This window comes from Chenopodium album, chromosome 8 (assembly GCF_948465745.1).
Source record: "Chenopodium album chromosome 8, dcCheAlbu1.1, whole genome shotgun sequence".
Lineage (NCBI taxonomy): Eukaryota > Viridiplantae > Streptophyta > Magnoliopsida > Caryophyllales > Amaranthaceae > Chenopodium > Chenopodium album.
The window spans coordinates 884,809-1,021,988 of NC_137841.1; the positions used below are offsets into that span (position 1 = coordinate 884,809).

Sequence of the window (137,180 nt, forward strand, 5' to 3'; positions counted from 1 at the left end):
AACGGAATATTCGCCTCCGACGATCAAGTCAGTGATCAGAACGGAAAAGGCTAGAGAGAGAAAGTAGAGAGAAGGTGGAGCTATTTAATGCTCTGTTGTTTTTAAATGTCTTCATCCCCCCCCATCATGAATGATTGGGTTATTTATAGGGGTGGGACTCGTGCCCCTCTCTAGGTTTTATACCCTAGATTTGCGTGACGTGATTGGCTGCGCAATCAGTGAATGCCACGTGCTACTCTAGGGGCGCCGCTTTGCGGCTTTCATTGGTATCTCTCGGGATTTGGGCCCTGACGTTGTTAGGGTTTTCTGGCATGTTGATTATTAAGGGAATAAATGCCCTTAACACATGGCATCTTCTCATGACGACACGTGTCACCCTCTGACTGGGCCACATGTCGCGACGAGACTGGCCTGAGTCCTTAAGGGCTCTGAGTTACGTGGCATCTTCCCGTGGTGACACGTGTCACCCTATAACTGGGTCACGTGTCACTATGGGATTTGTCCACGTGTACGGGGTATTTTTACCCACAACAAACGGGGCCTTATAGGAAAATGTGTTAAAAAATTGAGGAAAAAAATATATGATTTTAGTGCAATAAAGGCATAAAGCCCGGTTAACTTTACCTTAAAAAAATAATATTCAGTAAAATAATTTCAGTTTAGTAAAAATAATTTTAGTTCAATAAAAATAATTTCAGTTAGTAAAAATCAGTAAACTTAAAGAAGAAATATATTGAAAATCAGTTAAAAAAAAATTAATAATTTCAGTTCAGCAAAAATAAATTCAATTCGGTAAAATTAATTTCAGTTCAGTTTAGTAAAAATAATTCAAGTTCAGCAAAAATAATTTCAATTAAGCAAAAAATAATGTGAAGTGAATGGGGCCTAAAAATCAATAAGTTTATAGTAAAAATTATAATAAAAATCAATAGAATAAGGTGAAAAACAAGGCCTATAAATTTTTTGGGAAGATATATATTTCATTTTCTATTAAAATTATTAGCAAATTTGTTTTCTTAATCATGTATCTAATTTTTTAATGCATGTAGATGCACAGACATATAAACTAGTGATAAATTGATTTTAATATGTTCAAGTAATGCTTAATTAATTAATTTTAATAAGTTCATGATGAAAAACTAAGTTGTAATATCAAATAATTAAGTTCTAATTAATTCATACTTCGTATAAGATGAAAGAAATCAAGGAAATAATGCCAATTCAGCACTTTGACATATGATGTCTTTCAATATTGCCATATTTAAATAATTAAAAATTTATAATGACATTCCATGGTGCCTTAAATTCACTTATAAACCTGTCCTAAAAAATTTACAGAGACAACTAATCAAACTGATATAAATCGTATAATATATAACACCCATTTGGCAATTATAATAAAAGTTGTCCATTGTGTGTGATAATGATTACAAAACCATTGGTCAAATTGGGCCATCTCAAAAGGTCAAAAGTATTTCCTCTTAAAAAAACAAAAAAGTAGTTCCTATAAATCACATTTCATCAAATTGTGATCAATCTTCTTTGTATCTAGTACAGGTGGAAATCGTGTCGTGCCAAGTAGGGTCAGAAGGAAGGGCAAATTGTGCCATGCCAAACCTAGGTGGTGGCGTGTCGTGCCAGGCTGGGCTGTCCAATGGCACACCCCCAGCCCACGGCACGACCCACGTGCTTGGCGTGTCGTGCCATGTCGTGGGCAAGTCCTTAATTTTGGACAGTAAAAACCTTAAGAAAAACTCAAAAATTCAATCTGGAAATGAAGCATAAAATAGGGAGAAATTGAAGGTTGAATACCTAGATCTACAATATATAGATAATCTAGAAGAATCGTGAAGAAGGAGAGAGAGAGAGAGATTATCTTGTCATCAACCATGAAAGCTGGGGAAGAGGAGAGAGAAAGAGAGGAGTTAAGAAAGCATGGAAAAATGGAGTTTAGGGAGGGAGGAGAGAAAAAGAAAAGAGGAAGACCCATGTGCCCTTCCCCCTTCTTTTTTCTTTTATTGGGGGAATTATTATAGCTCTTGACGGGCCATACATTGCGGGTCGTGCCACGGGCCAAAATATTGTGCTGCCCATGGGCTTATGTTGGCTTTGTGTCGATTTTTTAAAGTTTTATTCACGGCACGACCTACCCCTCGTTCCTCGTGCCGTGCCGAGTCACTAGCGGGCTCGTGCCCGTGCCGAGTCGCTAGCAGGCTCATGCCCGTGCCCGTGCCGCCTGCTGGCTAGCCTGGCCCATGCCCAGCTTTAGTATCTAGCAACTAACTCTAGGAAAATAACCATCAACCACAGGTCCACTGTAATACCTCGTATTTTTATATGTATTTTAATTAAAATAAGTATTTTGAGATGTATTTAATTAAAATGAATTGTTTTATTTAAATTATTTTAATTATTCATTTAAATGAGTTTGGAAATATTTTATAAAATGGAAAGTTTATTTAATTAATTATTTTATTTAAGTTGGGGTTTAATTTAAGAAAGTTTTATTTTAGTAAAGTCTTATTAGGGAAGGGATTAGGAAAGATTAAAAAAAGAAAATTTTAGGGAGAAGGGTTTTTAGAAGAGAGATATAAATATTCAACACTTGAGGCAAATTAAACTTTGCCCAGAGTGGAGAAAACCCAAGGTAACTTCTCTCCCTTTTCTCTTTATTTTTATTTTTCTTTTTTTTCCCCTTCCCCCTTCTCGGCACCACTCTCCCTCACCGCTGATCACCAGCAGCAGGTGGCCGCCGGCCACCAGAAGCGTCAGAAGCCGGCAGCAACCAGCAGCGTCAGCCGCCGGCAGCAGGCGTGGTGGCTGCCGCTGCCACCCACCCCCCTTTTGAACAAAAAAAAAATTAAAACTTTGTTTTAAAAATTAGTTTAATCCTGATCTAATTATTAATTATGAGTTTTGTGATTTGATTTTTGATGTTTGATTATGAGTATTATGTTAATTAATTTTCAGATTATATTTTAAATTGAAAATCCCCAATATTTGAAACCCTAGGTTCTTGAATTATGAATTATTGGAGGGTTATGATGTATAATGATTTAAACCTTTGATTAAAGTGTTTTAAGGCTTAATTATAGCAAGTTTTCATTAAAATATAATGTTGGAATTTTTGGTAGTGCATTGAAAATCAAGTTTCTTTAAGGATTTTTAATTACCCATTAATTGAGATTAAAGTATGATGTTTTAAATATAATTTCAGCTTATTTTAATTAAATTATTAGGGGTTTTATAATAGTATATATTGCTGGAAATTTGTGTAGAGAGGATTTTAATGCTCTTCTATGATTTTAAATTTTAGGAGACTTTGAATTGGGCGATTTCTATTAGTCGTGGCGATTTTAAGATCGTATACAAGGTACATTCGCGTACTTAGCATAATTTTATTGATGTAGTAGCATGCTAAATGTGCTTAATTTATTACAAGTAGTATCATGCTAGATTTGGAATGAAAATTATGAATTGGCTGTTGTTGGTGATTGAATAATGAAGCATGATTTATTTGTGATGGATTATTGGTTGGAAAATTATAGTTTGGAGTATTGTTTATGAACCACATATTTATTTGTGGCATGTTAGAGAGCATGTTTAATTAAACTAAATGTTTAATTTGGTTAAGGATATTGAAAAAGAATTTTATTATAGTTCATATAATTTTTATTGATGCTATAAGTATGAGAAAGGAGATATATAAGTGTCTATGTACACGAGGAATAAATTATAAGTTGGTGCCTTAGTGCACTTAAGGTGTTTTTAACACCGATGGATAGGATTTGTGGCGCTTAATGTGTTTAAGGTGTCATTGGCACCGAGGTAGAAATAAAAAGGGTTCAACATTAAACTTTATGTGGTCACTAATTATTCAAGAATTAAATTGGTATATTTGATTGTTTGAATAATTATTGTTGAATGAATGATTATGGTTTGAGAGTCATCACCAAGTTTAATAATCTGTAAATAACGTAAAGTGAAAGAGTTTACACACCAAAACGTACTCTTGGAACGTATATACCTTAAGTGTGAACATATGGGGGGAGTTATGGGGTTTTATATTTAACCATAACTTCTACTGGAGTACAGGACGCTGTACATTCTTTTTATTATTATTATGCGCAGGAATTCCGTCACTTTATTGATGCTGGCACGGTTAGCTCCTGTGTTACTAATAACCTCAATTTATTGAGGGAGGTTAGTGGGGAAACCCGTTCGATGCGTTGTCAACATTAAATAAATTATGTAGTGGTCTAGTGAGAAGTTTTATTGAATGTTGTATGCTTGGAAAACAGGTGCAACAAGGTAAGTTGTGTGTTGATAGGAAATTATATGTTAGTGTGTTAATTATGCTTATGTACTCAGCCTTGCTTATTGTGTGTTTTGTGTGTTTGTTAGCCTTGTCTTTATCTTGGCCCTATGATGACACATTTTTAATGGAGAGTAGTAGGAACAAGTAGAGAGAAGCTTTTCAGGTGGTGAAACATATTCATGAATGGGCATGAGTGAAGAGCGAATCATGCTAGTTTCCATAAGTATATGATGTGTTTATTGCTTTAATTATTTATGATATTATTATTTTTATGCATGACTAACGCAAAGGTTTTGAATTTGGTTTGGTTTCAATAAGGGCCTATAATGGTTCCAAGTTGTAGGTTGATTTTATTTTACTTCATTTGACTTTGGTTTGACTTTACTTTCGTTGATTGACTTTTCAAGTTGACTTGTTTTGAATGGTTTTGATATTAGTCTTCCGCTGTGTGTCTTTGATAGTTGTCTTAGCCGTTTTCACGGTGGCGGTAATGTCTTAGATATTCCTATTTAAAGTTTTAAACATGCCAAAACATGTATTTTAAAAGGAAGGAATTTCTAGAGTGTTACATACTTACATCCACACTTGATTAACTCTATATATTTATCTACTCGTACAAGATATCACCAAAATATTACATTTTCTATATATTGCTAATATTGTACTTGAAACAATACAATGTAAATATATAAGCCATGTTTATATTAATTTTTATTTGACCTTATAATGTTGTGCTTTTTATGAATAACCAATATTGAATCATGTAAAATTTTAAAAATTAAATTAATGCAACAATCAGTATAATCTATCTATCTACAGCTCTAAAGTTTCAATAAAAATAAATAAAAACAAACAAAAACAAAACAGTAACAATAACACGTGTAATTTCTTGATTATTTCCCCCTTAAAATTCAATTTTTTTTTTCATGTGAACTATTGTCTATTCAAAGGTCCTTTTCACTTCACCTTAAAAATTAATATAAGAAAAAATAATTTCATTTCAGTAAAAATAAGTTCAGTTCAGTAAAATTAAGTAACTATAAAGAAAAAATATAATAGAAAACCAGTACAAATAATTTCAGTTCAGGAAAAATAATTTCATTTCAGTAAAATTAATTTCAGTTCAATAAATATAATTTAAGTTCAGCAAAAGTAATTTCAGTTCAATAAAAATAATTTTAATTTAGCAAAAATAAAGTGAAGTGAACGGGGCCTAACTATACATTAATTAATTACACATACACCATATATATTCAGCAAATCATAATATGATTCTATTCATTTTTATAGATTCATCAAATCATAAATTTGATTTTAATTTGGTAATGAGCTTGGTAAATAATTTTACTTTATGAGTCAACTCAAGTGGCCAACAAGAAACTTTATATCCAAAAGTCAAACCTTATCATGTAAATCATACAAGATAATAGTATAATTAAAAATAAATAGTTAATCTGAAAAGAATTTTATATTGACAAACATTATTTAAAAAATCGGATGTACAATAAAATATTTTACATCTGCAATAAAATTATCTTAAAATGATCAAAAGTTACCCTGTAATGAATTAAAGTTATCCCGTATATAGGAGTTACCCTGATATAAATAAAATTTCTTTATGCTTTACTGATAAAAGTTACCCCGACCCAAAAAGTCTAAAAGTTATCCTAAATTCAATTAAAGGTATCTCTATAAAGTAATACATAGTATTATGGTACATCGAATGTACATAAAAGTTTTTGTTTTATATATGAGTCGATTCGAGCAATAGAAGAACAGATTTATTAACAAATATTTCTATAAGGGCTATGATTTCATTTCAAGGTCCAATAATCCCATTACAACTCAATAATGCATGTACCAATAATTAATAAAAGTTATTACAACATTTTATTTATTTATTTTTTATATAGATTTTAAATTATTTTCATTTCGAATTCTCTTCTACTTTCTCTGGTTTTTTTTCTCTCTCTTTCTCTCCTCTGTTTTCCTAAAGAATTACAACCATGGTTCAACCTTCAAACCAAAACCTAGAAAAAACCTTCAGCTTCAAATTAAACCCATTAATCAAACTAAAACTAGCAATTGAATGTCTGCGTGATTCTGAATTTAACCCAGAAGGTGTTGCATCAATTGAGGTGACTGAAAAACGATTTGAAATCACAGTTCTAAACGCTGATACTGAAGTTTCCGGTTATCTGGGTTTCAAGTCTTCTGGGTTAATCGATTATTATTACTGCAACAACAAACCTTTTAGTCCAAAAATTATTAGTCTCAATCAAATTTCTCAACTTCTAGTCAATGCTTCTGATCGTGATTCTATTACCATTTTTCATCTTGATGGATCTACGAATCTCTCCTTCACTTTCGGTAAGATTTTTTATAGCCATTTTTTTTTTAATTACTACCTCTGATCCGTCCTAACTTTTTACCCCATTGTAAATATATGGGTCAAATTTTAAAAACTTTGACAACAAATTATCTTTAATTTATATAAAATAAAATAGTTATGTGGAATCTTGTTGGGTTCGTTTCACAACATAATTTATGAATATCAAATTTTCATTATTTTTACACGTATGAAATTTGAGATATATATGGTTTTAAACATATCTTGGATACCGTGAAAAGTCAAATGGGTTAAAAAAAATTAAGGACGGATTATTTATCAAGATTTTTTTTGTTCAATTAGTAATTTTGTTGTTGAATTTTGCAAAAATTATTGAATTTATTCAATGTTGAGTTCAATACTTCAAATGAGTAATTTGTTAAAAAAAATTATTGGGTCTAATAAATGCTACATGTTGGTTATGCTTGAAGATTTTGTGTTTATTGTGATTTACTCTCATTGATTCTAAATGTTCTACCCATTTTGACTGTATATTTATGTCAATACCTTACTTTGACCATAAATATCTATTTTACTTTTAAAATTAACAATTGAATATTAATAATCTAGTCATTAAAATAAATTAATTAAATATGACCAAATATGACTGCATTATGTTTGCTTTCTTTGTTTTCGTAATAATCACAACAATAAATGATTCTATGGTACGGTAGTCATCCTTAAAATGATTATCATTATACTAATTTTTTATTGACAGATTTTGATTTATTTTTTAAAGTCAAAATTAATTCTAGATCATCTATCTAATTTTTAAAATTCATTTATTATTTTTTAATGTAATTTTCCTAATAAATTTACAAAATTTAGTGAAATAAAAAAACATCACAAATTAATAATGAAAATACGAGAAAAAAATAAGAATAAAAAACGAAAAATAAGAAAAAACATTTATTATAAATTTTGACGTAAAAAATAAATAAATAATTAGCCAATAAAAAATTAGCATAGTGATAGTCATTTTAAGGATTGCTATCTTAGAAATTTCATTAGTGCAAAAGGAAAATATATAATAAATAGTACTCCGTAGTTGATTCTTACCCAATCTATAATCAATACTAAAATAGCAACCATTGACACATCCTATTTCAAAATTAAACACATGTTAACTAATAATATCGAGAAAATACAAGTTTATAACCTTGATAAACAAAAATTAGGCACATGTTTATCAAGTGGTGTATGTGTAAATTATATCTAACTTTTGGTTAACTGTTTTTTTCTACTCATCCTTAACCTTTTGGTATTTTCTGATTTTCTCTCTCTTCCTTCAATCTTTTATTGTTTTCTCCCTCCTCCTTCAACCTTCAATTTCAATGGCGAAAATCTGAAACCCAATGTCCCAAACCCAAAAACCACTTTTCCTCCACAGCATCACCACCTATGGCAGTTCAAAATGCCGCCGCAAATGAAAAGCTTTTCCTAAGGGGTTGATATGACCCTAATTTACACTCTTTTCTAGTAGGATGTCTTTTTGTTTCGCCACGAAATGACCATTATTGATAGATGAAAAAGAGGAGGATTATGGGAATGAAGAAGAGGAAGACGATGGGATGAAGAAGGCAAAGAGGAAGGCTTTTAATTTGTGGGTTTGATCGGCGGAAGCCGGAAGGTAGACATATGGTGTTGGGTGTGATGGGTTTTGGATGGTGGTCGATGTGATGGTGGTGGACCTGATGGTGGCTAAGGTGGTGCTGCCGGTAGAAGATTTAAGAAAAGTTGGGAGGAAGAGGCTAGATGAATATATAGTAACAAACGGTGAGTTAACACCGTTAACTCTAAAAATCTATCCAACTTGTCATTGTGGCCCACAAACAGTAAAAAAATATAATTTTTTTTTTCAAAAAACATAATTTTCAATGCAACTTATTTACGAAAATGTCATTTGATAAACATAAATTGTTTATCAAGGTCATAAAATGGGGCCTGCTCAATATAATATCATCATTTTATGATTTTTATTTTTATTTTTTATTAAAAGTTTGATAAGCCATATTATTATTAGCTTCAATTTATGAAAATAGTTATTCTCTCTAACAAAAGTAATTTAATTTTTCTTCATTCCACAAGTACCGCTTTTATCATTTAATTGTTATACGAGCTCTATTTTTTTTAAAAAAATAAAATTTGATGTATTACTTGTTTTGAGAATTTTTTTTTTTTGGTTTTAGATTTTGGCATGAAAATATAAGCAAATTTAGAAAACTTATTTGCTTAAATTGTGCATCGCACAGGATTAATCTAGTAAATAAATGTTGCAATTATTATAAAATGGACGTAAATAATGTTGCAATAAGAAAATCTTATTATTGTAGACCTGAGGTTAATATACACGCAACTGACGTTTTATTGAATATAGTGACCCAAATTTTGATATAGTAACCTTATTTTTAATAAAGTATTAAAATTTCAATGACCTTTGGTTTATATATATACACATGGTGTGGTTTTTTCATCCTCATCCCCATCCCCATCCTCACCTATAACATTATCATCCCCGACCTCCTTTCCCCTTGGTTGGATATCCACAGTCACCTATTTAATCCACACCCTTCGACACCCTACCATTCACCCTAATGCATAGTTTGTGCACCCAGGTGCACCCGATTAAGCAAATTAAAAAAAAAAAAGGCGAAAAGAACATTTAGGTGGTTGAAAAAATACATGTTTGTTTTTAACAAAGAATCTGCATTTTTAAAGAACATAAAGACATTACAATAAGAACATGCTAAAACTTTATTAAGATTTCATGAAAAATTACACATTAACGGAAAAAATCTTTACTAAAGATATCATTTCCCCAAAAAATAGTTTTCTCTCTCTCCAAAAATTCAACTTTCCATAATAATTTTAGTTTTCTTTCTCTAAAATTATTTTCAACTAAAAATAATTCAATATTTCATTTTCAAATTAAATTTCAAATTTTAAAATTCAAATAATATTGTTAAAAAAACATAAATTAAAGAACATAATACGTTAAAGAACATACGGGTGGTACCAATGCTTGAACCCTGGACCTAGATTTCAGAGGTTTCATTCTCTTACCACTAGTCCACAAGGTAAGTTGGTATAAGTTAATAGATATACGTTAAAGAATATACGTTAAAGAACTAATTACCTCAAATTAAAGAACATACGAGTCAAATTTAAAGAACATACGAGTCAAATTTAAAGAACATATTTTGTATTATTGAATCCCAAAAACATGTTTAATCAACATATGTGATATGAATTTTGATGGATATAACCTTCAATCGCAGTTGAAAGGTTTGGAATCTTGAGTCTCGGTCAAGAAACGCTAAGCAACACGAGCTTAAAACCTAAACTAGGCCAAGAATACACAAGCACAAGCTTACGTAAAACTTTATAAATTTCAAAATCAATCAATCATACTTTTCGTTAAACACCATCACGTATTTATAAGCTAAATAATTAGCCTAAAAATCGGTAAAACAAATTCTAATCTAACTAGGAAACTAACTCTAACTTGTAAAGATAATATTTTGCAAATATGATCTTTAAAGTTAAGCTTATCTTATACTAACCGAATTAAACTAACAAAAATATCCTAATAAATTCGGTCATCTAATAATAAACTAAAAATAACAATAAAAATAATTATAATAACAATATTGATGCCTTGGAACCGCATCAATATGTTAAAGAACATAAGTATAGAAGAACATATTATCAAACATATAAGTACGTATTTTGTCAAACATAAGTATATTCATTGTTATACACCATATGTTCTTTGTCAAATAACAGTATGTTCTTATTTATTTCTGCCTTGCCGGTACACCATGCGCATAGTGCACCCGGGTGTACAATACTATTTTCACATCCACCCACCTAACTCTGCCTCAAAAATACAACAATACTACATACTTAATTTATTACGTACAACAAAAATCACTTATCAAGTTAATATTTCCTCCATTCCCCTAATCAATCAATTAACTTATACTAAAAGCGAATCTAAAATGACACTTGTCACAATCTCATTAACAATTTTCCCGCCCATTTTACTTTCCGTTTTTACGCAGATTTTTTAAGGAAATCATTTTATAGTAGTTTAAAAATATCTTTCTTCCAATTAAAATTCTTAACAATAATAATTCTCCATACAAACCCAATGAACTAATTTATTTTTACATATAAGTAGTCTTTTATTTGGTATTATTTTTGTAAAAAAAATGAAGTAATTATTACTAAACAATACTGCTATATATTATTTTAGTCTTTGATAATACTATTAACTTTTTTTCTTCCAATTTTGTTACTTTTGCAATAATGTTTAATTCAATTAAAAATAAAATCATTTTGTTACGATATATATTTATACACACTTTATTTTCTACTCTTAAAAGTCGTATCAATACTAACCCAGCATGTGCGGGTACTATCCTTAGAATTTTTTTACAAAAAATAAAAACTTCAAAGTCCTCTTTTTTTTTTTTTTTTTTTTTTAAATCAAGTTTAAGTGTCACTAATCTTGACATTAATAGATTTACATATAAAATTATAGTTATATTTATTTTTGAATTAGTATTATGAGTTTAATTTTTTTATAAAATTCAATACATTAACTCTTTATAAAATTTAATAATAACCGTGCATTGCACGGGACTTAAACTAGTATTGCACTAATTAATTATCATTTTGAAGTTTTACAAATATTGCAACATTATCATATATAAACGTATATTCTTTCTTTTTCTTTCCTCATCACATGGGTCGTCCCTATATTTCTCGATATCTTTCTCATCATCTTTAATTAGGCTGGAAATTAGAGGAATATTACTTATTGTTTTGTCTTAATTGTACTATATACAGAGCTATTACATGTACTTCCTACTCTTTTTTTTTTTTTCCCCTTTTACACAATCCACTTTCCTCACCGGTCTATTTTAGTGATTTATAGTTAAGGAAAATGTAATCATGTGATAATGTGTGATATGTTAAATTCGTCTCGTTTTATTTTTTACTTAGCTTATTTATAATGTATTTGGTAGGTAAAATGAGAAGTGTTGTTAGTAAAAAGAAACAAAGTATTTTTGCATAATGTTTTTTTAAAATATCTATATGGATGCGAGTATAACCTAAATTTAACCTTGTCTCGGCCCATCACCCACGGTGGGCAATATTTTATCCCCATCCTTATCCGCACCCATTAAAACAAGATCCTATCTGACCTGCCCCACTTACATTATTCCTATCGATGTTATGTGAGAATATTACTGTAATATGTATGGCTTATATGTACTAATTTTATTGTTTGATTAGTATGTAAGAAGTTCCATGGATTTTTTAAGGGTTTTTTTAATGCTATTTTATACTTTTATATTTATTGAATTGGAAAATTATGGTCATAAGGTGATGTTGATTAGCAAAAATACTTTCATACTCCCTAACATGATTATGTTTAAGGGTCTCATGATTCAGATTGTAATTATAGGGAGTATTTGTTTTAATCAAATTTTGCTTATTAGTAATTTCATAAATATATACATAAATCTTCACATCTTAATCAATATACTAGCACTTTTGCACTCTATGCGTGCTTAATATTACAGTATATAAAATGCATGTAATCACTATTGTATATAATACGAGTATTTATTTTTGAAATTAAAATTAATGCGAATATGGTAGAACGAATTCCCCAGCTGATGAACAAGTGTCTCAGCTTCTATCACAAATGATTAGTTAAAATATGTAGAAAATGTTAAAATTATTTGCATATTAATTCAATAGTATGAAAATTGTCGTCACATAAAATCTTTAACATTTATAAAGCTAAATGGTACTCCGTATTAATTTATCATGATCATGACTTAAATAAATAAATAAATAAATAAAAAAGAAGTAAAAAATATACAGAGAGTATGAAAAATATAATTCTTGTAAGTTTTAATTATACACTGTATTAATTTAATTTTTATAGATACAAGATAAATTGTTATAAAAAAAATAAAAAAAAAAAAAAAAAAAATTCTAAAACTTCTTATAATAATTGTTTATAAAAATAAATTCTACTGAGTAATATATAATATTCTTATAGAAACTCACATTATTATTATGCAAGATTTTTTTTTTTTTACTTTCAGGAGCAATTTGTATTTCATGGAAGAAAATGTGGATAGAAATTATTATGAATAACCAAAGAATCTCATAACATGTAGAATTTGTTATATACACCCGGGTGTACCATACACCCGGAGTCATTTGCTCATTCAATCAACAAATGAGCAAGTAATATTTTTACTCATTTATTGATTGAATGAGCAAATGACTACGGGAGTACGGTACACCCGGGTATACATAATAGGCTTTTCATGACATGATCATGATTTTGATTAATGTAAATGTCAATTTTATTTAGTTCTTTTCAGTTCAAGATAATATGAAGAAATCTTTATTTCTTAGTCTATGCTGTTTGCAAATTTTCATCTCTTGATTAATGTAAAGTTCATGATTTGGACATTTATATATATTTGCTGATAAGTGAAATTGTCATATTTATTTCAGGAAGTGATCCTGATACAGAGTTAAAGGTGGAACTGTTGCAACCCAAAGCTGAAGATGAAATTGTCCATTTTCCTGATCTTATATTTTTCTGCGAGGCCGTTATCCTGTCTGAAGCGCTGATGAAGATGGTCAATCACCTCGAAACAAATAGGAAAGATGAACTAGGTTCTTAAATCTTAATCTCCCCTTATATTTTTTCGTTATAAAAGCTTTTGGTTGAATTGATCCTTTTAACATGCTATGTAAAACACATTTTTTGCCGTAACTATCAGCTTAAGCTTTTGGTTACATTGGTCCTTTAACAGTTTATTAATTTGCTTCATGTAATGTTTATAAACTTATCATGTTATCTATCAACTGAACTAATTTGTTCTTATCTTCATGTTTTGATTTGTTCATGTAATCAGTTTCATTGATCATAGCTGACAAAGCTGTGTATCCTGAAATAGGAAATGTGCCTTTGTTTAACGAATATGAGTCTCAGGTAATATTCGAATCTAATGTTTAATTAAAGTCGATGGGATTGATCATGTAGGTGGTATGATATACTACCTCCGTTAATTTTTAGTTGCAACAAAGGAATTTTTTTTTTTTTGTCTGACAAATAATACCCCTTTGTTGCAACTAAAACTTAACGGAGGTAGTAATACTGATTTCATGCTACCTGTACTGCGGGTTTTGCAGATGGTTGCAACTAGGGGAATGTCGCCAGGGCAGACGCATCAAGCTTGGTTTCAGCTGCCTCACTTGGAATTACTGAAGAAAGCATCAGTTTTAGCACCTGGTCTGCTGCTGAGCTTCGTTTTTGAGCCAATGGATAGCATCTTGATACGATTCAACTTCCGAGAGCTTGGTGATTTGGTTATTATGAGCAAGACGAGATTGATCCTCCCCAACAGTGATAAGGTCCAATTGCTTGCTTCTGCTGCTGCTGCTGCACTCGCTTATACCAAATAGTAGTCTGAAGACAGTTTTTGCCAATTCTAGCTGTCAACCGCGGGAATGCTAGCTGTCAACCGCTTGAATTGGCTTTGATGTGCAACTTTGCACTTGTTGAACATGGTTTGTTAGCTTTGCAAGTAGTGAATCTACTACTAACTTTCTGAAAATTAAAGCTGAAAAATAAATGTGACTGAAAACAATATAAACTTGAAATCTGGTATGTTGGGCTTTGAACTTGTGGATGCTTTTGAATTTTCAGAACTTGCATTGATCCTATTGTTGTTAATTTGGTTATCCTTTTGGCCTCCATTTGAATAAGTACTCCTAGTGTTTAACTAGAGTGCTGGAGAACAGGAGTTGCTCTGATACAGGTAAAACTTAATTAGCTTCATCGTAGAGGCTAATCATGCGCGTAATCATGCTTGATCCCACTTCATTTACATGACTTGTATTTCTTTGTGGCTAATCTGTAGGTTGTGACCTAAAGTGGCGTTAAAACTGTACATATCATATTGCTTTAGTTTCGTCGAAAGAGTGGCCTTTGTGCAAGTGACTTGTAGGCTATTGTCCAAAAATACACACTTAAAGACAGAGCTGGCCTTGAACCCTTAATCAAGCAGAATAAGGTTAAGCTTAAGCAGCTAATTTTTAAGCTGCTTTAGTAGCTGCTAAAATTGCTGTTGAGAATGTCAGAAACATTTTTTTTTTGGCAGCAGAAACAAGGTTTATTACTACTACAAGATTAAAAAAAAAAAAAAAAAAAGTAGCAACAGATCAAATGCTCAATAGCACTTAGTATACAATTAAGCATCCTACAATGAAATTAGGAATTAAGTTTTGCTTAAAAAAAAATACTAATACATATGCAGATATGCTCGTAAAATACATAACCAAAGGTTAAGGATTTGATCTAGTTTAATACAGGAAGGCGATAAAACAGAACAGACATTATGCATCATTAATTTGATTATCCTGTATACTTAAAGGGCTACAGGGTATCTGTCAATGCTGGAAAGCCATGGATTCCTGGAACTCGGCTTCCTAATGCGTCTGACAGCCTTCCAAACAGCACTGTTGCACTTGAAACCCGACCCAAAAGCGAGCTGCCAAACTCGATCCCCTGAATGAATATTCCCCTTGGCTTCCAAGTAGGCCAACTCATACCATATGCTGCTGCTAGATGTGTTGCCAAATCGATGCAGAGTCATACGCGAGGGCTCCATGTTGGTGTCACTCAGCTCTAAGTTGCGCTGCAGCTCGTCTAGCACGGTCTTGCTTGCAGCGTGCACGCAGAAGTGCTCGAATGCTAGCTTGAAATCTGGTATGTAAGGCTTTGAACCTGAAGATGATGATGATATATTATTACCAGTGCTTGCATTGATCCTATTGCTGTTAATTTGGGTATCCTTTGGGCTACCACCGAATAAGTAGCGTTTAACTAGAGTGCTGAAGAACAGGAGTTGCTCTGATACAGGTAGCACCAGTGGTCCTAGAGTGGTTATGTTGGTCTTGAGTGCATCGCCGCCTATCTCCATCAGCTCGCGGCTCACCTTGAGGCCTTTAAATCCTCTTTCATCTTCCTCTTGATACACACTCCTGTTAATTTTGGAATCAATTAATTAGACAATGAAACTATACATATGAATAAAACTTAGCGGGTAGTAGTCATATTTCAAACGACTACTATAGAATTTTCAAACTATGTATACATACCTGAAGCTGCGGTCATCAGCACCCTTGTGGGTACGAACAACATGCTCAAGGCGGTACTTAGCACGAGGGAAATCACGACGACGGTTAGAGAGCAAGACAGCAGAGCAACCCATACGAAAGAAGCAGTTTGGAATAAGCATAGATCTGTCATTACCCGGGTACCAGTTAAACCCAACCATTTCAGTACTAACCACAACCGCGAAGCTGTTGGGGTTAGCCTGAAGCATGTCTCGAGCCAAGTCGACAGCAATAATGCTCGCGCTACACCCCATTCCACCGAGGTTGTAGCTCAAGACATTGCCCCTCATCTTGTAATGATTTATAATCATGGCTGAGAGCGAGGGTGTTGGGTTAAAGATGCTGCAGTTCACTACTAAGACACCAACATCCTTAGGACGAATTCGAGTCTTTTCGAAGAGCTCATCGAGGGCTCCGAATATGACTGTCGATGCTTCCTCTCGGCCTTCTTTCATGGTTGTAATGCTGTGTTTTGCTGCTATGGATTTTGGTACATACGTTTCGTCCCCGATTCCGGAAGATTCTAGGATCCTTCTTTTGAATTGCAAGTTTTCCTCATCAAATTTGCCTGATTGTCGAGACATCTCTATGAACTCTTCCTTGCTCACCTGCAGGAAATTTCATGATTGAGTTTTTGAAAATTCCAATTCATATGTTAGGCCACCTAAAAAGTTATAAATTTTGCTTTATTGTACAAAAAAAAAAAAAAAGAGCAAGGATTTCACATTAACTATTCAACTATGACACAAAATTAATTTTAGTAAAATGAGATCGGCTACATGAATCAAGAATCTATTTCTCGTAATCATCAATAAAAACTTGATCTTATTTTCTACGCTTTTTATCTAGTGTTTCAATAGAGTAGGGCATGTATAACACATCATAATTTATACCAATTACTCGTATATTAAAGGTCCCCATATGTAATTTCAAGGGGGAGATAGGAATCTTGCAACAACTACACTAATTGTAGATCCATTTCTAAGTGATGTAAATATGTAATCCTATTTAACCTTTTATAAATTTCAATGAAAAATTAAATCTAATATGTTCCTAATTATAAAAGAATTAACATGCATATACTTAATTCAATGCGATATATGATTTCACAATATCAATTTTTTTAGAGTGTTAACTTTTTTTTTTAAATACTTTATTAAGTAATCAATACTCCACACAAAAGTAAAATAGTATAGTTATTTAGTAGTGGACATAGTATAAATTCATTTTTTGAACTACTTTCAAATCAGATAAAATCTGCTTAAATTCTAAAACAACTTTTACTTTAAATCTGTCAAAAAAAAAAAAAAAAAAAAAAAAAAAAAAAAAAACTTTTACTTTAAATCAAGTTAAACACGGAATACATTCGTTTACTTTAAATCATTTCCTTATCATAGAACATAAAAATCCTAGATCCGTCACTATTAATCAACAATTACACATGCACCTAAGAAAAAAAAATCCAAAAATTTAAATATATAGATTAAAGAAAATGTACCTTGAAATCATCACTAGGCTTGTAACAAGCAAAGTCAAGAAGGTAGATAGGACGAGGACGAGACATGAAGTAAACCGAAAGAGTAAAAACAAAGACCCCAAAAGAAGCAAGAACAGTAGCAAGATCATAATCCCACAATTTCTTCCACAATTCTTCTCTACTTAAACTACCAACTTCTGCACTAAACACCAACACCAAAACTGGTATTGTTGCCAAATATATTGCATGATTTATAAGATAATGATACCCCAACTTCACATACTTCAAATTCACCGAGTTCACGAAATCCGGCAACGGCAACCTTCTCCTTACACGTACCGAAAACGTATCCGTCCCCCGGTTCACTATCTCCGTCGACAGCAACTGCTGCTCTTCCGCTGCAGTTGCTGTCGTACTCGAAGGTGGTGCCATAATAACGCACTACAGACGAGATTCAATTTCAGATTCTTAGGCAACAATGCAACCCCAAGTGAATATTTATCTAGCTTTGGTTTGAGTTTGGTTTAAGGGTATATTTATAAAAATGTGACAATGTGTCACATTATATATATTTGGTTGGAGTTTGATTACGTGACTAACTACAAAACTGTTTTAATTTTATTTTCCAATAATATTATTAATATTTTTTGTTCATTTATAACAAAAATACAACTTAGTTGGGACATGGTAGGTGGAAGATGGTTAATGCTCTCACCCAACCTTATTAAGGGTGTGCAGTTGGAAGCTCAACGCTCTCTTTTGTACACTAATTTCTCTGTATTTAATGGATTTTGGTGGGTGCTTGTACTACTATACTATACTACCTCTATTTTTATTCCTTAAATGCTGGTTGAGTGTAAGAAATTAATTATGATTTATTAGGCCTACATATATTTCTGTTCACACGGGATTATTTAATTCACGTACATCAAATTAGGTTTACGTAATTGTTGATGTCAACTAATTTAATTGTTCGAGTCTTGAGGGTGTCATCAGTCGTGTCACTTTAGACTTACTCGTTGGGGTTCTGATCTATATCGTCTATTTCATTGTCTTCTTGTGGATCAATGTTTCTAAAAAAAATACAATACCTAAATTGTTTTAATTCTAATTTTATGATAAAGTTGAATCTTATCTTTTATCTCAATTTATATTTATTGATGATTTAAAAGCAATGTTCTTGACGTATAGAATTGACATTCTTAATAGGTTGTGAAATCCAACTTAGCACCACTAAAAATTTAAGATCATGTTTATTAGTAATATCTAATTTTTGTAAGACGCTATTTAATCGTGTAAATGTTAATATAAAGGCGTAGTAATGTTGAAAATTGGCGGATGATTGTTGAATAACAAATAAATACACATCTATCTATCTATCCGTGCCTTTCTCAACCTTTAGCAATCTCTCTCGGACCATTCTTTGACAGTTGAACTGTATCATTTATACGTAAGTTAGTTGATAGGATGAAAGCAATTTATATGACTTAGTCAATACCTGCCTTCTTCATGCAATGAAGCAGCCAGAAGTTGAGTCTTACGTGTAATAGAGACAGATTAGTGCTAAGGATAGCGTAAATTAGATTATGGACACGAGTGTATTTTAAATACTCTATACCGGAAAAACACATGTTTTTATAAAACAGTATATGTAATGAACATGAAATATGTTATTTTTTTTATAACGATACTAAAAACAAAAATAAATAAACGGACATGTGAAATATCTATCTTATGTTTTCTATCACAATCGATCATGTTATGTTTATTACGTATAATCCTTGTATTTAGGCGTTCGACAACTATATAAAGGGAGAGACATACATAGGGTATGCACTTGCATTACCTAAATATTGGTTACAAAATTTTGAAGTAGCTTTTCAGCAATAAATTAATTGCAGCTTGCTAGTTTGTCCAAGCTTAAGTATGATTTAAGAACTCTAGTATGAGACTAATGTTTAGGGATGGCAACGGGTCGGACTCGGAGCGAATTATGCTAAATCCGACTCCGACCCGACAGGAAGTCGGAGGTTAAATCCGACATCCGACTCCGACATTCGACTCCGACTCCGACTTCAATGTCCGACCTCCGACTCCGACTCCGATCCGACCCGAATACGAGTTTTTTTTTTCATTATTATTCAATATACTTTGAGATGTTGGGCTATTTGGGCCTTTACAACCCACACCCAATGCCACCATGACCCACACAAAAATCCACTATCTATTGGAGTCAGAGTCGGATAATCCGTTAAAGTCGGACATTTGTCGGAGTCGGATTTTTTTCTCGGATTTTTTGTAGGATCCGACTCCGACCCTCCTCCGACTCGGAGTCAGATTATTTTAACGGAGTCAAACTCAGATTACTTTTTTCTCGGACTCGGAGCAGATATTTTACCTCGGATCAGGGCGGAGTAGGGTTGGATCCGGACTAGATTGCCATCCCTACAATGTTAGTTCTTAATGATGACAACATTGTTAGCCACTTATTGGGTCCAACCAATGACACACCATCAAATCTTCAACTAATATTTGTAAGCTTAATTTTCCAACATAAATTTTGATAGAGAAAAGCATAATAACACCTAATAATGAACAAGAATCACTCAAGTATAGGGAGAGATAGTTCAATACTTATTAAAGCAGCAGGTTTTAGTTATCTTTTATACGTAGTATTAATTTGAATATCCTTATTTATGTTCTTGAAACAAGAAGTGTTTTCACTTTTCCATTTTCAAAATTATCATAATTTTAATAAGTTTATATAATTTTTGATTCATTATGCATGGGACACATATCATATACTTTTAGAAAACAAAAAACAGAAAACCACAACAATGCCAAACGAACCCTTAGATGTTTCGATTACTTGTAGTTTAATTTGTAGTAGATTAGTTACAGTTATAGTTTTTTTATCTTCCAATATTAATTTGTACTAAAAAAATAATATTTACATTATTGAATTATTTAGATGTTACAGAATACTTGTAGTTTTGTAGTAGCATAGTTAGATATTTTTCCTAGCTTTTAAAATTAGATTTTTTTTTTCAAAATTGTTATATACTTTGAGTGATGTGTAAACCTTGATTATGAACAAAAAGTCATTTTTGCAAATAATTAAAACCAAAATACCATATAAATATAGTTAGAAGCATCAGTGATCTAATAGGCATACAAGTACAATTACTCTTCTCAAAGGGCTAACCATATCGCGCGCATCGCGCGCGTAGACCCCCTAGTATATGTAAAGGTGGACAAAGAAATTTGATACTAGTATAAAATGTGGATAAATCTGATGTGGTTTATAACGTGTAAGTCGTTTTATTTGATAGCATCTTGACTTTTGTATCACCATCCACAAAATTTAAATTTAAGGATTATTAAACATCACCATCCACAATTTGACAATTATTCAATTTTTTTCATTAAATAATGCATAGAAAAAGATGCAAGTAATATATAAATCAAGTTTTAGATTTTTAGAAGTGATTTGGATGGGTCATCTAACTATTAAATAGGGTATGCTCTTTTAATTAAAATTTCATTTATATATCTAAACTTATAAAGGGTAGGTCCTATTAGGCCTACTTCAGTTCTATTGGTAGAAATAAAATGATCGAATTGAACCGCGCCTGTCTAATGATCAGTGGCGAATTCAGGATTTCCAAAATGATTGGTCACCATCAATTATTTGATCACTTGTGAAGTACAAATTTTTTCCCCCGAATCTAGTTCATAATTAATTTTAATCCAAAAAATTATATTACAACCAATTTGATTTCAATCCAAAAATAAATAGAACACCAAAATCTATATATATTACAACCAAATAGTCAGTAAAAATTCCATATTACACATATTAGTATATTACAAACAAATGGTACTATTAAACTATTACATTAACTTTATGATTTTTTTTAACTTGAGAAGTTTTATGAAAATTTTAAAAATTGGTTGCACACATATAAAGATATAAATAGAAGCAAAAAATAAAATTTAAAATTTAAAAAGAGACATGTTATCTATGTAGTATAATAACAAATCTCTTTGATTGTTAGTAAATAATATGCACTAGTGTGCACACATATAGTTCCGCCTCTGCTTATAATATACCAGATAATCAATCAATTGTTCAAATTAGATTACGTTGTTTAAAAAGTTCAGTGACAATAGAAAAATGAATTATGATTAAACTAATTATTAGGCTCTACTTTGTTCACACCAGTTATTTCCAATTGTTTTTTAAAAAAATATGTACATAAAAGTTCAATTAAGATAAGTTAACATATATAATGGTTAATAAGGGTTATTCAAATTTAAAATTACAGGTAAAATAAGGTCTAATAATTTTAGATTAGTTCATATAATGGAAAATCAGGTGATTAATTAAACACATCCTTAGACTTATTCGAATATGATCAAATGGTGAAAATTAAGTTGAATTAAACAAGCCTAAAACAAGCATGAAATCTCAATCACTTTAAAGTTGTTGAAGTTAAAAGTAATATGGCCTCTTAGGGCCTATTCACTTTAGCTTAATTCAGCTCAGCTCCTAATTTCCTTCTCTCATAAAATATTCATTTCAGCTCTATTCAGTTCAGTTCAGTTCAACTCCAATCAGTTCAGCTCAGTTCATGTGAACAGACTCTAAGTTAAATACTAATAATAATAATAATAATAATAATAATAATAATAATAATAATAATAATAATAATAATAATAATAATAATAATAATAATAATAATAATAATAATAATAATAATAATAATAATAATAATAATAATAATAATAATAATAATAATAAAATACTCATAATCTTTTGATTTTCAATCTAGTTTGGTCTCCTTATAAATTTGATTTTGGCTTGAACTGATTTATAACTAAAAATTATGTATAAGAAATCTTATATTTTTCAATTTCCCCTTTTATATGTGGGAATTGAAATGTTTTCATATATGAGTAAGGGCCTATTCTGTTATGCTTAATTTCAGTCCAGTTCAATTCAATTTTGCTCCAATTATTTCAGTGCAGTTCAATTCTTGCTCCAATCAGTTCAGTTTAGTTTAGTTTCTAATTTCATTCTCTCATAAACAATTCATTTCATCTCTATTCTATTCAGTTTAATTCTGCTCCAATTAGTTCAATTTAGCTCCAATCAATTCAGTTGTTTTCAATAAATCGGAACATACTCTAATTGTTTTACACTCTCTCAATCCTTTAAAACAAAGGAATTAAGAAAGTTGAATAGGAGTACAGATAAGCTTGTGGGGTTAGAAAGAGATGAAAGAAAAAGTGGTTGGGAATTATGGAAAAGATGGAGAGCTAGAGAAAGTGCTGGGAATTGATGTTCGTTAAAAATACATAAAAGAAAAAAAAATGACAAATTATAAAAATAAAAGGTAATATTGTCAAAAAGTACACAGAAAATCTTGCGTGAACTTGGTCCACAATAATACTATTGGAGACCTAAGTTTTATATACACGTAACTGACATTATATAGAACTTACTGACCTCTAATTTTAACATAGTACCTTATTTTAACATATTAACATTTTCCTTAAAATTGTGTGACCTTTAATGTTATTGTGAACTTAAAATACGATGTTATGTTGAATAGTGATATAATTTTAACATAGTGATCTTTATTATTCATATTGACCATTATATTAAAATTTCATTTTAAAAAAATTAACGTCTTATAGCTTTTAATGTCACACTAAATTTTATTTCAACTTAATAACTTTTATTTTAAATATAGTATCTTTTTTTTATTTAAAAAACAATCATATTGTCTCTAATGTTGGTGGTCCACAATAAATTAGTGTGAACCAAGTCCATTTAAGAATTTGTAAAAAGTACAACCTGAGTAGAATTAAGCTTGTAATTTTGATTATTAAAAAAGGAATACAAGTTTCTAATAAAAGGGCTAAGGGAAAAATAATGTTTAAATTTTGAAAAAAAAATATAGGTATAAACTGATCCAGAAATCACCTATCAACTATCGTACAATATTGGGTAAATCATCTCATGTGTGAGATTTCCCTATACATAGTTTACATACTCATCAACATTGAGTCCTTAACTTAATAATAGGTCCAAAATATTGGTATAAAATTTAAAATTTCCGGTCTTCAATCTGGTTCGATTTTGATTTGATTTACTCCCTTCGTATTTTAATAAGTGTTACAATTTTATCAAATACACATGTCGAGACACTAATTTGACCATTATTTATCTAATTATATGTTTGTATAATCATAGGAAATTTTATAATATGAAAATATACATTATAACGAATCCAACAATGTATTATACAATAGCATTAATTAAAACACTAATTAAAACACGGAGAGTAGTCTAAATCTGGTCCTGATTTGGACCTACCCCACGACTCCACTAGGCTCTCTATCCAAATTTAGGGTTCTTAGTTTGGGCGGGCAAATTGAGATTTCTGTGTAAAAATATTGAAATTCAAATCTCACTTTTAAAGCTCTGAGAAACAAGCAAGCAAGCAATCAAGAAGAAGAAAATGGGGCAAAAGTGGGAAGAATACGAGCATCATCCAGCAGTAGACAGTCTAGTCACCCTCTTCACTAAAGCTCATCATGATCTCTCTCTTCTTCACTTCAAACTCGACAAAGAATTCCAGCAAATTTACCCAGATAATGTAAGTAATTCCCTTCTTTTCTCTCTAACTTTGATCTTTCTTTAATTTTATTGAAATGGGCACTTCAATTTTTACTTTATTTCTTCTGGGTTTGAACTCTTTATTGAAATGGCTATAAATTTGATGAGCCAATCTTTAATTTTATTGAAATGGGTGCTTCAATTTTTACTCTATTGATTTTTTCTGGGTTTGAATTATTTATTGAAATGGGTATTATTTGATGAGCCTTTCTTTAATTTTATAGAATTGGGTACTTCAATTTATACTTTGTTTGGGTATGAATGATTTGGTGAAATGGGTATAAATTTGATGAGAAATTTCGTAATTTTTTGAGTATTGATTTTTTCAGGCTAATCCTATGAAACTTGTGGGTCGGATTAAGAAAATTCAGGATGAACTTTCTTCTCTTAAAGATCAATGTCGCCAGCTTCTCACTGCTAAGCAGGTTTCCTTTTCAAATTTGAATTTTTTTCTTTTGAACCTAATTTTGCAATTAATAGCCTTTTTCCGTAAAATTGGTTCTTTTAAACCTAATTTCGTTGAATTTGATTTGTTTTGCACATGAATAGTTTACTGTGCTTTTGATTGCGATGATTGCTTCCTGTCATCTTATGGATTGTTAATATGTTAATGATTGCTTACTGTCATTTGAATCAAAAATTAAGAATAATTGTTAGTGAAATTCAGTGAATTTGTGTATGAATTTCAATAACTCCAATTCAGATGCTTTTTCAAGTACAAGGTTAATTTGGATTTTTTTGGTGCTTTTTTTTTTTTTGGTACAATTTTTAGGAGTAAAAGAAGTTTGATAAAAATTAAAGCTTGCTGAGTAACTGTAATGTATGTTGATCAATTGATGGACTTTATAACTCAAGCTAGAAGTATTGTATCAAGGCCAGAGTCTATACACTGCTACAAGATATAAACCACCTGTATGTTCGATATAATATGTTCATGGGGATAGATTGGCAATTCACGAACGTTTTTCTACAAATGATGACTTTTTGAAATTGCTAGAAGGTTTATGTATACATGTATTTGATGTTTTCAGTAACATATATGTTCATGTGACATTTAAGTATGTAGTTACTGAGGCTTTTTATCTTACAGGACTTAATTGATAAGGCGACTTCCATTCTTGTTGGAAACAGAAGCATGGTGCAGCGCATGCAAGCATCTGTTAGAATTCCAGTGACTGATGATTCTGAAGATGCTGCCTTTTCCAGCTTTAATCAGGTCACAATTGCTTATGCTCAATTTCCTAGAGGATAAATATGTTTAAAAAGCTTCTGATTTTGTGCAAAAACTGGTGAATGTCTCCATTTCCCTAGCCCATTTAGGGAGGAAGCCTCTATAGAACCATAGAGGCGTCTGGTGAACGTTGATGCTCTGCTATAAACTAAGCTCTTTTGCAATGGAATGTTAATAGTGGAATTTTCTTATAGTGCAGACAGAGAAATATTTTCCTAATATTTTGCTTTCATTGATTACAGTGTCTGTGGTTGTGTCAATGTGTTTGTTGTTTCCAATTTCTTCAAGAGTTTATGGTTGTCTCTTTTCCAAGTGGTGTTAAAAGAATTTACATCACTTGCCAGCAAGCAACCTAAATTAACTTTGCAAATGACGAGCTTTCGTAGTAACTGCTAGCATAAAGTATCTGCTCAGCAGTCCTGAGGGGGTTGAAATGCTTGTCCTTGCTACATTATGTCTCTAGATACTCATATAGCTTCTGTGTTTTGTATATGCATAGCTTCAACCAATAATCCTAGATGAGCTAACATATTTTCCTCTTGATTCATTAGTGCAGATTATCGATGAATGGACCACTCATGTCAGATCAAAAGCAGGTATAGACCTAAGAATCTTACAACTATCAAGTACTCTATTTTTTCATCCTTATTTCCTTTGCAAAGATGCAAGTGTTGCTAAGTATTTGCTTCCTTTCATTTTGAGATAAATGAAAAACTCAGGTTGTGTTTAATTATTTGTTTCCTCATTGATTCATATCCAGTTTGATGCTCAAGTTAATTGGGTTAGGGGAAATTTTGCAAGTATAAAAAGATTTACAATACAATGCCGAAAAGTGGAGCAAGTTTGCCATACATAAGGAACACTTGCATCCTTTTCTCCACTAACAATCAAACACTAATGGGGATTTTTCAGAACTTCATTGTTCAAAAGGAAACCCACTTCTTGGCAATGTAGCTATTTATGGGTTATCTCAGAATCAGATTTGAGAAATTGACGTAATTTTGCAGGAAATGGAGGCGACACTTCCATGCCAGAGGATATCAACGATTTGTTGTTTGCATCAATTGTTCGGAGCACTTAATGTTGTATATTGATCTGGTGAGAGCAAATGGATCCAGATTAATGACAAAAGTGATCATTTGTACAAATTACAGGCAATTGTTTTCTGCCCATTGAATAGCTGTCTTGTGTATTTACTTCATGAGTTTATTAGCTTAAACTGGATCCGTTGGTTATGGACCTCTTAGGTAAGTTGGTGAGGATTTATGTAGCAAGTGGGTGAGGCAAATAATTAGTACTACCTAGGTAAATTTTATGAACAGGCTGAGTACGTTGTTGCCCATTTATGTGAATAGCTGTATCTTTTGCTCTACTGATCTGTGCACCACAGATTCTGCATTAATTGTTACTCGTATCAATCTTACGGTCTTACCCATTTGGACTTTCATGTTCTTTCAAGTGTTATTTCAATCTCCATGCTTCCCACCTCCCAAGACTTTCCATTCTGTAGCTCTAGCACTTTGAAGTTCTTATATTTATCATCCATATGATTATGTTAGACTACCAAGACTAACATAATCATATTAATTACATGGTATGGGATGAGTTGCTACTAGATTCTGAAATCTCCAAAATTTTCAATTTTGTGTATTGTAGATCATGCACCGAGGTGATTCCCAGGTCTCTCAAAGGGTGAAACTTTTGAAATGCCTTCGTTTGTCTTAGCTTGCCTTTGCACTGCCTTGTCTTGCCTTGCTTTGGCCATAAGGCAAACCAATACGCTATCCTCAATTGTCAAAATTCAGAAGTTTTTAAAGGATGAAATGCTGTCCTTATATGCCCATACTCCATGTTAGGACATAGGCATGCCTTGGTTGGGAAGTAGCACAAGGACTTGGGCAAGTTCAACAACGATGTCCCACACTATTGTGCCTTGACCCTCCCTTAGAATTTTTTAGCACCAAAGGCGCAACACTAACCTTGTTTAGCAATATTTAGGTGTTTTTAGGAAATATGATTGAGGATTTGAAAGAGGACGAATCAAAGCGATTTAGGGCTGATTTTCAATAGATAATGCCAGCAATTTAATGTTGCTACAACTTCAAAACATTTTTGAAGGCTACAGCTTCAAAACTTAATTAATCCTTGAATAAGATTAAAAAAAAAATAATTAAAAAAAAAACATCGCTATAATTCTTAGCAGCCGCAAGCCCGCAAGTGTGGTAACTTTTCTAGCACAATGATGCTGTTACTAATTCAAAACTTAATTTAATTTTCAACATGGTCTTTTCTCAATAATCTAAATAGTTAAATAAAATTACCAATTACTTTAGAGAAGCAATTAGCCACTATGACATGATGACAGATGTATGTTCAAGTTGCGTTATATTCATGAGATGTATAGTATAGGTAACAACCTATCTTGCTTGATATGCTGGTTTAAAGTGGCAACTTACTTTCATAATCTGTCATTCTAGCATAAATTTGTCCGAAAGTTACGATCAATGATCAAAGGCTTTTGTTCGCAGTCTTCGCACCGCATCCAGCCAATAGCAAAATTAAAACACTTTACTGCTTGCCAATTTAGAATACTGAAATTTTCTAGCCACAGACTGAATTTCCACTTCAGATACACGGAGGCATAAATTTGGCAATGTAACAAGTAGAGCAGAAATCAGGGTCTAGTATTAGTTTGTCAGAATTCGGTTAATCTGTTTGGATTCTCTGAATACAGAGAACTTATGTTTATTCAACAGGGAAAAAAACACAGGTGAGAAAACATATGGTATAAATAGGCAGACAGCCTACTATAGATTCATCAAGCCGTATTAGTACACTATTCTCCATCTCGGAATTCAAATTTGGTAGCAGTAAGGTCAGTAACTTGTGATCGACAGCACATGTGTATTTTCTCTATAGTCCATTTGAAGCTTGCATCTTATACTGAAGCTACAATGTATGTTGCAACCACATGAAAATGAAATATGTAACAGCCTAGGATAACACAAAATATACAAGTGAATCTACAATTATAGCTTTACACCAATCCCCACCCCCCCCCCCCCCCCCCCCCCCCTCCAAAAAAAAAAAAAAAACCTCCCATAAAAAAACCCGAGCCTTGAAGCTTAAAAAAAAATGCTGGCAACTAATCATTCGAAGATTACTTGCAGCTCACCATATTACGTATGGTATGCTGTTGCTTGATCCAATGGTTTTTTTGAGTCAACTGAAGTCAGTATTTCATCATGCCAATGTCGCTCTTTTGCCTTTTGCATCCCTAGACTGCAGACAATTTATAAATTATGTAAGTTTTCAATTCACTCAACACGATAAAGTCATAGAAATTGAAGCTCAAGTGGTTGTGTCTCCAACATCAAAGCAAAAGAATTATATGTATTAAGTTATTATTCAAGTATGGTATGTTGAAGGATAAAAAAAAATCAGAAAAAACATTAGTTAGTTATTGTGGGGAGGAGAGAGAGAGGGAACGAAAGATTTAAAAAGGAAATGGGGGACTATTAGTGGAGAGGAAAGTATTAAACTATTGTTACAACTTTCCAAAAATAGGAATGGAGCACTTGATTAAAAAAAACGGCTGAAAATAGAAAATGAAGCACTGATTAAAAGGAGGGAGTAGAAACAAATTCCCTTTAAGGCATAATCTACCCTAAATATGGATCTTCAGATTTTCAAAGCAGTTAAATTTTGCCTAGAATGATTACATAGGTGTACAAGGCTTTGGCCTAAGAAGTCTTGAGTGATGAGCCATTGAGCCTCAACTCTTAGTATTGTGGCTTTTGACTTTCAGCTCTTCCCTAGTTTAATATGAAGGAAATTCAATTTTTTAGAAGTGAATGAATCCACATATTTTATCTTTGGGCATCACACAGGCCACTTCACATCTTTGTGAGGAGGAAATTGCCCTGATGTATTCAGTGCATATTATTCTCAGTAATCAATGGTTTGAAATATGAAGCATATTTTAAAACAAACCTGTGCACCAACAGATCTTTTAGCGTCCAAGAATTGGTTATAAATGGCATAAAGTCTCTCTTTCTCAGACTCTGACACTGATGGTTTAGCCTTGGAAGCAATAGACTTTAGCAGCTCATCCGTAATTATAGGTGCTTCTCCTGACTTGCCATCATATCCACTGTCAAGAAGCTCCTGAACCGCAGCTAATTGGGCATCTGACAGAAGGGCTTGAAGATCCGCACCGCTAAATCCTTCAGTCATATATGCTATTGCGCTCAAATCAACATTATCTGCCAAAGGTAGCTGAGCAAAGAAAATGTCAGGTAAATAATTTTGAAAATACTATAGTACATATTTTCACATTAATAAGAGCTGTATCCCCACAAGTTAACAAACTCTTATCAATAAGGTGTGATTTGTGATATCATCTTCTTCAGCTCAAAGGTGATGCTGAAAACCACACCATATAGCTACCAAAGTATCCTAAGAATAATTACTTGTAACACCAATTGCATAGAAATTTCACAAAGAAAAGATGCATTTCTGAGGAAAAATGTACCACTACCACCCAGCAGTGATTCTGCAGGGTTAATGTTAGGAAAATCCACATTGACAAACTCGGTAGGAAACAAACTTTTACTAAAAAGCTAACAGAGGCCAAGGAAAGCAGCCATGTCATTTTCATTTTTTTTTTTTTTTTTTTTTTTGGGGGGTGGGGGAAGGAAGGAATGTAGACATAATTGGCAAAGTAAAACTTGCACATGATTGGGTCATGATAACTCTCAAAATGAACTGAAAGAGACCTTAAGCTAAGTAGTACTTTGTATATGTTACACATTGCAATATTCACAAATCACAATTGTATTCCCTAACTGCAATTTAGACATAGTAGGAATAAGCATGCTCTTAGTTAGTTGCTCCTTTCCAGGTGCTCAATCACCCATTGCCCAGTTGTCTCCTTATATAATAACAGGTGGAAACCATCTAATTCTTAACCAACCAAAAAGAAGGAATATGCTAATGTAGGAGGGATGTTGTATGCTCAAGCGCAGAGTTCTTAAGTCAGACATCCCAAATGCATACCAACTAATCTGAATGATAAAGGTGAGCATATCCCATTCAAAATAGCTGTATTTGACACGGTTGGGAAACTGAACATATGGAAACATTGTCTTCTCCTCTTGCTCCCTTGGGTTCCTTCTCTTCATTTGATTTATTCACCAAATTATTAATGCAAAGGAAGGACAGAAGGAAACAGCTCTCAGAAGGGTCGATCCACAACACCATGCATCTCAAGATTATTAAGAATTATGCTTCTGGAAATCAATGGCGACTATGACAACATACCAGTTTACCACCGCCACTTCCCATTGAGTTCATGCTGTTAACCCAGAAGTTCTTAAAAGGATAGTTTCTATAACACACCCCACATTAATCACACGCCCACATCAAAGCAATATACTAGAAAGAAAATATCCTTGGTTTCTTTAATGCTTGCAACATTGTTGTTCTCTCAAGAAACTATTAAAACACCAATATAACAACTAACAAGACTACTTCAGACAAGTCATTGCTTCTAAATTGTGAGGTTCTGGACTACATTTTCATTTTACATACTTTCACTTTATTTGAAAATGAATTTTTACCACCCAAGGCAAAATCTAATAGAAAAAGAAGCTGGATCACTAGGATCGGTAATCATTCAATTAGGTCATGCCGTAATGCTGGATGTGATCAAATTTCAACCAGAGGAAATCTGATTGCAATATTTAACTGATGCAGACACAGGTTAGGGGTGAACTAAAAGGGGATTAAAAAAAAGCATAGGTACAGAAATGATGCAAAAAAATAGCAGCTAGCAATGATAAGCTTAGTGTCCTTCATTTCAATAGATTGTTTAGGCATAGAGGAGATTAAGCGCCCTGGGGTTAGTTGCTTCTCAAGATTTCAAATCCCAAAATGTTTGTTTATTCAATAAATAGACTGTAAATACTCTAGTTACTCTTAGGAGGCTTAAAACAGCCAACTTAGATAGTTTATGTTCCCTGGGGTTAGTTGCTTCTCAGGGTTTTAAGTGCACTAATCTTAAGTTTTTACAGGGATTATAAAATGGCTTCAGGTCATGCATGATATTCATTCCCCTTAGCAGTAAGTTACATGATTAGAAATGGCAAAGAAAAGTACACAATCATTAAAGGTATAGGTTCAGAATTAAGTAATGGACAATTGGATAACGGGTTACAAATTAATACTGCAGATGTAGCAAAGTCAGATATTATACATAACGGATATGGAAACATATCCTTATTTATGCTAATGCTAACCGCCTAGGCATGTATTGTACAATTTCTTTTAGCAATAGAATCACTTGTCAACAGGGGGGAAAAAAATTAAAGCTTTAAGGTAAATCCTCCCAGAAAAGTCTATTTTTTCTTATATCAACTTATAGGGGTAAGGTGTTGTATATATGTCCTCCCAAGCACGGACCTCATCCATATTGGTTGGTGATAGTGGTTGGTGTCACAGTACAGCAAAGTTACCAACTTTATGACTGTCAGCAAAGCACTCAGAAGTCGGGAATGTTTCTCTGACACCCCCCCCCCCCAAACACACACACCCCTACAGAAGTCACACTCCCCACAATCAAAGATTTAGAATCTCAAGTAGCAATCTATGTCAACAAACATTAGAATTGATTAGGCTAAGACTAGGGAGCCTGGTTGTAACATCACATTTAGATTGTGGTAGAGGAAGAACTTGCAGTAAACTTTGATGAGGAAAATTCTTGATGTAACTTTGGTATTGTGGTTATTTTCTAATGTCAACCCCATGCTTTTACCCCTCCCTGAAATATCTAAATTGGACAGATAAGCTAAAAGCCTAAAAGTGTTATGTTAAGCCGACAGATTAGCCCAATTCCTCTGTATCTCCCCTAGAGAACAATATGGTAAAGCCCCTGCTTCCTTAGCCCATGAAGCTAGCAACATCACTTTATCCCAAAGCAAAATACACCGGATAGTAACATCCTTTAAAATTTGACCATTTCAGTTAACCACATCGGATAGTAATATGACTAACATCATTAAAAATTCAACCATTTCGTTCTAACCAAACACACCACAAGATTGCCATTGCTGCATTACGCCAAAACAACTTTTTCTCTTTCACTCCAAAACCCACAAATTGAATATGTAGTCACTCCTGAATGTTCAACAAGCACACCAAATAGTTTTTCAAAGATAGCTAGCCAGTTCACCGAGAAGGAAAACATGTGAGCAGCACTCACTATTAGCTCGACACAGAAAGCATAAATTTAGTGAGATGCCAACTTTGGTATATGGTTTGAAGTATATCATTATTCATGTTGATCCTTCCCAAAGCTACAGTCCATACCAGTGATTAAAAAGGGCACACCTAGGTGCTGAGGCACAGGGCATATGATTTCAGCAAGGCGCATAGAACAGAGCAGCATGAGGATCACAACTTTTATGTTTCCAGATCTTCTATTCACTTTTTCTTATAAGCGCCTAACTTCATTGAGGCACAAGAAAATCCATTGGTGCAGTTAGAGCCTTTTTATACATTTATCCATGCAAAAGCTCTCAACTTAAGAGGGATAGTGGAATGCAGGATATTTAGGGGGACATTTCAAACATGTGAGGAAGGACTTACAAGAAACAATGCCAAGCAAGTCTCCCAAACACACTAGTATCATCAACGCCCATTAATTGGTTAGGCTAGTGGTCACACATAGAAATGAGTTCCTCCAACTCTTGATCATGGAGTGCTCTCTTAAACGGCTAATCCCAACCATTCCCACAGAAGAAATTTGAAACTGGAGCATTACGGCATTACGCAGCATAGATTAGCAGTAAATTAGTGGAAAACAGGCACCTTAAAGGCTGCTCTCCGATCCATAGATCTTTCCAAAATTAAAATTGCTTTCCTTTCCCTATCTTAGTGAAATATATATCCAAGCACAGTTGTGAGTCACTTGGACAACACTTTGAACATTGCATGTTCCCACCAATTTCACACCATCCTTACAAAACTCGTATTTAGGGTCAATCATATATACAACATTGTACTTGTATTGAAAAACTATAGGAAAGGAATTAATAATGCCACAAATCCTCTTTATATTCTATATAACTTCTCCAGATGTCCATGATTTTTTTTCCTCATTCCTTTTCTACTCTAATACTTTTGAACTGATTTTTTATTTTTAAAATCTTAAAATAACAAATAACTTGATGCTAGTAACTTTTCCGTCCAATAAAATGAGTTTTTGAATAGTTGGCAATTACAATTGGAAAGGACGGGAAAAGTGGGTAGCTTTACAGGACATAAATACAGGTTGCATCAGGAAATCTCTCTGTTGCTTATGAATTATGATAATTTTAACCACCTACCTATTGCCTTATAATCCACAGAACAGTTTAAATATCGAGTAGAATTAATTTCAGATCTGAAAAATTCGAAACCATGATTAAAAACACTTACCTTCCTAGAGAGAACTCTAAGAATATCTGATCTTTCACGCAAAGAAGGAAAATCACAGAAAAGTAGGCGATCCAGTCGACCAGGTCGTAACAAAGCAGCATCAAGTAAATCAGGCCTACTGCTTGACAAAAAATACAGTCACGTCAAATTTTACACACGAACAAAAAATAAAAAGAAAAAAGTGTATGTTATGAACTAACATGACTATACATAATCATGGCCAAATTAACAGAAGAAGATGATAATGGTGATTAAAAATCTGGGAAACAGAAGAATTGATCAATAATTATAAGCTTTTAAGTGGCTTTTTCACTCCCAAGGCTAAACAAAACTAAGATAACAACTCGATAATGTGAATATCTTTCTCTTTACTCTCCTTGATTCTCTTTTTTTCTCGCTTTTAACTTTCTGCCTTTTTAATACCCTTCCTAAGGTTGGTTCATGACAGCTTATAGCGACTTAATTTTACACAGGGGTTCACCTTCCCAATGACTGTTAACCCCTAAAAGCTCCTCACTCTCCTCCCTAAAATAGATAAAATTGATCTTTTCACATTTTAACATGCCCCCCTAGTAGTTTACATAAGCTTAGAAATAGCCTCTCTTCTCATCAAACATCAAGCCATTGTAACATAAATCCAGGTAACCAATGCAAGAAGGAATTCCAATCCGCACTAGTTGTCGCTGTGGATCTAAATTAACTGCAGATGTGATAGACGAAGCTAGTGTATAAACATAGACCACACATTACAGAGTACAGATTTTCAAGCAAATTCCATTACAAAGTACGGTATATCTGTAGATATCATGGAGTGAATACACTACAAACCTTGTTGCGGCAAAAACAAATACACCACTTAAGACTTCTACACCATCCAATTCAGTTAAAAACTGCAATACAATGAGAAAGAGTTTGCTGATATCAGAAAAAGCAAAGCAAATTGAACTTTCACATTACAGAAACAGACCAACATATCTCAATAGCATGAAAACATACCTGATTAACAACACGATCAGTGACTCCAGTGTTATCATGTCCTCTCTTAGGGGCAATGGAGTCAAATTCATCAAAGAATAGAAGGCATGGAGCAGCAGCAGCAGCTTTAGAAAACACATCTCGAACCTGAAAGAAAGTGAAACCATTAAAAAAAGTAAGAAGGAACACACAGACAGAGTACAGAAAAAACGAAAAATTAAAATAAAGTAAAAGCAGCATATTCCCTAGCAATTCCATTTGGAAGAACATAGTGATAGAAAAAAGTATAAATGAAATCTTTCTCTACCCTGCTAACAATTGTAAGAATGATGGTAGGTAAAGTATGCTACTGTATGACAGGTAGCGCAAGTGTATTGCTCTTTCAATCCAAATAAAAGTTTATCCATCCAGTCCAATAAGATTAATCATCAGATATAATAAAGTTAATTTCAGTGGCAGTAGCTGTACACATTAATATTTCCAAAGGATGCAAATACAGACAGAATCAAGTTAATAAATAAATCAAATAGAAAAATCAAAGATGACTTCCACAAGAAAAGTAACCAAAAATTATTAAAAGTTGCTTTGTATAATATTCACCATATTCAGCAAAGCTGATCAACAGCTGGCGAGGAAAGAAAAGGAAAATAAAAGTATTTGTTGTTCTTACAGCTTGTTCAGATGCACCAATGTATTTGTTAAGCAGCTCAGGCCCTTTTATCGATATAAATCTGAGAGAAGATGCAGCAGCAGCAGCCCCAACAAAATGGGTCTTTCCACAGCCAGGAGGGCCATATAACAGAACGTTTGAGCGCATCCTTAAAGGAGATTTACCAAATATATTTGGAAATTTTGAAGGTAGTTCAATCATCTGTTAACAAGCATGGAAATAAAGAGATGAGATTCACTGGAAGCATTTAAACAAAGATGCTTCAATATTGTTAGTAGCAGATAAATAATTGCATAATGTCAGGTTATAATGCTTTCTATAGCTGCTCAGATAAAACAAAGATAGCCCAAAAGGTTGCAAATGCCTTATCACAATCAATAACTATTAAAGCACAAGGGCAGTTCAAAGCAAAACTTCCTTAATAATGACAAATTTCTATACATAAGGGGCATCACAATGGCCTATCTACATCAATAATAAAAGAAAATTTTGCTAGAAAGTACCTTCTGAAACATAGTTAGTGAAATAGCAGCTCATGTCTATATTATAAAGAAATTGTGAGAAAAGTAACAAGCACAACCAAGTTTTTTGAAAAATGGAATCTTTTTAGCAGAATCTGTCCAAAAATTCAAACTTTAGGTGATTGAACCTCATTTTATCAAATGTGAAGACACCAACGACTCAACATGAACTTATATCTCATAATTAGCCAAAAGCTAGAAGGATTAGGGCGAAAACATTTACCTCTTTGACGGCATCACGAACATCGCTGAGACCACCAATATCTTCCCAACCAACACGACCACCTTCAGATGGTGACTTGGTGATATCACGCATGGAAACTGGAAGAAAATCTTGCCTAGCTTGTGCAAAGTCATCAGCAATTAAGCTCGGGTTTACCCTATCCACTGCCTCTTGAGAAGGCAAAAAGCGACCAATAGCAGCATGAACACTCCTATCAACTAATATACCCTGCAATGAAGCAACTAGTTCTTAAGAAGCGAAAATATAATGGAAGGCTGGTAGCCTGAAACCCACAAGAAAAAGGAATAGTAAATGACAAATCAAAATTTAAAATTTGACAGCTAAAGTTTGTGGCTCCAAGTCTGGATACAGAATTGTCCAATAAGTGATATACACAATAAGGCAAATTCTCTTTTTCCTTTTCATTCTAGGTAGGAGGGGAGGGGTAGGCTTGGAACTTAACAGCCTTTAGTTGGTACATTTAAGAAGCAAGCGTCTGATTAAAACAATTCCGAAGATAGAAGCACTCTGATGAAAGATGAATTCTGATAAGCACAAATTGTATGGCATGGAAAGAAAGAATCCTTAAATGGATCAGTGCCAATATCATAGCCAACTAATAAGCACATACTTTAAAGAAGAGGATAAACCAAGTGCCCTGGGAAAGCAAATGAAGCACATCAAGTCAGATGTGCTACCACATCACAGTAACCCATAGCTTTCTGCTTTCTTGCCAATCATTAGCTCTAACTATTTGAGTTACCAATTTTACTCTTAAACAAACTAGATATCTATCATCAATCTTCTCATCTGTGGGCCTGTGGCATATGGACAAGAACTAATTTTGATCGTGGATCACTGGACAAGCTTGATAAGCATAATGTTCTGCAATTTACATTTTTAATCACGCATAATAAAGGTGTTTATACAAAATGTGTATTACCAGATCATATGCATCATATCCATCACATTTTGAGGCTACATCTAGTAAAACATCCTCTGAACATTGTAAGGAACGTTTCTGAATTTCATGCCTCAAGATAGCCAGACGTTCCGAGGTAGAAGGAGCAGGAAGTTGTATGTGAAAATCGAACCTTCCTGATAATTTCAAATATCCAAACATAAGGATCGAGGAACCAAATTGGATATGAAAATAAAATAAGGAACAACATATTCAACAGAAAATGGAATTAACCTGAGGACCTCAATGACTGAGGTATGTTATCCAGCTCACGAACACAAGCTATAAATGCTAAAGGACCAAGGCTACATGACTGCTTCCTCTTCTCCTATTCAAAAAGAAATAAAATAGAAAACAAAAGAAGTTAGCCCAAAAGCTAGGCTTCATTGTCAACAAGAAAATAAACACATTCTCTTCGTCCCCGGTGCATAGGGCCAATCCCCGTTGCTGGAGGGACGCATTAGTGAAAAATGAATTTATCAAAGGCATCTTCAGTTAGGAGAAAAATCTATTTAAAATTAAGCACTTATGGGACTTACTTTAAGCATGCATACCAACTACTCTGTATATACCAGCTTGTTTGATTGCTCTCTAGTGTGGAATTTAATTCTCTTCAGCATGAACTTTGGTACATGTCTTGAATATGAGTTGCTTTTATTATTGAATAATCAAGCAAATCACCCTCTATAACCTAAATGCTCATTTAACAGTTCAAGTACTTACTACGTCCTCACAAGCTACCGTAGAATAATCAATCATTACATATCGAAAAGTTAGATAACCAGCAGATATACTTACCCCATATTCATCCATGATCCCAGTGATGAATTCCGTAAGCACAACCACAGAGGCAGAGGGTTGAGATCCTTCAGCATCACTCGAGGATGTAATAATGCTATCAAGATCATCAAATATGATGACAGACGGTGCATTATCCAGGGCATCTGACAGATAGTCACACAGCATTTGGCGGATCGATGTGACTTTTTCTACAGCCAATGCTGAGCAGGGTATGAAAACACTGAAACATGAACCTCAATTAGCAAAAATATAAGTTAAGAAAAGGAGGAATCTCTTAAGAAAATTTAGAAGAAAAAAAAAAAGGAGAACAAGTTATTCCTTGTTTGGAAAGAAAGGGGGGGGGGGGGGGGGGATATTCAGAGACTACAATACTAAATCCAGAAGAGTTACATCAGAGTTCTAATGAAAATGCATACGTATGGACCAAGATGTCTTTGTTTTCTTCCAGGGATTTGGCAGCAGCTGAAGCTAAAACTGTTTTTCCAGAGCCCTGGAAATCAGATAACAAGCTCAGTCAAGCACAAGCTGAAAAACTAAATATCATCAGATGCAAGAAAATCATGACCAACAATCTCCCTTATAAAATCATAAGCTTTATGGATCTGTTTATTAAATAATCAACCAAATACAGCTCTTTAATTCCCATATTTTCCTCTAGTGCTCTATTCTTACATTACCATGCTTTCTATCTAGCCCCAATGCCATAAATGAGGCTCAGCCTAATAGGGGTGAATAAGGGTTCAAATGTACACAGCTTTATCCGTACAAATTGCAAATAGGCTTTTCAAGTCTAGCCCTTACAATTGTAAAGAGCTGTATCCAGTAGATCTAAATCCAAAAGATGACTAGAAAGAGTTATTTCTTATAATATGGAAAAAAGAAGTGCAACACCACATAAGAGAAGATGCTCTTAGTGCAAGGGATGAAAAAAAAAAAAAAAAAAAAAATCCTTCAGTAACAATGATCAATCAAACTGGAGCCTTATCCTGAAAAAGGAGATTTTTCTAAGCTCCTTTTCTCCTCCCAATGTGCACAGATGAGAAATCAAGCTTCTATTACCAAGGAAGGAAATGAGAGTAATCCTCCAGCAATCAATACATAGAAATGCATATAACAAAGAAAATAAAGAGCTCCTGTTATGTGAGAGATCACATGGAAGTGTTTTCAACAAGGGTCTGTCTAGAATTCTGTGTAAATGTCAATCTAAATTTCTGTGTAAGTAACAATGTCATTGGTGTTAACTGAAGAGGAAATAAATAACTTTTTTTTTTCTTTCATATTGCTTCTTATCATTTACTTTTACAGAAATAGACAAGAGGTTGCATGTTGGACAGCACAAACTTACAGGAGGACCATACACTAGAACATGACCAGGTAATGGAAGGTTGAGATTACTAAGCCATGTCCCACAGGCAGGAGATAACAGCAGTGTCAACCCTGGAAAGAGAATATTTACAATTAGTAAACACTGAAAGAACAACTTAGCTCATCTGGCATAAAGCAAATTAATTTAAAACAGTTTTCTGCCTTGGATAACACTTTCGATTACAATCCTGAGAATTGAGCAAAAAAATTCACAATAATACCAGGAGGCTAATAAAACAAGGAAACAGAGCAAACTAGAAGATAGTAATTTTGGAGACTACAAAAGTTCTACTCCTATCTCTTTATAAAGCCAAACAACGCCCTGATGATCTTCTTACATAGACTTAAAGACCCTATATATAAAGTGATGTACATAAATGTGTATCAGATAAAGAAGTACCTACTATTAATGACATCTGAAGCTGCAATACCCATCCAACTCAAAGAAGAGATAGTTGAAGTGGTGATTTGGTTGAAGACACGGTCTTTGCAAGTATCATAAGACACAAAACTGCCCATGCTCAGATTTTCAGAAAGTATCCTCAAAACATCATTTACCCTAGTGACCTGATCTCCCATTGCGAGCTCATAAGCACTATACTTTTGAGCAGGCAAAGATTCACCAGAGGCGTTTAATGCATACAAGATCTCATTTACTGATTGCACCATCATTTTTGCATCCGTTAAATTGTCAGTTGATGACTGCCATTTATCACCAGACACATAATTGCTAGTTGTCAATTTGAAGCGAAGAAAAGTTGTAGGACCCAAAACCAATGAAGTAGCCTTTACTCCAGCCATTGAAGTAATACCATGGAACTGAGCTTCTATCCATGAATAGAGGAGGCCCTTCAATCTCTCTTTAGCATTAAAAGGGAAACCACTCTCCTTTTTTGCAGTATCAGCTAATCCATCAAAAAGAGTAGAGATAAGCTCTTGTGAAGTGCAATCTAGTCCGCCCATGTCACGAGAAGACTGATGAAGTGAAGGCTTATCTTCTTGGACAAGGCTGTCATCAAGCACCTCTGCACCATTTTGTTGAGGATCTTGGCTGTTTTTGTAAGGCATAAATTGACTTGGGGAGAGGGAAAATGAAGGAGCATCTTTTTTCAGATCATTAGCATATCTTTGCATATAGATCCCTGCAATAACAACAATTTTTCCAAAACACTCAGTACAATCCATACAAAGTGCAGCCGCTGATTAAAAAAATAAAAAATAAAAATTCCCTACAGACGCCGTAGTGAAAAATGCATACTCTGGTTTTATTGAAATTTAAAACAATGGACAGATACCACAAACAACAGCCATGAAAAAACACAGTTAACTTATTTTATCAAGGCATTTTATTCAAGCCATAATATGGCTTTTTGATACTCTCCGGTCTCTGCACATAGCTAGCAATTATATAAAACAAATTTGAACATAAGGAGTATATGTTAAAGTAACTGTGACAATGTTTAATCAAAATTATATCAACACATCGATGAAAAGCCAATTCCAAGATAACCAAGGATATTTAAATTCCTTGAACATATAGGCATATCCAAAATAAGGGCATGAAATGTTAATACAAAATACAGCTAGGAGCAGAGTAGATATTATTCATCATATTTACAACAAATATACTGCAATAATATCTAAACTTACTTGGTAAATGTCTGCAACACAGTTTGCTTGGCAATAAACCTTCATACTACAATCCTAAAAACAAAACTAATTTCCTGAACCACAAAATGCTGCAAAGGTCAAGAAGGCAATCACTTTCACACCTACCCACCAATAAAATGCTTTAGGAAGGAAACAACTTAAATACACCCATCCTTGAGAAGTTCAGCAATGAAAATTCCCTCACTTAGTTCTCAGCACTATAGCAAAACAATCGCAAGAAAACACTTTGTGTATTGAGTATTAACAATTACAGACTTGATAAATATGCCTAAATGTGAAATATAGCACTATAAAGTGAGTTACTCAATACCAGAGAGGTGACATACATGAGTGAAAGCTTACTCTCAGATAGCGACACAATGATTGAGAAATCATGATGTGCCCTTTAGCAACAGACTCAGAGAACACAAGACGAACTATTACGTAACGAGATTTACTCTCCTCTGATGATGGCTGCTTCCTCTGACTATTATTTCCAGTATTCTCCACTTTCATCTTTAAAGGTAGTCTAGGTAATATGACAACTACATGAAGAGAGTCAAACAAAAACATTTTGGCTGTTTCTGGATGAATTAAAACAATAGATGTTAGCTCAATGCCCACATTCCCTCCTTTTAAATGGTTATCATGGATCAACCTATTTTTTGGATCTTGAACACGCAAAAGCGCCTTTTGGAAAGAATTAGATCCATCTAGTGATTTCAAACTGGAGTCTTCGCACTGGTCAGCAGATTTTCTACGCCTCTTTGGTGCAACAGCAACTTCAGCTCCTGGCACAAGTTGTACTGCAATAATATTTCACAATAAGCAATTAGTATCACGAAATAGAAGAGTCAGATTTCTTTTATCTTAAGGTTCGGATAGAAAAGAAAACTGAGGAGGCAGACAAAGATCTACACACACATAAATACTGATCAAATAAGAAAATCATACCTACTGATAATGAAAATGTTAATACCTCATAAAACACACACTGACACAAAAAAATAAATAAATAAACAAACAAACACACGCAGAGAGAGAAAGAGAGAGAGAGAGAGATATCAAGGAAAATTGAAAGTAAAAAAAAAAAAAAAAAAAACTCCTACTGTCTTACACCATTTAAGCCAAAAGTAATATGCAATATAATATCTTTGCATGGAAAAGAGGATTTATATTCATTGCTATGACTATTGCAATACACACAACAATGAAGCGGCGTACAACAGTACTGTCTTACCACATACAACCGAAAAAGTTAATAAAACTACAGATATTAGTTATAAGTTATATGTTCGTCATCCAGATAAACAAACAGGTGTTATAAGCATTAAAAGAATCAAGCCAGAATTGCTAGAAACATAGGAAATCCAGCAAAGTCCATGAGGTTTTAAATATTCTAAATTGATTGTAAGTTTTTACAAAAAACAAAAACCAGTTTTAAAATTCTAGATTGATTAACTTAACATGGCAGAAAGTTTCCACTACAATCATTAGGTTTACAAACAGTTCCTCACTTGCACCAAACATCTTAAATCCGAAGACTAACCTAATCCTAAGTTCAATATCGTTATAGAGCATTATTTATCATCAAATAGTTCAATTCCATAAATCTGAAACATGCAGAAGCACAATAGAGACCCAAAGTAAGCAAAGAACCCATAATCTCTTACCCACGGTTCTGTCAGGCAACAATGATACCACGGTAAAGGTAACAATTCGATGGCCATGCAACCACAAAGGAAATGTCATGTTTCCTTGGATAATGCGTACCTATTAAACCACAAGACATTTTTTTTGATAAGCACCTAATTAAGAAAATGAATAACATGCTATATTAATGGATAGTTAAGAGTGAAGAAGTTTGTTCATAACAGAATAACAAGAAATAGCTTTAGTTCATCAGATGTGCTTAGATACAATAAGTAAAGAACAAAAAAAAAAAAATTCACTGCCAGCTGTCAAGCTGTGGCATGAAATTTTGTGACAGAAGAGCAATCCTCATTGACTTCACAATCCACATACTCAATCAACACTAGGTCTGGTTTCTCTGAGTAGTGTATGACCCTAGAATAGCAGTAGTTCAGACCTCGATACAGAAATTATGCATTTATGCATCAGGAATAGATGAATATCAGTAAAAATTCAAACGGCACAATTTCAAGACGGTTTTACAGCTTCTTCACAGCAAAAGAACAGATTTTTTTCCACAAGTTCACAACACATTCCAACTTGTAATGGCTAGTGGTAAAGGTGTTAGCTTTGTTGAATGCATTCGACATTCAAATGCATTTGATACATATGGTGAAATTCACATAGATTGGGTAGATAGTTCAGCAACCAAGCAAAAGAGAGCACAGAAGTGACCCTCATATATTAATAATGGTGAAAAAAATCTCATGGCCAAGTGTTTCCTTTTGTATTTTGCTTGGTAATCTATAAGCAGGTTCACTCCTACTGAGGCAGTAAAGCTCATTCAATAATCAATATACTAAACGGTAAAACTCTAACTATGCAGTCAATACAAAACCAGTTAATTATCATAAAAAAAAAACCCAGTAAACAAAACAAGAGGTGGAAAGACCTGATTCAAGATAGCAGCCTCGGCACTTTGAGCATTGAGCTCAACAACTTCCCAGTCATCTTCAGTAAGGGGTTCGATTGTGACAAGGCTAGCCTTGGGCACATTAGGAAGAGCTTTAACTTGCACAATTGTTCCATCCGGTAAACCAATACAAGCAGCAAATTCTTGAGCTATCTACAATAAACATTAAAACTAAGTACAATTTACTAAACAATTTTCCATACATGCAAATTACAAATTTCAAGGCAAACCATAATACATTTCAACAAAAATCCGAAACAATAATCAACAATTTAAGTTTCCTAACAGCTCAGTTAAAAACCTTCATCTTTTTGCCCTGATTTATCAATAAGACAATAACAAAAAAAATCGCTCAAAGATTTTGACAAGTCCAGTGAAATCCATTCTTTTCTTCTTTGTTGGTAATTAATCATAGTAATTCACCAAATTAAGCGGTCAACCAAACTAATTGAAAAAAAGCAGCTGAATTCCTAAAACTTTCAGCAAATAATTAATATACTGATGAAATTAAAGTCAAAATTGAATCCAGTATTGTCTCTTTGCTCATATTTAGAAGGCACAAAGTCATAGTAAGCCATTAAATTAAGCAGAATCAACTAAAAAAACGAAATTTTGCCGCTAAATTCCCAAAAATATTAACCACTTGGAACAATATTTCAAACATTATCCAGATATTGGAGAGATTAAAATCAAAATCAAAATTAAATAGAAGTATTTCTCTTTGCTCGCATTTAAAGGCACGATATCATCCTAAGTCATCATAATAAGCAATATCAGCCAACCAAACCGAAAATTCGCAGATGAATTCCAACATAATCGAAATGTTAATGAGGTAAAAATAAAAAATGAATCCAATTCAACGGCAAAAAAATCATCCTAAATCATCAAACTAAGCAGAATCAACCAAAAATTCCAGAAAAAAATCGGGAAAATACCATCAAATTAGAACAAAATTCCGAATAAAATCGAAAATTTGATGAAATTAAAATAAAAAAAAAAGGAAAGAGAAAAACCTCGATGACAGGAGAAGAAGAGGAAGAACCGCACCAAGCGACATGCCAAAGACGGTCAACGGAGAGAGAACGAAGCTGAAGAGGGAGAAAGTGAGGAAGATGGTGATCAGGATGAGTGGATTCTAGGGTTTGGAGGAGAGAGAGTGGGAGTGAGACATGGCAGTTCTCTACTCCCGCCACTGCTCGTACTTCCAGCTCCATTGATGATTGATTTCTATTGCTGCCCTTTCTCTGTGTTTCTCCTTCACTTTGTTTCACTCTATTTCACACTATCTCGTTGTGTTATTACTCAATTTGATCGAACATATTTGCCAACACATAACTTTGACGACTAAAATTCATTTGTATTTTTAATATGTACTCGTATAGGTCACGAGTTCGAACACCACGGACTACATTGCTTAGTAGGGGGATTTTCTAACCTCTCCCCTCTACTCTCAAGCGTTGACTTGCAGAGCTGGACTGATTTAACCTGTGATATGTGAGAGGTGTCGGTTCAGTAGGGTTAATAATATGAAAAGTTATAGATGAAATAAAAACCAATGTCGAGGGTTGGGTTTAGAGGTGATCAGCTATAGCCTCCTCCAAACCGGCCTGAAAATAAAGCGGGTTTTGGCAAGCCAAAAAATACAATTTTAGTTCAAAACCCGAACCCGACCCGAAGAGCCTTGCCCGCAACCTTTTACGAGCTAAGGCACGAGATATAATGTTAAGGTCTGGTTTAAAAAGACAAATAAATGGAGCGCACTATACATCAATGTTGACATAAAATAACTTGTTTATAACTTCTGTTGCGCATTGCCGCACTTACGCATTGGCATAAACTCAACACACCCCACCCGTATTACGCACAGCTGTAAAACAACATCAACAATCTAAAATAACTTGTTCATAACTTGTTTCACACTTGCGTATTAGCTAGACTCTAACTCGACATACTCCCCACCCATATTCCGCAATGCTCTAAAACAACATTGAAAATATAAAATAATTTATTCATAACTTCTATCACGTACTTACGCAATGTAGCATAGACTCAACACACTCCCACCGATAGTCCGCTGCACGGACTCGGCACACTCTAGTGTGTACTGTGTAGTAAGAAATACCAAGCGAGGGGCTAACATTCGCGCCCAACATATAAACGTAGTAGCTTGACTTGGACTTTTAAAACATCAAAAAAGGCTTTCAGCTAACAAATTCCTCACCTTCAAACTTTTTCCAGAATTTGAATTCAATTAATCGCTAAGGTAAATAATCTTGCTTAACTCATTCAAATTCAATTTTGAATTCTAATATTTCTATAAATTTCAGAAATTGTTGCGCATTCAATTTTAGGGCTTTTGATTCTAGTTGTAATTCTTTCAATTAAGGTTTTTGCAATTTTTAATAGTCTCCAATTAACAATATTGAATTTTTATATGGATAATGATTTATTTTTATGGTAATGTAATGAATTCAACTTGATATTTGAATTTTTTGTTCTTAATTTTATACTTTCGCAATTATCAGCAATGAAACGAAACAAGCAGATGAAAGTGTATCGTCAAGAAGAGTCCCAGTCCTCCAATGCCTATGTGCAGGTTATTTTTTCGCTCTCTATATATTGTGTAAAATTTATGTTCTTGTTTTCTCAAAAAAAAAAAAAAAAAAAAAAAAAAAAAAAAAATTATGTTCTTGTTGATATTTTCTTGTATTCAATAGTTTAACTATAAATTTGTGAACTTAATGATAAAAACTATTTGTTAAAAAAAAAAATTTAATTAGTTGCTTATATGCTGGCATATTGTTCAATTGAAAACATTTTTTTGATTGTTAGGTTTAAGATATTGCTAAAACAATTTCTTAATACTATGTATTATCCTAATTTTCTTAATTTCCCAACAAACTTAGCATTATCCTTGTTTCAAGAAAGAGGATGGAGATAGATGACAGGTGATAGAAAGGAAAAAAAAAGGCCTATGTTATACGAGAGTGAATATAGGGTATGATTGCTAAAGGAGGTATAAATTCTTAGTTGTTCCCGAGTACAGGAAGAACAAAAACCTTGGTACAAGTTTACCTTGGAAAATGATAGAGGTGCCATGCAAGTGTTTACTTTGAGCTTATTGTGAAACATAAGTATTTAGAAAGTGAGTTTAATGGTAATCATAGACATCTTGTTGCTTCAGATTCCATGTTTTAGTGGCTGGTTGAATGAATTGTACTGGAAAGTCCTCTTCTTTTTTTGGTGACACGGTTTGGTTTCTGTTTTTTGGAGCAGATTTTAGGAACTGGTATGGATACTCATGACACACTGCCTTCAATTCTGCTCTTCTTTGATAATTTCCGGATTATATTTAATGCTGGAGAGGTAAAGATAAAGCCTTGTATTGCTAGAAGATTTTGTTTGGAACACCCATTTCGATTATGAGATTAAGTTGTTGCTCAATTAATACTTCTCGAAACACGTATAAACGCTCATGTCTAATCTCATTGTAGGGATTACAACGATTCTGTGCAGAGCATAAGATTAAGCTATCAAAGGTATATATAGGTGGATCAATTGCTGTAGTCTTTGAATGTTCATGAGTATTCTGTGGCTTCTTCTTTGTTTTTTTTCCATACTGAATTGCTGAGGATATTGTGTCTGTGATGCCTCTTTAGATAGATTATATATGTCTTTCTCGTGTTTGCTCGGAGACAGTTGGTGGACTTCCAGGTTTTTTTCTTTTTGTGCCATACTTTTTTCATGTTTTTTTATTTTATTATATGTTTGAAAACTATGCTTGCTCTATATAGAATGAAATGTTGAAGTAATGTGAATTAATATGAGAGTAAATGAGGAAAGAAGCTTCACATTTATTTTGCTCTCTTGACTGTAGCCTTTGTTCCATGGTTCTTCTAAAGATCAATAACTTCTTGTACAGGGCTGCTTCTAACTTTGGCTGGCATTGGAGAAGGACATTCTGTAAGTACTGGCTTGAGTCATGATGTCAACTTTGCTGTCTCTTTGACTTGCAAACTATATAATGAGCTATTATGTGAGTTTATTCTATATGCTGTGCTGGGTTTTTGACTGCTAGGTCAAGTTACGGGGTCCATCAAATCTCAAACCATTGGTTCATGCACTCAAGTCCTTCATTCCCCATGCTTCCATATGTGCAGAGAGGTTTGGAGTCAATCTGTCTTCAGATGCTCAATCTCCTACTGCTTCAAGCCTGCCTGAAGGTCCTTTCTTTGTTTGTGGAAGTGCAGCTGTCAAAGTTTCAGCAGTTCTCTTACAACCATGTACTTCTGAAGATTCCTCCCTAAAACCTAGTGATGTGTCTGTTGTCTACATCTGTGAGCTGGCCGAAATTAAAGGGAAGTTCCACAATGAGAAAGCTGAAGCCCTTGGTCTAAACCCTGGACCCAAGCGCAGAGAACTTAAAAACGGGAAATCTGTCAAGTCAGATCGCTTAGATATCATGGTGAGTTTTTATATGAGAATTTCTAGGAAACAGATTTTCATTATGGAACTTTTTGTTTATTCTGTTTATATATGCTACCTTGCTTTTAGGTTCACCCCAGTGATGTGATAGACCCTTCAATCCAAGGCCCTGTTGTACTCATAGTTGACTGCCCAACTGAATCTCATGCAGGAAAGCTATTTATCACCCAATCTCTGGGTAAATACTATGCAAATCTTTCAGGTGAAACACTTGAAACTGTGAATTGTGTAGTCCATCTTACTCCTGCTTCTGTTGTACAAACTATAAATTATCAGAACTGGATGAAGAATTTTGGCTCAGTACAACATGTTATGGCTGGATATTCAATGTGAGTTGCTTCAATCCTTCATTTGTAGTTGAGCAATCTTCCTCCCTTCCTTGTATTACATCTTTCTTCATTTCTATGTTTAAGTTATTGGATGTATGCTGATTGAGACCATGGTATTTGCAGGAAGAACATGAATATACCGATTCTAAAATCTAGTGCTAGGATCACAAACCAGCTAAGTTACCTGTGTCCTCAGTTTTTCCCAGCTCCTGCCTTGCAGTCTCATGAGCATCAAAATGCTGAAATGGGCATGGTTGGTTTCTTTGAAGTTTACTTTAGTATCTGTTGTCTCAACTTCCCATAATATAAAGTAGTTTATAGAGAATGTTGAAAATGGAAACTGAGAAATTTCTCATTCACCTTTGCAGGAGCCTATAAAATGGATCTGTGATAGTGTATTAGCAGAAAATCTTCACAAGGTGCTTAAAATCTTGTTTTCCTCTCTTTTCTGGCTTGTCTAGAGTGCTTTTTCTGGGTATTTGTCCTTTTTTTTTAACCTCTCTGGAATTCCACAATCTGACTTTAATTTTTTTTGGTTACCAAACAGTTCACTTTACTTCCTCACGCTCAACTAGGCTTGGATAAATCAAATGTTCCGGATTTGATACCCTCTTCACAAGTCATTAGTGATTTACTGCTGGAGAGTCCAGAAATTGTAGAAGCTGCCCGGCAAATCAGCCAGTTCTGGTGTGAGCCCATAGTCGTGGCCAAAAGGGATCCCACTAAAGATAGAGAAGGATTGATTGGAGATCTATCATTGGATCAAAGTCCTCTTCCTGGTTGTTTAGAGAATATAAGGAGAGATGATGCAGAAATTGTGCTGCTAGGAACATGCTCATCCCAGCCATCTAAATATCGCAATGTTAGCTCTATCTTTGTTAATCTTTTCGCCAAAGGTAAGTTGCTCCTAGATTGTGGTGAAGGAACGCTGGCTCAACTGAAAAGAAGGTGATCTGTTTTATATTTTTTTGAGGAAAGTGTTTTTTTTTTTTGGTGGGGAGGGGGGGGGGGGGGGAGAACAGTAGTATATTTCCAAGCTAGTACATTGTATTACTGTATAGGGTTTTCTTCAGTACTGTTATTGAGTTGCTGTGTCCTTACTGTCTACAGATATGGCGTTGAAGGTGCTGCTGATGCTGTAAAAAACCTAAGATGCATTTGGATTTCACATATCCATGCTGATCATCATGCTGGTTTGGTGAGGATACTTGCTCTGCGTCGTGATTTGTTGAAGGGAACCCCTCATGAACCATTACATGTCATTGGGCCCAAGTACCTTGAATCATTCCTGAATAAATACAAAGATCTGGAAGATATAGATATGCAGTTCCTTGACTGCAGAAGCACCTCTGAAGCCTCATGGGACACGTTCGAGCGTGGTCCTGTGTTGACAAATTGCCAAACTTTTTCATCTGATTGCACGAAAGATGAGCATGTGAACGATGAAAATGAGGAGGATGGATGTTTGCAGAGGTGCTCTAAGAGACAGAAAACAAATATTTATGTGGATAATTGTGTAGATTATGGTTTACAAAAGAGCTTGAGTGAAGTTTTGAAAGAAATGGGGCTGGAAAGATTGATAAGTTTTCCTGTTGTGCATTGTCCTGAGTCATTTGGTGTTATATTGAAAGCAAGGGAAAGAGTCAATAATGATGGAGCTTTGATTCCAGGGTGGAAGGTTGTCTACTCTGGTGACACTAGGCCATGCACTGAAGTAATACAGGCAGCTGAAGCAGCGACTCTTCTTATACACGAGGTATGTATGCTCCCTTGATTTATAAATGAGTATACTGAAAAAAGTGGCTGAGTGCATGTCCATTTGTCAGGAAATTTTTTCTAACTCCTTAATAAGATTGCTCCCCTTTTCCCTGGATCCTTATAGTCTAAAATTTTTCCTTACCCTTATTTAGAATAGGAAATAATTAATCGAGATTGGGAATTAATTTGGTAGTCCTTGCTATCAGGCAGACAGCTTTGTGCAAGCATGCTTGATGCTTATGTTTTGTTTGGCTTTTAATTGGTTTGATTTTGTTCAGTTTGATATTGAATAAGTGTGCACTAATGCCACTGTTGGATGTTGTCAAAAGTGTACCTAAATTTGTTCAAAGAATGTGTGAAACTAGGTGAATATCACAGTCAATTTTAGGCTCCTTTTTCATCTTGGTTGATTTTGAGGTGAGAAATTTTTAGGGGTGGAACGAAAATGGAGATCACAAGGTTCATTACAGGAATAAGAGAGATTGAATTATAAGAAAGTGGATATCTTTGAGTTCCATTTCATGGGTCTTGGTGAGGAGAAAGGCAGGGGTGGTAGGCTGGTAGCATAGGGAAGGGAAAGGCAAAATGAGGGTTGAGATTTGAGAGAATGATGTATTCATGGCAGAAGATTTGAACTGTATGAGTTGAGGAAAAGAGAGAGAGCGGGTAATTTTAACGTGTCATGAGTGAGCTAAGTTAAAAAGGAAAGGAAAATGTGGAACAAAGGACCGAAAAGTGTACTTGTGTGCCATTTGACGGAAATATATTCTTAAAAGGTGCTTTCTTGCAAAAAAAAAAAAAAAGGTTGTATTCAAAGAGGTACTGGGTTCAATCTTTGAAGACTTTGCACTTGGTGTGTGTTTTTTCTGTAACAACTAACAATTTAAATGATTGGACTGTTTTTTATTTTTTTATTTAACTTTTAAATAGAGTATTATCTGATAGCTGAACTTCATTGTTGCAGGCGACTTTTGAAGATGACCTTGTGGAGGAGGCAATAGCCCGAAATCACAGCACCTCTAAAGAAGCCATGGAGGTGGGGAGCTCTGCTGGTGCATATCGCATCATTCTTACACACTTCAGTCAACGGTATCCTAAAATTCCTTCAATTAGCAGTGAGATCAACTTGGAAAAAGCTAGCATTGCTTTTGATCTCATGAGTGTAAACTTGGCAGACTTGCCTATACTCCCTCGCATTCTTCCATATTTAAAATTACTGTTTAAAGATGATATTACTCAAAAACTAGAATGTGATGTATAGTTGGTTGCAATTAGTTTCATGATCTTATTTCAAAATATTTTTGTGCTCCTTTTGCTATCAATAGTTTTGTTTATGTTATTAAAAAAAATGCTTTGCTGTTTAGGATTTTTTGAATTTTCGCAAGTGATATATTTGTCGAAGATTATTAATAGGCTTGGCTACCACACCTATGCTAAGATTCATGTACTATGGACGACATGCTTAGTATGTAGTATGGTTCATCTAACTAGTAGAGGGCAAGCAAGTAAGGGTATCGACGAAGAACAATGACTTCGTTATCTCATCTCACTTGAAAGGTTTTGGGGGGGGGGATTGACGAAAATTGTTGAAAAATAAAATTGAAAACCTTTTCTTTTTTAGAAACAAAATTGAAACTTTTGAAAGTAATTGAAGCAACATTTTACCCGCTTTATACTAATATTGAATTTTTGAAACTTATTAAATTAATCACTCGAAACAAGATACTCGTAATATTTTAATATATTTCGTACGAGTATATAATCATTTTAGAATACACAAATATAATAACTAATGACTAGTGAATGAATAAATATTATGTTTCGTATATAACAAAAATAAAGAAATGTCATGAGCAACCTAAGATCCCACATGAATATACAGTAATGTTTTGGTATATATCATACGGAGTACTACATAGTACATATAATGGTGAAATTAATGATCAATATATTTAAACATTGAATGACCCAAGCTAAAAATCGTAAAAAAAAACATTCAGAATATATACATGGAAGTAAAGACTAGTAATAACAAGAATAGTTTGTGAAGGTAAGGCCGTAAGGGTATAGTGTAACAAAGAAAAACCATTTTAGTGTCCTTACAAAAATGTTTTACTCATCTTACACTGTAGAATACTACAAAAACCCTCGTATATGAAGAAAAGAGGAAGGGTTTTTCTTCAAGTCATCAAGAAATATGAAACCATCTAAAAAGATCTCCAACATGAAAGCACGTAACTTTGATGATTTAGAAAAGATAAGAAAATCAATTAGAGCTAGCTTACTCTACCAAAAGAGGTATGACAAGTATTACATGGTGGAATACGAGTTGGAGAATGCCATTGGTAACCCTGAAAAGATACATAGCATTGTATGTTTCTTTCCCATTTATTATTTTTATGAGCTTAATTTTGTAGTAAATAAATAAAGTTTCGATCTTTTATGATAGTATGGTTCGATCCCTAGCCTCATGCCAAGCTAGTCAACAAATCTAGCAAGGTGATAGAAAAAACCTTAGATGTTGTGGGTAATATATACTAATACTGAAAAACACAAAAAAAAAAAAAAAATATATATATATATATATATATATATATTTTTATAGAAAATTTACTTAGTTTTAGCGTCCCATTTAGTTGAAGAACACAAAAGATTGCATTTTTTTTATGAATATCTAGCTTACATGTACTGCATTTGCTTAACATGGACACAATTTTTGTAGCAAATGGTGAAAGTTTGTATCTTTAAGATATTGTGGCAGATTTTGGTTAATCTGAAGAGCTAAATGTTGATAAAGAAAAACTAGATAAATGAAGTGTGTGTGTGGGTGAGCTTACAAAAAAGTGTATTTTATCCATTAAATTTCTTGAGTTTGCTACTAAATGAGTAAATGATGATAAAAATTAGTTGCACCAAGTTAACTAGATCTGGTTGATCTGACCCATTTTTAATTTGGCCGTCTTTATCCTAAATTCATAAACAAAACCAAACCATGTTGGGTGGGGTTCAAGTACATATGATGAATTAATGATACAAGATAGTCGGAATAGGTCGTGTCAATATAATGCACGACCTTAAATCAGAAGGTATGTAGTAGCCGAAGGTTAAAGTATCAAAATCTGAATGTAATATAACCAAGTAGTATTTACGTACTTTGGCAGGTTGACAGTGTACCTATCATAGCTCATGACATTTCGAGTGGGGATTTTATGTTGCAATTTGCAGCAGTTCATAAGATGGAGTTCATCATGGTGCAACTAAGTATGAAATATGCATGGACCGTTCTATTATATTGTGAATCATTGTCTTACAGTCCTACATTACTTGCTTGATTAATTTGTTGTAAACTGATGTTTTCGAGTTTTATTTTTCAGAGGATCATGCTGCAACACAAGCCTTAGTTCAGCGTGGCATAGTCCCTCATTTGCTGCGGTTTCTTGAAACTTGTCCAGGCTATGTTCAAGTTGATTAACACTCTGGAAGACTAATAATTATAAACATGAATTTTCTTTAACTAATTAATCCGTATATATTGAAGTATAAATGATGTCTATTGCCTTATTTTCTAGATTAATGCGGCAGAAGTACTCTACAAACTGATAAATGAATCTCCTGAGCAAGCTCTAGAAATTATCGAGCATGGTGGTGCTGCTACAATTGTTGAACTATTAAATTCTAGCTATATTACAGTGAAAGTCAGGGTAATCACACTTCATTGATCAATTGGAATTGTGAAAACTTAATTAGTTATGTACATAAGTCAACTTTGCCAATTGAAGATTGTTATGTTAGCTGAACTTGATCATTGTTTGATCTGTTGGAAAATAGGCACTGGAAGCTATGGCATGTGCCCGGAACCTCCCACCACAGTACAGGGATGCACTTCTTGATCATGGCGCTGCCACACAGTTAGCCGTCTTGCTTGAACCACTAGTAGAACTACCTTTGCCTACTGTAGCCCAAGGCTCTGAAGAAGCAACATTGCTTTACAGAGGAGTTAAAACTTTGCCATGTTTATGCTCAGGATATCCATTACAGGCATTACATCTGGTAAAAGAGAGTAAACTCATGGATCTAGGAGTATGTTTCAAGTTTTTGTAACTTTGTCAAGTTATATACACTGGAATTCTTATTGCAGGTGGAAATTCTGATTCCAATTCTTCGAAGAATACTACTAGTTCACATTCCAATTGGAATATATACTGAGATTACTGCAGATGCTTGCGTGACCCTGCATTACATATTGAAAAGACTGACGAATAAACGACTTGAGGAATTTGTGAATGCAGAGTTATGTCAGAGTCTAATATTGCTCATTCAGTAAGTTACCTTCATTGTCCTACATGATGTTGTATCTTAGCTTATACTAACCATTGCATCTGCGTTGTATTTGAAGAGGAACAAATGAAGAACTTGGTGAGGCTGTTCATCTTATTTTGCGGAAATTGATATCCAGTCAAGTTCTTATTCAGGTACCCCCTCATCCATAGCTTTCATGTTCAAGGTAACAGAATTGTATGTTACTTAGCTTCAAGGGGTGATTATGAGCTCAGATTGCACCTACTACAATCGAGCTTAACTTTTTCCTTTGTCTCTTGCATATTGTCCTAACAATGACTTCCCCTGCCTAAATGTTTCATAATCTAGGTTCTAACTGACCATGGACTAATTCAAGCACTTAACCAAAACCTCCTTGATGTTCCCGTGTATCAAGCAAAAGCTTGCAAGACAATCTTTGCTATAATATATTACAGACGGGTCAGAGTACAGGTACATCATCTATATGGAGTACTTTTTCTTATATTTGGTTCATATTTGTACTCTTGCTTCGTGTTATACATTCCCCTACAGAAACCTCCCCTGCAAAATATTGAGTATCGAAGCTGCAAAATTCCCTTACTGTTTATGTTCCAAACAACCTCCTTCAGGCTAAAATCCTAGCCCAAATATTTTTTGTTTGGCCAATGAATCAAACATATGGCATTACACATTCGTTGCCCCTTCTTATATGTTCAACTTTTATCCCACTTTTGTCTTTTTACGATGTTGTTGTAAATTTATGGACATGTAAGGATTATAATTTTGAACTGTTAACAGGTACTTCTTGATGGACATGTAATCCATCGGCTTCTTGAAATAATACAAGATGAATTTGGAGATGACGAAGTAAAAGTGTTTGCTGTGCTTATTCTTACACAAGCAGTTAGGCATGGAACAGTTGAAGATATTAAGTATGCAATGTTCTTCCTTATTTTACGCTATTAACTTTCCTTATCTTGTTGCGATTCATGCATCATTTTATCTCTTCCTTATGGACGTGCACTAATAATGTTTATTTCCCAGCTTGTTGGTGAACCTAGGTTGCATTCAACCTCTCTGTGAGTACCTTAACAACACCGTGACACGGTCATTCTGCTTTACAGCACTGAGGAAGATCATACAGAAGGGCAATGGGCAGAGAGTAGGTAATGTAAATGTTTATGCTGAGTTAGTCGGTCAATTTGGTGGCGATACAATCAGGTCCTTCCAGGATGATGGAGAAGTTGGAGTAACAGCTAGATGGATAATGATGTATATTTGACTACATGGATAGTCACATATTGCTCATAGGAGATTTCTTAATTCTCTGAGTTCAGTTTTGTAAAAACCTACTGTTTTGACTCTTGAAAAGCTAATTGCAATTCGATGCACAACTTTGAATAGCTGACCTTGATAAGCTTGCAATTGGATTTGTTAAGTTTCTTTGATTGTAAAAGGAAGAGGTGAATGATTTATTGGCGTCAGATTTTAGCATGAAGTGGAAGTCTAAAGAGAGAATTTATGTGATTCCTCACAACCTCAATAGAGCCAACTCCACAAACTCAAGAGTTCTTGGGTAGCAGAAGCAGAAGCAGCATTGATGGCCTTACAAAGACCGGCTCTAGCTGGAAGATCGGTGACCATGTTAACGGACTCTAAGGAGCTGGTAATCGCATTCATCGAAGAGAGAAGAGCTAGAAGGGAAGTAAAACAGGTAGTTCATGAATAAAGCAGGCAACTAATACTCTTACGAGGCGTTTGGCAAGTGGGAATGGGAATTTGAGGATTAAAGGGTTGGGAATGGGATTGGGATTTATAGTTGGGAATTCAATAAAATATTGACAATCCCTTGTTTGGGGTGTGAAGGGAATTGATTGGGAATAAGTAGCAAATTTACAATAACACCCTTACTAATATTATATCATTATGCTTTCATTAATGGCAAAATGGTCTTTTTCTATATATTCCCAATCCCTATCTCTATTACTTGCTCCCCCCAAGTAATAAAATCATGGGAATACACCAATTTTATTCTCATTCCCAATCCTACCTACAATTTCCCTTCCCACAAAACAAACAAAGCATTAGGCACTTTGTTCTAAGGAAGGTTAGCAGATGTAGAGTGCAGAAAGACCACCTACTTGCTAAAGCAGCAAGGAAGGGTCTGTAACTGTTTTGTTTTCTTGGTTAGTAAAAAAAATAAAATAAAATAAATGTGACAGGCGTCTTAATAATATGAAAAGTTATAGATAAAATAAAAAACCAATGTCGGGGGTTTGGGTTTAGAGGTGATCAACTATAGCCTTACCCAATTCGGCCTGAAAACAGGGCGGGTTTTGGCAGGCCAAAAACCGCAATTTTAGTTTAAAATCCGAACCCGGTCTGAAAAGCCTAGCTTGCTACTTTTTTTTTTTTGTGGGTTAGGGCAGAAGATATAATATTTAAGGCCCATTTTGATGTTATAATCACCTCTAGATGGGTTGGATTTACTTCAAGTAATTTTAATTAAGGAAAAAAGACAAATAAGTAGAGCACACTCTACATCAATGTCAATGATATAATAAAATAACTTATTTATAGCTTTTTTTGCGCACTTGCACATTAGCAAAAACCCAACACACTCTCACCCTTATTGCGCACTACTCTTAAACAGCATTGACAATCTAAAATAACTTGTTCATAACTTGTGTTCACACTTGCGTATTAGCTAGACTCGGCACACTCCCCACCCATATTCTGCAGTGCTCTAAAACAATATTGGTAACATAAAATAACTTGTTCATAACTTCTATCAGGCACTTGCAACAGTTGCAAGTTGCACAGATGGAAATATCCAACGGATGATCCGACCACCCGGTCCATCTGCTGTATTAAACGGGTGAAAAATCCGGTTTATATGGATGAGAGACGGGTGACGGGTGAACCAGATGATGGATCGGGTTGGATTCGGGTGTTGGTTAATCCCATCCGTCACCCATCCATCCATCCGTTTAGTATTATAAATATTCTTATTTTTTAAAAATAAATATAAATATCTTATACATATATAATATTTACATATTAGAAGTTGTATGGTACGATTATATTTTATTTTTATGTTAATATTTGACATATCACAATTATTTTACAATAGTTGTTTTAATATTAAAGGGTCAAAATAATTTTCTCAAGTTTTTTTTATCTAAAATTAATTTTTATTCACCCACCCGTTTACCACCCGGCCCATCCGTTTCACCCGAGGATGGTGGATGGATGGATGGATTTCGGGTGATGTATTATGCGGGTGACAGATGGATCGGGTGAAACGGATGGATGCGGGTGACGGATGATCCGAACCCAATCCATTTCCATCCCTATGCACATTGTAGCATAGACTCGACACACCCTCACCCATATTCGCTGCACGGACTCGGCACCAACCAAAATTCGCGCCCAACATATATACATAGTAGCTCCACTTCAACTTTAAGCCATCGAAGAAGCCCTTCAAAAAAAAGCTAACAAATTTCTCACCTTCAAACTTTTTCCTGAATTTGAATTCAATAACTCACTAAGGTAAATAATGTTTCGCTGCTTAACTCATTCAAATTCAAATTGAATTTCTGTAAATTTCAGAAATTGTTGCGCATTCAATTTTAGGGCTTTTGATTCTAGTTGTAATTCTTTCAATTAAGGTTTTTGCAATTTTTAATAGTCTCCAATTAACAATATTGAATTTTTATATGGATAATGATTTATTTTTATGGTAATGAAATGAATTCAACTTGATATTTGAATTTTTTGTTCTTAATTTTATACTTTCGCAATTATCAGCAATGAAACGAAACAAGCAGATGAAAGTGTATCGTCAAGAAGAGTCCCAGTCCTCCAATGCCTATGTGCAGGTTATTTTTTCGCTCTCTATATACTGTGTAAAATTTATGTTCTTGTTGATATTTTCTTGTATTCAATAGTTTTACTATAAATTTGTGAACTTGATAAAAACTATTAATTTAGTTGTATGGTTTTAAAAAAATAAAATAAAATTCAGTTGTTTATATGCTGGCATATTGTTCAATTGAAAAAGTTTTTTGATTGTTAGGTTTTAGATATTGCTAAAAATTTCTTAATATGTATTATCCTAATTTTCTTAATTTCCCAACAAACTTAGCATTATCCTTGTTTCAAGAGAGGGAAAAAAAGGCCTATGTAATACGCGAGTGAATAAAGGGTATGGTTGCTAAATGCGGTATAAATTCTTAGTTGTTCTCGAGTACACTGAGCTCTAGGTGCAAAATTTTCCAAAAAGCAAAACCAAAAATGAGGAAGAAATAAAACCTTGGTACAAGTGTACCTTGGAAAATGATAAAGGTGCCGGTAAAAGGTATAAATGCAAGTTTTTACTGTTGAGCTTATTGTGAAACATAAGTATTTTGATAGTGAGTTTAATGCTAGTCATAGAAGTCTTGTTGCTTCAATTCTGTTTTTTTGTGATTGATTGAATTAATTGTACTGGAAAGTCCTCTTCTTTTTTTGGTGACATGGTTTGGTTTCTGTTTTTTTGGAGCAGATTTTAGGAACTGGTATGGATACTCATGACACACTGCCTTCAATTCTGCTCTTCTTTGATAATTTCCGGATTATATTTAATGCTGGAGAGGTAAAGATAAAGCCTTGTATTGCTAGAAGATTTTGTTTGGAACACCCATTTCGATTATGAGATTAAGTTGTTGCTCAATTAATACTTCTCGAACATGTATGAACACTTATGTCTAATCTCACTGTAGGGATTACAACGATTCTGTGCAGAGCATAAGATTAAGCTATCAAAGGTATATTGCTATAGTCTTTGAATGTTCATGAGTATTCTGTGGCTTTTTTTTTTTCCATACTGAATTGCTGAGGATATTGTGTCTGTGATGCCTTTTCAGATAGATTATATATGTCTTTCTCGTGTTTGCTCAGAGACAGTTGGTGGACTTCCAGGTTTTTTTCTTTTTGTGCCATACTTTTTTATTCATGTTTTTCTATTTTATTATATGTTTGAAAACTATGCTTGCTCTATATAGAATGAATTGTTGAGGTAATTTTAATTAATATGAGAGTAAATGAGGAAAGAAGCTTCACATTTATTTTGTTCTCTTGACTGTAGTCTTTGTTTTATGGTTCTTCTAAAGATCAATGACTTCTTGGACAGGGCTGCTTCTAACTTTGGCTGGCATTGGAGAAGGACATTCTGTAAGTATTGGCATGAGTCATGATGCCAACTTTGCTGTCTCTTTGACTTGCAAACTGTATAATGAGCTATTATGTGAGTTTATTCTATATGCTGTGCTGAGGTTTTGACTGCTAGGTCAAGCTACGGGGTCCATCAAATCTCAAACCATTGGTTCATGCACTCAAGTCCTTCATTCCACATGCTTCCATCTGTGCGGACAGGTTTGGAGTCAATCTGTCTTCAGATGCTCAATCTCCTACTGCTTCAAGCCTGCCTGAAGGTCCTTTCTTTGTTTGTGGAAGTGCAGCTGTCAAAGTTTCAGCAGTTCTCTTACAACCATGTACTTCTGAAGATTCCTCCCTAAAACCTAGTGATGTGTCTGTTGTCTACATCTGTGAGTTGGCCGAAATTAAAGGGAAGTTCCACAATGAGAAAGCTGAAGCCCTTGGTCTAAACCCTGGACCCAAGCGCAGAGAACTTAAAAACGGGAAATCTGTCAAGTCAGATCGCTTAGATATCATGGTGAGTTTTTATATGAGAATTTCTAGGAAACAGATTTTCATTATGGAACTTTTTGTATATTCTGTTTATATATGCTACCTTGCTTTTAGGTTCACCCCAGTGATGTGATAGACCCTTCAATCCAAGGCCCTGTTGTACTCATAGTTGACTGCCCAACTGAATCTCATGCAGGAAAGCTATTTATCACCCAATCTCTTGGTAAATACTATGCAAAACTTTCAGGTGAAGCACTTGAAACTGTGAATTGTGTAGTCCATCTTACTCCTGCTTCTGTTGTACAAACTATAAATTATCAGAACTGGATGAAGAATTTTGGCTCAGTACAACATGTTATGGCTGGATATTCAATGTGAGTTGTTTCAATCCTTCATTTGTAGTTGAGAAATCTTCCTCCCTTCCTTGTATTACATCTTTCTTCATTTCTATGTTTAAGTTATTGGATGTATGCTGATTGAGACCATGGTATGTGCAGGAAGAACATGAATATACCGATTCTAAAATCTAGTGCTAGGATCACAAACCAGCTAAGTTACCTGTGTCCTCAGTTTTTCCCAGCTCCTGCCTTACAGTCTCATGAGCATCAAAATGCTGAAATGGGCATGGTTGGTTTCTCTGAAGTTTACTTTAGTATCTGTTGTCTCAACTTCCCATAATATAAAGTAGTTTATAGAGAATGTTGAAAATGGAAACTGAGAAATTTCTCATTTACCTTTGCAGGAGCCTATTAAATGGATCTGTGATAGTGTATTAGCAGAAAATCTTCTCAAGGTGCTTAAAATCTTGTTTTCCTCTCTTTTCTGGCTTGTCTAGAGTGCTTTTCTGGGTATTTATCCTTTTTTTTAACCTCTCTGGAATTCCACAATCTGACTTTTATTTTTTTTGGTTACCAAACAGTTCACTTTACTTCCTCACTCTCAACTAGGCTTGGATAAATCAAATGTTCCGGATTTGATACCCTCTTCACAAGTCATTAGTGATTTACTGCTGGAGAGTCCAGAAATTGTAGAAGCTGCCCGGCAAATCAGCCAGTTCTGGTGTGAGCCCATAGTCGTGGCCAAAAGGGATCCCACAAAAGATAGAGAAGGATTGATTGGAGATCTATCATTGGATCAAAGTCCTCTTCCTGGTTGTTTAGAGAATATAAGGAGAGATGATGCAGAAATTGTGCTGCTAGGAACATGCTCATCCCAGCCATCTAAATATCGCAATGTTAGCTCTATCTTTGTTAATCTTTTCGCCAAAGGTAACTTGCTCCTAGATTGTGGTGAAGGAACACTGGCTCAACTGAAAAGAAGGTGATCTGCTTTATATTTTTTGAGGAAAGTGTGTATTTTTTATTTTTTTTGGTGGGGAAGGGGGGGGGGGGGGGGGTGGAGGACAGTAGTATATTTCCAAGCTAGTGCATTGTATTACTGTATAGGGTTTTCTTCAGTACTGTTATTGAGTTGTTGTGTCCTTGCTCTCTACAGATATGGCGTGGATGGTGCTGCTGATGCTGTAAAAAACCTAAGATGCATTTGGATTTCACATATCCATGCTGATCATCATGCTGGTTTGGTGAGGATACTTGCTCTGCGACGTGATTTGTTGAAGGGAATCCCTCATGAACCATTACATGTCATTGGGCCCAAGTACCTTGAATCATTCCTGAATAAATACAAAGATCTGGAAGATATAGATATGCAGTTCCTTGACTGCAGAAGCACCTCTGAAGCCTCATGGGACACGTTCGAGCGTGGTCCTGTGTTGACAAATTGCCAAACCTTTTCATCTGATTGCACGAAAGATGAGCATGTGAATGATGAAAAAGAGGAGGATGGATGTTTGCAGAGGTGCTCTAAGAGACAGAAAACAAATATTTATGTGGATAATTGTGTAGATTATGGTTTACAAAAGAGCTTGAGTGAAGTTTTGAAAGAAATGGGGCTGGAAAGATTGATAAGTTTTCCTGTTGTGCATTGTCCTGAGTCATTTGGTGTTATATTGAAAGCAAGGGAAAGAGTCAACAATGATGGAGCTTTGATTCCAGGGTGGAAGGTTGTCTACTCTGGTGACACTAGGCCATGCACTGAAGTAATACAGGCAGCTGAAGCAGCAACTCTTCTTATACACGAGGTATGTATGCTCCCTTGATTTATAAATGAGTATACAGAAAAAAGTGGCCGAGTGCATGTCCATTTGTCAGGAAATTTTTTCTAACCCCTTAATAGGATTGCTCCCCTTTTCCCTGGATCTTTATAGTCTAAAATGTTTGCCTTACTCTTATTTAGAATAGGAAAAAATTAATCGATATTGGGAATTAATTTGGTAGTCCTTGCTATCAGGCAGACAGCTTTGTGCAAGCATGCTTGATGCTTATGTTTTGTTTGGCTTTTAATTGGTTTGATTTTGTTCAGTTTGATATTGAATAAGTGTGCACTAATGCCACTGTTGGATGTTGTCAAAAGTGTACCTAAATTTGTTCAAAGAATGTGTGAAACTAGGTGAATATCACAGTCAATTTTAGGCTCCTTTTCCATCTTGATTGATTTTGAGGTGAGAAATTTTTGGGGGTGGAACGAAAATGGAGATCACGAGGTTCATTACAGGAATAAGAGAGATTGAATTATAAGAAAGTGGATATCTTTGAGTTCCATTTCATGGGTCTTGGTGAGGAGAAAGGCAGGGGTGGTAGGCTGGTAGCATAGGGACGGGAAAGGCAAAATGATGGTTGAGATTTGAGAGAATGATGTATTCATGGCAGAAGATTTGAACTGTATGAGTTGAGGAAAAGAGAGAGAGTGGGTAATTTTAACGTGTCATGAGTGAGCTAAGTTAAAAAGGAAAGGAAAATGTGGAACAAAGGACCGAAAAGTGTACTTGTGTGCCATTTGACGGAAATATATTCTTAAAAGGTGCTTTCTTGCAGTTCTATACAAAGAGGTAGTAGTGGGTTCAATCTTTGAAGACTTTGTGCTTGAGTGTGTGTTTTTTCTGTAACAACTAACAATATAAATGTCCCATTTGTTCAAATTCTCCTAATGATGAGTGTATTTTTTTAAAAAAAAAAATAAATTTAAATAGAGTATAATCTGATAGCTGAACTTCATTGTTGCAGGCGACTTTTGAAGATGACCTTGTGGAGGAGGCAATAGCCCGAAATCACAGCACCTCTAAAGAAGCCTTGGAGGTGGGAAGCTCTGCTGGTGTGTATCGCATCATTCTTACACACTTCAGCCAACGGTATCCTAAAATTCCTTCAATTAGCAGTGAGATCAACTTGGAAAAAACTAGCATTGCTTTTGATCTCATGAGTGTAAACCTGGCGGACTTGCCTATACTCCCTCGCATTCTTCCATATTTAAAATTACTGTTTAAAGATGATATTACTCAAACACTAGAATGTGATGTATAGTTGGTTGCAGATTAGTTTCATGATCTTATTTCAAAATATTTTTGTGCTCCTTTTGCTATCAATAGTTTTGTTTATGTTATTAAAAAGAAATACTTTACTGTTTAGGATTTTCTGAATTTTCGCAAGTGATAGGTTTGAAGAACGTTATGGCTTGATTGCCACACCTTTGGAGAGGTTAATGTACTATGTACAATATAGTAATAATACTAGGTATGTTTGGATCAACTAACTAGTAATAGGGCAAGTAAGGGTATCGACGAAGAACAATGACTTTGTGTTCTCATTTCTCACTTGAAATAAAAGTGGGGATTGATGAAAATTGTTGAAAAAAAATTGTAAAGTAAAGCTTTAATTTTGAAAGTAATTGATGCAAAATTTCACTTGCTTTATACTACAAAGTACTCCGTAATAAAATTTTGAAACTTATGCAATTAATCACTCAAAACAAGATAAAATTTTGATATATTTGGTACCATATAATCATACAGAATACACAAACATAATGACTAGTAATATTTAAAAAGCTCAAAATACAACAAAACCTTTAACACTTTTAATTTGCGTGGGTTGCAAATAAATAAACTGTTTCGTATAAGACAAATGTCATGAGCAACTTAAGATCCCACGTGAATACATGATATTGTTTTGATATATAATGTACTACATACAATGGTGAAATTAATGATCAAAGTGTCTAAACATTGAGCAACTCAAACTTCCATCAAACCGTAATTAAAAACATTCATAATACACAAAAATAATGACTAGTAATATTAAGGGTATTTTGTGAAATACTACGTACAAAGTAAGTAATATATACTTGTACATTTACATTTTATGGAAGGGTATAGTGTAACAAAGAAATACCAAGCATAGCTTGTTCTAGTGGTCAAGTTTGTATCTCACAACCAAAAGGTTGTGGGATCAAACCCCATTAGAGACACTTTGAGGGTGGGGATTCCCTTATCCTTCCCCCTCACTTCCAAAGTGTCTAGCCCGCTAACCTGGGTCGGGAGGACATGTGAGAGTTTCCGACCCAATAGGTTAGAAAAACCATTTTTGTGTCCTAACAAAAACTATTTACTCATATTACACTGTAGAATACTACAAAAACCCTCATATTATTACTAGCCATTTAGCATTTGAAGAAGAAAAAAGGAAGGGTTTTTTGTTGAGTCAAGAAAAATGAGGCCATTTGCAATGATCTCGAACATGAAAGCACGTAACATTGAAGATTTAGAAAAGAAAAGAAAATCAATCAGAGCTTGCATACTTCACGTAAAGAGGTATGCCAAGTATTTCTTTGTGGTATATGACCTGCAGACTGCCATTGGTAACCCTCAAAAGATTCAAACCATTGTATGTTTCTTTCCTATTTATCATTTTTTCAGCTTTATTTTGTAGAAAATTAATAAAGTTTCAATCTTTATGATAGTTATTAAGCTAAGGTTCGATCCCTAGTTGATAAAAAAAGAAAAAATCTTACTTGGATGTTGTGGGTAATAATGTAATAATACTGAAAAACACAAAAAAAATATTGTATTTTTAAAAAAGATTTACGTAGTTTAAATGATTTTTAGCGTCCCGTTTATCTGAAGAACACAAAAGATTGCATTTTTTTTTTTTTTTTTTGATAAATATATATCTAGCTTATTACATGTAGTAGTGTATTTGCTTAATATTGACACAATTTTGGTAGTAAATGGGGAAAGTTCGTCTGTATTTTTAAGATATTGTGGCAGATTTTGGTTAGTCTGAAGTGTGTTAAATGTTGATAAAAACCTAAATAAATGAAGTGTGTGGGTAATCTTACAAATGTTTGTATTTTTTTCCATTAAATTTCTTGAGTTTGCTACTAAATGATCGAGTAAATGATGATCAAAATTATTAGTTGCACCAAGTTAGCTAGATCTGGTTGATCTGACCCATTTTTAGTTTTTGGGCACATTTAGTTTACTTTGTACATCTTAACCTAATATAAAGTCATAAACCAAACCAAACCATTTTGGGTCGGGTTTCAAGTCAAGGTCCAGTCTTATATAATTCTAGACTTCGAATACATATAATGATATGAGATAGTCGGAATGTACTCCCTCCGTCTTGTGAGAGAAGTAGAAATTTAATTAAAGGACGGAGGGAGTATCAAATTTTTAATTAAATTCTGGCTTCACTATCAGCTTCTGAATGTAATGTAATCTAGTAGTATTTACGTACTTTGGCAGGTTGACAGTGTACCCATCATAGCTCATGACATTTCGAGTGGGGATTTTATGTTGCAATTTGCAGCAGTTCATAAGATGGAGTTCATCATGGTGCAACTAAGTATGAAATATATATGCATGGACCGTTCTATTGTATTGTGAATCATTGTCTTACAATCCTACATTACTTGCTTGATTAATTTGCTGTAAACTGATGTTTTCGAGTTTTATTTTTCAGAGGATCATGCTGCAACACAAGCCTTAGTTCAGCGTGGCATAGTCCCTCATTTGCTGCGGTTTCTTGGAACTTGTCCAGGCTATGTTCAAGTTGATTTAACACTCTAGAAGACTAATAATTTTAAGCATGAATTTTCTTTAGCTAATTAATCTGTTTATATTGAAGTATAAATGATGTCGATCTATTGCCTTATTTTCTAGATTACTGCGGTAGAAGTACTCTACAAACTGATAAATGAGTCTCCTGAGCAAGCTCAAGAAATTATCGATCATGGTGGTGCTCCTATAATTGTTGGACTATTACATTCTCGCTATATTACAGTGAAAGTCAGGGTAATACTAACAGTTCATTCATCTATTGGAATTGTGAAAACTTAATTGATGAAAAATAATTGTTATGTACATAAGTCAAATTTGTCATTTGAAGATTGTTATGTTAGCTGAACCTGATCATTCTTCTGTTGGACAATAGGCACTGGGAGCTATGGCATGTGCCCAGGACCTCCCACCACAGTACAGGGACGCGCTTCTTAAGCATGGTGCTGCCACAGAGTTAACAGTCTTGCTTGAACCACTAGTAGAACTACCTATGCTTACTGTATCCCAAGGCTCTGAAGAAGCAACATTGTTGTACAGAGGAGTTCAATCTTTGCCAGGTTTATGCTCAGGAGATCCATTACCGGAAGTTCATCTGGTAAAAGAGAGTAAACTCTTGGAATCTAGGACTATGTTTCAAGCTTTTGTAATTTTGTCAAGTTATATACACTGTAATTCTTATTGCAGGTGGAAATTCTGGTTCCAAGTCTTCGAAGATTACTACTACTTCACATTCCAATTGGAATATATACTGAGATTATTACTGATGCTTGCGTTGCCCTGTACTACATTTTGGAAAATCTGATGATAGCTAACCGACTTCAGGATTATGTGAATGCAGAGTTATGTGAAAGTCTATTGTTGCTCATGCAGTAAGTTACCTTCATAGTACGTCCTACATGATTTTGAATCTTAGCTTGTATTAACCATTGCATCTTCCTTGTATTTGAAGAGGAACAAGCGAAGAACTTGATGAGGCTATTCATCTAATTTTCCGGAATCTGATATCCAGTCAAGCTCTTTTTCAGGTACCCCCGGCCCTCATCCATAGCTTTCATGTTCAAGGTAACAGAATTGTATGCTACTTCAAGGGGTGATTTGTGAGCTCAGATTGCACCTACTACAATCGAGGCTAACAGGCTCAGAAATGCCATGCTCTCCTCGGTTCATTATTCAACTAGTGCTTGTGCCTGAGTCACAAGCTCTAAGTAGAATATAAATCTTCATGGTTTCATGCTATGATATTCCTGTTTCTAATCTTAACTGTTTTCTTTTGGCTCTTGCATATTGTCCTAACAATGACTTCCCCTGACTACATGTTTCATAATCTAGGTTCTAATGGACAAAGACTTACTTCAAGCACTTAACCAAAACCTCTATGATGAGCCCGTGTATCAAGCAAAATCTTGCAAGACAATCTTCGCTATAATATACTACAGACGGGTCAGTGTACAGGTACATCATCTATATGGAGTAATTTTTCTTATATATGGTGCATATTTGCACTCTTGCTTCGTGCTATACTTTTCTTGAAGCTGCAAACTTCCCCTACAGAAATCTTCCCTGCAAAATATTGAGTATCGAAGCTGCAAATAAACTTCCATTACTATTTATGTTCCAAATGACCTCCTTCAGGCTAAAATCCTAGTCCCAATATTTCTTGATTGTTTGGCCAATAATTCAAACATATGGAATTACAATTTTGAACTGTAAACAGGCAATTCTTGATGAACATATAATCCATCGGCTTCTTGAAATAATACAAGATGGATTTGGAGATGTCGAAGTAAAAGAGTTGGCTGTCTCCATTCTTGCACAAGCAGTTAGGCATGGAACTGTTGAAGATATTAAGTATGCAATGTTCTTCCATATTTTACAATACTAACTCTCCCTATCTTGTTGTGATTCTTGCATCATGTTATCTCTATCTTATCGACGTGCACTCACAATGTTTATTTTCCAGCTTGTTGGTGGACCTAGGTTGCATCCAGCCTCTCTGTGAGTACCTTAACAACATCGTGACACGGGCATACTGCATTATAGGACTGAGGAAGATCATACAGAAGGGCAATGAGCAGAGAATTCGTAATGCAAATATTTATGCTGGGATAGTCGGTGAAGTTGGAGGCGATACAATCAGGGCCCTGCAGAATGATGGACACCTTGGTTCGATAGCTCGATGGATAATGATGCATATTTGACTACATGGGCAAATGAGTCTAAAGCTCAAATTGTTTCCTTTGTTTTGTTTTGCACCAAATTGCTCTTAGACCTTTTTGTTTAACAATATGATCAGTAGGAGATTTATAATTCTCTGAGTTCAGTTTTGTAAAAACCTACTGTTTTGACTCTTGAAAAGTTAAGTGCATATAGATGCACAACTTTGACCATCCGTATCAAGAGCTATTGCAATTTCCTTATATTCCATTTGTATGACCGTATTGCAATTTCCTTATACTTTCTAGATATGGTTTCTAGATATTTACTAAATGATAATAAATTAAAATTTTGTACTCCATATGTTACATTGTAAGATCTAGATAATAAGAGGTAAAATTTTCAATCCACAACTAGAATAAGTATACACATTTAAACACCAATAAGTTTATATGAAATCAACATGGATTTGTTGAGTGAATAAAAATGAAGTATTCAAAATTTTGTATATTGACATATTGAGCCTATACAACCAAGAATCAAAACTGAAGTTGATGATGAAGTTTGATCACCTATGAATTGCGACAGCTACAACTTGCTACGAGTACATCTCAAGAAATGTGCTAATGTTTACATCAATCAGCCTTATGCACTAGGTTTACCATTGCCATGATGATGTTGCAATACAATACTCACTTATCATGTGGTCCACTCAAATAAATTTTCAGACTGATGAGAAATCAAGCTACTTCATTTACTTATATTCAGAACACACGGGGTACAGTCGAGTCATTCTCATGAAGTGATCTATATTCAGCATTACAGTGCGCATGAAGCTTCCACAGTGGATAGTCTAAGGACATTATCTTGATCTATAGAAGTGTGTGGTGGATTAACTCACTACATTAGCTGGAAGGCTGCACGTCAATTTCAGAGTCCTGCACTTTAAACTTACACCTGCCTGTTCCAGCACAGACTGCACATTCCTCCGCTTCTCCAGCTACATGGCTTAAGCAATAATTAATTCTGTCCTTCACAACATCCTGCAAGATCAAATAGCATACAGCATACAATCATGCCTGAAATGTATCAACTTTGAATAACTGAACTCAGCATGATGATCCCAAGATCAGTTCTAGATATTACTTAGATAGCATACGTATGCATCCAGCAATACAACAATAAAGAGCAAGGATGTGGGAAAATTAATGATGAATCATTGCATATTTTTTAAAAGATGGTATCGAGAAAGTCACAAATCTCTTCAGATCAGTGCACCATCTGAATAGGGGTGAGGTAGGAAGGGTGTCAACGGATAAGTTATAATGAAGAACATACTATAAACATTAAACAATGAAGAACTTACTATAAACAAGTCTAACTACCATTTGACTTTCACCACTTGAAATGTACGAAGTACAAACATTCATGTAGAAATTATAAGAGGGGATTAAGTTAATACCACAAGCAACTCATGCAAACCCAATGGTGCAGTGACAAGATAGTTGATACCAGGATGCTCCAGAGCAGCAGCATCTGCAAGGTTTGGGATATCCTATACAACAGAAAAATAAATTTACTTCAACTGTTGTCAGATTCGTATAGAGGGAAAAAAAAAGGTCGAACTTCCACCTCCCTAACAGCGAGTGACCATCCTCACCTGGATATCTAATTTCATATAAAGAGATAGGATAAGAAGCATTCTTGTATGAGTGATTATAATAAATGTAAGGGTTACATATTAAAGCACACAAGGGTAAATTCTATTGCCCTAGATTCAATTCTGAATTTTAAAAGTCCAAAGCAGCAGCATGCAGACACTATATGATCACAACAGAACCTAGGCAAGAAGGGGGTCATCCCCAGTCCCCCATTGTCTTATGTTCAAAAACAGAGGGATCAAAACAGTAAAATGATAAATTTTCTTACCTGATGCCAATGCCTTCCAGGAAATAAGAAGAACGGGCTAATGATAACACGATTTGCCCCTTGCTGGACACATGAACTGAAAGCATCTTTTATGGACGGTTCTGCCAATTCCTAAGCAATAAGGTGACAAGTAAGGACATGGTCAGAACTCTTAAAAGTCAAGAGACTAGTTCAACATGAAAAAGCAAAATAAACAGCACTGGGAAAAAATATTACACTGTATGACAAGATGATTTAGTACATGTTCCAATCCAATATCTACATAATTTGGTGTCTTTCTAGTTTGGGTGAGTGCTTAATACACTCACACTTTCCTCAACACAAAAAAAGGTGATAGAACGCTGGCTTCCAAAGCCACTCAAAAATTTCATATCCAGCTTGAAACATTGCATGACAACATAATACATAACAGGGTAATTACCATATGTGCAGGCTCAACAATAGGATATCCAGTTTTGTTTTTAAACATCAGCACAAATTCATCTGCAGTACACAATTAAGCACACTATTACAGAATGAAAATTTTGCACAACTAGCTACCCAACCTCCCCCCAAAAAAAACATTGACAAGAACATCAAACAACTCTAAATGGCCTTACTCAGTAATAGATTGGATTCTTTTCGACGAGATCCATGATCCACAATAATCACACCATCTTTCTGACCAACACCAGAGGCACCTACTTGCCGGATATTTTGATCCATAGCAACGCATAAACGTGGTGAAAGGCTCTTATGCTGAGTGAATTGTGGTGGTTTGAAAAAGCTAGGTCCAGCTTCTATCCTTCTTCCTTTGGTGGTAGTTAAAGATGCCGGGCTGACCGCATTACAGAAGATAACAGGACAATGAGAGAAGTGATAATAGTTTGAAAACAAAAGAAAGGATGGCTAGATAACAGAGTCTTGATGTTAAATACCTTTGGAGTTGAACCCACTGATTACAAGACAAGAATTTTAATGACATTTGAGCTGTTGTTAATCCTGCTTATCATCTATTCATCAGCTGGAAAGAGAGACAGGGATAAATTAAATCTAGATATCCTTACAAAGGATGAAAAATCACTATTTACTAGCCAACATAAGAAATTCAGGACAGGTTCGACAGAAATTGATTTCACAACGAATTCCACTCTGACCCCACAGCCCTTCCACCAACCCATGTAAACTTTGACTACAGGAAGGGTTAATTCATGACTTACATGAAATAAATCTGAAAACACCAAGGCCAAGCACCCATTATACTCAAAGATAACAACTTCCAAAGGAGTAAAATATAGCAGGCTAGCAGCATTTGCTCCAATAAATTTTTCCTCTACAGGTCAGAGATCAGAGCACCAATTCTACCAAATAATCCCTCCGTTCTTTATGGTATGCACCACCTTTTTAGGATGTCCGACATTTCCCCAAAAGATTGCTCCATTCTATCTATGGTCATGAAGTCCAAATACATTACTCTCTCATTAAGGTACATAAAAACCCACCATTTTAATTATTCATTCAATCAACGCAGCCAAATGTAAAACATCGTGCTAAACTCTCGTAGAGCAATCTTTAATGGATGAAGGGAGTATACAGTCCGATAGTCCATCCATCAAAAATGACAATACTAAAATTCTCTTCATTCCAACCCCAAATCATGATCCTAAATTTCTAATAGCACTAACACCCTCTAGCTCACATCTGTCCACCTCCGAAGCTTTTACCCGTCAATCAGTAAAGCCTTCCCCTCGTTACGAGCTCGAAACACTATTAAGATTACATTCTTCTAGAATCTCACCCGAAGGCAGAAATATACAGAAATGCTCATTGATGAATTTCCCAATTCCTAAATACTTGCAACATTTCAACAGACGAATTTCAAAAAGGGAATCCTAGTGCACCAATCTCAACTCTCAACTAAAGCATTACAGCTCAGATTTCAGGAAACTAGTATCATCCCTTCAATCTTCATCATATAATTACCATGTACTAAGTAAATTTGTTCTCTTTGATGATTAGTTTACCAAACAAAATCATACACAGTTTCAAAAAGTCATATAATCTGCAAATTTTCTGGGGTTTAGGAATTCTAATATGAACATGTTCTAATTAAAAAACAAGGGAATTCTGCAGCTTAATTAAATTAAAGAACTGCACTTTAATAATCAAAATAGCAAAAAAGAATGTGCTAGAGAAATGAAAAACAGAATTAAAGAAGAAATTGAAAAATGGGAATTGAATAACTGACCTTGATAAGCTTGCAATTGGATTTGTGAAGTTTCTTTGATTGTTGAAGGAAGAGGTGAATGATTTATTGGCGTCAGATTTTAGCATGAAGTGGAAGTCTAAAGAGAGAATTTTTGTGATTCCTCACAACCTCAATCGGCCCAACACCACTAATTCCTATTAACTACACCCCCTTTAGCCATTAATACCTACTCCCCCCCTGAAATTACCGTAAAACCCTTACCCCCACTAACCACACCCCACTAACTGCATCCCACTAACCGCACTAGTTAGAACTTGCAGTTAATTCTCCATTTCTCTTCAACACCATATTCTCTCTCTTCAAATACTCAAAATTGCTACAATTCAAGAAAAAAAATCTTCAAAATTACTGCAAATTGCATCAAAACATTTAAAAATGTCTGACATTCGAGTTGAAGTTCGTCAATCGCAAATAAATTCCAAAAAAGAAGAGTAAGAATTTGTTCATTTAAGTAGAATTTTGAATGTAAACCCTAGATTTTATATTTTTTTTGCGTTTTGATATTCTAAAACAAACTCTACTATAATTACACTTATTTTTGTGCAAAATAGACGAAAATCTACTATATTTGGTGGTATTTTTAATTAGTAAAAATGAAACAGAGAAGAATACTTCGAAGGTTCCGTCGGAGAAGACGATTGCTGAACAAAAGTTCATTTTCAGTAAATGTTCATTTTCAATTTGATAGATGTTCATTATGATACTAGTATATGATCATTTATATTCTTACCTTACATCTACTAGGGTTCATTCTTGAGAGAATATTACTCTAATTTTGTTTATGATCTTTACATATTAATGAATGTTTACAGGTATTTAACATATATTTATTTGAATGTAATTACGTACATTTTCATTCTCATATTGAAAATATCCACATAGATTATAATAATACATGTTTAATTTCATATTAAATTATATGCTCATGAGCATCATTTGAATGTTATACTACATACATTTTCGCTCAAATATTGATAGATGTTTATTCGAATTTGATAGATAAATGTTCATTTGGATATGTGTATATTATTCACACATATGTTAATGTATGTTCATTCACATGTCTAAAAATGTTCAAAAATAAATTACATATTGCTCATTCATCATAAACCTTTGATGGTTCTATTTTAAAATATGATTCTATTTTAAAATATGTTCAAAAATAAATCACATATTGTCACTTACATTATTTGTGATGTATATATGCTCATGTTATTTGTGATAATTTGTTCATTTATATAAAACAGAATGTACATTTTTGTTTTGCAAATTGAACATTTATTAAATTTGTAATATCAATATAATGTTTATGCATATATATTGATTTACAAACACAATATATATTGTAGTTATGTTCTATATAGAGTGAAACACACATTGCAATAATTTAGAGATGAAAACTATGAGCCTAAATTTATAAGGAGATAATGCCATCAATTATATTGAAAGATAAAAATGAACAACATAGTAATATGTAGGAATCATATTTTGATAAAAGCATGTTGAACCACAAGTAAGTTAATTTGACATATAGCATAATGTTCATTTTCATAATAATGAATACACACATTGACATTGTAATTTGTTTGACTTACAGATACACCAAATCAAGAAGCTGAGAATACAATACATTATTGCTCAACTGATGCTATTTGGATTAAACAGAAGCTAGAGGCAATACAAAAGGAGCAAGAAGATTTATGGAAGCTTATATTACTACAAATATTATTCTTTCGGTTATTTGATCATTTATGGATTTCTAAATGATCAAGTACATTAATATTCATATATATTTTTTTTAATTCATTAGTGCTTGTTATATACATATACATATATATATATATATATATATATATATATATATATATATATATATATCAAGAAATTAACGAAATACAATAAAATGTTCATTATCAAGAAGTTATATGTTCAATTACGTAACAGTTATAACGAAATACAATAAAATGTTCGTAACCAAAAAGGCAAATGTTCAGTTACATATCACTTATCAGAAAAAAAAAAAAAAAAAAAAAAAAAACATTAAGCTGGAACAAATATATGTTGTTTCAATCCAAATTCTAACTTATTATTATTTGCCAACCTATTCGCTACATTAGTGTAAAAAAGAAAAAGCTAACAACCTATCATACTTAGAAGAAATATGTTGATTAGCTAACACGTTGAACACTTTGAACATCTCTTGGAACACTTTAAGGAACTTGAAAATTTCTTGGAACACTTGGACGTAATTGAACCTTTTTTCTTGGCACACTTAAAGAAACTTAGACATCACTTGGAGCACTTGAATGAACTTGGCCTTTTCTTGGAGCACGCACTTGGACAATACTAAATTCTTTCTTAAAAGCATATTCATTGTACCTGCCATAAATTTCTTGTTCAGAATTAAAATATGTAAAAAGTAACTCTGATTTAGTTGCTTATTCATACAAAATTTCATCACTAGCACCCGCTGCATAAGTTTTAAAAATGAACATAATCAATGACAAATATGTACAAATACAAAACAGTACATATATAAATGATCATTTAGCATTATGAATTTGATCAAAATAATAAAATAAAATAAAGTACTAAATATTTAAAATATAATTAAAACATCTATAACAGAACATTAGTTTGAATCATAATGATCATTTAGAATTATGAAATTGATCAAAATTGTAAAACTACTAAAAAAATCATATTAAAATTAATAATAACTAAAATACTTTTTCCAAAAATGTTCAAATTCAGCAGGGGTTTCACAATACTTAAGCAAATAACCAAACAAATCTGTAAATCCATCTAAAGCTCTCAAAGCTCCAATATGCTTCTTTGAATTTTGCTCAATGTGCCAAACACAAAGACGATGATGCACACTTGGAGGAAATACATTACGAATACTGGCTGCAATTGCTTGAGCTTGATCAGTCATAATTGTGATAGGACTTTTGTTTCCCATAGATTTCAAAAATGTATCAAAAAGCCACACAAAAGATTCAGTTCGCTCATTGAAAATAAAACCCATACCAAACATAAGGTTATTAGCATGATGATTCATACCAACAAACGGAGCACAAATCATTCCATATTTATTTGTCCAATACGTGGTATCAAAAACCAGCAAATCTCCAAAATACTCATAATCTCTCTTCATCCGACCATCACGCCAAAAAAAGTTAACTAAACACCCATCCTCATCTTGTTCAAAGTCATAGTAAAATTCAGCTTCATCAAGTTGTCTTTTAGCAAAGTATTTGATCAATTGATGACTGTCACAACCATCAAGTAAAGATCGTTTTTCAGCAGATAAAGCGTTATAGGCATCCGATCCCGTAAATCCTAAATTAGGAGACCCACCAACATCCTTCTTCATTGCCCTCAACGCTGCAGAAATTTTAGCTCCACTACACCTTAATGTAGACATGAATTGCAAATTTTCTTTAGAAACACTTCTTTGAGACCTTAACAAATGTCTCTTTTCAAGAGGAATCATATGATGATTATGTTTCATGTAATGCTTTGTACATGTCCATAAACCTAAACGATCAATCTTAAACTGAATAAAAGCCAAACAACCAGTTCTTATATCAAGTCTCTCATAAGCCCTTTTATTCTTTGCCTTCTCATCCTTCCAACCTTCATTACAACAAACAAATCTTTTCATCTTTAAAGAGCCATCATTTCGAGATTTACTTTTATCAATTCTAATACCAAAACCATGCTTAAAAGCATATTCATTATAAGTATCATAAGCTTCTTGTTCAGGATTAAAATCTTTATAAAGTAACTCTGATTTAGTTGCTTCTTCAAACAGAATTTCCTCACTAGTACCCACTGCATAAGTTTTTCAAAATGAACATAATGAATAACAGAAATGTACAAATACAAAACACAACATATGCAAATGATCATTTAGCATTTTCAATGTGATCCAAATATTTAAATAATATAAAGCTCTAAATATTATTATAACTGATAATGATCATTTATAATTATACAAATGTTCAAAATAATAAAACAACAGAAACATAACATAGAGTAATAAATGATAATTCACAGTAGCGTAAAACATAAACTAATAACTAATAAAAATAACATACATAATAATGAAATGATAATTTACAGTAATCAAAATCAAAATTCACAAATATAACTAAATCAGAAACTAAATCAAACAATTATACAACAAATAAAACTAAAATAGCATTCAAAATCAGAGTACTCAAAATCGAGCTAAAACAGAGACTAAATTAATCTAAAACAAAAACAATTTAATAAAACAAATCACATTCATAATACAACTAAAACAAAAGCAAAATTACTCCAAACAACTCAAATTGATCATAATCAAACAAATCACATACATTAAACAACAAAAACAGAAGCAAAATTAACCGAAACAACTCAAATTGATCATAATAAAAAAAAATCACATACATTAAACAACTAAAACAGAATCAAAATTAATCGAAACAATTCAAATTGATCATAATCAAACAAATTACATTCAAAAAACAACTAAAACAGAATCAAAAGTGATAAAAAAAACTTACATTGATCAACAAATGAATTGAACAATCCAGTAGAAGACGGAAAAACAGCTTCACAATCACGATCAAACTGAGAAATCGAAGAATGCTGAATTTCAGAATCATGATCAACATCTACAATCATGAATTCATCCATAATTGATAGGAAAACAACGATCTAGAGAGAGAAAATGAACAAAAAGGAATGAAAAATACAAAAATTAGGTTTAAAATGAATTATATAGGTGGCTTGAACAATAAGTAAGGAAAAGAAGAAAGAGGAAAAAAAAAAAAAGAAATGCAGAAATGATCAAAACGACGTAGCTAAAGAGGGGGAGTAGACAGCAATAGCTAAAGGAGGTTGTAGGTAAAAATTTTCACAAATAGGGATATTTATGGGTCAATAATTGGGTTGGGTTGGGTTGGGTCTAAGTCTAGGTCCAACAACTTCAATCCTAAATCCGACACATATGTTTACCAACAAAGTTTTGGCATAATGATTAAGTTTGAGGGTTTGTGTACGATAGATCATACTTTAAATCCCTACTTTATTGGTAATTTTTGTGTCTTGGTTCATTTGCATAAAAAAAAATAAATTAAAATAAATAACGACAAACTAAATGATTTGTTAACGATGCTGAAATGGAGTTATGGAGGACGACAACTTGACAAGATGGATTTTTTTTATTTTTTTTTGGGAAATTCTACGTGGCGGCCTCCAACTTTTACAAATTCCATATGGTGTCAAAAAAAAACACATAATCTCTAGTGAACCCAAACTTTCATTAAACTCTATTTAGTGGCCAAACCTCACTTAGAATCGGTTAACCACTCGGTTAGGGTTAGATTATGAACTCTAATCAAGTGAATTACTAACCTACCCCCATTTAAATCATATCCACCTTTTTATTTCAACTGATTATATTAAAACCATTGCAGGCTCTTAAAATCCTCCCCTTTTCTTCGATAAATTAGGGTTCTTTAAAAAAAAATCTGACTTCCTAAATTTGCAATTGATTTAATTGGTTTTCGAACAATTGGTTCAAGGTCCAAATCCACCATTACAAAAACGAAGAGCTTCAATTTCTGATCGCCTTCAATCGCCGACTAGTCCCCTGTTCTTATGCTCAAACGACGACAAACTTGAATGCGCTCAAGCCCGTGCCGCACGCGATGCCGCCGTTCGCAGTAAACTCGCCTGAGGTGATCTATTTCTGCTATATATCTAAAATTCTAGTGTTTTTGGGTAATTTCTGGTTTCTGCTTGGATTGGTGTAGTTTAATTTTTTTGATTCTATTAAACTGCAATTTGTGAAATTCAATTGCCCTTTTTTGTAATGATTTCTGGGATTTTTATTTTTTTTGCTTGGATTGGTGTAGCTTAATGTACTGGTGAAATTCTCTTTCATATCATGTTACTTTGCTTGATTTTTGAGTAGATTAATTACATGAATTTTATTAAAGATGCTGGATTTCTTTAACTAATTTATTGTTTAGGGGAATTATGTTGGAAGTTAAGGAATTATGCTCATGTCAAGAACTAAAAATTAGATTAAGATAGTTGCCCCCCTGATGATCGAACCTATAATACGATCATTAGAGGTTATATACTCAATAATGACTTGTCAAATGCATTATACTATTGTGATCTTCTGGTTGGGAAAAGATTTGAAGCTGATGCAGACACTTTGTCATTGTTTGTTGGCCTCTTGTCTTCTGATAAATTAAGTGACTTAAACAAGAATTTGCTATCGAAGTTTATCAGCTGAATTTCAGTTAAAATGTATGCAAAGATTTTGGACCTTGAATATGTTTTCTGCAGAGAAAATTGAGATGGAGTAGGATGCTCCTAGACAATCTATGAATAACAGACCGCTTTTAGCTCCAATTGGCATGTTTCTTCTGAGCTTTGGTGCAGAGATCACCAAAGAACAATGATATCTTGTTTGTATCCAGATGCTTCACTACTTGGTTTTGTAAATATTTCTGTACTTTAATGTATATATTATGCTCCTTTACTTTGTTGTTAACAATGTAATGCCCTGTGAGGTTCATTTGCAAAAAAAAAAAAAAAGAACTAAAAATTAGATTATTTTTCAAGGCTATTAGCTCAACGGGTAGAGCAATGTACAGTAGTGTACATGGTGTGGGTTCAAGCCCCGCATAGCCTACATAACACTCCTAGAGTGATCAAAGTTGATGCTAATATTCCCACCCATGGCATATCTTAGAGTAAAACAAATGGATTGTATATAAAAGGTTTAATCAACATTAGAACCATACTCATTACCTCATAAGCACACTGAAGCTTCTTAAACGACTCACTTGCTTGTGGACTACCCATATTTTTATCAGGATGCACTAGCACAGAAAGATAAAAGTGCCAACAAATTTATCCTTTTGTTAGCACGTACATCCATTCTGCATATTGTTGCAACAGAAAGATGCATAAATAACATGAAATATTCGGCAATTTATAAGAGCCCATTGCTCAGCACTTCGGCATGAAAAGTTTACTGATCTTACTGCATAAGGACAGCCATCTTTTGCATTTAATTGCATTAAAGCCATTTAGCTGGAAGGTAGTCACATGTATACAACAACAGATCTGGCTGGACTATCACTAAAGTGAATGTATGTAGAAGTTCAGGAATCAAAGCAACACAAGATTAAAATTAGATAGCAGCAGTCTGACAAATGCCAATTGATGCATAAAAAAAATGTTTCAGAAAAAAAAGAAAAAAAAACATCAAATCTAGTACATAAGTTGACCTTTATTTACTACTAAATAAAAGATACTCATGTTGAAAAAACCAGACCCCAGGCTACATTTTCTCTTTCCCTTTGTTGCTGTTCCTTGGCTTGGACTGAGATAGCTGAGAAACTGGCTCTGGTTGGGAAGAAGATATAGTTAAGCTTCGTGTAACATTAGCAGTGGTTGGCTGGGATGCAGAGGTAGCAGCAGTTGTCTTTTGTTTTTTCTCGGTATCGTGTGATGCTTTCTCCTTTGCCGTCATACCACCTTTGCATGTTTGCTTGTTATGGCCATATGATTTACAGAGTGAGCATTTGATTGTGGTTGACCTTTTTTCTTTATCTGGTTCATCATCAACTCTTCTTCTCTGTCTTGATGGTCTTCCTATTCCTCTCCTCATTGTAGGAGCTTGAATTGTTGGCTGGTCAATTTCTGGCCAATGCTCAATGTCTGGAATTGAGTTGATGGCATGTGAATAACATTGTTTGTAGGCTGCAACTGAGTACCATGTGCTAACATACTTATGAGGATCATGTCCTGCAGCTAGTATAGCCCTTAATGCATGCCTACAAGGGATGCCTGAAATTTGCCAAGCCCCACATATATAACTTCTATTATTGAGTGACACCGGGAGCATTGACTTACCCTCTCTTATTTCATATTCTCCCTCTTTACTCTGGAATGCCTTGCAAGTTCTAGAAGCATTGATCAGCATTTGAATTCCCCTTACAATGGTAGGACATGGATCAGAATCATTCCAATCTTTACATTTATGTCTTCTACTTGACATCCTTACCATACACATTCTTCGTATGCCTACAAAAACCACATATAACCAAGCATAAAATTCAACATAAGAACCAAGTTATATTTACAAAAATAATTATAAAGATTAAGAAAGACATAAATTTTTACCTTCCAAAAGAGTCAGAACAGGTCTGCATCTGTCCACTCCTAAAGTGGCATTGAAACTCTCCACAAAGTTTGTTTTATTCTCATCTGTGCATATCTTTGGGTCAAACTTGTGTCTTGACCACCTCTCTTGATCTCCTAGATTAGCTAACCATATTAGTGCCAAGTGGTTTGTCTTCTGAATTCTTTCCATAGCCTTTTTAAAGGTGAATGTTGAAGTAGCACTACATGCCAACCAAAATAAGGAGTGTATCAAGGGTCCTGGAAAAGCTGATTTCTAGTTTTTAGCTAAGTGCTTGCAGCAATACCTCCTCCCTACTTTTGGCCATAGCTCAGTTAAAGCAAGATCTATTCCCTACAAGAACACATAATGAAGAAATTAACACTAGTAGAGTATACTTACTGAAATTAAGCCAACATATGAGACACTAACCTTTTGCCTGTCAGATATAATGCACCAATCATCCCCTCTATTTAAGTCTTTCAAGATTTGCTTCAAATGCCAAATGAAAAACTTCCAGTTCTCCCCATCTTCAACTGAAACTATAGCCCATGCAAATGGATGTAGCTCATTATTTGCATCTATAGCCACTGCAGATAGCAAAACCCCTCCATAGTTCCCTTTCAAGTGAGCACCATCAACCCCAATCAAACTTCTACAACCTGCACCAAGCCCATCTATTGCTCCCTTGAATGATATGAAAATGCTAGAGAAAGTGAGTGACAGTTGGGGATCATTCTTTCCCTATGCACAGTTAGCTGCTGAACCAGGATTAGTTTGCTTAACCATTTCACAGTACCTAGGAAGATGGCCATAAGACTCATCATGCCCACCATTGATCTCCCTAAGAGCAATACTCCTCATTTTATAGAGAGTACTAGTGGCCATCTGCACCCCATACCTGGTCCACAACAAGTCATTCAAAGTTTTCCTAGTTATATCATTGTTTGCCCTTATATCATCAATTAGCTTACTTGCAGCCCATTTCACATTAACTAAAGGATTCCTCTCATCCAAACCCCTACAACTGTGCTCTTGATCTTTTATACTCTTTATGGCCCAAGTAGTGCCATCAGGGAGTACACTTGAATGTATCCTCCAATTACAGTTCAATTCCAAGCACTGAGCAGTGAATCTAGCTGGACTAGATCTATCCACTACAATGGCAAACCCAGATTGTATACAATAATCTCTTAGAACAGATAGGAAATGTGCTTTATCAGTAAATATCATCCATGGTTTCAAAACAATACTTCCAAACTCAACATTTTCAGCAAATTCTCCATTCTTATACATTTTACTGACATAAGTGTCATCATCAAGTAGTTCAGTTTTCCATACATCAGATGCATAAGCATCATAATTGTCAATGATCTCACCAAATTCCTGATCTTCTTCATCTGAGACACCACCTCTTTCAAAATCTATGTCTAAATCTTCATCTCCAATGTTAGCATTCATTTCTGGCCGTAAAGTTTCTCTATGCTCAAACCTCCTATTAAACTCCTCTTCAGTAATCACTTGTGCCTCTTTTTCATATGGTTTGTTCATCAAGCCCTTCCTAGCAGCAGTAGTCTTAGGTATTTTATGAACAATCAAGGCTGTGTTGTTTGATAAGGTTGGATTCAGGGTAGTTTTTTCAAGCAAAGGAGCATTGGAAAAAGTAGTAGTGTCAGCTAGAGTAAGTGGCTCATTAGTAGGTAAACTCCTTTGAACAGGTAACTTAACCCTAGGCTTAGGATTGCCCCCTCCCCCCTTTCCCTTCTTTTTAAGTGTCTTACATCCACTCGCTTCCTCTTCCATTCTTTCCCAATTGTCTATAAGTGTTTCATTTAACCTAGGTGGACTAACACCAGGCATGTCACTAGTCCCAACATCAAAGCTTTGGTTGTTTTTCTTAGGTGGACTTAGACCATAATGCATATTGGGTTTGTTTTTCAATGACTCTTTAAGATTCCTAGCTGCAACTACACATTCAGAAGGTGTTTCAATTGAACCCACATACACTGTAATCACTTTCTTACTTCCTCCTATTCTATCTAACATAGACATTAAATCACTGTCACTAGTAATTTTAACATCCTTCTTATTATAATAGTAATGGAAACTAGGATATTTAGGCATCATATACGCATTTTTCCTAAACAATTCCTCATACTCAATAATCAAATCAATCCACATTACTTTATCAACATCATCAACATTAATATCAACCACATTCTCTGCCGTTTGAAATTTTAACACAATTGAGTCCATTCTGCAACATTAAACCAAACACACAAAAATTCCAAATAAATCAAGGGAATGCTCAATAAAATTCTCAAAACTAAGCTAGCTGCAAATCGCACAAAAAAAAAAAAACCAAAAAAATGCTGCAAATCGCACAAAAAAAAATTAAAAAAAAAAAAAAACAGAGTAACCAGATAATTTAGCATGCATATATAAGAAAAATTCAAAATTTATTGAAAATATCTTCAACTGATTACCTGGAAGATGTTTACCACATTAATGTTCAGTCGCAAACCGTTATTTTGCAATGAATCCAACAGCAAACCCTAGCCGTCGATTTGAATACTCAATCGCAAAATTGCCAAAAAAATACAACACAAAACAGAGAGAACTTTGTGCAAAATCTGTAAATAATCAATTTACGTTCTTAAAATTTGCTCAATTTCAACGAGTTTGAAGTGTTGTTATAGATTGCACTTTGAATTTTAGGGAAGAAGATGAACATGTATATGAAATAATAAGGCAGTGGAAGAAGATGAACAGAGAGATCATCAGTGCGTGAAATATAGTCAGCATTAATGAAATAAGAGGAAAGGATTAGAAATAGGGGTATGTTAGTAAATTCATAAATTAGAGTTAATAAAGTTAGCATTAGTGAGTGGTTAACCGATTCTAAGTGAGATTTGGCCACTAAATAGAATTTAATCAAAATTTGGGTTCACTAGAGATTATGTGTTTTTTTTTTACACCATATAGAATTTGTAAAAGTTGGAGGCCGCCACGTAGAATTTCCCTTTTTTTTTGTGACAAAAAGATGGAAGTTAGACTTTCATTAAAAATATAAAGAAATATTTTTTGACTTATTTAATACATTTATAAGCTTATATAACTACTTGAATCTTACGCATCTACTTAACTACGTATGTTGTACATAGTAGGTTAGTAGTTTGTATTCCATAAGAGTTGCAACATTTTATAGTTTGAAAAAAAAAAAAAAAAAAAAAAAAAAACACTTCATCCTTCATTCAATAATTGTGCTAACTATGTTAAATCGTTATATATACATACAAAAAACTACAGCAATAATACGTACCAATAAAAATAATAAAATAATAAAAAACAATATACAACATGGAATGTAATTTGTTATGAACCCATTTAGGCTCACTGGATATGGACCTAACCGACCTAGATTCAATCCATTGTCATTTCTATTCCCAGTGGCCCCATATAGGCATATATAATGTTTTATTTTTTTGACAAAGACCATATATAATGGTTACTCTTTACCTAGGTGTTAAACAAATTTTGGCATTCAACATCTTAGAGCTTTGTTAGATGTAATATCCACTGCCTATACTAATTTGTTGATATTAGTGTTTAGCAAGACACCATAGGACATGGGAACATGGTTACATTTGTGTATAATCAGGCAAATCTCCCATGTACACACCGTTCCTAGTTTTTAAAATCCCCTGAATACTCGGTGTACTAGTCTTTAGTGTACACTCAATTGCCAATGCATGGAGTCCCCTGTGTACTTTCTAACCCCCAATGTTGATAAAGAACACTCTCATTGAACTAGTCCCCAATGTATTATTCTACGTACACCAGCACACCACTACCCTAGCAATCTTTGTACACGCTCCATCATTCACGTATTAGTCCTTTGTGCACATTTCTTCACCAGCATAGAAGTTTCGGGCGTACAAGCATTAAGAAAGCATTAGTCATAATGAGCATGCCACTGCAAGGGGCTTATTGGGCCTCATATCAATGAACAAATACATCAATAATCATCACGAAATGGACTAGTATAAAAGTCAGAGGTATATTATCAGTAATCCAGATCATTGAAATCTGACTGAGTAGCCTACTAACGGATCTGCAGCATAAGTGCCATTCACCAAGGAATGCAGTTCTGGCACTAACAAGTGCTATGGTTGTTGAATTTCCATCGTGGCGATCGTGCTATATGCTTATTCAGCCTATATATAGCTAAGACTATTTACACACCACATATTATGGGTAGCAACATCAGTCCTTTCTGTGCAATTCAGAAGCTGGGGTACCCTGTGCCTGGACCCCTGTTTCGAATAGAATTGACACGGTCTCATAACGAAGGACTCATCATAACTTTACAGAATTGCTCATACCCACAAAAAATTCTCTTTTTCTTCAAGCAAGAAACATAGAGCTATAAAAGTAACAAGATATTGAAGTCTACTTTCCAGTAAGGCAGTAATGCATCAATCATGAGAGTGAGGGATAGCTCAAGTGGTTATAGCTTCCCTCCCGATTCCAGGAGATCCTGGGATCGAGTCTCACCCCCGCCCTTGTGGCTCTCTAAACACCAAAAAAAAAAAAAGTAATGCATCAATCAGAAAAATTGTGTACACAGAATTTAATAGCAGGTGCACATCATATGCAAGACCAATCAAATATCGACATTAAGAAAGAGAAAAGTTGAGGCTCCGTTTAAAACTTCATTGAGATGATGCCCAAAATGTTAGAAAAAATGATTATATACCCCATATGTTATGTAACAAATGTGTGAATTTCATTCCTGTATAACAATTCTATTTTCAGATCAAATAATGATGTTGTGGTTCTTACTCAGATTTTGTAATCAGAATAAGCAATGTAAGCTACCACACAAACATGTAATCTCATACTTTCTAAAACCACTACAAATTTTTACAACAAAGGCAGGTAGCAGCTAATTCTTGTAGATTGGTGGCTTTCCTAACCATTTTGCACGAAATCCAGTCCCTTGACAATCACCGCATTGAGTTGAACCCTGCGTAAAATCAAGACACAGAAGAACACTCTTTTCATCCTATGCTAGAGGGTGTAATATGTATCATAATAGTAACAAAAAGTACTGAATACAGATGGCAAGGTCATTCATAAATTGCTCACCTCTCCCGCACATATAACACAAGTAGACAGTAGTGTTTCGGGATGGAACTTCACACAGCATGTTATCACCAATAATGAAAAAACCCGTACCAGCACACCATTTGCATTCAACACACCCGTTCGAGTTACAAGAAGAGCAAGCGATAGGAGTAGGTTGCTGCATACATTTCCATTAAAAATGTTAGAAACTATGGTATTCAGTTATTGGTGTTAAACAAAGGTACATATCCAAGTGTCAAACTCGACTACTTTATTCATAAAAATCATTTTATTGCAATCAGCATAGCCATTCCAACTACAAGAAGAGCAAGCAATAGGGATTGGTTGCTGCATACATTGTCATTACACATGTTAGAAACTATATTATTTGGGTATCGGTGTCAAACAAAGCTACGTGTCCAAGTATCAAACTCGCAACTTAAAATTAAGATTACGTATTATTACCCCAAAATGATGTGTCCATTGTTCCATACTTCCATACCCGTGTTTGAGTGTCGAGGATATGAATGAGTTCTAGTATTTATAAGCAATATTACATTATAAGAATAATTCCAGCTATGAGAGTACATAATATCCATCATCTATCTTCAATAATACAACACCAATTATTATGAAGTTAAATGAATTCAATGATTATTTGCAACAAAAAAATACCTAACTAAATTACAGGGTGATTAAAAATATCATACAAAATTGTAAAATCCCAGCTTTCTAGGGTTCCAAATAAAATTAAAACCCCACAAAAAAAAAAAAAAAAAAAAAAAAAAAGGTATTTCTAGCTTCAATTGGGAAAATTAAAGAAATTTATAAAAAGATTACAAATTTAAGTGAAATACCTGAGAAATTAACCAGGCTTGTTCAATACGATCAGCAAAATTGGAGGAATTATCAGACGAAGAACCCACCATTGAAGCTTGAATCTTGAAATTGAACCTCTGATGCATCAAACTTGAAACGACGACGTTTTGGGAACTTCTTAAAGGAATTATTGTGGAGCTTTTCTTCATGGGTTCGATCCAAATTGAAGGTTTACAACACAAACAATAAGACATCGTGCTTTAAATTTAGAAATAATTTCTTCCAATTACTGTAAATTTTACGAATTCTGAGAATATTCAAAAATGGGGTGTTTCACTTTTTCTGGGAAATATTTTGGTGGTTTTTCAGTTTTTATTAATTTCTGTTTTTTCTTCGTTTGTGGGCGTAATAGCGTAAATCCTTGTAACACAACAAATAACGCGGGACACGAAAGATATTTCATACTCCGTCCTTCCATAGAGGTTAACCCTTAACGCATAGCTCCTATTGGTTTGGAAAACATATACTCGTAAGATAAAAAATGTATCACTACATACATAATAAGTAACGTGTGGTAAGTATTTTGAGGAAAAATATTCAATTTATAGGATGGTAAAAAGTACCACTACACACATAGTTCTGATAGTAGTACACAAAAAGTACTATTTTCAGACAACTTATACTTTAACGGTACATTACACATGCATAACGGTACATAATTGTACATTATAAATTTATAATGTACTACTATAGAGCCAACTTTTTCCAGAAGCTTGCCAAATTTACATTTTTGCCCTCCGATATGTTCTTGTAAATACATAGGCCCTGTTTGGTAGTTAGCTTATTGGGAGTATATTAGCTTATTTGACTAACTTTAGCTGATTGACTAGTCAAACAAGCTAATATAAGTGTTTGGTACTAAGCTTATTGAAAGAGCTTATTCCACTAAATAAGCTCTTTTTGAAAAAGCTCATTTTAGGAGTTTTTTCAATTAGCTTATTCATTAATTATTGTGAAATTACACTTATAACCTCATTTAATTTAAAATCTTATCTAAACTACTTACCCCACAATTAGCTTATTGGTCATTTCACATACTCATTCACCTTTAAGCTATCAGTTATTTACCAAACACTTTTATATAATCAGTTAATACAATAAGTTAGTCAAATCAGTTAATAAAATTAGCTAGTCAAAATCAGCTAACTCAATCAGCTTCAGCTTTCAGCTTTCTCCCAAACAGGGCCATAGGAGCTATGCACTGAGATGCACTCTTCCATAGATATTCCCTCCGTTTCATAATATTAGTCTCATATACGAAGTACTATTTTGGTTGTTTGAAAAAAATCTATCAATATCCAATTATTCACTATGTCCCATTTTTAATTTAATTTTTTTAAAATTAATTGGTTGTGGATAGATGACATGGCTCTTAGGGCCTGTTCTCATACGTTTATTTTCAGTTTAGTTCAGCTCCTAATTTTCTTCTCTTATTAAATTATTCATTTCAATTCGATTCAATTCATTTCAGCTGAGTTCAGTCAATGAGAACAGGCCCTTAATGAAATATCTATCTTGAATTATACATTATGACCTACAAACACTCTTACTACGACAGTTTTCGACGGTATTTCATCAGAAACACGTTTTCCGACGGATTTCAAAGTGTTTTTGGCTGAATTTTTCCGTCGGAATCAGCTTGTTTTTTCTAGTAGTATGCTTTCCTCAAAAGAAAAATAAATCAAAAAACTTAAATAAGGTAAACTAATTATGTATTATTTCATACTTCAATGTTAGATTCCAAAAATTCTTCTTTTCTTAACTTATGTGATTTATTTCATATGGACTAATATTATGAAACACAGGGAGGAATGTGTAAAAAATGTGAATTTAAGTTAGTTTAGTGGTTTAAACATGAGATTATGTCTCGTCTATATCATGCAGAGTATCTTTCGTCCTTCCCTCTTACATAAATAATTATATTCGAGTATGTAATATTTAGATTTTTAATTAAATTACTCTAAAAATTACTACTTGTATCTTTTTATAAAGAGGTTGTTAAATACACTCGGGTGTACCGTACATGTGTATCATAAACCCGGGTGTACGGTACATCCGAGTGTATATAACAAATTCTACTTTTAATTATATGATTGGCAGTATAGAACTCAAGTACTCAGCTATATATATATATATATATATATATATATATATATATATATATATATATATATATATATATATATATATCAACCCTCAAAATATCTCTAGTGAAAATTAAACTAAACTTTAAAGCTGGAATATGCAATCTTTTCGACTAGGTAACTTAATTGGTAGCCTACGATCGGAAAATAAAGGTTATCTGTTGTGAAGAAAAAGGCATGCATGTTAGTATCTAACAAAGGAGTAAAATTAATACTCCGTATCAAAATTATGAAACTCTTACTAGTAAGAAATTTACGGTCACAAGCACCTTGGTTCTAGAGTCCTTGACCACTCAAAAATTAAGAAACCACTATTGGGGAAGAGTAGATGGTAGAGAAATTGAGATGGTTGAAAAGATGTAGGTAAAAATAGATGATTTCCAATGCTATTTGACATTCATTTATAGTTATTAGTTTCAATGTAATCGTATGTATAATCGATTGGTAGGAAAATTGGGCGGGTTAAACTCATCAATTGGGCCGTATGTAAAAACTTTGATTTCCAACTTCCGTTGAGTTTAATTTTTTAGAGGATATGCTTTTACCAAAAACCAATCATGTAGCCGGAAAAAAATTCTTGGCATTAATGATAGCAAAAATTAACAAACGTTGTCTAGAGACGTTTAAGATAGCTAAAAGTTAAAATATGAATTTGAAATAAATATTGTTTGACGAGTGATTTTGACATGTATTACCAAATTAATACCATTTTATATATTCCCTCACTCCCTTAATTAGATTCATACTTCTCCCTATTATGTGAGGAATAAATGCTAAAAGTAGGAATGAACGGAGAGAGTACTATTTTAAAGGGTAATTTAACGCCACAGGTCGATTGTTAGCAAGATCTTAATGATAATTGTGAGAGATTAGGCTATGTATTTTTCAGGGTCAAAATTAAAGTAATCTTAATCACAAATTATCACTAATCTACAAGAAACACTATAACGGATTAGTTGATATCACCAAAACAAACCATATTAATTAGTAGTTGAGTCATGCACTCATGCGCTTGACTATTGACATGAAAGTTCACCCAAATGTTTTTTTTTAATAGTTGACTTGAATCTTTATACTTCCCTTTAAAACTTTTTGGCATGAAATCCATGGACGGTGGGTGGGTGGTCAACGGTCATCACCTAGTGTATTCACAACGTGGGCTTTTGACACTTTTTTTTTCTTTTCTTTTTTTTTTTTTTTTTTTAAGAAGGCTTTAATTGACACATTTATAACATGGGGTTGGACGGCCATTGCCATTTTGAGCCATTCACGAAATTTAGAACCTAGGAGAAAAATGTGACTCGTTTGTTTTTATAGTTGTACACTTGTACTTGTACCATAGTGACGTTTGTTATTAAAAATTACATAATCATTTTAATTGATATTTTGTATGGAAAAATACAAATATAAACATGTACATATGTAAAACTACCTCCGTTTTATATTTTTTGCAACCTTGGAATATTATTTATAAGATATAAAATATTCCAAAGTTGCAAAAAATATGAAACAGAGGTAGTAAGATTTTGTGAGTATGGTCATGAATATTCTGTTTTCATAATAACTAACAATATAGAGTTTTATTTTAAATAAAATGTAGTATTTTATATACTGAAAATAAAGATAACAATATATTACTATTTCTATCCCATTTTACTTGCCCTAATTTGATCAAAAGCTAGCTCTTACAAATATTTGATCAAACTAAATATGTTAAAATGAGAGTGATGGAGTCTTATTTATGAAGGTTATCCCGTGATGGTTTAAGAGAAAAGGATATTATATTAAATAAATCCATTTGTACATTAGAAGTAGTCTTTTGGCTTTTACAATTTTTTTATTCTTCCACATACTCTACTACTTCCATATTTTATTACTTTCTCCAAATTCTCCTAAAACTCCGCACATGGAGAAATGAAGCAAATATGTAAAAATGGAGGAAGTAATAAAGAACTATAGTAATAAAAATAAGAATAATAAAAAAAAAATATATAAACATAAATTCATAAAATTATTTGAATAGTATATTCATTTAAAAATAAAAAATAAAAAAATTATGGGCCGCCCGGTGCCCGGCAAGGCACGACACGCCAGACACGGGGGCCGTGCCGCGGGTTGGGGTGAGCTAAATGGTGGCCCGGCGCGGCCCGACATGCCAAGATGCAGGCACGACCCAGGCATGGCTTGCGGCGACCCAGGCTAGCACGACACGTTGCCCACCTCTACCCTTAACATGTGGGCCTTATTTAATTTGTTAGCTGATAACTAATTGATATATGTGGTTGTATTAACTTGTTTACCTAATTGGTTGTAATACCTAATTTGACTAATTAGTACATAGTAAATTATCTAATACTGTGTAAAATTATGCTTTTAGCTGTTAATGGTTGGATGTTTCAATGTAAGTAATAACCAAAATGCTAAAAGTTGAACAAGTTAATTTTAAATAAGCTCTTGAGCTTTTTCAATAAGATCTCCTAATATGAGCTTTTCAAAATGAGCTTTTTGAGCTCAAAAAAATTCCTCCAATAAGATATTTACCAAACACTCACATTAGCTATTTTATAATGGTCAAATCTTTAATAATCCCCGGTAAGCTAAAAGCTCTCATCAAGACTCTTTTTCATATTTTTTCAAGTAAAACGACAAATGATACTCCGTAAAAATTGATTCAAAATCCCCCTAAAATTGAAAGGAAAACTCTAATCAGTTAAAGCTATTTATTAATCAATATAAACTTCCTTGAATCATGAATGATGTAACACTCTTATTAAAATAATTGCTCCAATGTTTATTTTGATGGGGCAATCAACTTTATAAAATGCAAAAATCCCATATGCAAATAAAAAAGTTTTACTTTTTTGAAAAACAAAAATTGCAATTATATTTTCCCAAAAAAATAAAATCCTGTCTCTGTGGTTACCAATCCCTTCTAAGATTCCCCTTCTCACTTATCTCTCTCCCACCCTCTTCCAACCTTTCTACACTTGTTCTTCCTCCGTCCAAAAAACAAAAGTAAAATCCCAAGTTGTTTCAATTTGATTGCTGTATTTAATCAGAACTCAAATTTCATATCTTTTTCAATGATACCCACTTAGGAATTGAAAAACCCAGTTTGAGTAATTCCATTCTTTGGCAATGTCTCATCCTTCAACAGTCACTTCAGAGCCCTCAAATTTACTAGAATTTGTGCCTAAATTGGGTCATTTTGCTCTAAATTCAAGTTTTCTGGGCAATAATTCAAATGGGTGTTCTTCATTTTCTCCTAATCACTCGTATTTTGGTGGATTAGCCACTCAAAACAGTTTTAAATTCGTTAATTCATTGAGTTTTAGCAAAGAGGGTTCTAATTTGAAGAGGATTTTGACTGATTTTAATAGGGCAATTAGGCTTCATTGTGATAGAATTCCACTTGGGTTTTCTTCAATTGGTCTTAATTCTGGGGAGAGTAATGGATTGAGTGATAATGGACATGGAATTTTGGAAGATGTTAGAGTGCCTGTTAATGGGGTTGAGCCTGAATCCCCTAAAAGGGTTCTAATCTTGATGAGCGATACCGGAGGCGGTCACCGGGCTTCTGCGGAAGCTATCAAGGCTGCTTTCAATGAAGAATTTGGTGATGATTATCAGGTCTAATTTCCAATCAATTTCTTCTTAAATACTGTATTAATTTGTACTCAGTAAATGATTTCATTCATATGCAAGTTTAATTATGTATAACACTTTTAATTGTGAATATAAGTTTGATTTGATTATGTTGTATTGTGGAAGTGAAAGGTTGATTTTGTTGATTTAGCTTAGTTACTTCTTGATATGAGTGGGCCATGCTATTAAAGTTGTGTGTGTGAGTGAGTGAATCAATTTGGTAACTAATGATAGAAAATTTGGAATATGCTTTTTGATAAGTGAGGATATAAGGATATTGCATTATATAATTGTTGATCATGTCCTTGTCAATTGGTTTGGTGCTAAACTCCGTTTGAGATGTGGAAAATGGGGTGGTTGCATTCATTCATGTATATATTTGTTGATTATATCGTTTTTAAACAGTGGTAAATGCAGGTATTCGTTACGGATTTATGGTCTGAGCATACTCCTTGGCCATTTAATCAATTACCAAGGAGCTATAATTTCTTGGTGAAACATGGCCCTTTGTGGAAAATGATGTATTATGGTACATCTCCTCGAGTAATCCATCAATCAAATTTTGCTGCAACCTCTGTATTCATAGCAAGGTGAGTCTGTTACCATCATGCAAAATTTTCTTCGGTTTCTTAAGAAAAAGTACATAGGTGATAGGTGTGACATTGTTTGAGTTAAAACTCTTGACATAAAGGATATCTTTATGTGGTTGTATCAAGTTACCTGTAGTTGATCTGAGGGATTTGAGATAAATTCAGTTTTTAACAGCGAAGGACAGAAGATGACAATCATATATTTGAGACTGGTTTTTATAATGTCTCGATTTCCACTGTAACACTATTAATGGATGGCTTTACTTTGCATCTCAAGTTTTAAATTTATTTGAATTTAAAGCTTATGACCAAAACAAATGATTGATAAAAAGAATCCTTTTTTTTTTGGAGAAAATGTTATCATCCTACTTAGTCACTTGCATATGTGGAGCAGCATTTTCCTTGGACAAAGATTGGGATAATTTAAGTCTTTTTTCTGGATTCATGTTCTTAGCTTTCTCAAAAAACTAACACTGGTATTCTGTAAACATATGGGTGATGACCTTTTGTGAAGGCCCTGAAGAGTTGGCTCATGACCATGCAAACATTACTTGTATAGAACCCGGGGGGTGGGGGGTGAGGTTGCATGTTTTTTTCCCTATATATTCACTTTTGTGGGAGGGCTGATGAAGAAGCATAAATGTTTAGTACTTCAATGTCACTTTGCATCCCAATACAGGAAGGTGTGTGTATTGGTGTTGCCAATTGGTGTGATTGCTTTTTGTACATAATGAACTTTCAAACCTATTTATATATTTATTTTTATTTTATTTTTTTACTGTAGGGGAATCAGTTCCCTCAATATTCTATAAATTTGTAACTTTTGTGTTTTGTAATAATGGTATTCAGCATTCTTTTGTTTATAGTTGGTTGGAAGTGACCGTCATTTTTGTCCTTGGTGCAATGTATTGGTTAAGGCTGTCCTAGCTTAATTGCATCTATTGTTATGCTGCTTATTCTATTTGAGGAAATGTGTTGAATAACGATGTAGTGCTGAGTGGATCTGTTTGAAAATAAATGTAGCCTGATTCTAGCCTGAATATAAATGTAGGTCCTTAGCTGACATCTGGTGCCTTTTCCTGATAATAAAATCTCTTCCGTTGGATCTGTTGTTAAATAATATGTTCAGGTCCAACTAAGTGTATGTTGTATCACTTCAAAGCTAATTTGTTTCTTTTGTTCTTTGCAGAGAGGTAGCTAAAGGATTGATGAAATATCGGCCAGATATAATAATTAGTGTGCATCCGTTGATGCAACATGTTCCACTTCGTATATTGAGGGGCAGGGGCCTCCTTCAGAAAATCGTCTTTACTACAGTAGTTACAGACTTGAGTACCTGTCATCCTACCTGGTAGGCTGTGCAATTTCCTTTAAGTAGGTTTAATGTTCGTATTTTGTAGCAAGACTGTGACATTGGTCCCTGACCTTTATTTATTTATTTTTTCCTTCTTCCTCCTTGTAGGTTTCATAAGCTTGTAACAAGGTGCTACTGCCCTTCAAATGAGGTGGCTAAAAGAGCAACAAAAGCTGGTCTTCAGCCTTCCCAAATAAAAGTTTACGGACTTCCTGTGCGGCCATCCTTTGTTCGGTCTGTTAGGCCAAAGGTTTGTGTACCCTTTCATATCATTTTTCTCCTGTGCTCCATTGCTTGTATATTGCTGGTTATATTACTATGTTTCTGGGTGAATTTATATCTCTGCCTTGACATGTAATCTGGTTTGGCTGTGTACTAATGTTTGCCATTTGTGTTCTGGACTTCTAGTTAAGATTGGCTAGTCTCTTGACAAGTTTAATTATTAAGTTTCAAATTTTGCTTATTGCTGCTGATGCAGTGATTTCATGGATTGTTGAAATTATGTTGTTTCTCCCTGTATAGAGGGTTTCTGGTATGTGCAGCTGGAGATATTGCTTTTAAAAATATTTTTTTTTTGTTTTCCTCAGCCTGAGTTACGCAAGGAACTTGGAATGGATGAGCATCTTCCTGCTGTTTTGTTGATGGGAGGAGGGGAAGGCATGGGCCCCATTGAGGCTACTGCACGAGCTCTTGGAAATGCATTATATGATGCTAGCCTTGGTGAGCCAATAGGTCAAGTTATTGTGATTTGTGGTCGCAACAAAAAGCTTGCTGCAAAATTGAGTTCAATTGACTGGAAGATCCCTGTGCAGGTATACTTTATCCGGGTAGTTTTGCATGATTGGCTTATGAAATGGAGTCAGTGGGTCTCATCTTGCTTTTAGTGATTTATGCAAGCTGAGCTAAGTCCAAGCTCACCTTTTGTCCAAAAAAAAAAAAAAAAAAAAAGGTCCTAGCTCATCAAAAGTGGGCTACCTCTGTTATCTTTAAATCAGTTTTAACTTGCCAAGTTCTGACAGCTTGAGCTCAATCTGAGATTTGTCATGAGAACCATGGTTTGGAGCTCATGCTAAGACTCAGTTAGTTTCAAATTTTATTAACAATAAACATATTACGAAATGACTTTTTAAAGATTTATTATAATTGTTAAATGATTGTTGACAAGTACTTTAAAGAGGTTAAACAGAATAAAAAAATTCAGTAAGAAATTAGACCAAACTTGGCTTATTTGAGTGTTAGTAACTTAGTATGCCGGGGCTGAACACAATTCAGCTCATAACTCAGGTCAAACTGAGCATGATCCAAGCTTTGAGCTGAACATATCCAAAGGGTTACCACTGAATTTGGTTCTGTTCAGCTTTACTACTTTCATGTTTTGCACTACTTGTTTCAATCAATTATTGAAGATTAAAAGTTGATGGCCAACTTAAAATTCCAGGTGAAGGGCTTTGTTACTAAAATTGAGGAGTGCATGGGAGCTTGTGATTGTATAATAACAAAGGTAAATATCGTTATATCTGGAAGATTTTCAGCTTTTCAGCTTTTCAGTATCTGTATTCTTATTTATTTGGCTTTCTCTCAGGCTGGCCCTGGAACTATTGCAGAAGCAATGATTCGAGGACTACCCATCATATTAAATGATTACATCGCTGGGCAGGTATCCATCAGTTTGCCTTAATTGTACTATACTACTAGTACTGCATGAATGCCTGGTGTTTTCTATAACACCTTTGTTTCTGGAACAGGATTAATTTTATTGTCTTTTGTCATGTATGAGTCCAATATGCTGTCCAGATTATACTTGTTTAAGAGTCCTAAAACTGAGAGATAGGTTCGAGTTATGGTTCTTTAGGTAAAATGGTTGGGGTAAACCGGTAAACACACAACACTGCCAAAGAAACTAGTAGGAGATGCATTGAACATTTAGTAGCTAGCTAGGATAAATTCTCACCTATCATATTTAGGTGTGGAATCCTCGTCATCACTTTCAATTGATATATTTGGTCACCAATAGTTTCTTCACAATAGTTCCTTTGGGCCAAAGTCCTTTATATATACACGGCGTATTCTTAGATATACATAATTGGGCATCTGACATTCTTTGAGAGAGAGCAAACTCACAAAGCATCATTTAAGATTGTGCTCATGGTATATGGTAAATGAATTAAGTGCTTTTAACCCGAAAAAAAAACTTGTGAAGACAATATGGGATGAAAATGTCGGGGATTGAAGCAGTAGGGTAATATGATTAGATTTTCTAAGAAACATTACTTAAGTGATGAAGAGGGAATAAAAGCTTAAGTATCATTGAAGACAACTTGGCAAATACATGTTAAATCCTTGGTTCTATTGAAGGTTGGTTGTGAATTTAAATCTTGTGCAAAGTGCTCTTTTTCAATATGCCAGGGATGTGTAATTTAGATACTAACACTTTAATTATTAACCCGAAGTTTTTATCTTCATTTCCGTTGAGCTTCCCTGTGCTCAAATCACCGGGAAGAACCTCATCCCCTTTAGGCCTTTACTAAGTTGCTGTCATGCTGTTTGGTGCAGGAAGCAGGAAATGTCCCCTATGTTTTAGAAAATGGTATTGGAAAATACTTGAAGTCACCCAAGGAAATAGCTTTTACCGTTGCTCAATGGTTTGGTCCGAAATCAAATGAGCTGCAGATCATGTCACAGAATGCATTGAAGCATGCGAGGCCAGATGCCGTGTTCAAGATTGTTCACGATCTTCATGAGCTTGTCAGACAACGAAGTTTTGTACGTCAGTATTCTTGTGTTGCTTAACTTCAATAAATTGTAAGAAAAACCCAACACAAGTCGGGAATTCAAGCAACGAGAAACTGAATCTTCGAGAGGCAGGGGACGGGAAAATCATTGTTTAGGCGAATGGTGATTGTAGCGTAGAATAATTTGTATTTACGTGGGCGAAATCTATTCATTTGTATTTGAACAATTCATATTGAAGCCTACGCTATCTAGTCAGTGAAGATCCGATGATAGAGTGTCAATAATTACGTAGAAGGTCATAGCAATTGAAGAATTAAAAACCCTATAAAAATTAATTGATCTCATCATATCTAATGAAAATTAATTAATTATCAATTGTGTCTTACAATTCATATCATAACTTGTTTTGGTTATAATTTATTTTATAATTTAATGATCTAAGTGATAAAAAATTATCCTAATATCTGATGAACAGGAAATTTTGATATACAAGAACATCCAAAGAAAGTACTTAATAATTTTGTTTGAAAGATAAAAATAAAATTATGATAAGGGTTAACATATAACTGTCAAAAGAACTATGATGCAACTCTTATGATTTGTTACAACAGCTAGAAGGAGCCTCGACCCAGAAAGATGTACTTGTTGCTGCTACAATTGGACTAATGTGATCCTCGATTTTTTGGCCGGAGGTTAAATCATATACGCCCATGTTTTCGTGGTGTCCATAATCGCTAACATAGTAGATGCAATTAGGCTTACAACAATGCGGAGATGCCTCCATTGAAAAGCAAGAATTAGGACCTAAAAACAGTGCTCTATTTCCCAAATTCTTCACTTCTTTAGTCTCCCCTTTGTCAACATTAACCTCCCAAACTATGAATTTCGAAACTCGTTGATCGATGTATTTTGGTAAGGTAAGGTCGGGGTAGCAACGAAGGACTTGCAATAACTTTCCCGCTGATTCTACCAAGTATACCTTGTCACTCAAGCTACTCCATCTATCCAATGCCCAAGTTGGTCGCGTAATCAGAGGTCGAATAGCATCATCGAACCCACTCAATGCAACCATTCTCCCTTTGCTATCGACAACATAGAATTCACCCTTATAAAAAGTGATATCAGTGACATTCTCTAGGTAAGGAAGTTTCGGGATCACAACCCACTTCTCGTCCTTGCTATTCCAAAAGCCGGCGGTGTAGACTAGGCTACAAGGCTTGATGAAAATAATGGCAAGCGTGTAATGAGAAGTGTTTGAAGCTGGATATTCCGATAGAGCACAAATCGAATCGTCGTAAACATAGGCATCTTCATCCTCGATGCAATACTTGCACAACAAACGTGAAATCATTTTTCTTGGAAGGGAAGGAATACTTATTCTTTCCCTAGTAAATGGGTGGACTAGAGATATATCTTTCTTCGTTACACCCGCATCATCTAGGAAAACTAGCCATCCTCGCGAAGAATTCAAGTGTCGATGATACTTTTTCTCCTCGGCGAAATAAGATTCATCATTATAATCCTCCTCCCCGCCCTCATTGTCATTGTCATCGTCTAGAGATGGTAAGTTCACGTGCCTAATCGAGTGGTCGTAGAGTCGAAAAAATCGAGCCTTCGAAGAGACCTTTAAGAAGGGTTCCGGTGGAATCATCAACCACGGGGTTTGACGTGATGATGCAAATCGAGAGGTAAGTTTCATTGAGTTTCTCCAATTGGTACATACTAACCCAAAATTTTCAAAATCTTCATGAGAATCGATGTGTTCCGCTATCTTTATTGTCAATTCAATTGGAAGATCCATATAACTCTTCTTCATAATTACTTTCTCGTAACACTTAAACCAAGTATTGATAAAATATTAATTTACCTTTCGTTAAGCATATATGTAAAATTAAAAAAAAGGTTAATTTATACAAGAGTCCTAAATTGAGTTGAAGTCAAATACGGTTCACTAACTTACGTATTTGAAGTATTTTAGTCCCTCAACTATTGAGTGAGGCAATTTAGTCCTTTAAGGACTTTGCTTATTCATCAATAGTTTAGGCACCATTTAATATGTGGTAAAATTTAATTATAATTTTTTTTTTCATATATATATTTTATAATAGTTTAGGCTTTAGGGAAAAGTTATTAAATAAAAAAAAAAAAAAAAAGAATTGCATATGATCATTGTTTTTGTTAATTTAGAGTTCATTTGTAGATGCCAGATGACTTTTTATTAATGAATTGATTATTATAGATTACAAAATTCTCCTTTTACTCTCAACCCTATAATTTTCCTAGATCAGACCTAGTGTTTGCGATGCTATATTACGAAACAAGAGGCAATATATAATAATAATAAAAAAAATAGTAATTCATTATTATTGAAAGAGATAAAATGTTTGGTACAAATAATTACTCGTGGGAATTTCAACAGCGAACCAATGTTGAAGTAGAGGCTCGACAATAGGGGCAAGACGGGTTGGTTGATAGCCACTTGAAGATGCAATCGCGATGAAATACATGGTTGCATCGAAGCAATCTTATGGTTTCGACCACAGTTGACATCCTATCGAGACAAATTGAGCATGTATTATTATCATCATCCTTTTCTTCCATGATTACTGCTGGAATGATCTTGTCGAAAACGAGTGGTACCATAATTCCCGCTTTCCTTGTTCCGTATTCTTCGTCACCTTTGTAAAATACATTAACATACAACGCCTTAAGGATGTCAAAATCATCTTTGTCTAAGTTTCCAAAGGGAAGATTAGGGTATGTCTTGTCATCGAGTGATCGATTACCATCATTATATGTATATCTATCTTGTTCTTGATCTTGATCTTGATCGTATGTCTTCATGTTCTCACTAAGATCCATTAAAATAATATCTACTACACAAACAAGCCTCCAAGGATCATACTCATCACTAGGGACGACCCTATAAAAATAAAAGCAACTCTTCAAATAATCCGAGATTTGTTGAGCAAGTAACTCTTTTGTTTTTAAACTCAACCCTTGAATTTTAAAAATAACTTGTTTTGCTAAATTATACAAGTCTTGTTTAGGAAGGGCTGACATTTTGAAATAGACATGTAAGGGATCATCAAAACCTGGCAATTTCGGATCGAAATTTAGGAGGAACAATCCTCGCCGTGTAGAACCATAATCTATGCTTAATGGAGGATAGTCATAACAAATACTAAGGTTAAAAACTCTAACACCACCTAGTTTTGCTTCAAGTAATAAGGGCATCATTGAATCAATATGTAATAACAATGATATGATACTTTGAGTCTGACACTAAGGTTAATGGAGATTTTTTTTTTATGAAAACAAACTTCTCATATAATATAAACTAATACTTTGAAAACCTTAAAAGGGATATAGATAACAGGTAAACTTATTAGCTTTATAATTGTTTTCTTATCTTATTGACAGTATCCTATTGAAGTACGTAATTTATATTAGGAAAGTAATTAATTTTCTGGTTGGTATTCTGATCTCCTAAATAAATTATATCCAAAAAAAAAGTGATGCACTTGAATATATATTGGCACTTGAATGGTTAACCTTGCATATGACAAGAGTATGGATAATGTAGTAATCTACCTTTCGTTAAGCGTATATATAAAATTTTAAAAAAGGTTAACTTATATATACAAGAGTCCTAAATTAGATCAATGTTCATGAAATGTTTATAATAAACAAAAAAAAAAAAAAAAAGCAATCTTATCCGATCTTTTCTAAGATATGAAGACTATTATTCGGAAAAAATAAAAAAAGTATATGAAGACTATTAGGAGCGAGTTAGTATTATATACTCCAGGCTTCTTCAAAAAAAAAAAAAAAAAAAAAAAAAATTATATACTTTCGGATCATGATACTCCATATCCAATATGCTTGAATTATCCTAAATCTTATGTTATTTTGCTTAAAATCTTGTGTTATTTTGCTTAAATAATATGGTAAGTTTTATGAGAAGACAAATAAGTTTGGGAAATATCAAAAGATAAAATTTAAGTTGAAGACATATTGTATTAAAAAAAAATCAAAGATTGAAGTATAACTTGATAAAAATTATTGGAGTTGCTAATGACAAGAGCATTAGAGGTGATGGTTGGTGACATGAGCAGTAAAATTGTTGGTAACATGAGAACCAATTTAAAAAGTTGAGAAATTTACAATTAGGGAGAGCAAATTGGTAACACAGGTACCAACACAAACTAAAACATTGAAGAGCAACAAGATGTGATCAAGAAACAAAACTGGATTCATTGGTAACATGAGTCGTACCAACATAAAAGATCAACAATGTATGTAGAAAATGAAGCAAATCAAGAGATAGTTGGTGACATGGGCATCAACGTGTATTAAGTATAATTAGAAAACTTTAAACTAATTTTGACAATTACCACCTTCTGTTTAGTCCATTTTAGCAATTACCTTTTTTGAAAATTACCACCTTCTATTTTCAAAAACATCAAAAATTACCACCTTCTTGCCTCCCAACTACCACATGACGTCATTTTGGGCTCATTTTTTCCCTTTCCTCCCTATTTCCCTCACATTTCTCATTCCTCACATTTCTCATTTAGCTAGCTTAGTAACAATATAAAGTGCAGCTCATTGATTGGTATTTGTTTGTAATATAAATAATTTAAGTAAAACATTATAGATTGTGAGCTAATTGAGCTAAAATTAAAGATATGGTGTTAAATAATCTAATTAAATGTGATTATACTAATTTCATTAGCGACATTGGTGGGACTACGGGATCTTTGCAAGCATGAGAGAATGCTTGAAACCAAGAGAGTAAAGGTGAGGCAAATTAAGTTATCATTCATTTTGAAAATTAGGAGTACTTCCCAAGCTCGTTTTGAATTAGTTGACAAAATTGATGTAGAGAAGTTTGTCCACGCATAATTTCAACAACGAATTAATATGTTCCATTATTATAAATCACATACACATCTACAAATATAATACTTGGATTATAATATAGATGTTAAGAGTCTTGAGACGATTCTAACAAGACCCTTAATGACTAGATTTTATTGAGAATCAGTCACAAAAAGAAGTCAACGTAATTTAATTATATTATTTGAATAGCGTCCATAAAATATATATTCATAAAATATATATTTCATATGAAGTTCTATTTTTTTTGGTGTTTAGAGTGCTACAAGGACAAGTGATCTGAAAATCAATTTCAACTTTTTATATTTTTAATAACGGACAATTTAAAAAATTGTTGGTTAAAATTGTACATTGACATGTTTAATGGTTAAAGTGATACAATACAAAAATGCATAGAGTTTTAAATAATACAAAAAAAAAAAAAAAAAAAAAAAAGGTGAATTGAGAAAAGAATATATCCTTATTTCATGATAAATATATTAGGATTTGTTTGGATAGTAATAAACCCTAAATCTAGAATATATATTTCAGAAAAATACAAGGGTATAAATTAATTGGCATCCATCCACATAACATTTCATGCATACTAGATTACTACATATGTATACATTAATTGTGGGGTATGTAATAATATAACATGCGCAAACCCTCCCTTACATACGGTGTGTTGTTTATTTAGAGAGCAAATTAATACAATAACTTAATTGGTAGCAAAGGTAGATGAGGATATTTATTTAAGCACTGCCAAATATCAACTTCATCCTCTTTACCTCTTGAGGACTTAGAAGAGTGGTTTTGGCAATTAAATCAGCTGGTACATTGCTAGCAAATAAGGCGGAACTAACGACTTGAATCCCCGGGTTTGCGCCGTTGAAGCTAGCGTATGCAATAGCCGGAGTTGGACCGACATTGACTTGAAAATGAATCATAGTTGGAGGAATGACAATAACTTCTTTTTTAAGTCGCTTATAATATGCAGTGTTGTTCGTGTCAATAAATCCTATAAGTATTGTCCCTTTAATTACGACCAAAATTTCTGATGTTCGGTGGGTGTGAGCCGGTATAACTCCACCTACGTCTATCTCTTCCTTCAACTTAGATATACCTAAACCATTTAAGGCTGGGAATGTATCAGCAAATGCTAAAATCACGTTAGATTTATATTTGTTTTTCGTGGTTACTTTATTTTCATAAAAACCAGTGAAAACAAAGTCATCTATCGTGACATTAGCAGGATCTTTGCAAGCATACCCATTGGGTGATTTTGGGAGAGTTGGATCTCCTACACAAAAGTCAAATTCAATGGCATAAGAGAGAGGAAGCAAGAAAGAAAATATAAAGAAAACTACAATGTTATTCATCATTGGAAACGAGTTGGCTAAAGAGTATGTATGTATGTAGGTGGTATATTTGCTATTGATATAGGTTTTATTTGTTTGAATTTGTTTAATTTCTTGCATTTTTATAGTCACAATTAGCACTCTATATATAAGGAGATAGAGGTGAGGGGTTAGTTGTTAGTGGTTAGATCATCATCATCATACATGAAAGTTTTTATTAATTGAAGAATTTTGTAGATTACTTCCTCCACTAGCTAGCTAGCCAGGACTGTGTTTTTAAAAAAAAATCATATATTTTACCTGTTTTGAAATGCACGTCAACGTTTTAGCCCCATAAAACATCACATGTAATTATCTCAAAAATGGATAACTACAACCGTTTCATTAAGGGTTGGGAGTGTTAAAACTCAGACCCCCATAAAATATCACATGTAAGTTTTCCACGTTAATAAAGAAGAGATAAGTACATTGCTCATTAGACTCGTTATTGTTACATTATGTTAATCTAAGATAGAACAAACCTCCTTAATTGGTCTTGCATTGTAAAGTGGACCCTCTCTCATTATCTCATTGTTAATTTGGTGTTAATTTAATTAGCATGATATCAGAGAAGATTTGAAATTAGATCAAATTAAAGCGAGGGCAGTGCGTTTAGGTTTTTGTTTCTAAAATCAATATATATATACTCGTAATATGCTTAAACCATTTAAAGCTAGGAAATCATTAACAAAAGCTAGAGCTAAGAAACATTATTGTAATTTCTAAATATGGTTTAATAATGACAAATGCTAACTCAATCAATTTTATTTTTTTATTTTTATTTATTTATTTTTTTTTTTTTTTTAGGTTTTTCTCTCTAGTGTTATTATGAAAATGGGTCTACTCAAAGGCCAATTCAATGTTTTAAGGTGTTTACACCAATGGGAGACCTACAGATATTTCTTCTACTAAAAACAAACTTGTTCTCATATAAGAATTAACCTAATATAGTTTGCAATCAGTACCTTTTTGTTCCTTTTCGTTCTGTTGTCACTTTTTTTAAAATTAATTTACGTGCACCCGTTCATCGCTACATTTCCACTAATGGTATGACTAAAATCTAAAGATAAGACCTTAATCTCTTAACACTTTCGTTTTATATCATGTGTAATAAAAGTCTTGACAAAAATTATTAGGCAAAATTTATTCGTGAGTGTTGAATGAAAAATAGAAATTTAGAGATGCTTGTGAGGCTGCTGAAGAGAGATAGAAAGAAATCACAATTTTAAAACTTTTTTTTACAAAAAATTTGTTGCACATAATGTCGCAACAAAGTCAATTGCATCTAATTTGTTCGATTTCAAAACTGCAACACTACCTCCAATTTTTTTTTAGTTGCAACTTTGAGGTACTATTTGTGAGATATAAAATATTCCAAAGTTGCAATTAAAAAAATAGGAGGTGAAAGATAGAAAGATGAGACCCTCATGGAAGGCTAGGTCGCCTAGGTGTATCAACTAGCTTAGCAATGTAAAAAAAGGGAATTCATTAATTTCAAACCATATCTATAATGATTGTTACTTCGTACTCCGTATTACTTAATCCTTTTTTTTTTTTTGTTTTTTTTTGTTTTTTGTTTTTTTTTTTTAGGCTTGTTTTTATCAGAACTCTTTTATCCATGAATTAATTTTTACTGTATATAAAAATACGACAAAAACAACGTCTCTTTTTTGTGATGTAACTATCAGCTTAATGATAGCATTAAGAACTATGACTAATGACATGTAAGAACTTTTCAATTCACAAGCAACCAGAGATGATTGTTGATCTTTGTATGTATAATTAAAAGATAACGTAGAACATACATGTTTTCTTACAAATTTTATTTATTAATTATTTGCTACATTTCAATAGTATACGTTCACAATATGTTGCAAGTAATAATCAAATTATGTATTAACAATCGTGAAAACAAAAAACATTGTAAGAGATTATGAAGGCCGCATGATGCTTTAACTCTTCATTTTATGAACATATGGAGTAAAAATTAGATGCTTCATACATAAACACGGACCTTATCATTGGAGATGCAATCAGCCAATGTATATAAACCTAATTAATTACAATAATTAATTAAAATGTGGTACTACTAAGTATGAGAATTAATTGTTCGAATAATTCACATCTTCCACTCTACATTAAGGTCATTAACTATCGATATATGTAATAATACACACGTAGTTTTAAGAATTTTATAACCATAAATTGCTTTAAATTCAATTCAATGATTGTGAGCTACACAAGCATTCATTATCTAGTTACAATGTCCCTCGTTGGTTAATAAGTTTGTCCGAGAACCGTAATTCAATAAGAATTATCAAGTACTCATATTATTTATCTAGTTAACTTAACTTCTGTATGTTAATTTATTGTAAGATAGGTTAAAGTTATCATGAAAGTATTTAAAATTATTCTTTATAATATAGAAGTTATTATTTTTTAAATAAAAAATTTTATCTTATAAAAATTTTATAATATATTTGATTAATTATATTAGTCTTAATATTATGTAATCAATGAATCTATAGGAAATTACACATAAAAATAAAATTCAAACCAACGACAAATTAAAAGTTGCCCTTAAGTGGTTAGAGTTGCCATAAAAACAGTTAAATTTACCCTCAATTTGACCGTCTTGCAATAAAATTAACATACGTCTTTACACAAGACTTATTAAATATTTAATTCTACTTTCATATGGGTAATGCTATATGCAACCCTTAAGGATGCATATAAACATTTAATATATATACTTCCCTTTTTAGTATTAAGTTGGAAATTTATCAACAATTTACGAGTAAATCAGTATAATAAATATTTAATTATTTTCAATTCTTTTCATTTTTAACTTCATTTATGCAGCCCTTAGCCTTTAGGGCTACATATATTTTTTTCCTTCGTATATATACCAAAATCAAATTGAAGTGCAAAGTACTATACATTAATTATTAGGTTGGCATAGTAACTAATTTAATTTGCTTTAACCGACTAAAAATACTACTCTCTCCGTCACTTTTCTACAATTACTATTGGCTTTTACTAGGCCAGGGTATTAGGAAAAATATTTTAGGAGTATGTAAATAAGAATATTTTGTTTTAATATACGTAATCATAGAAAAGTGAGGGAGGGATTATCTCATTTCACTTGTTCTTGATACAATTTTTGCACGTAATCCAATTCAATCTTTAAACCTTAATAAATGTCTACGAATGTAACCATATATGGTGACTTTGCCGTTAAAAAGTCAGTAACGGGATTAGTTTTAATTTTAATTTTCTCAAATACATGCTTAAAAGCGTTTTGTTGGTCATTTGAGATCATTGGGGCCAAATTAAGCTTGGATTTGTCAAAAAAAAAAAAAAAAAAAATAAATTGTGAATGCCTTGTTTTTTGTTAAAAAAATAATAGCATAAAAATTGAGATTTTTTCGATACAAAAAACGAGACATTATTTACATTATATTTTTGTCAATCTAAGCTTAATTTGGCCCCATGGCCTAAGATAAGCCTTAAAACCTTTAATGAAACGTTTTTAAGCACGTAAATAGCTTTTATATATATATAGTTGAACCCACAACATTAAAGCTGTCATTTTTCTAGTTTAAGTTACGTTTTTTAGTTTGTCAAAAAAAAAAAAAGTGACGTTTTTTAGCAAAAATATAAAGACAAAAGTTGTAGTATGGATGAGTATGAATCGTATGACCCATTTTTGTGAAGGTAGGCTACAAAAAAGATCACGTACGTTTCACATTATATGATGATATTTGGTTTGAGATTTTATCAAGACTATCCCTTAATTCTCTAATAATATGTCAATTAGTGTGTAAAAGTTGGAGGGATATTATCAATAATTTGAGGAACAATATTACGACTTGCCGTTCCTCTTTGTGGTCTTTTACTCGAGTTCTCCGATGTTAGTAAATCAAGGCGTTGTTTAAATTATATATACTTCTTCAATTCCGTTAATTATTTGCAACTTTGGGGTATTGTTTGATAGAAATAAAATATTCCAAAGTTGCAGATAATTAATAATTAACGGAGGTAGTAAATGTTTGAAAACTAGGAATTGAAGATATGTAAGAAAAAAGGTTGGTTGAACAAAGAATTTATGGTTACAAGTGGTTATAGTAAGGGTTTGTTGGCAAATTTATCGTTCAACTTTTTACCAGTTGCACGATATTATTGCGAAACAATACACCAAGGTCTATCACTTTTTTCATTGCATCCTATGGGTGCTTGTCGAGTTTATGAATTATGATCCAGTCACAAAAAAATTGTTTAACGTGCCTACAAGTTTGTATGATCATGTCTTAGATGCGACGACTATGCTAGAATTTTTCGTAATTCAAAGATAGTAGAGGTCTACCGTTTTACAACTATGTCGTGGAAAAGATTTAATTTGGTGTTGGATGATGAAATTGTAAACTACTCATGCCTTTGGAATCAAAGGAATTACGTTGCCCTAATTGATGGTATGGATTCAAATATATACATATATATTTACTAATAAGAACTGCGGAGTTGCATTAAAATTTATTAAGGACAAAAGTAGTCCTAATCAATGTACATTTCCTTTACCTCAACTTGTGCACGAGGCGTACAAATACACGAGCTTATGGTATTGCAGGGGAACCCTTCACCTCTCCGAATATAGCGCGAATGTACTATTTATTTGGTAGCTTCATCTTGATGATTATGGCTCAACAACACAAGCTAACACATGGTCTTGGGTATCATTGCTACAATCTAGCAATAGCCCTGAGTTGTTCAAATCTTCACTTGTCGCGGGTCATGTTGTAAGGCCACTCGCTAACCATTCTTCCATCTTTGCCTATGACTTAATTTAGCAATGGTGCACTAGACAAGATCGTCGAGTTAAATGAACCCTTTGATGAAGAGGATGATAGGTATAGAATTGTAGTTTGTTTCCCATTTAAGCCGTGTTTGAGCTATTTCGATGCTGAGTTTAGTACAACTTTAGAAGGCAGATACAAGGTTTGCGACAGATACGGACTTTTGATAGGCATCATTCTAGCGCTTTCAATGTTACTATATATTGGCTGCTCGGTATACTATTTGAAATACTATTAGTAACCTTAAAGTGTTGCAATATCATAGGACCATCACATCTTATAAGTTGAATTTTAATTTGTATATATTGTCATTTGTCTGCCTTTGTTAATACTACCTCCGTTTTTGTGTTTTTTTGAGTTTTAATGGGAACCATGTATGTGTGTACTTTTGTTTTAAACAGAAGGTAAACATAGAGTGAGTTTTATGGGAACCATCTATATATTGTATCCGGGTCTTGAATTTTAAATTTTTGATATGATCCTAGACCGGTGTATAACCCTAGTCGTGTATCTCGCTGGATACATTTTAATGTCTATCATTTAAGATATCATATTTTACAAATTTTTTATGAATAGATATTTTTTGAATTATTATGTGAAGTCTGAACAGAGTTGAAGATATTTTTGTTTCAAAACGTCAATAAAGATAATACTGTATTATTTACAATAAATAAATATTGGATTCATTCTTCTAACGAATAAAAAAAATCCTTTATTTTAGATAAACATCTTATTTACAAAAATCAAAAGTTAAAAGGCATGGATTAGGCTTATATTAAAGCTACAGTGATACAGTATTAAACAAAAAATATTAAAAACCCTACGATAAAATTAACAAAAAATAAAATTCTTCTTACTTAAAAAAAACCCCTAAACCTAGTCCTCGAAGGGAAAAACAAAACCTAGTGAAAATTCTAGTCTTTTAACACGGAGAAGTATAGCAAGAGGCAAGAATCAGCCATTGGAAGACAAGGTTAGTTACATCGTTTCTTTCAAATAACCGAGCCACCGTTATCAAATTTATCCTCTCAAATTCTATTGTCACGTGTCTAGTTCAAGTTACAATTATTAGTAGCAAAAAAATTGAGACAAAAGAAGTAATAATTTGTATGATGACACGTCTTTTTGAAGGTAGGTCACAAAAAGACCACGTAGTTGTCACAATATTTGAGGACGTTTGGTTTGAGATTTTTTCAAGACTACCCCTTAAATCTCTAATAATATGTCAATTAGTGTGTAAAAATTGGAGGGATATTATCAATAATTTGAGGAACAATAGTATGACTAATCCCCACTTAGTTCCTCTTTGTGGTCTTTTACTCCAATTCTACAATATTCGTAAATCAAAGCAGAGTATAAGCTATATTTGTTTGAAAACCGGGAAGATATGTGAGAAAAAAGTTAAGTGGGGTGAAAAATTTATGGTTAAAAGTGGTTATGATAAGGGGTTGTTGGCAAATTTATCGTTCAATTTGTTACCAGTTGAACCAAATTATATCTATAAAATGCACAAAGGTTTATTACTCTTTTCAGACTATTATATGAGTACTTGTCAAGTTTATAATCCGGTTACTAAGAAAATGTTTGACGTGCCTTGTAGTTCGAATCCTCTTCTCAAACATGCAACGAGTATGATTGTTAGATTTCCTACCCCTCTTATTACCAAATGCGACTTCATTATTGTTAGTTTTTTTCGTATTTCAAAACTCATAGAGGTCTACCGTTGTACAACTATGTCGTGGAAAAAATTTAATTTGGTGTTGGGTAATGAAATTGTAAAACACTCAAGATGGGATGAAAGGAACTATGTTGCCTTAGTTGATGGTTTGGATTCAATTTATCTATATGTACTAACCAACAAGAATTGCGGATTTGCAATTACATTTAGAGGTGAAAGTATTAATCAGTATACGTTTCCCTTACCTCAACTTGTGCACGGGGCGTACAAGGACACTGAGATTATGGGATTGTGCGGGAACCCTTCACCTCTCCTATTATAGCGCGAATGGACTATTTATTTGGAAGCATAATCTTGATGATTATAGCCCAACAACACAAGCTAACGCGTGGTCTTGGGTTCCATTGCTACAATCTAACAATAGCCCTGAATTGGTTAACTCTTCTTTTGTCGCGGGTAATGTTGTAAGTCCACTAGCTTGCCACCCAGATGTTCCGGTCATGTACGTTCTTGTTAACCATTGTTCAATCTTTGCCTATGATCTACGCAATGGTGCACTAGACAAGATCGCCGAGTTAAATGATCATTTTGATTATGAGCTAGGTAATCGACCTATGGCTTGTTTTCCATTTAAGCCGTGTTTGAGCTCTTTCGATGCTGATTTAAGTACAACCGTTAAAGGCAGCAACTACCGCAAATTCAAACTTTTGTTATTCAAAATCATTGCTTTTTTCCTGATATTTCTATTGCTTCTCTTCTGTATTTAATTTTTTTTGATTGCTTTTCTCGTTTTTATATTTTTATTGAATTGTTCCGCATTAATCAAACACAATCATATCCTTATTTTATAACAAAAAATAGTACTAGATGTGATTTAGGATTAATATCAAATTCATTCAAGTTTCAAAAAAAAAAAAAAAAATAAATAAAAAATCCTTTATTTAAGATAGGACAAATATCTTATTTATACATAAAACTAAAGTGCAAGCATTAAGGTTTGAAATAAAGTTAGTGTAAACAAAAATTATAACATATACTTTGTATGATATATCAAATAAATAAAAATTAAAATCCTTCTTCTATAATAATAATAATAATAATAATAATAATAATAATAATAATAATAATAATAATAATAACTAAATCTATTCTTCGAAAGGAAAACCAAACCTACTGGTGAAAATTCTAGTCTTCTAATGGTGCACAAGTGTACGAGGACCAATAATTTCCAGTGATTAACTTTAAGCAATTAAGCATACATACATTAGTGACTAATTTATTTATTATCAATGCATAATACTACCTCCGATCCAAATTACTTGCAACTTTGGAATATTTTATATCTCACAAATAATACCCCAAAGTTGCGAGTAATTTGGACCGGAGGTAGTAATACACAAATCACGAGTATAAATCAAAAGTTTAAAACAACTTGTTAATTGATAGATTAAATAGAAAAATAAAAAACGATATATCAATTTTGGCAAAAATGTACTCTATATTTTTAACTGAATAATTTATTGATCTTGATAACGTATTGTCGCCTAATATTTGCAATTTGTTTTTATAATGCGTGCTCAAACTACGAAACTAATCAATATAACATAGAAATTTAATTAATTGCAAAAAAAAAATGTAAATTTTTTTTTGAAAAAGTAGTAGACTACAATCGTACATATTAATGAATAAAATTAAATTGCTATCTAAAATTGAAAATACTTTATCAATTGTGTTGATGAGGATTGAAAACGTGTTGAGTAAAAGAGGAGAAAGGGTTAGGATTGTCAGTACCTTTTTAAAAGGGAATTGGGTAGCTATAGACTTATGGTAGATTAGAGCAACTCCAATGGTTGAAAAAAGGGACTAGCTTGCAAATATTAAAACTCTTAAACTAATAGCTATACCATTGTTGCACATCTTGCTGATTAGCTTTGGCAAGCAAATTAGCTTTGTAGAGCTAATTAGCTTGGTAAATATTTATTACATAAAAAATATTTTAAATTTAAAAATAAATTAATTTATAACTAGCTTAACCATTGGAGCAACAAATAGCTAGAATTGTTGTAGCTTACAAAGATGATTTGACATAACAAGCTATTATATGAATTAGCCAACCATTGTAGTTGCTCTTAGGACTTTGTCAAATATTATGTTCTTTCCTTAATTTAAGGTATTGGTTTGTTATTTATATACCTTAACAAACAAATACCTTGAATCAAGGTAGTACCTGATTTATTGTCGGTACACGTTGTTGTTTCCGCGTTTATATAATTCTTGTATTCTAAGTGGGTGTACCATGAGCATGGTACACCCGGGTGTATGATGAAAATTTCAGTATTTGACAAAAAAAATACATATTTGTGTTTGACAAAGATGGTGATCATTGGACGGACAGACTAATGTTAAAAAATCAGCACACTTCTTGGGTCGGGACAAGTTTTGGGCCAAAATTTTTGTGCCCAAACCCGCCCAAAAAGGTCCGGCCATGTGGGTTTTTCAAGTTGAGTCAAAAAAATCAACTAAAATGCATAAAAACGCATTCCCAAACCTGCCCAAAAAATTAAAGTTACGTGTCGGGTCCGATCCGATTTGGGGGGCGAAAAATTCTGCCCAAAACCAGTCCAAAATCGGGCCGGGCCGAGCCGAGCCGGTTTAACTTTGATCACCTCTAGTCAAAGAACATAAAGTCTTTAAAAAAACATGATGATACATGAAAGAACATGTTCTTTTTTCTCATCACTCGGTTATTTTTTATTTTTTTATTTTTATTTTTAATTTTTAACATTAAAGAACATATATATTATATAATGTAAAGAATATATATTTCAAACTCAAAGAACATAATAATCAAACTTAGCTTAAAGAACATATTATGCTCGTATTCTTTGTAAATATCTATAATGTTTCCCCCCCTATATTCTTTTAAATATACCTAATGTTCTTTCTGGGCGCACCATGCACATGGTGCACCCTGGTGCACCAACCACACATTAGTCAAATATTATGTTGTTTTTCAAATACGTTCAATCACCCGAATAACCATAAATAATATGTTCTTTTTCTAAAGACTTTATATTATTTGTAATGTCATGTTCTTGTCAAACACAGGTATGTTCTTTTTCAAACACTAGCTTGTTCTTTTTTTTTTTGCACTTGTTCTTAAAAATATGTCTAATGTATGTTCTTTCCAACGTATGGTGCACCTGGGTGCACTATACTATTTTCAATTATGATTTATTTGTTTAAATTTGCTTAAGTGAGAGTTTCCATGGTCAAATTTGGCCTTTTTATCTATATTTGAAGTGAAATTTGAATCCCTATTAATTTTTAAGGTAATTGTTCAATTATTTTATTTTATTTTATATTTTTTTTTACTGATGTGGGTTCGGTTTGGTTGGATTTGGGTTTGCTGATTTTTTTTTTAAGGTTTCGTTGGATCTGGGCGTGGTTGTTGATCGTACGAGAGATGGTGGTGGCATGGTATTTGTTCGATTAGGGTGTGGTTGCAGGTGGTACGGGAGTTGGTGGTGACATGGTTGCTGGGCGTGATTGCTGGTGGCGTGGGGCAGTGGATACGTGAGTTGGTGGTGGCGTGGTTGTTGGTGGCGTAGGGGCAGTGGGTACGGTAGTAGTTGCTGAGCGTGGTTGCTTGTGGCGTGGAGTTTAAGGGTGGTGTAGGATTAGGGGCTACTTACTTGGTTAGGGGTTACTAGGTGGGAGGGGTTACTTGGTCAGAGGTTACTGAATCGGTTAGGGTTTACTAGGTCGGTCAAGGTTTACTAAGTCGGGGATTACTTGGTCGGTCGATCAGGAGTTACTAGGTTGGTCTGGGGTTACTAGGTCGAAGGGGTTACTTCATCAGGGGTTACTAAGTCGGATCGGAGGGGTTACTAGGTTGGTTAGGGGTTACTAGATCGGAGGGGTTACTAGTTCGGAGGAGTTGCTAGATTGGTTAGGGGTTACATACTAGCTAGGTCAGAGAGGTTACTAGGATGGTCCAGGGTTATTAGGTTGATGGGATTACTTGTGTGTTAGTGGCCCCACCGTGTAGCGAGCAACACTCAAAACCTGCTGATTAAGTTAATCTATACCTAGTATTTAAAAACTCTAACCACAAATTCATACTAAGCCACATGTCACCAATCACTCATATGCCACATGTCACCTCCCTTAATCTTTCAATAGAGTAAAATAAATAATGTTTTAAGTCTTTATGCATTCCAAGACTTGCAAATTTAAGTAATAAGAAAATGAAGAGTTTCATTTCTACCATGATAAACTAAAGTTAAACTAATTACATAGACAATAAAATAATATTTTCATCTCCTAAACTTAAAATATAACTTAAATCAATAAGTCATTTCATACCACGCAATATCTATGTATATATATACCTAACTAAAATCCAAAACAACATCGACACATATAACACAAATACATATGCAACACATTTCAACAAAAATAACCAGCCCGTGCATCGAACGGGCTAAAATACTAGTTTTTTTTTTTTAAAAAAGGGAGATGATATGCTATAATAACGTCGTAAATTTAATAATATGAGTATAAGTTGCCAGATTTTAGCTTGTTAAAAAGATTAAGTAGCATAATTTGATATTAAATTTTGTGTGGTTTTTAAGTTTTAAGGGCCTATAATTTTTGAAAGCACAAAGCCTCTAAATTGTTTAATTAAGACGGCTATGGGCGACATCTACCAATAACATTGAAAATAACAAATCCATAAAATTGAGTTAAATATAATTAACAAATTGACAAAGTGGAACCTTATTTGATTCAGTTTTATGTATTTGTTAAAGCTAAGATTATTTTTTTTTTCCAGTTTCCAATTATTAGTTTTTAAAACTAAACAAATAAGGTGTTTTTTTTATATATATTTTTTATTTTGTTTTCAGTTGTCTATCAGAAATTAGTCAAGCTTATCCATTTTTCTTATTTTTTGTTTTTGGTTTTTTGTTTTACACAAATTAGAATACTAAAAAAAAAAAAAAAAAAAAAATTGTCAAACAAGCCCTAAACTTACAAAAAAAAAATAAAGACTCCAGTATAGGGAAATGAACGAATATCTACACTTCGTCATATTTTTGCTGAACTGAAATTATTTTTACTGAAACAAAATCATATATGTTAAACTTAAATTACACCTCCGTTAACTATTATTTACAACAAAGGGGTATTATTTGTGAAATAAAAAATATTCCTTTGTTGCATTTTTGAAATATTTCTTTGTTGCATTTGTGAAATATAAAATATTCTTTTGTTGCATTTGTAAAATATAAAATATTTCTTTGTTGCAAATAATAGTTAACGGAGATAATATTTTTTATTAAATTTAAATTAATTTTACTGAACTGAAATTATAGAACTGAACTTAGGGCCTTACTTTGATTGTGCCCCAAGCTACACGGTTTATTTCCTATACTTGTATAGTTTTTAAGCTTTTGTTTTTATTTTAGAATCTAGAACCACACTGTGTGATTCACACATATTCTCCTTTAATTCATTGATTACCGAGTTCGAGTTAACTATGTTTTTTTTTTTTGGTGTTCCACCCGGTTCACCCTTTGGGCTAATTCGGATTCGGGGATCAGTTCTGGGTGGTTAGGTTCCAGTCCCCTCCCGATTGTTGTTGCGGGGGATCGAACACGAATCCTCCCTACCAAGTGTAGTCCCAATCACCACTACACCAACAACCAATTGGTAGTTCAGTTCACTATGTCATATAGAGCAAAGCTATGTGATTTAAGACTATTCCGAGTCCTCCTAAAGGGTGATCATATATCCCCTGATTTACGCTCTACACGCCAAGGAGTGTTCCTCGTGAGCTTCAAACCATTAAATGGTGCGGAACCCTCGATTATCTATTTTGATATGTCTTCTCTTTTTAAAGGCGATTATTATAATTTAGCGAAGCAAGTAATACCATCATTTATCTACTATAAATCTAGAGACTTGCTTGCTCAACAGATCTCCGATTACTTTGAGACTTGTTTCTGCTTTTTTAGCATCCGTGGTGCCGATTTTCCTTACAAACTTGTTGTTGTATTGGAATTTTCTATGTTTTGTCTTCCCGAGTCCTACGAACAAGGTTAAGTGGACGTACTAAACAAGATCGTCAAGTTAAATGAACGCTTTGATGAAGAGGATGATAAATTGATAAGTATAGAACACGGCTTAAACATGGGAGATTTATAATTTTTTTTTTTCAATTTTTTTTCTTTTCAATTTGATGGAAAAAAAAACTATACGTACTAGACAAGACACTACTACATTTTTGATCTATTGCAACCCTCAAATCCGTTGCATTAGGCCTCAAAATCCGTGGCATTAGGCCTCATGCAACGGCCATATATCGTGGCATCTGCTGGCGTTGCAATAGGTCTAATGCAACGACATATGACACCATCAATGATCCGTGACATTAGATCAATACTTAATGCAACGACAACAATATTGCCGTGGCATTAGCTATAATACCTAATGCCACGGTTCCATACACCTAATGCCACACAATAATAAAAAATGTAGTATCTAGATCATCAAATCGAACACATGAAAAGGAAAAAAAAACTAATTTGTGAAAAAATTGGAAACCGAATGATAGTGGGTTTAAAGTTTAAACATGGGAGATTTATATTTTTTTTTTCAATATTTTTCAAAAATTAAATCAATAGTCAATTTCATTAACGGTTCACATTAGTCAAAAGAGATAAACGGTTGTGATTTAAACTAATACAGTGGCTAGCCACTCAAAAGTCATCCATTAAAGATAATACTGTATTATTTAGGATAAATATTTGATTCATTCTACTAACAAATAAAAAAAATCCTTTAATTTATTTAGGATAAACATCTTAGTTATAATAATTAAATAAAAAAAAAAGTTAAAACTCTTTAAAGGCATGCATTAGGCTTAAATTAAAGCTACAGTGGTACAGTACCAAACAAAAAATATTAAAGCCCTACGATCAAATTAACAAAAAAAAAAAAAAATCTTCTTATTAAAAAAAAAAACCCTAAAAATCTAGTCCTCGAAGGGAAAAACAAAACCCATTTGTGAAAAATCTAGTCTTTTAATGGGGAGAAGTGTAGCAAGAGGCAAGTATCAGCCATTGGAAGACAAGGTTAGTTACATCGTCTCTTTCAAATAACCGAGCCCACAATATCAAAGTTATCCTCTCAAATTTTATTGTCACGTATTTAGTTCAAGTTACAATTAATAGTAGCAAAAAAATTGAGACTAAAGAAGTAACAATTCGTAATAGTAAGGATGAGTATGAATTGTATGATGACCCGTCTTTGTGAAGGTATGTCACGAAAGGACCACGTAGTTGTCACAATATTTGAGGACGTTTGGTTTGAGATTTTTTCAAGACTACCCCTTAAATCCCTAATAATATGTCAATTAGTGTGTAAAAATTGGAGGGATATAATCAATAATTTGAGGAACAATATTATGACTAATTCCCACTTGGTTCCTCTTTGTGGTCTTTTACTCGATTTTTACAATATTCGTAAATCAAGACCAAGTATAAGCTATATATGTTTAAAAACCGGAAAGATACATGAGAAAAAAGACGGGTTGAATGAAAAATTTATGGTTAAATGTGGTTATGATAAGGGGTTGTTGGCAAATTTATCGTTCAATTTTTTACCAGTTGTACCAAATGATGTCTATACAATGCACAAAGGTCTAATACTCTTTTCAAGCAATATGAGTGCTTGTCGAGTTTATAATCCGGTTACTAAGAAAATGTTCGACGTGCCTTATTATGGTTCAAATATTGTTGTCGAAGATGCAACGAATATGATTGTTAGATTTCCAGCCCCTCTTATTACCAAATGCGACTTCATTATTTTTAGATTTTTTCGTTGGCTAAAGCTCATAGAGGTCTATCATTCTACAACTATGTCGTGGAAAAAATTTAATTTGGTGTTGGGTAATGAAATTGTAAAACACTCAAGATGGGATGAAAGGAACTATGTTGCCTTAGTTGATGGTTTGGATTCAATTTATCTATATGTACTAACCAACAAGAATTGCGGATTTGCAATTACATTTAGAGGTGAAAGTATTAATCAGTATACGTTTCCCTTACCTCAACTTGTGCACGGGGCGTACAAGGACACGAGATTATGGGATTGTGCGGGAACCCTTCACCTCTCCTATTATAGCGCGAATGGACTATTTATTTGGAAGCATAATCTTGATGATTATAGCCCAACAACACAAGCTAACGCGTGGTCTTGGGTTCCATTGCTACAATCTAGCAATAGCCCTGAATTGGTTAACTCTTCTTTTGTCGCGGGTAATGTTGTAAGGCCACTAGCTTGCCATCCAGATGTTCCGGTCATGTACGTTCTTGTTAACCATTGTTCAATCTTTGCCTATGATCTACGTAATGGTGCACTAGACAAGATCGCCGAGTTAAATGATCGTCTTGATGATGTAGGTAGTCAATCTATGGCTTGTTTTCCATTTAAGCCGTGTTTGAGCTCTTTCGATGCTGATTTAAGTACAACCGTTAAAGGCAGCAACTACCAAAGATTCCAACTTTTGTTATTCGATATCATTGCTTTCTTTCTGTTGTTTCTATTGATTCTCTTCTTGTTAATACTACCTGGGGTAGGTCTAATTTGACCGTTATTATTATTATTTTTTTTTGACACAATGACCGTTATCTATTTTATTTCTTTTCTAGTTCTTATTTTTATTGAGTTGTTCTGCATTAATCAAACACAATTACACCTTTATTTTTTAAACACGTACAAAATAATATTATTTGTGATTTAGGATTGTATTGGATTCATTCTAGCTTCAAATTAAAAAAAAAAATCTTTATTTAAGATAGGACAAATATTTTATTTATACATAAAATTAAAGTGCAAGCATAAGTTTGAATTAAAGTTACAGTGCAGAGTGTAAAACAAATATATATATATATATATATATATATATATATATATATATATATATATATATATATATATATATATATATATATATATATATATATATATAAATTGAATAAAAAAACACCTAAATCTAGTCCTGGAAAGGAAAACTAAACCTACTTGTGTAAATTCTAGTCTTCTAATGGCGCACAAGTGTACGAGTAGGTCCTAATTTGTTTATCAAATTGCAAAATTATAAATAAATCAACAATATTACGAGTTATCATGACATATATGTAAATAAATCAACTATTGTGAGGTCTATTTTCTAGCCATCAAGGCATATTTGTAAAAAAATCAACTAGGGTGGGGTTCATTTTTTTTTTTTTTATAAAAAATTGTTAATTTATTTACATTTTTGTATTTGATAAAGTTTTTATAAGGTGATAAATTTGTATTTTCTCCAAGTGTACAACCCCTTCATTATCTCTATACCAAGAGGCAAGAATTAACCATTGGAAGACAAGCTAAAGTAAGTTACATCTTCTCTTCCATATAACCGAGCCCATGATATTCAAGTTATCATCTCAAATTTCATTGTCACATTTCTATATTAAGGGTTTGTTTATATTTACTGAGTTGAGCTGAGCTGAGTTGAAGTGAATTGATTGGAGCTGAACTGAATTGAGTGAGCTGAAATGAATATTTTATGAGAGAAGGAAATTATGAGCTATAAACTGAACTAAACTAAACTGAACAGAGCTGATCTGATCTGATTGAAGCTAAACTAAACTGAACTGATTAGAGCTGAACTGAACTGAAATTAAGCTGAAGTCAATAGACCCTAAGTAATCGTCGCAAATTTCATTGTCACGTTCTAGAATAAAACGTACTTTCCTGAATTTGCATAATAAGGGATAATTCTTAATGCTTTTTAATGTAGAGAATAGTTTTAGAAGACATGAATACTAAAAAGGTGTCACTAAATTTGAAAATATAGACAGAAAAGTGCCCGCAAAATTTAAAAATATAGATAGGAAAATACATAAACGAACTATAAAAAACGCCATAAATTTCAAAAAAATGCGCAAACTAATCCAAATTTGGACACTTCAATATAAAAAAAAGGACATATATATAGGGCGGAGTTATGAATGTTAAACCCGCTAACCCTAGCAGACTGGCCTCAACAAAATACTGAATTTCCCTTTATTTGATTTCTAGTAAACTTATGATTTCATTTTAATCCAATTGTGTAACGTGCTTAATACATACAGAGTAATAATTCAATAATAACAATACAAGGAAATACATTACCATAAATAAGTCGTTATATGATAATGCCTATATACTTTGATTGTGCCCCAAGCCACGCAGTTTATTTCCTAATCCTACTTTAAATCTACGATTAATCTCTCTATATATATACTTGTATAGTTTATAAGCTTTAGTTTTTATTCCAGAATTTAAAATCACTCATATTATCCTTAAATAATCCAAAAGTTAATTAAAGTTTGCACTTACTCATTGATTACGAGTTCGAGTTCACTATGTCATATGGAGCAAAGCTATATGATTTAAGACTGTTCCGAGTCCTCCTAAAGGGTGATCATATATCCCCTGATTTACGCTCTACACGCCAAGGAGTGTTCCTCGTGAGCTTCAAACCATTTTATGGTGGGGAACCCTTGATTATCTATTTTAATATGTCTGCTCTTTTTAAAGGCAATTATTATAATTTAGCGCAGCAAGTAATACCATCATTTATCTACTCTAGATCTAGAGACTTGCTTGCTCAACGGATCTCCGATTACTTTCAGACTTGTTTCTCTTTTTTTAGCATCCGTGGCGCGGATTTTCCCTACAAACTGGTGGTTGTATTGGAACTTTCTTATCTTCCCGGGTCCTACGAACAAGATTACAATCTTGATGATATTGATTATTATAAAAATTATTATCGCCATAGCGATGGCGACGGCATGCCACTGAATATGAATATGGATAACAACACCGCTGAATTAGCTGCCGTAGACAAAGATGATGACTTCCGCATCCTTGAGGCATTTTATAACGATGCATCTAATGTAGATAGCCCACAATTCAAAGATGTCGTACACGAGATTTTTGTCAAGATCAAACCAACAATCGAGACAATGCAAGAAGGGGAGTTACTCGAGTGGCTTTCAAGCCATAATAGTAATAATACATGTTCAATTTGCTTCGAAAGTATCTCGACTAAGATGGAGAACACAAGGCTTGTTCGTTGTAACCATGTATTTCACACCGATTGCATCATGAAGTGGCTTCCAAACAAACACTCATGCCCCTATTGCCGAGCCTCTACTTCAACCTTTATACAAATTTGATTGGTTTTATGAGATAATTTTTGTTAGAGTATCAATGTATTATATATTGAGTTTTATTTGTTGAAATAATTTGTTTAAATAGATGATTATTATGATTTATGAGATAATTTTATTTAAGAGTATTATATTGACACTATTACAATTGTTTAAATAAGCCGGCTTTGGTGGCATCTACAAATAAAATTTAAAATAATAAATCTATAAAATTGAGTTAAATATAATTAACCAACTGACAAAGTGGAAACCCTTATTTGATTCAGTTTTATGCATTTGTTAAAGCTACAATTTTTTTTTTTTTTTCCAGTTTTCAGCTATCAATTTTCAAAATTAATCAAATAAGGTTTTTTTTTTTTTCAGTTGTCTATCAGAATTAGTCAAACTTATCAAAATATTGATAATTTCAAAAACTGACAACTGAAAGTGGAAACACATTTTTCTTATTTTCTATTTTTGGTTTTTTGTTTTACACAAATTAGAAAACTAAAAATAAAAAAAATGTCAAACAAGCCGTAAACTAACCAAAAAAAAAAAAAATAACTCCTGCATAGGGAAATGAACGAATATCTACACTACTCTTGTAGATTTATTGAAACTTAAATTACAAAACTAAAGAAAATCAAGGAAAAAGGGTCGATAATAGTCTAAATTCGGTGCAAATTAGAATAGGAAATTAGACTATTTTCAGCTAAAAGTCTAAAAATTTAGTAAACCCTAAAACTCTAAAAGAGAAGGAGAGAAAGGGAAAGAACCAAATCCCCTTTATTTGATTTCCAATAACTTTTATTTTATTTTATTTTTTGACAGGCAGTACTAACTTTAATTTAAATGTTTTTATTTTATCTAATTGGATAACTTGGTTAATAATTCGTTCTATTATATTACATATTAGAATAGAATATAGAATAAGGTAACACACTAACACAATAGGATTAGGATAGAATTTAGGAGAAGAACTAGATATAAGGAAAGTAGTCATATCTAGATCTCTAAAACAAACTGTCAAAATATATATATATATATATATATATATATATATATATATATATATATATATATATATTATTCTAATAATTTTATTTTCTTTTTTGAATAATCTTATATTCTAATAATAATATAAGGAGAGATTTTCACCAAATAAAATAATATTAATACAAGGAGATATATTACCATAAATTATAAGTTGGTATAGGATTATTCATTTTTTTTTTTTTTTTTTTTTTGAAAGAAGATTATTCATATATACTTTGATTGTGCCCCAAGCCACGCGGTTTATATCCTAATCCTACCAAAAGTCTACGATAACTCTATCTATATATACTTGTATAGTTTTAAAGCTTTTGTTTGTAATAATAATACACATATTCTCCTTAAATCCAAAAGTTAAATTTGCACTAACACATTACACATTACACATACATACTCATTGATTACCGAGTTGATCATGTCATACGGAGCAAAGCTATGTGATTTAAGACTCTTCCGAGTCCTCCTAAAGGGTAATCATATATCCCCTGAATTACGCTTTACACGCCAAGGAGCGTTCCTCGTGAGCTTCAAACCATCAGACGATGTAGAACCCTCGATTATCTATTTTGATATGTCTGCTCTTTTTGAAGGCGACTATTATAATTTGGCAAAGCAAGTAATACCACCATATATCAACTCTAAATCTAGAGACTTGCTTGCTCAACAGATCTCGGATTACTTTGAGAGTTGTTTCTGTTATTTTAGCATCCGTGCCGCGGATTTTCCCTACAAACTGGTTGTTTTATTGGAACTTTCTATGTTTTATCTTCCCGAGTCCTACGAACAAGTTTACAATCACGATAATAGTCATTATTATGTTAATTATTATGGTGGCGATAGCGACAGCGATGGCGATGGCGATGGCTATGGCGATGGCTATGGCGTTCCACTGAATATGCATATGGATAACAACATCGCTGAATTAGCCGCCCTAGACAAAGATGACTTCCGCTTCCTTGAGGCATTTTATAACGATGCATCTAATATAGGTAGCCCACAATTCAAAGATATCGTACGCCAGATTTTTGTCAAGATCAAACCAACAATCGAGTTAATGCAAGAAGGAGAGTTAGTCGAGTGGCTTACAAGTCATAATAGTAATAATACATGTTCAATTTGCTTCGAAAGTATCTCGACTAAGATGGAAAACTCAAGGCTTGTTCGTTGCAACCATGTATTTCACACCAATTGCATCATGAAGTGGCTTCCAGACAAACACTCATGCCCCTACTGCCGAGCCTCTACTTCAACCTTTATACAAATTTGATTGGTTTTATGAGATAATTTTTGTAAAGAGTATTAATGTATTATATATTGAGTTTTATTTGTTGAAATTTGTTTGAATAGATGATTATTATGATTTATGAGATAATTTTGTTAAAGAGTATTATATTGACATTACTATAATTCCCACCTTTTATCGACACAATGTCCTCAATCCAATGCGTTTACCGTCAATACACTGGTCAGAATTCCCTAATTTGTTGACTTTTTTTTGAGTCGAAGTATGCTATCGACATTAAAAAGCGTCGAGAAAGTCACATGAGCCATACGTGACTGATTAAAAAAAAAAACCTATTACAATTAAGATAATAATAATAATAAAAAATTATATTCCGTTTAGGATAAATATCGGATTCTTTATTTCTATGTGGTAACATATACAAAAAAAAAAAAAAAAAAAAAAAAAAAAAAAAAATCTATTTAGGATAATATCTTATTTATAATTTTTTTTTTTAGAACAATTTTTTTTTAAAATTACGATCAAATAATAAAATTAAAATCCTAAAAAATATACCCTAAATAGATATCTCATAATAAAAATTGAAATCCTACTACCGAGCAAAAAAAAATAAAAACCCTACGATCAAATAATAAAAAGTAGTCTTTTGATGGCGCACAAGTGTACAACTCCTTCATTATTCCTATAACAAGAGGCAATTCAGAATTAGCCATTGGAAGACAAGTAAGGTATGTTACATCGTCTCTTTCATATAATCGAGCCCACTATATTCAAGTTATCATCTCAATTTTTGTTGTCACGTTTCTAGTTCAAGTTACAAAAAACTTAAGAGAGGAGATCGGAAAATTGTAATATTAAGAATGAGTATGAATTGTATGATCCATCTTTGTGAAGGTAGGCCACAAAAAGACCACGTGGTTGCACAATATTTGAGGACATTTGTTAGAGATTTTTTCAAGATTGCCCTTTAAATCTCTACTAACATGTCAATTAGTGTGTAAAAATTGGAGGGATATTATCAATAATTTGAGAAACAATATTATGACTAATTCCTCCTTAGTTCCTCTTTGTGGTCTTTTACTCGAATTCTTCAATATTCGTAAATCAAGGCGAAGTATAAGCTATATTTGTTTGAAAACCGGGAAGATATGTGAGAAAAAAGGTTGGTTCGATGGATATTTTACGGTTAAAAGTGGTTATGGTAAGGGATTGTTGGCAAATTTATCGTTCAACTTTTTACCAGTTGTACCTCATTATTTCATTACAATGCACAAAGGTCTGTTACTCATTTCAAGCTATCTTACGAGTGCTTGTCGAGTTTATAATCCGGTTACTAAGAAAATGTTCGACGTGCCTCATAGTTTGAGCCATCTTGACTATGGCAGAGAAGCAACAAGTATGATTGTTAGATTTCCTGCCCCTCTTGTTACCAAATGCGACTTCATTATTGTTAACTTTTTTGGTATTTTCAAACACATAGAGGTCTACCGTTCTACAACTATCAACTATGTCATGGAAAAGATTTAATTTGGTGTTGGATGATGAAATTGTGAACCACACATGTGTTTGGGATAAAAAGAATTATGTTGCCTTAGTTGATGGTTTGGATTCGATTTATTTATATGTACTAACTAACAAGAATTGCGAATTTGCAATAACATTTAGGGGTGAAAGCGAAAATAATAATCTTCATAGTATTAATCAATATACATTCCCCTTACCTCAACTTGTGCACGGGGCGTACAAGTACACGAGTTTATGGGATTGTGCGGGCACCCTTCACCTCTCCTATTATAGCGCGAATGGACTATTAATTTGGAAGCATAATCTCGATGATTATAGCTCAACAACACAAGCTAACGCGTGGTCTTGGGTTCCATTGCTACAATCTAGCAATAGCCCTGACTTGATTAAATTATCTCTTGTCGCGGGTCATGTTGTAAGGCCACCAGCTTGCCATCCAGATGTTCCGGTCATGTACATTCTTATTAACCATCGTTCCATCTTTGCCTATGATCTACGCAATGGTGCACTACACAAGATAGCCGAGTCAAATGATCGTCTTGATTATGAGCTAGGTAGTCGACCTATGGCTTGTTTTCCATTTAAGCCGTGTTTGAGCTCTTTCGATGCTGAGTTAAGTACAACCGTTAAACGCAGCAACAAGGCCTACAACAAAATCAAACGTTTGTTATTCAGCATTGCTGATATTCTGTTAACGACTTTAGCGTTATTATTACTATTACCTCTCTTGTTGCCTTTTATACTAATAATACTATTGGCGTATTTTAGTATATGAAATGTGAAATCAATGTCATCGGCTGTGGAGTACGTATAAGGAGCATAGTATGATTTATTGAGATTTGAGACGTTTTGTGTGTGGCTAACCAATTTTGATTTATGAGAGTAATCTTATCTATAATTTATTTGTTTGTATTATTGTATAGGTAACTTTATTTATTCATAAGAGTAACCTCATTTTAGCAAATACAAGTGTAGCAAGTGCGACGATCTTGGCTTCCTAGGATGGTTATTTTTCTTTCTATACCTTGTTGTTCTTTCGTTTAAGCTGTGGACACACCACACACGTGTCCTAAAGACGAAAAATCATTAGTAATTGATCAGATTTTGCTCGTGTAAATCAGCTAATATAGTGCATTGTTATGTAACCTAGGTGCTTAAAGGTTTCATGCTTGCTAACATTACGGACAAGTTTGAAGTACTTAGACTTCCATCTTAATTAGCATTTTGGCAAAGAGGGAGGCAGGACAAGAGACGAAAAGCTTAGTTACTTTTGAGCCTAAAATAATGGTTTTGTAGAAGTAACTTATTGAATTATATGTACTTATTCAAACTAATTTAATCTTAAAAAAAAAAAAATAAATAAATTTGGTTTGAAATAATCTTATCTTTGTAATTTGGATTAATGCAAAACTTCTTCTTATAGCATTATACTTTGTCTATTCCTTATTGCAATATGGAAGTGTGCATAAACTAAAGCGGTGAGAAAAGGAGATAAAGAGAAGATTACAAAACTTATCTGATTGCTAAAAAGTAGCAAACATAAAAAAAAATAATAATAATAATAATAATTTTTATATGGTGTATAAAAGGTTTAAAGAATTTTGCAACATAATTTTAAATCTTAAGTCAAAATAGCAACAATTTTTTACCAACAAGTGTAAAATGAACAGCTCGGACAAATATATTAAGGTGTTAATTTAGGTGACTGGATCAAGTTTAGTCGAGTCTAATTCGAATTTGGGTCATAGGTTGTGTTCAGCCCAATTAGAGGATTTGACTAAACCAATCATTTAACGCAAATTTTAATGTGCACCTAGGTGCACTACGCCTAGGTGATGACATAATAACAATTGAATCATCTAACTGGGGTGTTTGGTAAACAACTGATTGGTATGAATCGGCTTATTTTGAAAACGCTCCAAATCCGATCGTCAAATTCCTTTTAGAATATGATTGAGTCAGGTCGATTTTTGACACCACAAATCCACGGGCCACGAGTCAATGACGGGCCACAAAGTATTGGTCTATTGGAGATTTGGAGGAGGCTCCAATCAAGTAGTACTCGTAGTGTTCGTAATTCACCGCAATAATAGAATAGTAGATCAAGTCATCAAGAGCAAAATTGTTAAAACAAAAAAAATATCTGCTCTTCATCGTCTTCAACCATTTCCACTTGAAACAAAAAGTCTGAGCCTCCAACCCAGAAAAGAGAAAGAGGAGAGAGAAAATATGGAGAAAGGTAAAGGAATCATGGTTGGAGGAAGAAGATGGGCTGTTGAATTCACTGATAATTCTACTGCTCCTTCTTCTCGCGACTTTCCAGATCCTCCTGGTTTCACTCGCGCCTCTCAAGATCAGGTTTTGATTTCGATTTTTTTTTTGTGCCTTTTTAATTCGATTTGATCCTGAATTTGTGAAATTAGGGTTTAATTTGTTGTTTTTCGTTGTATGATTTAGGAAGATTCATCTGTTGCTCGTCAAAAGAAGGATGCTGAAGCTAATTGGAAAGCTCAGGTAAAATTTAATCTCCTTTTCGAAATTAGGGTTTATGTTTTTTTGGTAATGTATTGCTCTAATCGCGGGCTTTATTTAGTTCTGCGGTTACTAATTAGTATAATAATTAGTATAATTTGAATCAATTTTGGGAATGTGCTTGTACTGGTTGTAATCAAATTGCGGCATTCTATTGACTTTTATGTGATCTTCACAATGAATATATTGATTGTATGATTATATTAAAATTGTAGTGTTCTGTTAGATGTTGAGGTGTGATACCGAATAGAGAGTGTATCCGGACAGAATTACGATTGTTTGTAGTGTTGCTAGCTGATTTGAATGTGAGGAGATACAGTTTGGGTTTCGTAGTGTTGGTAGCTTTGAAGTGAGAATCACTTTCAAGCTAATAGTTTTTTGATTTTGAAGTCAATTGTTCAATTAGGGCCCTGTTTGGTTTGATGTAAAATGTTTTCATAGAAAATGAATTTTCCATTTTTTCCCATTTTCCTTTGTTTGGTTTGTTAAGGAGTGGAAAACAATTTTTCAAGGGTGGAAAATTCCATCCTTAATGATGGAAAACATTTTCCTTTTAAAAACAAGGGAAGCCACATTTTCCTCTCTCCTCCTTACCTCTTTTTTTACTTCCCTCTCATTCATCCTTACATTTCCACTCTTATTTTTTATTTTTCTTGGACTTTTCTTGTATGCAACCAAACAAAGGAAAACTAATTTGCAATTGTGTTTTTCCTTGAAAATATGTTTTCCATGAAAACTAATTTTCCATTGAAAATGTTTTACATTAAACCAAACGGGGCCTAGATGTCATCACCTCATACCGGATAGTAGTGTTATGAGACAAGGTTATGGAATCCGTTGTTTGGTAGTAGTAAGAAAAGGTAGGATTTATGGCTAGCGTATAACTAACGTTGCACTCTTTTTCTGTATATAGAAAGCTTGGGAAGTTGCTCAAGGTCCTGTAAAGAATTTGATGATGATGGGATTCATGATGTGGATGTCTGGAAGTACCGTACATTTGTTTAGCATTGGTATTACTTTTTCAGCTCTTTGGCAGCCCATTAGTGCCCTTCGAGATGTTGGAAAAGGTACAATCATCTACTTAAATGTCTTGTTATTGAGTTTTTTTCATCCTCTATATGACACTTTAGTAGTTATAACATATACGGGGACATTGCATTTTTACTTTCTGCTTCGTAGGTATAATGCAATATAATAGCTTGATGACAATCAAAATTGGTTTTGTTTTTTAGTTTTTGAGCCATACAAGGACAGCAAAGTTGAGCTTTTAGGGCCAAAGTTGGTCTTCCTTGCTCTTAATATGGTGGGACTTGCCCTTGGTATCTGGAAGGTAATTTGAGTAGCTAAGGCATTTTATTGGAAAGGAGATAGCGTTTCTTTTTTTCTATTTTTTTTAACAATGTATATACCTTTTTATTTTCGTACTGGCAGCTGAACACACTGGGTCTTCTCCCAACACATGCTTCAGATTGGGTGTCGTCTTTACCTCCTGCTCAGGTTCTAGCATTACCTTATATCTTTTTCTGTTTATTATTTGTAATTCTGGTGACATACAATATGAGAAAACCACTGATGATTCTTAGATGTGATGCCTTGATGGATACCTTTGTTCTTGATCTAGTTTTATGATCATGTATGATTTATAACTAAGTGGCCTTGTTATTAAGCTCTTGAAAACCTGCCTAAAGGTCAATATTCTTAGTTTAAGCTTATTTAGATCAGCTCTTTTAGAGTTTATAAGCTTACGGCTTTTGAGCCTGCATAACTCCATGTTTCTATCATAGGAGTTACAGGTTTAGTCTTTTTAGAGTTTGGTGCTTAGAACACTTTTATTGCCATGTGGTGTTTTGTTGTAGCCCTTGTAGGTGCTGCAATTGGTGATGGTTAAAAGAAACAGCTTTGTTCTCGTTAATGTATGTTTTAATGAGTAGAATTCATTTGCCTTTGTTTGGGGGAGAAATTTTCTTTCTTTTTTTTGAGGGGGGGGGGGGGGGGGGGGGGGATAGGGGTAGGGGCCACCTTGAATTCTGCAGTGCCACTGACCCTTCCATCTATGAAAGGAAAAAGAACCTTAACTATGTTGCATTACAAAAATGTCAAGAGCATGTATTTAGCCTTCTCTGTTAACTTTACGTGAGATCACCTTGTTAAGAGCTCTTGACTTCTGCATTATACTGGTGGTTGTTGGGAGATCAAGATGATATAGCTTTGCCCCTCACAATCATAGAGGTGATTTCCATCTTTAGTTCTTGAATGCCAGGATTATACCAGAGGTGATTAAAATGATATTTTTAATCCCATCCTTATTGGTCACCTTCCCATATGATCCAACTTTTTAAAACATCATCTGGCTTTAATCTTTTAAATCTTAAGCAAAAACGGCTACCATCCCAATTATTGCCACACTCTGGACATCCTAAATGAAAGTATGAAACTTTTATATGGTGATGGAACTAAGTGCTGAGAAGAAATGTGATGTTAGGAAGATGTGATAATGTACATACTCTTAATTAGTTATGTACTCTTCATATGAAATAGTTGCATCTGTGTGCTTAAGGAATGTGATGCTTATACAGGACTCTTTTATTGTAAAGGCTGTGAGAATAGTGAATAACAACATTTATTGGATTTTTTTATTTATGCTATTATATGTGAGGGTGCACTACCAGTCATGTATGCACAAATGCACAGATGAAGTAAAATTTTTGTTGATTTCTGAGGAAGGAATAATTACTGTTAAGCTAGTGGAGAGAAGGAAATTTTAGGCTGTTTTTTCTTGTCTGATTGCCATTTAAGGTAGGTGTATTGATAATGTTGGGGTTTCAATATCTTGCTTGTCACCAGCTAGTCTATTGTACCATCTACATCAATGTTGTACAAGCTTGTCTCTTGGACTTCCAATTTTGATTATAACCTTGACAAATGTTTTGTTGCTACTCTCAGGAAGTTGAGTTTTCCGGTGGTGGATTGCCTCTGTATTAATTGCTTGCTAAATCCTTCATTTGTTGATCCTACAAACTACAAGAATAGCTTGATGGGAACGAGCCTGGTAGAAGATATCAAGGAAGCATAGCTGTTTTGTTGATCTCTTTTGTATGATCAGGTTTATCATTGCACCTCATAATTTAGGACTTCGTATTCTATGTGCAATATGCAAGACAGTTCCTATTTTTGGAGAAATTTTTGGAGACATGGAGGAAGTGCAGGAGATTCAGTATGCAAGACATTTCTTATATTCATAGGTCCCTTATATACAAATCTGTTTTTGCTGTATCAGGGGTCAAGAACCCAAAAGGCATAAACAGTAACTTGTACTCTCTAATTTTAATTAATCTTTCTTTTTCTGCTAGCACTTAGAGTTAAATTTTGTTTTCAATTTGGCTGAGATTTTAACTCAATCCTTTTCTGCGTTCTAGTTGTGCTTGGAATTGACCGACAAAAAATTGTATCTATTGTTGATGATCTTATTAATGTGCTCATGCATAGCTTGACCCACATGTTTTGTCAAGCTCACTTAAATGATATTCGTGTCATGTGGTTAAATTAAGCAGGTTGAACCCATTGTGCATGACCCACCAGCATGTGTTAGGCTTGTGTTGGGATGGTGCCGAATTTGGTCATTTTTGTGTAGTGCTTGATCCACTTTAATGCTAGTTCAATACATATCCAACTTAGTGATGGCATTAGGTTGGATTGGCCATTGCCTAAGCATGACACAACACAAAAAAAAAGTGTGGCATTGAAAGAAATTGTGCATGCTGAGCGTGGGCAACATTTTTGGGAATAAGTTAACCTTGAGGTACGAATGCAAGTACAACACAATAGCACCTAAGTTTGGGTCTTCCATTTGTAAGTTGAATACACCACGTGGCTAGTAGATTAGGAAATGGACTAGACTTAGCCAGATCCAAGAAACACTAACCCGACGAGTGTAACATACCTCCATCTTTAACTTTTTTTTAGGAAGTCCACCCAGTTCAATGGATATTCGCTTCGACTATATCCGAATCTGACTTGTGTTGCTCATATGACTTATGGTGGATCAATCTCCCATTAAGAGTTTCTATGTATGTTGATGTTCGAATCCAAGACTTTTCTTAAGTAATTTCAAGTTGTTTACCACTCGGACCAACCTTTGTTAGTCTACAATCTACCTCGATCTTTATTTATGCCTACTAAAGAGGTCGTTGGAAAAATCAAAAGAAAGACATTAATGGCCCCATTGAAAAATACTTTTGACCCAATGTATCAACTTTAATTATCAAGCAAATGAATTATCATACAAAATGTAATTAATACATATACCAATTTCCAATTAATTTCAAAATTACAATTGTAACATAAAAATGTATCCTTCAGCTTCGAGTAGCGTAACAATTAGGCGAATCAAAACGCAAAAAGCCAACTCTTTTATACAAACAAACAACGATTTATATTCACCAACTCAATCTTCTCACATTTTCACACCTTCCAACACAAAAAATTCCAATTTCTCTCTCCTAAAAACCCCATTTTTAATCCGAAGAACATCATCAATGGAGTTCACACTACAACAGCTTAAACAGTACGATGGAACCGACCCATCAAAACCCGTTTATGTCGCAATTAAGGGTCGGGTTTTCGATGTTTCAACCGGCAAGAATTTCTACGGACCAGGTGGGGCCTACGCCATGTTTGCTGGAAAAGATGCTAGTAGAGCTCTTGCTAAGATGAGCAAGAATGAAGACGACGTCGTTTCCAACATTGATGGCCTTTCTGACAAGGAACTTGAGGTTCTTGCTGATTGGGAGAAGAAGTTTGAAGCTAAGTACCCTGTTGTTGGTCGTGTTGTTTGAAAGTTTTAATCTTTGATGAAATAATTATGGAGTAAGTAGTATGATTAATTATGTTGGTCTTATGTTTATGTTATGAAATTTATGGAAGGAATAATTGTCTAATACCATAATTTGTATGTTGGTGTAATTTGATTATCTGGGTTGTTGATGGAATTCTGATGAGAATTGTAATGTTTAATTTGGTTAATAAATACGACTTTTTCTAAAGTTGAATTTCATTCTTTTGTTAAATTTTTATGTTGGATTTTATATGGTTTGATGAATTTAGTGATCTGGGTTGTGAATTGAAAGTTATGTTAATTTGAATTTGGTTTTGATTGATTGGTCAAAAAGCCAGAGTTTCAATTTTGGTATGACTTTTATACAGGGTTTGATGAATGTATTGATGTGGCTTGAATATTGAAAGGTTGAATTGATTTGAATTTGGTTTGATCGAAAGGTTGAATTTCATTGTTTGCATGACGTTGTGCATCAGTGCATGGTTTGATGAATGTAGCGATGTGGGTTGAGAATTTTAATTTAATTAACTTGAATTTGGTTTGATCATAAAGTTGAATACCAATGTGGGTATGACTTTTGTGTATAGTTTGATGAATGCAGTGATCTGGGATCAAAATCAAAAGGTTAAATTAACTTGAATTTGGTTATATCAAAGAGTTGAATTACAATGTTTATATGACTTGTGTATGGTTTGATGTTCATAAAATTTGGGTTGAGAATTGAATGGTTATATTAACTTTAATCTGGTATGATCGACAAGTTGAGCTTCAATGTCTGTAGTAACTTTGTGTATGGTTTGATGGATGTAGTGTGGGTTGAGTATTGAATGATTGAATCAACTTGAATTTTGGTACGATCAAATAGTGAGCTTTAATGTTGGTATGACTTGTCTGTATGGTTTGATGGATGTAGTGATGGGGGATTGAAAGGTAGAATTATCTAGAGTTTTGTATGATCAGTTGGTTGAGACTTGGGAAGTCGGATTTTTAATGTTGGTTTAATCTTATGTATCTGGATTGTTGTGGATACTTTATTAATGATTTGACCTTTTGGAGCTGTGTGTGATTTCTTATGCTGTCTGTATATGGTTTAATGGATGTGCTGTGGATGATAGAATTAACTTGAATTGGGTATAGTTGATTTTGTTGAGAAGTTTAAATGTTGTATATATCTTCAGTTTTTGTCTCTTTGATGGATGTGAAATTCCGGGTTGTATGTGAAATGATTAATATAATGATGTATGCTTTTAAAAGTTAGAATTTTGTTTTCCCTAGTTCTGGTGGTTGTTGAACTTGAATTCAGGATGATTTCATGAAATGTTATGGGTTTTTCCATGTGGTTGTCGATGGATGATTCAAATTTTCTTTGGAATCATGTATATATTTATTGATGAATGACTTTATTGTTAACTTTTTCTGTTGATATTGGGTTTTTAATGTGTTCATTTAGTTTCTGTAAGTAGTTTAGTAAATGGAATTTACTGGATTTCTTACATCTTTATTGATGACTGACTATGTGGCTGTGCTGGATTTAAACTTTGAATGTTACTTAGGGTGTTTTTCCATGACCGTCTTGGTTGTTCAAGTAGTATAGTGATGTGGATTTTTAGATGGAATATTATCTCAAATTTAGGTTGATCATTAGTCATAAATTTGTGCAGGATCAATTGCTTTCTATTCTTTATATTCCATTTGTTAGTTTTTCATGAAACTTAATGTAAATTACAAGTCAGTTTAATTAATAAAGAGAGGGATGCTGTTGGGAATTAGGAATTTAACTACGAACCTTCCAAAATTGTGTTTGTCTTTTTTTTTTTTTGGTAAAGATTTTGTCTTTATGTTGTGAATTTGAGATCACTCATCTATTTTATGATGTATTTGTTTTAGGAGTGTCATTAAGGAGGGGGATGTTTGTGTATGACTTGTACAATTAGTGTGTTATTATTTTCAAATAATGTGTTCTTGGTTGATGCTTATGTAGTTATATAGTTAAGTGCTAATAGTTGAAACTCTGTAAAAATTTCAAGCTCATTTGCTTTTTTTTTTCTGCCTCAACAAATAAAGAAAGTACACTTTTTTTGTTTTAAAGCTTAGTTTAGATTATGGATGTTTGATAGTAGTATGAGATGTAGTATTATAAATCATTCTGTTATAAGATATTAAGGTGTAACTTTTGATCTTCTACTTAAAGTTTTTCTGGCTAATTCATAGGCATAGTGATTTGACCATGAAATATGGTGATTGATTATATTAGATAATGGGTAATTGTTTCTTTCCTTCTCTGTCAATGTGCCAAATGCAATAAATAGAATGCTCTTTTGAGGATGTGGGTGGAGAGAGCGTATTTATGATGGTGTGTCAGTTTCTCCTTTCAGTCTTTATCTATGCACTGGATTCAAATCAGACTCCAGTTGTGATACTTGCTACAGGTCTGTAAATCAAATTATTTTCTATAGTCAATACTTCAAAACCACTGCAATACCTTTTTCGGTTGCCAGTTACATACTAATGGTAGTTATTAAAGAGGCTTAAACAATCTTCATTCTGGATACTGGATAGGTGTTGCCTAGGGTTGTATGGTCATGAATTGCTCATTTCAAACAAAAGCCACTCCTACTTTCGAGCAAAGTCCCCTGTTTATATCTGTTTGTATTTTTTTTTTTTTTTTTTTTTTTTTTTTGACATCATTATATCTGTTTGTAACGTTAAATGCTTTACACTGTTTGGTCTTTTAAAGTCAGTCTCACGGTTTGCCTCAACTCTAATCGTAGATTGATAGGGATTCAGATTTTGACCTCCAGAATCCTTGAGTCTAGAACAACACACTGGATAGCTGATGTGGCTATTGTCATTTCTTGTTGAAGTGTACATATGTTTGTTATGACACTGCAAGGTGCAAGCAATATAAAGATTCTAATTATATTTTGGAACTGGGTTGAGATCATGATTATTTTTAAATCCTTGTTTCATTAAAGTTGGTGATTTGAAGAAAATTTCCTCTGAGTATATGCTAGGTACATTAAAGAAAAGAAGCATTTGAAACTTATTTCTATGGCCAAAAATGCTATTATGGTGTTGTGAATGTTTACCCCTAATTTTCTGGATTACAGTTTTTGTTGCTGTTTTATGCCTATAAAGCTGTATTTTCTTTTTTTTTTTTTTTTTTTTTTTTTTTTTTTTTTTTTTTTTTACATATATATATATATATATATATATATATATATATATATATATATATATACTTCTAGAGTTATAGCTTTGTAGGGATTGGTTATATTGGATGCAATTATATTGATGAAATGATTTTATGATGATTTATTTATTACTATATATAAAGTGGAAATATTTGAAGTAACCAGGCATTATTCGTTCAGCACTTCTGGTTATTCTTCATTTATTTTTTCATGGGAGGTTTTGAAGCAAGATGTGGCGCTCTTCCATTGAAAAGGAATAGGATTGTGGTTTGTCTTAGGGAAGCCTTGGTGCAACGCAAAATTCAATTGCATATCCAATTATCTGAGATGCTGTTGCAGCACAGCTTCTGATGGTGCAGCTCAATTTATCATGTTTTTTTGTTTCATTTGTCTTTCAAACTTCTGGTTTACTCATTCTATTTTGGGTTTTTCACTCTCCCAGTTTGGGTGTTGATTGACTTTGGTTCTGCTGATTTTGAACTTTGTATGTTACCTTTGGTTTTTTTTTATTTTATTTTTTTTCCGATTTAATAATTCCAAATGTCAGTAAACAAATGGAAATGTGATGTACAATATGAGTTTTTTTGTTCACAAAGAAAGCACTGCTGACTAGGGGTGTCAATTCGGTTAAACAGTTCGGGTTTGGGTTGGGTTTATCAGTTTCGGGTTATAACGGGTCGGTTTATAACGGATTGAAATAATAAGCGGGTCAGTTTTGAAAATTATCGGGCCAGTTCGGTTTGGTTTTTTTAATTGCAGTTTCTATTCGGATCGGGTCCTTATCGGGTCGGGTTCTAGTCGGTTCGGGTCATAATCAATTTGGGTTGAACTGGGTCGGTTTGAAAACGGGTTTAGCCCATTTAATGTGGGTTTCGGTTAAAAACAGTTCGGGTCTTAATCAGGACGGGTCGTAAATTGGTTCGGGTCATAATCAGTTTAGGTTTAACTGGGTCGGTTCGAAAATGGGTTTCGGTTCAAAATAGATCGGGTGAAATCGGGTCCAACCATTATTGTTTCGGTTATAATCGGTTTAGATTGAACTTGGTTGGTTTGAAAACGAGTTTACCCAATTTGAAACGGGTTTCTAATCAAAATCATATCGGGTTAAAATTGAGTCGGATGATTATCGAGTCGAATTAGTCAGATAATGGGTAGGAACGAGTCATGTTATAATCAAGTCAAGTCATAAATAAGTTGGGTTTATCGAGTAGTGGGTTGAAACAGATTAGATCATAAACATATTGGGTAACAGGTTGTAAATGACTCAGTCATACGGGTTACGGGTTTTAAACGGTTTGGTCATAACGGGCTACGGGTCATAAACAGTTCGGTCACAACGGGTTACGGATTATAACCGGTTCGGTCACAACGGGTTACGGGTTGGAGCGATTTAGGTTTATCGGATTTTTATCGGGTTTTAACGGTTTTCGGTTTAAAACGGGTCGGGTTACTATCGGGTTTAAACGTAATCGGTTTGGGTTGCTTTCAGTTTCGGGTTGTAACAGTTTGGCTTGATAACGGGTCGGGTTAGTAACGGTTTGCACAAATTCGGTTTAGTTCAGTTTCGGTTTGGAAAAAATTGGGTCGGGTCAGTTTTCGATTTCCAAAAAACGGGTTTTAAACAGTTCAGTTCCTTTT

General features: G+C 33.5%; 16 protein-coding genes across 17 annotated transcripts; 9 read left to right on the top strand and 7 right to left on the bottom strand.

Annotated features, from left to right (window-relative positions):
- Positions 1–8,386: 8,386 nt before the first annotated feature.
- On the top strand, positions 8,387–14,213 carry LOC145642537 (uncharacterized). Its single transcript, XM_081693742.1, has 4 exons — positions 8,387–8,483; positions 13,257–13,421; positions 13,664–13,740; positions 13,941–14,213. Exons 1-4 carry the CDS (start codon positions 8,387–8,389, stop codon positions 14,211–14,213), a joined length of 612 nt encoding a protein of 203 aa, XP_081549868.1.
- Positions 14,214–14,996: 783 nt separating this feature from the next.
- On the bottom strand, positions 14,997–17,992 carry LOC145641514 (3-ketoacyl-CoA synthase 10-like). The gene is made up of 3 exons (XM_081692338.1): positions 17,428–17,992; positions 15,912–16,537; positions 14,997–15,794 (listed from the first exon to the last, which is right to left on the bottom strand). The coding sequence occupies exons 1-3, from the start codon at positions 17,836–17,838 to the stop codon at positions 15,179–15,181; spliced, it is 1,653 nt and encodes a 550-aa protein (XP_081548464.1). The 5' UTR covers positions 17,839–17,992; the 3' UTR covers positions 14,997–15,178.
- A 5,879-nt stretch (positions 17,993–23,871) lies between these two features.
- On the top strand, positions 23,872–26,772 carry LOC145641515 (uncharacterized). The gene is made up of 5 exons (XM_081692339.1): positions 23,872–24,074; positions 24,424–24,519; positions 25,185–25,310; positions 25,882–25,921; positions 26,333–26,772. The coding sequence occupies exons 1-5, from the start codon at positions 23,937–23,939 to the stop codon at positions 26,404–26,406; spliced, it is 474 nt and encodes a 157-aa protein (XP_081548465.1). The 5' UTR covers positions 23,872–23,936; the 3' UTR covers positions 26,407–26,772.
- A 1,636-nt stretch (positions 26,773–28,408) lies between these two features.
- On the bottom strand, positions 28,409–44,846 carry LOC145641516 (peroxisomal ATPase PEX1-like). The gene is made up of 17 exons (XM_081692340.1): positions 44,588–44,846; positions 43,554–43,727; positions 42,643–42,742; positions 41,317–41,775; positions 39,724–40,461; positions 39,300–39,391; positions 38,371–38,444; positions 37,952–38,174; positions 37,388–37,481; positions 37,136–37,290; positions 36,193–36,420; positions 35,449–35,649; positions 34,800–34,925; positions 34,632–34,693; positions 33,804–33,921; positions 29,319–29,603; positions 28,409–28,607 (listed from the first exon to the last, which is right to left on the bottom strand). The coding sequence occupies exons 1-17, from the start codon at positions 44,786–44,788 to the stop codon at positions 28,569–28,571; spliced, it is 3,369 nt and encodes a 1,122-aa protein (XP_081548466.1). The 5' UTR covers positions 44,789–44,846; the 3' UTR covers positions 28,409–28,568.
- A 908-nt stretch (positions 44,847–45,754) lies between these two features.
- Positions 45,755–51,455, top strand: LOC145555575 (tRNAse Z TRZ4, mitochondrial-like). The gene is made up of 13 exons (XM_081617311.1): positions 45,755–45,837; positions 46,100–46,170; positions 46,851–46,940; positions 47,069–47,113; positions 47,234–47,288; positions 47,497–47,537; positions 47,653–48,039; positions 48,129–48,388; positions 48,512–48,641; positions 48,757–48,807; positions 48,936–49,336; positions 49,499–50,144; positions 51,111–51,455. The coding sequence occupies exons 2-13, from the start codon at positions 46,102–46,104 to the stop codon at positions 51,405–51,407; spliced, it is 2,472 nt and encodes an 823-aa protein (XP_081473437.1). The 5' UTR covers positions 45,755–45,837; positions 46,100–46,101; the 3' UTR covers positions 51,408–51,455.
- Positions 51,456–52,343: 888 nt separating this feature from the next.
- Positions 52,344–57,327, top strand: LOC145642538 (importin subunit alpha-like). The gene is made up of 12 exons (XM_081693744.1): positions 52,344–52,517; positions 53,308–53,407; positions 53,521–53,609; positions 53,716–53,847; positions 53,975–54,196; positions 54,285–54,466; positions 54,543–54,618; positions 54,794–54,916; positions 55,244–55,377; positions 55,490–55,694; positions 55,992–56,159; positions 57,241–57,327. The coding sequence occupies exons 1-12, from the start codon at positions 52,344–52,346 to the stop codon at positions 57,325–57,327; spliced, it is 1,692 nt and encodes a 563-aa protein (XP_081549870.1).
- Positions 57,328–57,923: 596 nt separating this feature from the next.
- On the top strand, positions 57,924–63,594 carry LOC145555576 (tRNAse Z TRZ4, mitochondrial-like). Of its 2 annotated transcripts, none has more exons than XM_081617312.1 (13): positions 57,924–58,000; positions 58,259–58,329; positions 58,995–59,084; positions 59,212–59,256; positions 59,356–59,410; positions 59,622–59,662; positions 59,778–60,164; positions 60,254–60,513; positions 60,637–60,766; positions 60,882–60,932; positions 61,059–61,459; positions 61,634–62,279; positions 63,262–63,594. In XM_081617312.1, exons 2-13 carry the CDS (start codon positions 58,261–58,263, stop codon positions 63,556–63,558), a joined length of 2,472 nt encoding a protein of 823 aa, XP_081473438.1. In that variant the 5' UTR covers positions 57,924–58,000; positions 58,259–58,260; the 3' UTR covers positions 63,559–63,594. The 2 variants fall into 2 exon arrangements, with proteins under 2 accessions (XP_081473438.1, XP_081473439.1); XM_081617313.1 differs by having other exon boundaries at positions 59,784–60,164.
- A 1,149-nt stretch (positions 63,595–64,743) lies between these two features.
- On the top strand, positions 64,744–68,293 carry LOC145642539 (importin subunit alpha-3-like). Its single transcript, XM_081693745.1, has 11 exons — positions 64,744–64,917; positions 65,781–65,880; positions 65,998–66,086; positions 66,198–66,329; positions 66,469–66,690; positions 66,780–66,964; positions 67,045–67,120; positions 67,203–67,256; positions 67,425–67,547; positions 67,810–67,943; positions 68,056–68,293. The coding sequence occupies exons 1-11, from the start codon at positions 64,744–64,746 to the stop codon at positions 68,291–68,293; spliced, it is 1,527 nt and encodes a 508-aa protein (XP_081549871.1).
- A 433-nt stretch (positions 68,294–68,726) lies between these two features.
- Positions 68,727–72,542, bottom strand: LOC145555578 (sirohydrochlorin ferrochelatase, chloroplastic-like). Its single transcript, XM_081617314.1, has 7 exons — positions 72,406–72,542; positions 71,096–71,181; positions 70,778–70,995; positions 70,600–70,661; positions 70,179–70,289; positions 69,712–69,804; positions 68,727–69,292 (listed from the first exon to the last, which is right to left on the bottom strand). Exons 2-7 carry the CDS (start codon positions 71,140–71,142, stop codon positions 69,155–69,157), a joined length of 669 nt encoding a protein of 222 aa, XP_081473440.1. The 5' UTR covers positions 71,143–71,181; positions 72,406–72,542; the 3' UTR covers positions 68,727–69,154.
- A 2,166-nt stretch (positions 72,543–74,708) lies between these two features.
- LOC145642540 (protein FAR1-RELATED SEQUENCE 5-like) lies at positions 74,709–79,529 on the bottom strand. Its single transcript, XM_081693746.1, has 5 exons — positions 79,373–79,529; positions 79,249–79,319; positions 76,983–77,136; positions 75,156–76,263; positions 74,709–74,805 (listed from the first exon to the last, which is right to left on the bottom strand). Exons 1-5 carry the CDS (start codon positions 79,527–79,529, stop codon positions 74,709–74,711), a joined length of 1,587 nt encoding a protein of 528 aa, XP_081549872.1.
- Positions 79,530–85,293: 5,764 nt separating this feature from the next.
- LOC145555579 (uncharacterized) lies at positions 85,294–87,030 on the bottom strand. Its single transcript, XM_081617315.1, has 3 exons — positions 86,614–87,030; positions 85,778–85,934; positions 85,294–85,655 (listed from the first exon to the last, which is right to left on the bottom strand). Exons 1-3 carry the CDS (start codon positions 86,827–86,829, stop codon positions 85,636–85,638), a joined length of 393 nt encoding a protein of 130 aa, XP_081473441.1. The 5' UTR covers positions 86,830–87,030; the 3' UTR covers positions 85,294–85,635.
- Positions 87,031–91,681: 4,651 nt separating this feature from the next.
- Positions 91,682–97,356, top strand: LOC145641517 (monogalactosyldiacylglycerol synthase, chloroplastic-like). Its single transcript, XM_081692341.1, has 8 exons — positions 91,682–92,409; positions 92,842–93,014; positions 94,204–94,365; positions 94,477–94,618; positions 94,956–95,180; positions 95,807–95,869; positions 95,951–96,025; positions 96,922–97,356. The coding sequence occupies exons 1-8, from the start codon at positions 91,918–91,920 to the stop codon at positions 97,156–97,158; spliced, it is 1,569 nt and encodes a 522-aa protein (XP_081548467.1). The 5' UTR covers positions 91,682–91,917; the 3' UTR covers positions 97,159–97,356.
- A 337-nt stretch (positions 97,357–97,693) lies between these two features.
- On the bottom strand, positions 97,694–98,917 carry LOC145642541 (putative F-box protein At3g25750). Its single transcript, XM_081693747.1, has one exon. The coding sequence runs from the start codon at positions 98,915–98,917 to the stop codon at positions 97,694–97,696; it is 1,224 nt and encodes a 407-aa protein (XP_081549873.1).
- Positions 98,918–102,634: 3,717 nt separating this feature from the next.
- Positions 102,635–103,405, bottom strand: LOC145555580 (auxin-binding protein ABP19b-like). The gene has a single exon (XM_081617316.1). It carries the CDS (start codon positions 103,365–103,367, stop codon positions 102,738–102,740), a length of 630 nt encoding a protein of 209 aa, XP_081473442.1. The 5' UTR covers positions 103,368–103,405; the 3' UTR covers positions 102,635–102,737.
- Positions 103,406–126,975: 23,570 nt separating this feature from the next.
- LOC145641518 (uncharacterized) lies at positions 126,976–130,863 on the top strand. Its single transcript, XM_081692342.1, has 6 exons — positions 126,976–127,340; positions 127,440–127,496; positions 128,428–128,581; positions 128,747–128,844; positions 128,946–129,011; positions 130,458–130,863. The coding sequence occupies exons 1-6, from the start codon at positions 126,984–126,986 to the stop codon at positions 130,494–130,496; spliced, it is 771 nt and encodes a 256-aa protein (XP_081548468.1). The 5' UTR covers positions 126,976–126,983; the 3' UTR covers positions 130,497–130,863.
- A 1,011-nt stretch (positions 130,864–131,874) lies between these two features.
- On the top strand, positions 131,875–132,562 carry LOC145641520 (putative steroid-binding protein 3). Its single transcript, XM_081692343.1, has one exon. It carries the CDS (start codon positions 132,050–132,052, stop codon positions 132,347–132,349), a length of 300 nt encoding a protein of 99 aa, XP_081548469.1. The 5' UTR covers positions 131,875–132,049; the 3' UTR covers positions 132,350–132,562.
- The last annotated feature ends 4,618 nt before the right edge of the window (positions 132,563–137,180 follow it).

What these genes read in the sequence shown, in the direction of transcription:
- LOC145642537 (XM_081693742.1), top strand. Translation starts at nt 8,387, where the DNA reads ATGGTGGTGGACCTGATGGTGGCTAAGGTGGTGCTGCCGGTAGAAGAT. An exon ending in AAATAGGAAAGATGAACTAG is followed by an intron (nt 13,422 to 13,663) that starts GTTCTTAAATCT and finishes TCATGTAATCAG; the next exon opens with TTTCATTGATCATAGCTGAC. An exon ending in TTAACGAATATGAGTCTCAG is followed by an intron (nt 13,741 to 13,940) that starts GTAATATTCGAA and finishes CGGGTTTTGCAG; the next exon opens with ATGGTTGCAACTAGGGGAAT.
- LOC145641514 (XM_081692338.1), bottom strand. Translation starts at nt 17,838, where the DNA reads ATGGCACCACCTTCGAGTACGACAGCAACTGCAGCGGAAGAGCAGCAG. An exon ending in AGCCTAGTGATGATTTCAAG is followed by an intron (nt 16,538 to 17,427) that starts GTACATTTTCTT and finishes AATTTCCTGCAG; the next exon opens with GTGAGCAAGGAAGAGTTCAT. An exon ending in GCTGATGACCGCAGCTTCAG is followed by an intron (nt 15,795 to 15,911) that starts GTATGTATACAT and finishes CAAAATTAACAG; the next exon opens with GAGTGTGTATCAAGAGGAAG.
- LOC145641515 (XM_081692339.1), top strand. Translation starts at nt 23,937, where the DNA reads ATGGGGCAAAAGTGGGAAGAATACGAGCATCATCCAGCAGTAGACAGT. An exon ending in AGCTTCTCACTGCTAAGCAG is followed by an intron (nt 24,520 to 25,184) that starts GTTTCCTTTTCA and finishes TTTATCTTACAG; the next exon opens with GACTTAATTGATAAGGCGAC. An exon ending in CCTTTTCCAGCTTTAATCAG is followed by an intron (nt 25,311 to 25,881) that starts GTCACAATTGCT and finishes TCATTAGTGCAG; the next exon opens with ATTATCGATGAATGGACCAC.
- LOC145641516 (XM_081692340.1), bottom strand. Translation starts at nt 44,788, where the DNA reads ATGGAGCTGGAAGTACGAGCAGTGGCGGGAGTAGAGAACTGCCATGTC. An exon ending in AAAGACATCTTGGTCCATAC is followed by an intron (nt 38,175 to 38,370) that starts GTATGCATTTTC and finishes TTCATGTTTCAG; the next exon opens with TGTTTTCATACCCTGCTCAG. An exon ending in TTAGAGTTCTCTCTAGGAAG is followed by an intron (nt 29,604 to 33,803) that starts GTAAGTGTTTTT and finishes TTCTTTGCTCAG; the next exon opens with CTACCTTTGGCAGATAATGT.
- LOC145555575 (XM_081617311.1), top strand. Translation starts at nt 46,102, where the DNA reads ATGAAACGAAACAAGCAGATGAAAGTGTATCGTCAAGAAGAGTCCCAG. An exon ending in TTATATTTAATGCTGGAGAG is followed by an intron (nt 46,941 to 47,068) that starts GTAAAGATAAAG and finishes ATCTCATTGTAG; the next exon opens with GGATTACAACGATTCTGTGC. An exon ending in CGACTCTTCTTATACACGAG is followed by an intron (nt 50,145 to 51,110) that starts GTATGTATGCTC and finishes TCATTGTTGCAG; the next exon opens with GCGACTTTTGAAGATGACCT.
- LOC145642538 (XM_081693744.1), top strand. Translation starts at nt 52,344, where the DNA reads ATGAAACCATCTAAAAAGATCTCCAACATGAAAGCACGTAACTTTGAT. An exon ending in AGGATGATGGAGAAGTTGGA is followed by an intron (nt 55,695 to 55,991) that starts GTAACAGCTAGA and finishes CAACCTCAATAG; the next exon opens with AGCCAACTCCACAAACTCAA. An exon ending in CTAGAAGGGAAGTAAAACAG is followed by an intron (nt 56,160 to 57,240) that starts GTAGTTCATGAA and finishes AACTTCTATCAG; the next exon opens with GCACTTGCAACAGTTGCAAG.
- LOC145555576 (XM_081617312.1), top strand. Translation starts at nt 58,261, where the DNA reads ATGAAACGAAACAAGCAGATGAAAGTGTATCGTCAAGAAGAGTCCCAG. An exon ending in GACAGTTGGTGGACTTCCAG is followed by an intron (nt 59,411 to 59,621) that starts GTTTTTTTCTTT and finishes CTTCTTGGACAG; the next exon opens with GGCTGCTTCTAACTTTGGCT. An exon ending in CAGATCGCTTAGATATCATG is followed by an intron (nt 60,165 to 60,253) that starts GTGAGTTTTTAT and finishes CCTTGCTTTTAG; the next exon opens with GTTCACCCCAGTGATGTGAT.
- LOC145642539 (XM_081693745.1), top strand. Translation starts at nt 64,744, where the DNA reads ATGAGGCCATTTGCAATGATCTCGAACATGAAAGCACGTAACATTGAA. An exon ending in ATATTACAGTGAAAGTCAGG is followed by an intron (nt 66,330 to 66,468) that starts GTAATACTAACA and finishes GTTGGACAATAG; the next exon opens with GCACTGGGAGCTATGGCATG. An exon ending in AGTCTATTGTTGCTCATGCA is followed by an intron (nt 66,965 to 67,044) that starts GTAAGTTACCTT and finishes TTGTATTTGAAG; the next exon opens with AGGAACAAGCGAAGAACTTG.
- LOC145555578 (XM_081617314.1), bottom strand. Translation starts at nt 71,142, where the DNA reads ATGTCATTAAAATTCTTGTCTTGTAATCAGTGGGTTCAACTCCAAAG. An exon ending in CAGTGGGTTCAACTCCAAAG is followed by an intron (nt 70,996 to 71,095) that starts GTATTTAACATC and finishes TAATGCGGTCAG; the next exon opens with CCCGGCATCTTTAACTACCA. An exon ending in GTTTGCATGAGTTGCTTGTG is followed by an intron (nt 69,293 to 69,711) that starts GTATTAACTTAA and finishes TTGATCTTGCAG; the next exon opens with GATGTTGTGAAGGACAGAAT.
- LOC145642540 (XM_081693746.1), bottom strand. Translation starts at nt 79,529, where the DNA reads ATGGCTTTAATGCAATTAAATGCAAAAGATGGCTGTCCTTATGCAGTA. An exon ending in AGCTTCAGTGTGCTTATGAG is followed by an intron (nt 77,137 to 79,248) that starts GTAATGAGTATG and finishes TTCTCTCTCTAG; the next exon opens with ATCGTTGTTTTCCTATCAAT. An exon ending in TTTGAACATTTTTGGAAAAA is followed by an intron (nt 74,806 to 75,155) that starts GTATTTTAGTTA and finishes AATTTATGGCAG; the next exon opens with GTACAATGAATATGCTTTTA.
- LOC145555579 (XM_081617315.1), bottom strand. Translation starts at nt 86,829, where the DNA reads ATGTCTTATTGTTTGTGTTGTAAACCTTCAATTTGGATCGAACCCATG. An exon ending in AAGCCTGGTTAATTTCTCAG is followed by an intron (nt 85,935 to 86,613) that starts GTATTTCACTTA and finishes AAATGTATGCAG; the next exon opens with CAACCTACTCCTATCGCTTG. An exon ending in GTGTTATATGTGCGGGAGAG is followed by an intron (nt 85,656 to 85,777) that starts GTGAGCAATTTA and finishes GATTTTACGCAG; the next exon opens with GGTTCAACTCAATGCGGTGA.
- LOC145641517 (XM_081692341.1), top strand. Translation starts at nt 91,918, where the DNA reads ATGTCTCATCCTTCAACAGTCACTTCAGAGCCCTCAAATTTACTAGAA. An exon ending in ACCTCTGTATTCATAGCAAG is followed by an intron (nt 93,015 to 94,203) that starts GTGAGTCTGTTA and finishes TGTTCTTTGCAG; the next exon opens with AGAGGTAGCTAAAGGATTGA. An exon ending in AGTACCTGTCATCCTACCTG is followed by an intron (nt 94,366 to 94,476) that starts GTAGGCTGTGCA and finishes TCCTCCTTGTAG; the next exon opens with GTTTCATAAGCTTGTAACAA.
- LOC145642541 (XM_081693747.1), bottom strand. Translation starts at nt 98,917, where the DNA reads ATGAAGAAGAGTTATATGGATCTTCCAATTGAATTGACAATAAAGATA.
- LOC145555580 (XM_081617316.1), bottom strand. Translation starts at nt 103,367, where the DNA reads ATGATGAATAACATTGTAGTTTTCTTTATATTTTCTTTCTTGCTTCCT.
- LOC145641518 (XM_081692342.1), top strand. Translation starts at nt 126,984, where the DNA reads ATGACGGGCCACAAAGTATTGGTCTATTGGAGATTTGGAGGAGGCTCC. An exon ending in AAGCTAATTGGAAAGCTCAG is followed by an intron (nt 127,497 to 128,427) that starts GTAAAATTTAAT and finishes TTCTGTATATAG; the next exon opens with AAAGCTTGGGAAGTTGCTCA. An exon ending in CCTTCGAGATGTTGGAAAAG is followed by an intron (nt 128,582 to 128,746) that starts GTACAATCATCT and finishes TTTGTTTTTTAG; the next exon opens with TTTTTGAGCCATACAAGGAC.
- LOC145641520 (XM_081692343.1), top strand. Translation starts at nt 132,050, where the DNA reads ATGGAGTTCACACTACAACAGCTTAAACAGTACGATGGAACCGACCCA.